This window comes from Harpia harpyja, chromosome 12 (assembly GCF_026419915.1).
Source record: "Harpia harpyja isolate bHarHar1 chromosome 12, bHarHar1 primary haplotype, whole genome shotgun sequence".
NCBI classification, from domain to species: Eukaryota; Metazoa; Chordata; class Aves; order Accipitriformes; family Accipitridae; genus Harpia; species Harpia harpyja.
Window position 1 is genome coordinate 742,444 of NC_068951.1, and position 144,179 is coordinate 886,622.

Genomic DNA, 144,179 nt, shown 5'->3' on the forward strand with positions numbered 1-144,179 from the left:
CTCTGCTTTTCTGGATTTCTATCCTGCCCTAGCGCAGCCAGTAATGCTCATCCTTGAGCTGCTGTGACAGCAGGAATTCAGCCCCATATGCCTGCACTTTGGCATCTTTCCAAAATCAATATTTTAAAGAAACTGAAATTATTCCTCCTACTGGAATCATGATTCATGCAATGATAGCATCAATATTAATACAATAATCGAACTTTAATTTCAGTTGCTAAGTAACCTATCATCCCCACAGAGCAAACTGGACTCGAAGCAGAACAACTGAAAATGGAGAAAACTTAATGTGAAAAAGGGAATATTAAAAGGGGGGGATGTCAGTCAAGTACCAGTTTCTGCAGAACCATCCTCTTGGCTCAGCTAAAAGCCAAGATTTTCCATTTTTAAATGTTCCCTTTCTGCCTTTTCTCCAGTCCTAAGCTCTCCTGCCCAAGACCCACACCTGTCCTTCTCTGTGGCAGATCCTAATTGTGGGCAGCACTACCGCAGAGGGCTCGCAGGCAAGATTTATAGCAGAGCTGTTTGTTGGCTGTGTGGCTATTCAAATCTCCTGCCACTAGGTATTCAAAAGGTAATCGTCGTAAAGAAAAATGAAGTAAATATAACCTGTGAAGTTCATTCTGCTATATGGGTGACGTCTGTAAGGTTTTTCTGCTTGAAATGTGAGTCGGTAAGAGTCTGAGTCTCAAAAGGTCAAACAGATTTCTCAGTTCAGGCAGTTTTCATGTCAGAAATGTTCAGCTACTACCACGCTCATGTCGCCTCTCATGAGTGCTGCAGTTTAAGCACTCGCAGCCGCTGATGCTCCCGGCAAAGGGGCAGACTTCTGGTTTTGCGAACCCCGGGTTTTGGGCTACGGTCTTGGTAGCCGTAAGGTGCTGTTCCTCAAGCAGCGGACGCTGCTCGCTTGGGTCCAGTGCGGTGCTCAGCACCGGAGCCGCTCCACAACCACAGCGCTCATCGTCCCATCACTGGCAGAAAGGGCCACGTTCCGCTCTGTTAAAATTCTGTTGAAATAAAGAATCAAGAAGAAATAGTTAAAGAAAAACAAATCTGATTTTCCTTCTTTTTTTTTTCTGCACGCTTTTGAAGATGACCAATTCAGTGTGTTTCTTCTGGCAAACTATTTTGTCAGAGAAATCCTAGAGAGCTCCATTTCTACCGTTTGAAGGTTGTCCATTGGATTTCAGTGTGGCCAGTTTAGAAAGATGTGTCTTGATGTGCAGAGAGCTGGGATTAATGGAAGAGAGGAAAATTACTTATTTCAATAGCTCTTTAAGTAAGAGAAGCAAGTGCATTTAAAAGAGGGAAGCCCATGCAAAGTATTTCCATTGTACTGTTTTTTTCATTAAGCATTATCTTGAGAAGCCCGAAGAAGTCTGTTTATTGAGGAAATGAGATTCTGTTTTGGTAGATGATGCAAGTGGAGGTTGGGAAAGGGTATCAGAGCCAGCTGGTGCAGAAGGAAAAAAGAAAAGAGGTCATTCATTATAATTTTTCCTCGTGGTTGCCAGCAAAACAGAGGAAGGAACATGTCCTCTGGGATTTCCCAGCTGGCAAGAACATCCTTACAGGCTGACTTCCAAACACACCAGCAAATGGAGGGGGGAGAAAAAAAAAAACAAAACCAAAGCACTAGAGACCTACATCTTCATGGATTGTATCAGCGTATTGGCTAGCGCTCTGGCTGTTTTAATCTGAAGAGTTGCATGATGATGTGAAGTAGAAAAGAAATAAATCCCCAACTCTAGGAACATACCCAAATAGCTCCTATTTTTGTTTTTCAGGGCTCATCAGTGTTTCTCTGCCTTTTCTGTCTCTGCCTTGCTGTGCCTTCCTCTTCCTGAAAACCAGTTCTGCCTTTTGGCCCCGTGTGATCCCTATGCAGAGCATGGCGATGGCCACGGAGAGACGCCTGGCGGGTCTGTCACGGTCAGCAGGATGTTTTTTCATTTTCCAGACATCAGCTACCTCATTTTCCACTGACTGTAATTTCCTTCTTGTCTCTTTAATTAGCTCACCTAATGCATTGGCTGCAAACAGCGACCCAGTCTGCTCTTTCTTCTTTTCACATATCGATGCATCATCCGCTGTGACTACTAATTTATGCAGACCCAGCTGTCCTGCTCCCTTGTCTTTCTGCTCGCTTGCTTGTTTATCCACCTGAGTTTTGGTACTGCAGAATGGGAAGCCTTCTAACAGTAGGGCTACCTTCCCATGCTCGCCATGAAACACACATGTTGAGCTGGACCTAGACCCCGTACAAGTACATTCCTGCATCCAAAGTTGCCTAAGGGCAAGAACTGTCTCTGTGGCATTTACTTGTACAAAAGGCAGTTCAGGCAAGTCTCTGTCACTCTTCTGAATCTTCTGGTGCTCCTGGAGAATTACTATTAAATGGTCATCATTTAGTCATTTCTTGGGAACCTTGACCCTGCCTGGATGTGGAGATCAGCAGGTGCTTGGCAATTTTCACTCAGATTTATTGCCACTGCAAACAAATGGAATCACATTGAACTCTTCTGTCTCTTGTACCATCATGTAGTTGATTAGCTTTATGGGCAGCTATCAGTTTAAGGCGGATTGTTTTGTACTAATCATCAGCAGGTCTCATGTGATTTTTTTCTCAGTGTTGTTAGCCTGTTCACACCATGCAGTCACAGCACAGATGTTGGCAGAGGTGCTCCGTATTGTTTCCTAAGTCAGAAAGGAGGTTCCACAGTATGTGCAAACCTACCATCGAGTGAGAACCCAGAGGCCTTTTTCCCATAGACTGTTCTCGGGGATGTTCTCTCTCCAAGCAATCGTCGTAGGCTCTGCTTAATTACCTCTTAGCTCCCCAGAGGTTACCCTGTTCTGCTCTGATTTAGTGTCTCCATGGCTCTGCCACAACTAGAGATTACAGGTCTCATTTACTAGGTCTAATCTGTGTTTTTCCTTAAACACACGATAGGTGTTTTATAACTGCAGGCACGAGGTCTTGAGTAGTCACACTGAGCCCACTGTCACCCTCAGGTGGTTAGTTGCTGTGGTACCTGATCTCGGCTGAGTGCCAGTACTTAATTGCAAATCCTAATCCTGTTTATAAGATCTGGTCTAAAGAAGTGACAAAAGCTTGCAGAAATTTATTTGATTTAAAAAAAAAATTCATTTAAATTTCTTAAAATTCTGAATTTCAAATTAAAGCAGGAGGAGGCATTAAATCCACTTACTCTAGGAAGTATCCTTTTACTTTTGTTTGTTTGGTTGGTTTTGTTTCACTTTATTTGGACAGTTTTCTTTCAAGGCATAGTCCAGGAGCACTGAAGTCAATGAACAATTTGCTGTTGACTTCAGCCGCAGCAAGATGATACCGTTGAGGCAAATTCAGCTTACACAGGGCTGGAATACAGAACAGGGTTGCTGTAGTGTGCACGTCCTGCTCAATAGCTGGGGGAAGAATGGACTCACTAGACCTGGAGGGGTGTTGAAGAACCTGTGTGTTGCGCAGTTGTTTAGGCAGATGGATGGATCCTTCTCCTTGTAAAAGAGGAGTAACTCTGCAGACACCAGCCTGCCACTCCTGCTTCATCACCAGTGCTGAACATATCACACCTCCACTTGCAGGAGAGTATCTGGCGTTATCTGAAATAAAAAGCTTACCGTCCTGCCGGGTGAGCAGTTTAACTCACTGAGCTTAATGTGATTGTTGTTAATCCTCCGATTGCTGTGTTTGTCTTGCAATGATAAATGATGATAAAGTGAGCTGCAGTGCTCGGTCTGTGGTGAGCCCCAGGTAAGCGGTGGTGAGTTTCCTTAAGCCACAGTGCACTGCTTTAAGAAACAGCCTTGTGTTGCCCTGTGGGATGGGGCGACACATAAACCCTTGGGATTCCCAGCCCCGCTTCTAGAGAAAACGGCTGCCTGCAGCGCAGGCATGCCCCCACGCGCTGTGCAGCTCTCGAGCCCTGCCGAGAACCGGGTCTGCAGGGTCTCGTTTGCTAGGGCTGCTTTATCTTCAAGTAAAGCCTTGGTGAATAAACATGATGAAATGGTGCCTGATAAATAATAACAATAATGGGTACATTTGAATTCTGCTTTCTGCTGCTAAGTGTAGCTAAACAGCAAGTTGAGAAGTCTCCGTTTGCACAGATGTAACAGCACCAACATGCTCCAGTCGCCTCCACTCCTGTTCAGGATGCTGCCCCAGCTGTATTGCACACTGCTGAACCACGCTGGGCACGCAGAGACAGAGCCCTCAGCAAAGTCACCTCCACGCTCCGAGTTGAAGTAATTTGCAACTCAGGAAAACTTGACCTTTTAGACTCTGCCGCTTCAGAAAAATGCATGGACAGGGTGCTGGAGCGGTGCAGCCCCAGCGCCGGGATTTCAGCGGAGCGATCTGCCCTTGCAGAGCTTGCGCACCATTAGGAAGGGAAACTGGCTGCCTTCTCGGCTTTGCAGCGGGGAAGCAACACTGTGCTGTGTTGCTGAGTTTTTCTTAGCATATGGACAAAATTCTTGCTAGATAAACCATTAGTCTGGGGTTTCAAAGGAGCTTGGAGTTAGATACCCAGCTACCCTTGTTCTGCTTTTTCAAAGGTGAAAGGAGAAATTAATCAGAAATGCACGAGAGGAGGGAGTGCTACAGCAAGTGAAAGTTTTGAACATGGTGCTTAGTGGAGCTAAACGAGCTGTTGCCTTCAAAAACTGAGCTGACAGTCGGGGGAGATGGTAAACTTATGCTTGGACAGTGAGAAAGGCAAATCTCTGTTAACCCTGTATTCCAGTCTGCACTGATCTGCACGGGTGAGGGGTTTCTTCCTCCCCAGCACTGGCAGAGCTGTCGCAAATCAGACCTTGAGTGTCTGTAGGAGTTGAGGAGGCCTGTACAAAAACAACACAACAGAGACATCACCAACCTTTACCAGAAAGTAGGCTTTTTATTCCTTCTGCATCTTCTGGCTTTCCTGAGATCGTTGTTGACATTTCTTAACAACAGTTCTCCAAAAGGCTCTTCCATTTCACTGATGTAGGATATATGGAGCCCACCGTACAGTCTTTGTTAACTGTAACTTTGTTAATCTTTTTCTTACAGGAGAACACCATTGCCTGGGCATCTGTATCAGTATTGCATTCCTCAGTGTGGCATCCACACAAAACTGACCCATCTAGTTTGTCTGCCATAGGAAATAATTTTAATTGTATAACTATATAATGTAGTTCTACACTCCACCACATTTTGTAAAGGTGTCTGCATGGTTTTGATCCCACAGCAGCCCAAAATACTGCCAAATACTCCCAAAAACCACCAAACAAAAAAACCCAAACCTCGAACCCAAAACCAACCATAAAACCCACCCAACCCACAGCCTGCAGCCGGGTAATTGTGTGGGACCGGTGGCTGGCGGAAGGCGCTGCGTGCTGCAGTGGGTGCTGGTACTGAGGTCCCTCTCGCCGGAGCGCTCGGGTACGTGCAGTGGACTCCTTCAGCCCCTCAGCTCTCTCCCTCGGGACGCACGCAGGCGTGCCTCCTCAAAAACCAGGCGTCTGCTCTCAGCAGTGAGAGGTCTGGAGGGCTCCCTGAGCTCGGGGGCACGCCGCGGGTCTCACCCTTGTGAGCACGAAGAGCGTGGCAGTGCTGTGAGAGCTGCACGAGGGGTTTCGGCACGAGCCCTCACCTTTGTGCTGCAAACCAAAGCCGCTGGAGCCATAGGAGGGAGCTAGGTCAAAAGGCAGAAATCACTCTTAAGCACACAAATTTCACTGAAATTTCAATGGGTGTTAGGTCCTCCAGTGCCTCTTGTGCTTTCGAAAAAATAAAGGACCTTGATTAAAGCAATCGGAGCAGAGAGTAAGCCAGGACTTTGTAGGAAGCCTTGACATTGTCTTCTGAATATGTTGAGGGCAAATTATCCATGGCAAATTACTTTGATCACTGCTTCTGTTATTTGGTCTTAATCCTAACTTGATACCTTAGGCTAAACGATAAAATTGTCCCTTTGCAAATAAATCATACTTTTTTTTTTTCCCCTCCCCCTGGGGGTTTCAGTCATTCTTGCTGATGTGATTTCTTGGAGGTAGGCTTCTGCTTCTTTCCTTCTTCCAACCTATGTATTTTTCATGGCTCTGATTTTTCTGTAGCTATTTATTTTTCCTTTGAAGGAAAGTAGAAATGAGACCTAAATAATCTGCTTGATTTTTATCTGAGGCAGCTGTGCTGGGACAGAACCCATCGTTCAGATCTGTTACCTTTTACACAACAGAGATAAATTAATTACAGGGCTTTCCCCTGACATCCAGACTCTTGCCTGCAAATGTTCACATAAAAGATGAATGACAATGAGATTCTCATTATAGCTTGATGAATTAGCCTTTTCACTTCGGTTACAGCAAAGTCTACTTCATGGTCAACAGTCTTGTTTAGGCCCAGCCATTTTTTTTCTCTCTTTGAATTCAAATCAAGCAGTTGCTGTCAAACTACTTCTCTTGGTGCAATCCATTATTTTGCACTGCCCATTAGAATTTTTCACTTTTCCAGGGAATTTGGCACACTGGTTTGCCAAGAAAAATGTTACTCAGCAACAACATCTTCCTCATTATCTTCAGTGCAATGTGTTGCAAACCTAAGGCTGCCTTGAGGAGTGGAAGCTTTCTATAAAACAAAGAAAGGACCAGAAGACCATTGCCTCTGCGATCCAGGGCATCATGCTCTCAATCAAGGTAAGCCAAGCCGCTTCCCCACAAACTTTGGTGTCTCAGCAGAAAAGGCAGGCGAGATGGGGTGGGAGGGGAGGTGTCCCCGGCGTCCCCGCCGTCGGTGCTGGCCACGGCAGTGCTCCCGAGCCCCGGGGTTGTGTCCCCGTTGCAGCCGACGCTCTTGGGTGGTCAGCCCCATCCCATGTCCGCTCGCTCCCCTCTGGTGCTGTTGGGGGTTTGGAAAGCTTGCAAGTGAGACTGAGCCATGGGGTTTTCAGCATTACCAGGGTAAAGACACACATTCTGAAATCCTGCTCATTTTAACGCAGTGCATCTCTCTTGTCTTCTGTATTTGGGAAACACCCTTCACTTGCTTCAGGACCCGATGTTTTTTTTTAAAGTAGCAGAAGCTTAAAATAGCATAAGTATTGTATTTGGCTGGAGTGGATGTTGTAATACAAAAGCTAGAAGGGAAGGAAAAGTAACTATCCTCCACTAAGGTGAAGTGGGGTAGCAACTGTTGCTAACAGTCCTTCAGGTGTTCCTGATGGAGAAGAGGGGACACGGCTTCTCCACGCGTCCCAGTCCAACCAGGCTGTGACTGGGGGGTGGTGGTTACACCACCCTCTGAGGCATCTGCCCCTGGCTGCTGCCTCCATTAAGGCAGTGCCTCGACTGGTTGCTTGACCTCATCCAGGGAGTCAAGGCGATTTGTAGGAGCGTTGGGAAGGAGTGCCTACAGCTGGACAGGGATCTGAGGAACCCACGGCTGCTATAAGGAAAAAAGCACAGGAAGGGAACGGTTATTTTACAAACTCTGAGTTAATGATTGGAAAATTAACTTGGAAATACCTATCAGTTCTTTCATACAAACCAGGCAATACAACAATCTTGTTGACATATACTACTCAGTTTAATTAAAACTGAAATATAAATGGACAGGAGGGAAATGTGTAGAGGTTTTTACTAGGAGTTGCACATGCATTTATTCATTTCCAGTTTGTACGAGGGTGGGACAACTGACGATACAGCCCCCTGCGTCTCCCTGCAGGAGAGCCCAGCCCCGAGCAGGCTGCAGCGCAGGGACACCTTGTTTTCAAGGGCACAAGTGCCATTTTGCCGACCCATTCTGCTGTGAGAGGCCAAATGGTTTTCCTGGGTAATTTGAACAGCTATTGCCTACACAAAAACAGTGTCAGAATAACCGTCCCTGCCAGGTGCTATTTTACAAAGAAAGAACATTGTGTTTCTTGCTCATAGTTCTTGGCAGTTTATCATGTTCATTTGCTTGTATCTTTAAGTGTCAACATTTTGATCAATTTTACTGCACCTGCCTGTGGTCAGAATATCACTAATGGTAGCTCTGATTGGTGTTTAGGGACAGGAATAAGTCATTTATAATGACCATAAGTGAAAACATCAAAATATCGGTAGAAAAATAGTAGCCATAGCGTCAGGCTGTCATTATTTATGTGGCGATGTTTACTTGTACATCTTTTCTATGTATCCTAATGCTTCCCAGGCCACACTTGCTTTGCTGGCTTCTCTTAAAACCGAGAGGTTTGTGCGCTTTTGGAAGTATTATCAGAACAAGATGCCAAGGCAGAGTGATGGCGATGGTCACCCAGTGACTTCTGCACCAGGAGGCCGTGCATGTTCCAAACGTGTCATGCCCTCCCTCTGGGGCAGCCCCAGGAGGAGAGGCGAGTGTCAAGCTGAACCTCACCAACACATGCACACGTCTTTGGAGACCTAAGGTTTACCAGAGCTTTCCAAGCCCCTTTGTCTGTCTGCCCAACAACTCCCTTTCACTGAGGCCAAGGCAAACATCTCAAAAAAATTATTTTTCTGTATAACCAGTGTGTGAAGGATGTGCGTGCAGAGGTATCAGAAATAGGGGAACTGGAGGGAAAAGTAGCAAGTCTGGGGCCCAGCTGTAGTTTTGAGGGAAAAGATGCTGTGATTTCAGTACTTGTTCTTGTCTCCCGAGACCCTTGTAGGCGTCAGCAGAACTGGACTTTGGTTCGTCATTTGCAGAGGTGATGATCTGGACAAGGACTCCCATGTTTCACCCCTGGGCTGGACCGGGTGCAGCGATCACTCCCGGGGTTACACTCTGGGGATGCGCAGGCACCTCCTGGCCCCGAGCGGTTTGTCTGTCTGTCTGTCTGTCTGTCAGCCCCACCTCCCCTTATGGCACGATCGCTGGTGGATGGACCGTGGCACTGCGGGGTCTGGTGGACTGTCTAAGGCAACCCGGCATTTGTCTGTACAGCAAACCAGAGCTGCTGAGAAGCGGGTGGTTGTGTCCCACAGTGGGGTTGTCCCAGCTCTCCGGTCCCAGTCCTGTGGCCTCGTGAAATCACCTCCCATGGCACCTGCCACCTTCCAGCCTGATGGCAATTTTTAAAGTCTCTGTAGGGAATATAGATGAGGGGAAAACATGTTCAGTGCTTTGCAAGGTGCAGCAAACAATTCTCCTCACATACAATGACCGCACGAAATGCAAAGTCTCCATGTGCACCATTTAACCTGCAGCCACTTTGCTGCAGCTACTTGTGGAATTGCTCAGTCATTGCTGCCTCTGCTCACAACATTGTCTCTGTCCTTGCAATAATCATATTAAAGCAAGACCAAAATGGTGATTGGCATAAGCAACTTGCATAGAAGACAGCTAACACTATCCGTCCACCAAGGAGGAAATTCTCATAGTTTTCTCTAACAGAGGTATGCATGTAATGCGGTGTCACCAAAGTTTTAGGTATTTGTTCACGGTTGTATTAAAAAGCAAAGGCCTTACGCAACTCAATTGAAAGAACAAGTCATTTCAGCCATAAAAACCCTGAATGAAATTACTGCAAAATGAGCTGGCGTGGGAGGGGAGGAGGGTGCTACCTCTTTTACCCCTTGTGTCCCCCCTCGGGGAAGGGGATCTCGCCCAAGCTGGCGAGGCTCCGCAGCAGGATCCTCCTGGGCGGAGGGACGAGGTGCCCATGGGGCCGCTGCTTTCCTGGGGACCCCGTCTGTGGTTCTGCGCAGGGACCTGCTCTCAGGACTGCCACAAACCCGGCTCTCCTGCCTTCTCATTAATTGAGCCTGCCTGGATTAGTCTCCTCCAAGTGCTCCTTTGTAAATATATATGAATTCTGAATTTCATTCTAATCTGTTTCAAGCTATTTTATTGCCTTTAAAATGTTGTTTTATTATTCATTTCAGACAATTGCTTTAAAGTTTCATTTTAGAAGTCTGCAGACAGTGAAACATGGGGATAGAAGGACGCAGAAGTCATTTGTACCAAGCAATCAAATGTTTCTTGCTTTTAACTTCTCTTAAAAACACTTGTAAAATAACCCCCTTCCTCCTCAAACAGTGACTATTAAACACAGTTGCTGAAGAAGGGCATAATTATACATTTGAACAGAATACAACCGTTGCGAGGGACTTCTGCTTTTCCCCATCGTCGTCGTGCCTTGGGGTCCCCTAAGCCCAAGCAGAGTGTCTCCTTACAGCTCTGTTGAGGATATTAATACTTCCCTTGCCAAGTCATACATGCATCGCATCGCCAGCCATTACCAGTGGGAGCCTTTCGGTTGATGCTGCTGTGCTGTGGATCAGGCTGTAAGGAATGGCTTTTCAAGGGCTTGATGCCTGTGATCTGGGTCATGCTCTAAGGGTGGCTCAGCACCCAGGGGAATCCCAAGCTTTCAAAATCTCTCAGCCTGCTTTTTTGCCTTTTTTTAACTTTTTTTTTTTTTTAAATCCAGTTTTAGAAATTGTGATCGTAAAGTAACCGGAGGGAGCCAATAATAAATAATCTAATCTGGGAAACGATGTGTGTTATAGTCACCTTTGCCAGAGGCCTGATGGCACTTCCCTCCTGGCATTCGAAGGGACCTTCCCTTCTGTTTGAGGCACAGGATCGTCCTTCTCGCTGTCGGCGCTGGCTTGGGTGCCGTTCTGCAGGGAGGGGCACAGCCGAACTTGACGGCTGAGCCTGCAGGCGACGTTTTGCTCAGCTCTGATTCCCAGGGCTGGCTTTCCGGCGAGATTCCCTTCCTGCTGCTCCAGCACTTCTTCGAGGAGTTGTCCTCAAACTCCTGGACGATAGCTCTGTGTCCTGGCGCGTCACTGCTGCTCCAGAGTGCTCTTATCCGCGAGAGCCCTTGAGGGACACTTCTCCTTGCAGTGAGCTGCCAGAACAGGAAAATCCCTTGGGAATTTTGTCTGCTCTGCCTGCCAGCTCTTCAAGGAAAACTCCAATCTCTCCAACCGTGAAATAAAAACGAGCAAAATATCGCTGAGCCATATGGACACAGAGCAGCGTAACACCCTGATGTAAAGCACTCCCTGCTGTCTCTGGTGCCGATTATCAACGCAGCTTAAAGCAAAGCTGAGACTTTTAATGCCGAAAGCACAATGCACTCCTTTGACCTTGTAAATTATTTTTATTGCTACTTTGGATAGCTGTCTCCTTTGCAGGTTGCTGGGCTATAAGCAGATGCAACAGAAATGGTAGAGACAGCTGATTTCAAAGGTACACAGCGTTCTTCCACAGCACGTGGGAAACATTAATGTTTTGAAATCTCATTCTTGTGGCATAGGTTAAACTTGGAACCGCAAATGGCACCACAGAAATTCCTTCAGTCCCTCATTCTAACAGAAATTATACAAATGTCCGTGTTTACATCGTTACATGTTACCTGTGTTCCTGCTGCCTGGGCTTCTCTGTGGGATTTTTTCACCATAGCTGGGATGGACGGGGTATTTTGGCCATGTGAGGACATGGCCAAGCTGGCGCTGGAGGAGAGGAGCGCTGCTCTGCTGCACGGGCACTGCCGGAGAAGTGCAGGGTGCTCAGCCTGGAACGGCTCGCTACCTGGGCTTCAGAAGCAAGCTGTGCGCTTTATGGAAGGTTACTTAGCCTCCAAGCTCTTATGCTTCTTTATTTCCTCTTAAATGGATGTTTTCCCCAAAGACAATCTTTTTAAAGTACTTCTAACAGGTTTCCAATTACTTTTCATCACATTAGTCTTCCGTTCTAAAAACTTCTCTCTGAACATTGAGTCCATTTCGAGAACTTGGGAAAGAGTTTTTTTTCTTCTTGTTCTATTTTTGTAAGATGAGTGTATTCACCAAACAGCTTTCCCAAACCTCTCTCCTCTCTCCACTAAGAAAACCCCAGCGAATTGGTCGAAAATGGGACTGGCCTCTTCTGCTCTAATAGCAAGGTGCTTTTACCTGCTCCCAGCTTGTGCTTTGGAAACTTGCTGATAAATAGCACTCTTGTAACAGGAGACTTGAACATTTTGGGTTAGGAAAATATTTAAATACATGAACTTCAGATGTAATGAGAAGTGCCTTGTGTTGAGTAGGTACTTAATCTGTGCTTATGCTGAACCGTATTCCAGACTACATTCAAGCAGGTTTTCTGAAATCAAGGCTAACAGATCAGATACGGTCCATTGAAATCAATGAAGTTATTTTCATCAGCATTACTAGTCCCTGGATCTTCCACAGCAGTAGAGGTGAGTTAACTGGTATTACGTTTGGGTATCAGTCAGGCTGTGAAGTAGGATAATAACCATTATATTCCATTGTTTTAAATCCTGAGAGGAGCTAAGGGTGAAACACATTACTGAATATTCATTAAATTTGGGAAACTTCATGTGAAAAAGTGTATCATAGTATTAAGAATGAACATTTAAGATTGAAGAACCTTATCAGCTCTGTCCTTCCCATCAACTGGAGAGCATGAACTAATGTCAGAAAGATTATTTTCACTACCTAGTTATCTGAGATTCTTTTGAAAAAGGCAGTTCCCATGCCGCACTCCAGAGCGGTCTTTTCCTGTTTCCTCGCCAGCTGAAAGTGCGGGAAGTCGGATGTTGTGACAGTTCCAGAAAGGCCAGACAACAGGGGAAAGGGGTTTACAGCAGGAGAGCAAGGCATCCCAGAGTGCTGGTGCTGCTGTCACAACACCAGAAAGAAATTAGTAGTCTCGTGTAGGAAATAACCAAATACTCCTCTACATCAGACATGGAAGTGGAGCTGGGTGAATTCCCTGGAAGGGAGCTAAGCACTTACAGAAGTGGTGCTGGCATCACATTGAAGGCAGGCTGACACATGACTGGCAGAAGTGATTGAATGCTGCTTTGCATGAAATGAAATGTCAATACTATTAATTTTATGGCGCAGCAGCCAAAATGCTTGTAACTGTCAAGGCCTTTCATCAAAGTAACATCTTTCCATCTATGGTGCTGGAGTGCAGAGGAATTTAAGTTGCTTACGCTTAAAGTCTTCTTTATGTAAAATAATAATAGTAATAATAATTTTCCTAACAGAGTGCTTTCAAAAGCAGTTTTTGACGTTTATCAAAACTGGAAGTTTTTACTGAAATAGAAATTACATAAGAAAATTGTTTCCTTCAAAAAGCATATAAAATATTTTAAATGTATCAAAATTAGCATTTACATCTGTTATTTAAATTATTCTTGAACATGGCAAAATCAACTTTAGAATGGCATCATAAATGGATAAGAGTGAGGTCATCTGCCCCCCTCCCCCCCTTTTTTTTAATTTGGTGGTGTTCTGCTGTATAGTCCTCTGCAATCTGAATTTGGAAACGCTTAGGTTTTGAGAAGCTGAGGGCCAGGGCTAAGACCAAGGAGAAGGAAAACTGAATTCCTTGAAGTCAAGCCACTGAGCCTTGGAAAGCATTTCCTTTTCCCTCCCAAAGATTATAAACATAATAAAATTTGTGAATTTTTATTTAGTATAGCACATTTATCTTGTCCATATTTGGGGCTCTATTGTGCTTGTTTATTTGCAAGCCCTGGAGAATTGAGGTTTAGTGGCACCAGTGTTAATTAGAAGTCAGTTTTGGTAATCACTCAAGAAGTGCTTGTATTCCCATCCAGACATGGAATGAAATCAGCACCATGTCACTCCGACAGCCAGTCTTGACAAAGTAATCACCATTCTCACGCAGAATATTCAAAATAATTCCCTGGAGTGCAATGTAAGAAAAAAAAAAAGAAAAAAAAGAAATTGTGATTTGCTGTTGGACTTTACACAAATTGGAAAATGAACTGAACTTCAGAAACACCTTATTTTATGTGAAAGGCTTGCCTACCTAAAGAGCGGTAGACGTCAGCGCAGTGTAGCTGTAAGAACGAGCTCCCCGTCCCCAGGTGCACGCTGGGCGTGCAGTTACCTGCTCGTCCCTGCGCCAGGAGTTCTCCAGGTGAGTCCCTGACTGAAAGACACTTCTCCTCTGGGTCCTTACATTGCAATATTTACTGGAACCTATTATATGGTTAATATCTGCAAAGCTTGTGATTTCATTGTTTGATACAATTTTATTCAGTCAAGCTGCTTCATTGCATAAAGGTCTTGGTATTTAATATTTAATAGCATAAATCCCACGTGAGTCCTAGGCAGAGGATGAAAATTACATTTCAGATTAATGTGCACTCAAAGCCTGCTCTTGTTTCTTTCTGCTTTTAAAGGCCAGCAGCCATTTTCAAGCATAATACCAGCTTCCAGAGATGATGTCCGTATTCTCCTCTTTCAAAATGACTAGTTATGATCAAAAGATACGTGGTAGGAACGGTTCCTGTGCTGAAACAGAGAGCAAGCGGGAAGCCCGTTTCTGGTGGCATTGGCAATGTGAAGAAAGACGCTGATCCACGCTTCTGCAGTCGGGGCTTTCCCCTCCCCGGAGCCACGCTGCGCAGGGGGACGGTGCCGCGCACCTGCACCGCGCCTGGTGTCGCGGGGACACGGCCCGTTGCAAAGGTGCCCGGTTACTAGTAACGCGAAGAGCTAATTAGGAGGATAACGGCGTGACCGCGGTCCCGGATGGGTGGACTGAGCGCAGAGTCAGCAAGGTGCTTGCGCGGCAGCGTCTGAGCAGGAGCGAGGAGTCTCCGGACGGCGCGGTTAGCCCAGGGTGATGCCCTCCCGGGGACGGGGAGCGGCCAGCTCTGCGTCACACCTCACTGGTATTTTTGCGCAAATGAATCTTATGATGATGTCAAAGAAACATGTTTCAACAGGCTTGTGGCTCTTGCCACTGAGGGCCAGGGAGCTTCTGGGACTGTGGCTTTTGAGTAACGTGGTCCAGCTCTTCAGCAAATCTTCAGTTATTACAAGCATTATAATGTGTATGACTTTGGTGGAGATACTCAGCTTGCTCTGTTTTGGGGGACAGGTCAAACACTGGCATTGAAGTATGCCATTTTTTCTGAAAATGTGGGTCAAAATTTTTCTTTCTCCTGTAGAGGTGAAGGCAGTTACCTCCAGCTGGGTGTCCTGTGTACCACGGTCATTTCAGCACAGACACCTGGGATCCGCACAGTCTTTTATCGCTCCTTCGTGCTGGCAGAGTGCGACAAAGGATGCCCGCGGCAGTGTCCACAGCGGTGCCCGGCGGAGCCCTCCTGCAGAGCTTGGGGTCTCCCGTGGTGCCTCAGCCTGCTGGCACCAGCACAGTACAGCTAAGGACGCGCAGCAGCAGGTTTCAAACATCATGTATCTCGGTCTGGGGCAATAATCAACAGGTCTTGGGTACTTACCCAAGTAATGGGTTTGCAGCAGTGCTTTTCCAGACTAGGTTTTCAGAGCATCATCAGCATCCATCAGATTTGGCCAGATTTTCAGAGGATTTCAGCATGCAGCACATACCTGGTATTTCATGTTCTTTTACAGATTTGGCTGTTTATATTGCTGCTTTCATGGGAGCTGAACTCAGCAGTGACTGCTTACGTCTGACCCCAGACAGTTACTCATCAAAACATGCTATACACTTACAAATTAAATGCTATTTTAAAGCCCAGTCTGGCAAACATTCAGCAGCCAGTTTGGTACTTATCACTAGGATTATCCTAAGTGCCTTCAAGATCACTTCCTGAGTAAGTTTTATTTATATGTTGTGAATAACTGTTTGCATCCAGGCCAGGCGGAATTTCTCCTCTTAGTTCCTCCTCTTAGAGGAGCGGCAGGAACGACTGTACTCTCTCTGTGCTGCTCTGAAAGCCCGAAGTGCTCCAAAAGGAAGGTCGGACAAAGCGTTTCTTCACATTAATTCCTTTGAGTGGCATTTAGACTTAGCCAAGTGTGTTACAGACTTTTATTACAATAGCAAAGTCAGTGCTGGGAAGTTTTGCTCTTGCATGGTTTGTAGCTCTGGCACTACGGAGACCTTTTAAGAGCACGGGAGCTGCTGAAAAGAATTACCTTGAGGTACTCTGGGGCCTCTTTCTGCTGTAATTCTGCCATCTCCTCCAGCGGTGGGGAATTAACCACGGCTCCCCGAGTGCTGCCACATTTGCTGCCAGCCGATGCCGTCTCCCTCTGGGCCAGCAGGTTACAGCACCGGTTAGCTCGCGCGGACACAAACCCTTGGAAAGGCGACGGGACGGGACGGGACAGCAGGAGAGTAAAGCTTCGGTGTACGCCTGGCGCAAGTGCAGGAAATGTAGCGCATTCTGCTGCAGCAAAGGCTCCTCTGCCCCCTCCGGACCTGGGTGACGCTGGCCTAAAGTATCCTTCCTGGGAAGATCCCTGTGGAGCGTTACGGTTATAGCTGTGGCTGCAGAATACTAATCTCACAAACACTTTATGAAACAAAGTGATGATAATTTCTTTAGTTTCTCTCTGATGAGTTTTAGCACATATTATTTCCTTTTTGTTTCTGCTGGGATAAGGTTTGAGACAGAAATCTGCACCTAAATTTTTTGTTCTTGAGACATAGCAGCCAAAAATATGTTCAACTTACCAAACAGTTCGTAGACCCACACCAAAACTAGCAATAGGCATTGTCCCTGAGATGTAATTTTCTATAGCCTCAGTGAAACTGGGATATATATACACATATATAACATTTCAGATTATGTAATTCCACCATCTGCTGCTTTACATAAACAGTGCTCATATTCCACCTCTGCTTCTTTACATAATGGTGTCCCCCATATGAATCATTGCTTATGTGCAACATGGGGCAGCTGATGAAGGATGGGCTATACTTTTTGTTCTCCTCTAAATGCTCGCTCTTTCTAGTGAGGTAGAGGTGGAGAACTTGCAGAGCAGAAACACCATGTACTGTAACATTGCCCATTTGTTTCCCACTTACTGTCTTTGTTCCTACATATGCAAACCAGGCAGGTTGTGTTTACTTTGATAAGCAACTTTACTGCAGGGTCAAGTAGAAAGAGAAGATTGGCAGGAAAGGAGCAAATCTTCCTTAAACAAAAATGTCTGCAATAATTAGCAAATGTGGCAAGAAAGAGTTGATAAACAAGTAAAAGGTGAGAAGTGAAAGGTAAGCTTCAGGGCAATTCATTAAGATAGTAAATGAAGAGCAAACCAAAATTTCTGCAGGCATTTAGCAGATGGGAGGGTATTCTGGGAGCATGGCATTTGTTCAAGCAGTGAGTAAAAGCTAGAAATACATGGATTCAGGACCATTTTTTAAAGGAATCTTCAGTTTATTTTTCAGAAACAAACCATGAGGAAGGCAAGGCAGTGTTTTATGTTTTCTTTGCCTGCATTTGTATTTCTGCTGTTCAGGGAGCCTAAAAAAAGGAAAGCCTGCTTTTCAAAATCAGAGACGCCACACCCAACTCTGCTTTTCAATTACGGGTGCCAATGTGTTGATTTAATTAACCTGCAGTGCAGCACACATGCAACTGATGTGGTTTGGGATCTAACTTGTATCCTGCTGTGGAGCTGAGTCCTACTCCCTATCTTCTTCTACTACTACCTTCTTCTCCTACTACCCGTATCTTCCAGGGGGTTTCTTCCCACCTATCTTCAGTCCCCAGAAGGCAGCCAACTACTCCTGCTGGTGACTTAGGCTCTTTCTGTAGCAGAGAAATTGGGAGGCACCTCTGGAGGCCAAGTCAAAGCTCAGGTGGGCTCCATCACCGTTTATGACTGTCAGGGTCAACAGGGTAATTGCCTTACGTGAGTCACTCCAGGAGGGGGGTGGATTAGGAGGTGAATAAAATGCAGGGAGGTGACTCTCACTCAGCCTTTCTCCTTGTGTGTCCTGGGTTTCTGGAGCTGGCTGGGCCTATGTGAGAGATCTGGGTAACTGCAACTGAAAATGGGCTTCTTATTGATGAAGGGGCTCTGCTTCATGGGGGGGGGGGGGGTGCTGCCTGGCACCATTTAAAGCTCTTCTGAAGACTCCTAAAAGACTCAGCCCCAGGCTGTCTTCAGCGCTTCCTTGCTTTTAACCCCAGGAGAAAACCTGCTTTAATGACTATGTCATCATCCCAGTTTATAGTCTTTTAAGGACTGAAACGTACTTGACTCCTTGGGGTGGGCTGCTTTCTAATAGTTACTGTTAGGGGTTTTTCGGGGGGGAAGGGGTTGGAAGTGCTCCACAGAGGCAGGACTGCCTTCCATATGTTCAATTCTTGGTGGTTTTATTTTTGATTAGGAGCAAGGGACTGATATATGTTATGAGGAAGTGATGAATTACCTGGCACGTCTGGAGCACTGGGGATTTTCTCACATCAGGATGATGGTGATTGATTTTTCTTTCCTTTTATTTTTTTAGATCTGCAGCAGAGGAATTTCTTGATGCCTGATTGCAGCCAACAGGTAAGCTGTGGAACTGGCTCACTGGTGACTGTGATAGGCCTTCCTATCTCCATTAAAATTTAGACTTCAGTGGCTTGCTGAAGACATGCTGTCAGGATGATGAAGATGGTGAGATTATTAAATGAGGACATCTTCTGCTTGCTAAATTGCTTTAATCTCACAGGAGGCTATATTAGTTCATATTGGCCACCCCTTTGTAGGGGCTAGAGGAGAAAGCAAAGAAACAAAGAGCGAGGAGAGGGACTGCAAAAATGCAGCAGTGTTTGTTTTCCTGAAAAGCTGTGGTAGAGCCCAGGAAGGAAGGTGGGAACTGGACCTTGCTCTGCCTGTACTGCTGGCACAGTGCTGGTCAGAGAGGAGGCAAAGATGGATTTAATTGATCCCAGCATGTGCTGGTTCCAGAGGACTATTATTAGCTTTGGTGTGTGTGAAGCACAGCACATCTGGTGTCTTGTCCCTTGCTGGCCATGGAAATGATGAAGTTATTCTGCATCAGGCTGCTTTTTCCTGTGCTCTCTTATGTTGGCTTATATCCTGCACCAAGGGAGAAGAGGGCTGGAATTTGGATCCTAAACTTGAGTATCTGTTTCTCTGGAAACTAGACTTCAGTTGCAATTTATATAAAATCGCTCTTTTCAAAAAGAAATTATGGAACTGGTTTGGACTAATTACAGAGTCATTCATAGTGTGATAGCATGTCTTGAAATCCCATGCACTCCCATTTGTTATCAGCTGGGGAGGTGGAGGGGGGAAGGGGGCAGAAAATACTGAAAGGAGCAGAAATTAGGGAGGAGGGTGCTGAAAAAGGAATGAAGCAAAACAGGAGAAGGGGAGAGATCCACGTGAGGAGCAACCAATACAGAAAATGCAGCTGTCCTCAGATAACATTCATTACGAGTGAGAAGGCATATACCTACATTCCCAAAATGAAGTAGGAAATAGTCTGTGAGCTATTGGTGATTTCTGTTATGTTTACTAGTTGCTTGCTGAATTAAGTCCTGTTGGATGTCACCACGAAAAGGATGGTAGTAAGAGCTGTAATTTGATTGTAAGCATCTAAGGCACGATTGCTGTGCTAATACATAAGAAAGGTATGCTGGAAGAGAGCGACTTCTTGTGTCACCAGGTAGGAGTTGCTTTGCAGACCATTCACTTAGGAATGGTCACTGCTCCTGAGAGGTATACATGTTTTGTAGGGTAAATGCTTTCTTGTGAGTGAACTTCTGTGAGTGGCATAAAAGTAGCAACTGAACAGAGAGAAATATTCAATGTCAAGGTAAGTCTGGACTGCTGTCATACTCTGTGGGTGTAATTAGTCCAGCAGTCACTCTCACAGAGCTGTGAAATGCTGGTTTTCCCAGAGGTTTGTCATTCCTTGGTATTGTAATCTTCAGAAAGCAAGATACCTTTTTTCAGTCTTATTCGGCACAACCCATGGGTCAGTAAAGTACAGCTCGGACTTCCTGCACAGATAAACTGCTGGCACTTGGGATGTGCCTGATCAAGCTGATTAGGGACACGCAAAAGCACAGTGACTTGGTGGATGTTTTTATCCAGCTTAGACTTGGTGTGCATTGAAGCTTTCCAGTGTGGTTTCCTTGAAATCCAGCATGATTTCCAGGTTTTCTGAATTACCTCTAATTTCTCTTCCAGTAGATCTAGCTATGCTGGCAGGGCCATATGCCACCCCAAAGGCCCTGTATCCCCACTGGGGAAAGCAGCTGTGGTTCTTGTCCGAGGGATATCCTGAAACCCCTCGGAGCAGGGCCACACCACCCTCCTCGGTCAGGCGTGTCACTGCTGTGGGCAGATGCCCACAGCCTGTGCTGACCTGCAGGGCGATACCTGGGTGCCTCAGACCACTTCTGGCATGCCTTCGGCATGAGGTCCCAGGTCTGGTCTCTTCCTGCTTGGGGAGCTGTTGTCACTCAACAAAATACTTCACAGTCCAAGAACTTGCTGCTGGAGGAAACCAGAGGGGTGACAACCTTTCCCATCTTCTTCATTTTAACTGTTTAAGAAAGCCTAACTGAATTCAAAGCAGGCATGCCAGCTGCCCACAGGTGACAATGTGGTCCCATTGCTCTTCCTTTTCCCTAGTGTCTATACAATTAAAAAAAAAAAAAAAAACCAACAACACAAAAAAACCACCAAAAATAAACTACACAACACTGAATAACCTTCTATAACTAGGCTGGAGTTAATCAAGCTGAATTTTTTAAGATCTTTGCAACCAAATGAGCTGATTTCTTCCAGTAGAAAGAAACTTAGTTTATTATCTGATTTTAAAAGCTTGAATAATTTTAGCCGTTGACTTTATTGTCAGCCAAAAGAACTATGTCAATTATTATCTCTAATAACTTTAGAGGACATCTTTAAAGTTCTTTTCCATGAATCCTACTTCAAATGCTACTGCAGAGATGAAAGGAACAAGCTTAACCCAATGAATAACTGATAAACCAGAAATATCACTGCCTTGCCTCGAAACATCACAGATCAGAGCTTGTCCCTTGAATATAATCATAGTGTATGCTATCTCTGGCCTTTATTGGAAGCGAAGCTCTTTTATGATATTCTGTCATTTATGACAGTTCCTCCAGAGAGTTCATTAGGATGAACATTAATGTGGCTGAATCTAGGAAACTGCTTTTCCTGACATAATGCCAACATATATTACAATACTGTGCCAATGCAGTGGGGGAGCTTTATGGTTGTTTAATGCGTGTGTGTGTGTGTTGCAAATTGCATCACTTTTTAACTCTCTCTGTAAAGCGGTATCTTTTTTCTGGATTGCCACCACTATAAATATATGTAACGGGGTGCCTGAACAGCTGTTTTGTTCAGCAGTTATCTATGATGATTATGTATTCATAGGTTAGAGTTTCCAGCACTGGAGATCTGCAATTAATCTGTACTGTGCTTCAAACCGTCAGTGAGCACTTGGGTTTTTCCCTACTTTATTGGCATTTCTTAGAGTTCCTTGTACATAAAAATCTGTATTGGGAATTGAGGCAAAGGAAAGAAGTAATGGCAAAGAAATAGCTGATGATTTGCCCCTTCTCCACCTGTTTCCACACAGCTGCATTGTGCAGGATTAGCTAACTTTGAGTCCAAAGTCGGGTCACTCCTTTCAAGCACAGTCATGGTGGAGTGTGCAAGGCCAGTGGGATTGGTCACTATGGGTTAGCTGCTTCCATGAGTGTGGAGTGAGGGAGTGTGTATGTTTTTCAAAACAAAAAAACAACCCCAAGAACCACCCCCACATGTTTCTGTCAAAGGGTTTCATATATCTTGTTATGAAATGAAACTTTGTTGAATGCCCTTGCTACTGATTTTTTTTTTTTTCTTTTAAGAAAGCTATTGCCTTGTCTGGTGACAAAGGACAGGACAGACATAAAAGAACTGAACTGAGGGGGGTGGGGGGAGGATAAGATCTAGCTAATGTTTTCTGGAGAAGTAAAAGAGCATCATACAAAACTGCTAGAGAAAAATAGGCACATGGGCAAAAAAGAGACACTAATAAACATCTGTAAGCCAAAGCAACAACATTAAAGGTTTAAAAAAAAAAAAAAAACAAACAAAACCAGGCTAAAACATGAGGCCGTAGAAAAGGTGACTGAACATAACAGACACTTCTGAAATCCCAGCAGAATGACCAGAATACCAGAGACCAACTCTTTGGAGTAAGGGAAAGACATCTTATCTTGCTGAGTTCACGCAGGGATGGCCCAAGTCCATTTCTTCTGCTTTCCCACCCTGTTTCATGCCCCAAACTTGATATGGTGGGATGGGTAAATACAGAAAAGGACTAGTTTCTTAACTGGGGTCACCTGCTGAATATCCATGGGGTCATAAGTATATTTCTAGGGTCCAGGCAATGATGCAATGCTACATAAGCATATGCTGTAATATCACTTGACTACTTTAAGGAGGTAGCTGGGAGAGCATTATAAAATGCTGTTATTAAGGGATTAAAAGGTTAGTTTTATGACTGGGCATTCTTCTACAAGATATGGGTGTCAAAACGGCAACACAAAAATAGAATATCATGTTGGTAATGCAAAATATGTCACTAAGTGCATGCAGGCATCAATTTGTTGGCTTCGCAGTATCACTGACAGCTGTATTCCATAGAAGTCTACATTTGATGTCATCATCCAGTACCACCAAAACTATCAAGACAGTGTGTGTGGGAGCACCTATATTTATTTCATATATTGTGTTGTGTGGATGAGTGGATATCCTACGTGGTTTAGGACGAATGTTGTTACCTGCATGTAAATATCCAGCATGTGCGTGAGAACACTAGACTGAACTCTGTGTAACAAAGGCTTTTTACATCATTCTGATCCACTGAAAAGAGGGGCAAAGAGTTCCTAAAATGTCCGCGTATCAGACTTACGGCAGAGCAGCTTAAAGTGCCTGTCCTGTAAATAAGAGCCATGCTTTCTATGTCCCGTTTATCCTGCAGGGAGGTGTTAGAGGAGGAGGAAGGTTGTCAATGCAAACTGGAGTTTGCCCAACATGTGGGGTAGACACCATCCCCATGTGTAGTTTAAACTAACTCACCAGAACTGTGGGGCTGACGCCCTGCATGACTCCTCTGCTGCTACTACTGACAGAAAAGTAATTTCCACTGGTGGGAGCAAATGACAAAACTGGAGGTGGGGAGAGCTGACCCTGCACCTGAGCGGTATTCTGCTGTTGGCTTTGGCGACTTACTGGTGTTATTCTGCTGTTGGCTTTGGCGACTTACTGGTGCTTTACGGTGGTAGGAGCAAAATCGAGCTGAGGCTCATCACCTATTCCTTGCACGCTGAGTTCAGATGGAGAACGCTGGAGCTGTAAACTGCCTCATGCTTTTTCCCGTCGCCTTATTCTAATCTCCTTTCTGGGTCAATTCCCAGGTAAGAGAGCCATGCCATTACATTTTTAATTGTTTTCAGCTCAGTCTTCTGAATTGCCAGCGAGGGGCTGGCAGAGCCGACAGGACATGCTGTAATGCATTGTGTACAAGCATCTTATCTGGTTGGCGCTGCCGTGGGTACCGTGCTTAGGAGACTTCCACAAATATGGGCATTTATCTTAGTCAGCCATAATGAACTGTGTCTGCCAGACAGGGAGAGGACAGCTGTAGTGGATCCAAATCAGCTCGGTCTCTGTCAGAGGTTGCCTGCCCTGTGGGCTGGGACGGAGGGGATCCTAAGGATCTGAGTCAGGAAGCTTGGCTAACAGGCAGGAATACGGTTTTGAGGAAAGACCTTCAGGGCTGGTGAGTGAGTTGCTGGGTTCCATGTGAGATGAACTTGGAGGCCCGGTAGCTTTGGGGAGGGCAGGGAACCCCAGGAACATCCATTCAAGGTTCATCAAGTTCGGATCAATAAAGCAAGGCATTACAAACTGCTGATCGCTGCTGAGAAGCTGGGGTCCTGATACCTGTGTGATGGGAGGAGATCTAGTGCAGCAAGTCACATAGGGTCGCCCAAGAATTGGGATTGGAACATGGAACTGGGAGAGAAAACCTACAAATCCTGCTGGAGGTGTGAACCTGGGGCAATAGGATCATCCCTGACCGACATCACAGGGAATACACAGCTCATAAGGACAGCCCCTGCTTTGAAGTGATTGTGGTTTGAAGGGAGGCAGAGCAGCTGTGAAATGGGAATTTTAATAGATGGGGAAGTGAAAATTGGGAAGGCTTGGCTTTTCTGCCTGTATTGGGCAGAGCTGGGAGCTGAGACTTGGTTTCCTGCCACCCAAGGCCAGTCTCTGCAGGCAGTCTGGTTCACAGGGAGGTGTCAGGAGGAGAGCACTGCACGTGAACCATTCTTCACAAGCATGCCTCGCTTTACCAAATGAAAGCTCCCCAGTTGTGTACGACTTCAGCCTGCACCTGTCTGGCAGCGTCTTGAGGAGGTCTGCGTATTCCCATCTACCCCAGGTCTGGGATTTTTTTTTTATTCTGTAGGCATCAAAAATGCCCAAGCAGTGGCCTGACATTTTACTGCCTTCTGAAGTCTTAATAGACCCCCTGGGCTGGAGCCGGGCTGGCTGTGGGCTTCATCACCTGCAGAGCTCTGGGGCACTGCGGTCGGCCGTGCCGCAGGCAAGGGCATCCCGCGGTGATGCCGCTGCTCGGGGCTGGCGTGGAAACCCCGCTGCTGGCACTGCCTCCCAGGGCTGCCTGTCCCTTCGCTCCCTGCAGCTCCTTGCTTTCAAGAGAGCGTGCGAAAGCCCCCATGCCCGTTTCTGGCCCATGCTGGCTCCCAGAGGTGGCCGGTGCCCAGCACCAAGGCTGCAGGAGCCGGTGCGGGTGTTGCTGCAAGGAATCGTGCTGGGCTGGGGGGCACGGCCAGGTCTGTCCCTGCATTTTGGTGCTGGTGCGGAGAAAGAAAAGGAAGATAAAGCTTTGTTTTCTAACTGCCCTCTGCAGCGCTTCTGAGTTGATCGAATAGATTTTTTTTTTGCTCCTTCAAGTCTAACGATGTCAGAAAGAGGCAGCCAGGTTATGACTCTATTCTTAATAATTAGGAAGATTGGTATAAGGACTGTAGAGAGGTTTCCAAATGATTTTTAACAGCTAGTTATTTCCTTGAACAGCCTAGATTAGTATCCCATATAGCTGATGAATATGCTGGAGTGACTGGATTGATTGATAGTAATTTTAGGACGTGACCAGGAATTCAATTAACTTTTGAAAAAATGTTTAAACAAACAGCTTAAACAGTTGGTTTTGCGGGGGTTTAGCAGCCTTGAAATTTTGTTCCAGTTTGGAACAAAACCACCACCCCACCCACCCCACCCCCAATTTACTGGGCTATTAATGTTTTTAAATTATTTTGCTTTGCTGTGGTAAAATCATTCTGTTCAACTAAATCAGTGCTTCTTTATATTGTATTTTAAATTAATATTGATATCCGTACAGCACATAGTACTATTTTGTACCATCCTGTGTTCTCTAATGATTTGAATGATAACTAACAGCACAATTAACTTCAAAATCAGAAACTGTTTGAAAGCCAGCCCCCTCCAAGTCTCCTCTCCAATACAGTCAGAAGAATTTGACAGATTCAAGGTACTGTGTTTGTAGGGTTTTGTTCAAAACACATTTCTTTTTAATCAGCGCTAGCCCGGGCACACAGTTTTGTTTCCAGCAAGACATCATTTTCCAGCAGAAAAACATTGCTTTTCACGGTGGCGATCAGCTGTAGCTTGCCTCTTTCAGTGCTGGCACCAGGTTTCAGTGCAGGTTGCGGCGTGCGTGGTGTCGAGGCGGGCGCAGACCTGCGTGGCCATCGCCTTGCGGGGCGCATAGGGCAGCGATGCCTGGTGAGTCCTGGACCCCCGCCAGCGCCGCTGACCCCCTGTCCCAGCTGCCACAGTGCGGTGGGAGTAACCTTCAGCTCTCGGATAACAAGCAGTGGTGGCTGGCTTCACGGGCTCAGCGCTGGAAAGGCAGCTCGCTCGGGCTCCTCTCTGTGCCAAGCGCTTGGCAGCGGTGGCACTGCGGATGCACACGTGTAAGTGTAATTTGCACGCTGTCAGTGCCAGCTGCCAAGCTGGAGGGAGGAGGAGGAGAGAGACAGCCCTGAATTTCCCAGCGTAAATGTCATCGCTATCGGCAAACTGAGCCTGCTGCTTGTTGCCCCACAATGCCAGAGGGCTGCTTAAAATGGGGTGGGGGAAGAGGGAGAAAGAGGAAAAAGAAAAGAATAAAGAAACTTTATCAGTTAATTGGTGAAAGCCTTTCTCTTTGACTGTATTTGTTTTGACAAGAGCCTCCCCTTCTTCCCTGGAGTGCTCTGGCAAGTGAAACTCTTGCAAATAAAGCAAAGGATCTGCTGAATGCACAACCATGCATAATTTAGTAATGCTGGAGCCTTCTGCACATCTCATCACAAACTTGCATTCAGTAAGTGCTAACACAACTCCTTTGTGGGTAGGGATTTCTGTGTGTTTCTTCTTTTTTGGTAAGATTTGGACATCAGACCCCTGCCAGGAATTAAAAATTGACTGTCAGGAAGCTTGTTGGGAAGGCTAACATTTAACAGACATATCCATTCATACATACATGCATTTAATATAAAGAAATGTTTGTGAATTCTTGAGTGGGTTGACTTTGAAGGATGGTATGAATAAATAATGGAAGACTAGGTTTTCCTTGAATTCACACTATTCACCCATAAGTCATAAAAACAAACTTGATGCTAGAGAAAATAGCTTGGGCTGGGGAAAAAGGCAACTCTTCTTTCATTCTAAGGAAAAAACAAATGTTTTATGTCTCTGGACTAGATGTTTGAGAGGAAAAAGCCATAACTCTGTAACTTGGGTGTGTCTATCCCCATCAGGTAGATGTTTCATCCAGGGAAGAAGACAAAAAAATGATTAAAACTAGTGTTAATATTTACTTGGACTAATAGAATGTTGTGCAACATCACCTGAATTAAAATCAAGATTGTAATTAGTAGGTGGTTCATCCTGTTCTAACAATGCAGAATAATTAATTCTTCTTTTTCTCTCCACAAATAGTAATTAAAGAGAAATATTACATAGCTGCACCTGTTTTTCATTATACGGTTGCCACAGTGAGTAAACCAAATCTTTTATTGATGAGAACAGCCGTAAGTTTGAAAACTGAGTGAAGAGCATGAAAACCCCTCTGAGGTTCCCTAGAGACATGTGAGAAATCTGAAATTATTAAAACATATGGTGGCACATACTGATTATCAACAGTTCCTACTGCAGTTGTGAGCCCTAATTTCTCTTTGACTTCCAGCTTTTCTAAGTATTCTCAACTTGGTTGGTTATCCCCCCTTCCTTTAGTAAATCTCTTGTGACAGGGAATCAACACAACATTGCTTAAAAGAAGACTGTTGCACGTTGTTTCCCATCCACCTTTCTCAATGTTTTTGCTTGATGATAAGGTATCTTTTTTATTTTGATAGCCTAAGAAGTGATGTGCTTGGAGGAAATACGAACAGCATAGAGATGGCTTCTTTCTTGTGTCCATGCTTATTTGTGAGGTGAGGAGCCGGTCACAGGAGGCAGTTGGAGAAGTGGTCAGTAGGTTCAGATTACTGCCTTCTCCAGAATACGCAGATGGTTTGCAGAAGCAAGTAACAGAAAGGTATTCAAGGACAGAGAAATTGTAGAGTCAAAAAAGGTATTGCTTATTGTGATGAAGAGAACCTTAAAGTTGGAGATCTGGCGAGTTGAAAGTGCAAAAGGTAAACTAACAAGGTTATCACCAGCAGTGTGGAGGGGGGGGACTGGTGCCCTGCAGTATGTCCAAAATATTCACTTGAACATTAGTTTGAGAGCAAGGACAGGAAAGGGGAAAGCAATGCTTGAATATAGTTTTAAATAATAGCCATAACGAGTAAAGGTGCTTCTCTGAGGTGGATGACCATTCGTTTGCTTTGAAAGAATATGGAAGATGTTGTTTCAGCAGATACCAACACACATGGGTCTGCGTGCGTTGGCCTATAAACATTCCTCCTGGCCCAGCCTGGTTAGTGAATTTAATTAGTGACTGTGGATACCATCATTATTTCTGGAACTATTAATGGTATTCTGGGAATTTACTAAATACAATTTTTTCCTACTGTTGTTTACATGGTGGCAGCAACTCCAGGTGCTGGGATGGCCGTGCCATCCCGTACACCTCTCTCGTGCTGCGCCAGGTCTTGTTGCAGTGTTTTGGGATGGGTGACTAACACCCTCTCTCCCCAGCAGCAGCGTCGGCTGCTCTTGTCGGACAAGTACTGAAACTGCTGCATTCCCCACCGAGAACAAATCTGAAATTGTTCAAAAGCGATTTTTGTATCATTCCACCAGGGATTTTGATAGGAGATGGCACATATGCCTCTGGCAGGTGGAGGGGCTGCAGTGCTGTTTGTGAGCCGTTATCTCCCTTCATGTGGATGATGGGAGGGCCGTAGCAGTGGGGCTGGGAGAGGAGTGCTGGGGGTCCGACTGGCGAGGGGACCGGGACCCAGAGCAGTGCTCCAGCTGCTGGGGCTGTTTGGTGGTTCTGCTGCTCTTGCTGGACAAGAGGGCAGCAGACCAACTGCTCCCTAGGAAGTCATGGCCAGTTGTGCTTATGAGCAGCAGGCAGTTGTGGAGGTCTAAGTTTGGATTCCCTGAACCTCAGAAAATTTTTTTCCATGCTGGTAGAGACTGAAAATTTCATTGTTTATAACTCAGTTCAAAAGGGCTGGACTCATTTAGCTGATTGATTTTTTTTTTTTTTTTTTTTTTTTGTATAGGTAGGCAAAATTTTAATCTACTGTTCCTTGTTCCCCATGGCATTTTATCTTGCTGCTGTGCTGTGCAAGTTTAACAGAGCTCTTCAGCAATTATCAAGAAAAAGTCCAATCAATGGATTGGATTACTCCAGTGGAGTTGCAGCCTGGGTCTGGGATGATACCGGCCGAGTATCACCTTGTGACTGTAGCTTATCACCTGGTTTGGAGATTAGAGGAGAGCTTTGCTAATATTCGGGTGTGATTTCACAAGAAGATGGGTGAGCTGTGGGGAAAATCTGTCCCCACAGTCCCGGTGCACGCTTGGGTACCCAAGCAGTGCATCACCTCCTTCCCCTCCGTGCACCTTGTGCAGGAGCGAGTGTCATGTTGCTGTTACCATTAATGATCAGAGGCCTCGACAAGGTTTAGGAGGGTTGTTCTGGGTGCCATCCAGCCCAAACCGGGGCACCGCATTGTGCAAAGAGGGTGCTCTGAACCACCCTGAGCTTGCACCGGTCCTCAGTAATCAGGCAGTGGTGGTTAGAGGCTGATCTGTGCGAGAGGCAGCTCCTCTGGGGCTGCGGATGAATCTCCAGCTGTTTATATAATTTTGAATTGTGACAAAGACCGAGAGGTTATACCCAAGCCAATATTTTCCATAGGAAGGTAACAGCAGGCAAAAGCACATGCGGAATTGCACTGCAGACCTCTTGCAAACACTGGCCAAAACTTACCCTGAGAGCAGTGGTCCAGCGGTGCCCCGCACCCTTTCTGTGGGCGAATGTGGCCGGACTGACGGACAGTCCCGCTCCAGAGGATGTTTCTCTGGTGTTCGTTCAGCAGCATCCTCTAAGCCCCATCCCTGTTAGGTGTAAGAGGTGGTTTAAAATCCCGTTTGCCTCAGCAGCCCCCTGAATCACTAGGCTTTATTTTGCTGTGGTTTTAAAAAAATGTTGTTGTGTAGCTGATATTAATACTGAGTGTTTACACTTGATACTATGTTTGGGCCCCAGAGAGAGAGTATATTTGTATGCCTGGTTGATGTATTTATACTGTTTGCCAAGTTCCCCGAGTGCAAGGACATACGCTACCATTCATTGGCCATTATCTGTTGCCATTCTCTTTTTATGCATGCATAAGTATTTACTGATATTGATTAATAATTATTTCTCATAAATAATACATCACTTTGATTCTGTATACGCCACTGAGAACAATGCAGAAATACACCAAAGTGTAATAAATATGGTAGTGAAGTTTGCTCCGTGCCATAGAGCTGCCCCAGGACTTCAGGGCCAGCTGATGGCAGCGCACGAGCGCAGCTTGGCATGGGGCATGTCTCCTGTTGCGCTCGCATCAGCATCGCTGCCCAGAAACTTCTACGTTCAGCCCCCAGCCAAGCTGAAACTGTTGGGTTCTGGGCACTGCTGACACTGCCGTGTGCTTGAGGAGGAAAAACTCTTTCCTCTGCCCCAGCTAGAGAAAACCACGAGGGAGCGTGGCAGCAGATGGCTCTGTCGGCTGCGGGTGCCAGGCTGCGGGGACGCTGGGGATGAAGTGCTCTCACCCACGCCTGTGCCCTGCCGGATCCTGGGACGCGGAGCCGGCAGCCTCAGGAGCGAGGAGCTGAGTCCGCAGCCGAGGTGTGCCAGTGCGGAGCCCAGCTCGCAGCCAGCCCTCGGCCTCCGCCTTCGTATTCAAACCGTTCACCAAGAATGATGGGGCATGGCACGGGCTCAGGTGCAGGCACAGGGGGAGTTTCACCTTCAAGTCGTACCAGGAGGGGAGCTGGCACACAGGGATGGGAGAGTGCTGGGTACCATGGCTGAAATCACATTGCTAACAAGTATTGCCTCTCTGAACAACTTGGGTTACTAATATTAGTAACTTTTTGCCTCAGTAAAATTGGAAGAGTCTCATCAGGTCTCACAGCCCCATTGTACTAATCACAGCATAAGTAAATAACATAAAAGCTAAGCCCTGAGAGAGCCCGTGGTCCTGGGTTTAGTCAACTCAGATGGGAGGGAGGAAAATAACATTAGAGGCGAGCACAACCACAGCTCCTCCATGGGGAAAAGTACGTCATTTTGAAGCAACAAACAGCTGAAACAAAAAACGAATAAACAAAAGAAAGAGAAAAGAAAAAGGAGATGGGATTAGGATAAAAACTCCGTTTTATCAAATCCCAGCTGAACAATGGTATCAGTTTGGGGAATGCTCTGTGGCAGGTGGTTGGCACTGCACCCAGCGCTGGAGCAGGGAAGGGGCCCCGCTTTCCTCAGTGAGCCGTTGCTTGTGTTGAGCTAGGAAATTCTGGAGAAAACAGGCTGTTGCAAATGGCTTTTCAGGGAGTCCACCTCCTCTTACGCTCATAGCTAAATCCTATGCATCCCTGAAAAATGCTTAGCTGATTTATTATTTACCAACAAATCACAGTCAGCCGAGTGCAACCCAGTCCACCACCCCGGTATTTGTTATTGCGGTGCAAACCTTGTCATTTGTTGGAAAAGACAGATGCCAGAATGGTTTGCTTTAGGAAAAAAAATATTTCTGCTAAATGGGACTGCCCTCCTTTCAGTACAAAGGTAGGGCATGGGGGGGCACTAGCCAGAACCTTTCAGACCACAGCGGTGGGGAAGGCTGACCTTTTCTGCAGCGGAGCAGGCTTGATTGCAGGGTCTTTTTTTCTATCCTTTCCTTTGGTGAGAAGACAAAAAGGTGGAGGATTATATGCTAGAGCCAGGATGCTGAGCATTGGGGAGTTCTGATTTTGCCCACGCAGTAATGCTGTTGACCTTTTTTTAACATATGCTTTGATGATCAAAAGGCAATTCCGTTACCAAACAGCACTTGCTACTCTAGATCTCCAAGTGCTTTTTAAAGAGGACAGGAACATGCGCTGTGCCTTACAGCAGAGGCTTGGGGAGCTGGATTAGTGTGAGAAGTCACAATGCAGACCTGAGGCAAAGTGGGGCACTGAGGATGTCCACACTGCAAACGCACAGAAATACCTCCTGGACTGGCGAGTAATATACTATTACAAAAGAGAGTTATTCTTCCTGGCACAACCCAGGTACTATTAGTATGTAGTCATATGCAATAGACAGAGAGGACCATATGTCCCTGCTTTTGGAACCTTCTGTAGTCCCTGTTCTTGGAAACACTTATAAAGTCAATATGCTATTGACAGTCACTGACCCATGTTTGTCACATCAGGTTATCTGCCACACCAACAAGAGCTGGGAGTTTTTCCATTATATTCATTGCTTTTGCAGTGATTTGTGGTGCTTAATCAAAGTTCATGGAACCAAATCAGTTTGTACCAGCTGCATATCTGATCCACTGGCTTTTTGTCTAGGCAAATACAGGCTAATAAACTTTGTTACGCTGAAGAAACGTTAGGTGGTTGTGCTACTACTAAAAACAAAATAATTGCCATTGAATATACATTGGTCTGAAATAAAATGAAGGTTGTCATCTGTTACAGATGATTTTCAGCAGGGTCTGTTTTTTTGCAAAAAACCTTTTCTAGTAAAATACATCACTTCCTCCTTCCTGGTACCCACTTGGGATCAGCCTACGGCCAGGCTGGCATCTTCTTCCCGACTTCTTGCCCAGCTGCTGCGAGCATGGCTCTGGGGTGGCCTTGGACAGGTTTCTTGGTAGCGCAGGGAGCAGCTCAGCAAGCCCAGGCGACCTGCAGGCACACAAGACCCCATCTCTGCTGCCCCTTTTCAAGCCAGAGCAGTTGTCCCCTTTTTGCAGGTAAAATTTCGGCCACCCGGGCTTTCTCTTGGTAATGGTACGATGGAAAGATTTGGTTAGCCTGGATTTCTACTGTTAATTTATCTCCCCTGGTTTCCTGGTGTTTGTGGGTTTGTCCTCATACATTTGTCTTATGTTTTTATACTTGTCCTTAGTAACCTGACCTATTTTCCACTTTTCATGTATTTACTCCCTGTGGCAAAACCCAGAGTCCGCAAGACATCAAAGATAGTGCATATCCTCTTCCAAATTTGTTGTGAAATCATTGTCTGAAGGCAAATGGTAATTTCCACAAAGACTAGGAAAGATTGAGAAAATCCCTGTTTCAGATGGCAGCAACCTCGACTCTGAAATAATTGCTTTCTTTGGCTACTCTTTGCATGAGCTCCTAATGGTTTCTGCTCCTGTAGTTCTTCTGAATCACTTGCTAATAGTTGCAGCATGTCTGATCGCATTATTATTTTGCAAGGGAAAAAGCTGGACAAGACACTTCTGTTTGTGTACAATGCATGTATGATCGTTGTGGCATGCTGTGGCAGGTATGTGATGCTCCAGTTTTGTCTCTGTCCCACGGCCACAGAGGGTGGATCCTGCTGTAGAAGTGGATGTGGACCCCTCGATGTTCCCTTGCCCAACATGAAAAGCATTTTAATGGCTGGGTCCAGTAGGGTAACATTAAGAGTTAAAAGAGTAAGAGGAAATTTTTCTCCAGTGGGAATCTCTTTACATATCTGATGTTATTTAGAAAAAATCCAGAGAGATTCCCCATCTTTAAATAGAGTTACATATTTTATCTATCAAGAGAGAAAGTCTGGTGTGTAATATTATGTAAATAACTTTGGTATGTTGGGTAGCTCTGAGGCTGGCAAAAGAGAAGATATTAAAAAAAAAAGCCAAAGATTTGAATCTCTGGCTGCTTCATATCCTCTTTTGCAGATCCCTGCCTCCTTATGAAATAAAATATATTGTGTAACATACTTAAAGCTATCACAGTTAAATCTAAGTTCAATATCTCTAGTGTCACGCTCCTGTATGTAATTTGGATGCTATATGTTTTTCTAGTTATTACTTAGGAATAATGCTCTACAAAGTCAAGGTGAAAACCAATTGGAAAGTTGCCTTTTTGCAACTTCTAGAGCTTTTTTCTTCTCTTGTTAGTTTAAGTATTTTCCTGCAAGAAAATTGTATTGACTGAATTGCTGTGCTTCTCAGTTATTTCTTGCTTTGTGAATTCATAGCTGTTCCATCTTATCAGGGTGGAAATTTCATTAGGGAAATTTAGAGGGTTTTCCTTTTAATTAAAGGAGGTATCATACTTACTTGGTCAAACTACAGCTGCTAATTCCCAGCTGTCATTGTGGCATTTGTTTAATTAAGAGCAAAATTATCTGCACGACTGGAGAACCATGAGATAGGCTTTTTCAGCATTTGCAGGGTAAGAGCTGTAGCTGGGGTAAATTAGCATCATTCCCCTGCTGTCAGTGGAAAACCAGCACCTTCTACCATCTGAGGCTAGGTTAGAGCAACGGGAGAGGGCGGAAGCAATCGTATGTCTTCCTTGGCCATGAGCTGCCAGTTAAACATCACTAATGATGCTGATAAGGATGTTCTCCGACAGATCTCTTCCTGTCCAAGTTGCGCTGTTCACCTCACTCCCATTCTTCAAGACAAGAACCAGCTGTCTTGCCTTTCTGCAGATATACTTTGCCATACTTCACACTTCATAGTTTATGCTTAACTTTTTTTCTTTTACAGAATTAATATTTAGGGGTTTAGCTTACCCATCCTCTGGGCAGCGAAATCTATGTGACTTACCAATCTTGTTCATGTATGCTTGATTGATTTGTAGACATTAAGGTTCCCATCAAAAATGTATGCATTATGACCAGCTGTGATTTAGTTAATCAGAGAGATAGACTTTGTTATATTAGCTTAGCAAATTGGTACTATGGAGGGGAAAAATCCCCTGATGGAGATAAAACAGATCTTAGACACTAGTCATCATCTTACTGACCTTCAGATGAGTTTGAGTTCTAACCTATTATCATCCCAGCATTAATGAAATATCAGAGATCTCTTTTAGCATCAGGCGGAATTAATGATTATCCAGCAAGGAACAATGTAAGGAATTTTTTTTCTTTATAGGATGTAAGAATGGGTAAGTTGTAAAATTAAGATTAGAATTAGAAGATTCATTATAGCTTGTTGTAATAGTTTTATGATTTAAAAAAAAAATTCAAACTTCTTTTTCATGATGCATACACACAAAACGAGCGATTGGTTGAAATGTTGAATGTGTGACGAAACACAACAAAAACGAGTGACCTGAAAAATGCCCCTTGTGCTTACCTGGCGAGGCGGGCTGTGAAACGGAGCTCCGCGGCGGGGCAAAGGCTCGGAGGCTCCGCAGTCTGTACGATTCTGACTGGCAGAGCGATGGTGGTGGGTGCTAGAGGGCTTTTACCGTTTCCTCTTATTTTCACTGCACTGTTTCTTCACGTAGGGGTGGCACGCTCCTGTCGCTTTTGGGTGTCTGCTGCCTGCTCTGGCAGCAGCACCGGCTGCTCAAGCACCAGATAAAACAGTGCTCAGGAGCTGCGGTGGCCTCGGCTGCGCGGGAGCCGAATCCTTGTCTGCTGGTGACGGTGGCCGTGGCCTGGCCCGGCAGCGGAGGTGCTGCCTGGCAGGGTCCAGACATCGTGTGCTGCTGTTTGGGGGTGGGTGTGCTGCAACAGGGAGAACAGAAAAACCCTTCCCTAGGTCATGTCGGCAGGGACTGCTGAGATTTACTGAACTTCTTTTCCTCCTGTGGAACGTGGAATGCGTTCTGCTTCCTAGAGTAATTTGAGACTTGTAAAAAAAAAAAAAAAAAAATCCTCCTTTTGAAGGGACTCAGGGCATTTTTTGTGCCGTTGTTTTGTCCTGCCAGCCACTTTCTTTCTTCATTTCGTGGTATTGCCCTTGGAAGCTTGTCAGACCACTTCATGCTTGAGCAGGACTGCCACATCGGTTGTGGGATGCTGGCAGAGGTTTGTACCTTCAGTGAGCAGAAACATGGAGCTTTTTTCACTAAACATGGATTACACACTCGCAGTGGTGTGGGAACAGTGGCTCAGAAATCCCTTTCTTACAAATAATAATCTGAGATTTTTCTTAAGGAGCAGCAGTGAAATGCGCCACCATGGAGTAATGAATAGTTGGTCCTAGTGCTCGTAACTCGGATCGGTCTTTGATGTGATGGGTGGGGGGGAGAAGTGTCTGTCTGTATGTATACATTTATATGCATATAAAGAGTAATATTCTGAAGGCCAGCTGACCACATCAGGAAACCCCTACAAAAAACCAAAGGGGACCCCACCTGTGGGGTGGGTGGGCATAGCAGGGGCTGCCTGCGGGGCTGGGGGCGGCAAGTGGCTCGGGGGGCTGGCCCAGCTCTCGCCATGGGTCTGGCAGCGCCCGGTCCTCGTCCTTGCGGGATTAATTTAGGTGCAGGCATGGCTGGTGGGTTTAGCTGGATTAGTCATGACACCAGGAGAGTCTGCAGTGCTAATGAAAGCTGTGTTAAATGGGAAATTCGTAAGTGACCTGAGGTGATGATTTCCCATAATCTTCTCTTTTTTTACTGGATGGATGAAATGGAAAATTGATACGTCTAAAACACATTTTTTTTAAGCCTGCTTCTGAGCAGAATGCTAGATCCACTTGATAATACAGTTGATGTATTGAGTTTGCCCAGACCTTCCTTCTCTGATGTCTGAGTGCATAGTTTGACTTGAAATCCTCTCCAATAAATTCAAGGCTGTAAAACTATAATGGGACCCCAGAGCAACCTCCAGTTTCTTGAACTAAAACATATGTTTTCAGAGATTTTTGGAAGGTATTGATCTTCAGTGTATTTAATGATCATTATTAACGTCAGAATTATGTAGGGGAAAAATGAGAAACAAAAGGGAGGAGGGAGGAACGGGTAACGTTTGCGCTGCTGGAAGAGAAGACTAATTGCTCTTGTAAGAGACTCCCTGGCTCCCAGCGCCTGCCGTCTGATCCAATGCTGCGAGCGCGGTCGGCGGCAGCACAGGCGTCCTGCTCCGCTCGCTGCAGCCGATGCAGGGCTGCTGGGACAGGACCCGCCGTGGGGGCCGGGGACATGCAGGGATGGCGACGGAGCCGCGGGGGCTGCTGTGCCTGAGGGTCCCCTTGGATGCTCTTTCCTCTCTGAGGCGTCACCGTCCCGTTCAGAGGCACAGGAATTTAAGCATACTCCTTCTTCGTAAATGCCAACGTGATGGAAATAGCACAGCAGTGAGAGCTGGGATCCTTGGGGGGCTATCTCCTCCTCCCTTGAGGAGTTTTTAAAGCCTGGAAAGGCACCAACCCATTAAAAATCTCATAACAAAAGGTGAAAAATGTGGATAAAATTTGACCTGTTAACAAAGGATTTAGTCAAACATTTATGTAAATATTTATACTGCACTATACCATTAGCTTTTCCAGTTAATCTGCTTTCTCTGCTAATGGCTCTGAGCAAAATATGTTCCCAGAGTAGTTTACAATAAAAATTAGTGCTGTATCTGGCCTATTACTCTTCTTCCATAAATGATTAAAAAGAGATAGATGCAAAAATCCATTTCTGAGCGGGCTTTTTAGCCCTGACCACTGATCGTTCTTTTCTCTTACAGAAAATAAAACAATTAAAGGATAATAGAAATTGCCAGTTTCTGGGAAGTCTGCTTGGTTCACTTGTCATTTTGCAAGGCAACTTTTATTTGCAAATGGAAAAATCTTAAGAATTTAAAATGTCACTTAGAGCATCTGCAGTTGCCCTGTAGAAGCGTTTGTTCACCTGTCAGCCTTTATAAGCATGTGAACATGGATTTCTTTTACTCCTGGGAAATCTTGTCCAATTCTAACACTTTTCAGTGTGGTTGGCGAAGGGGTAGCCTGAAGTTAAACACAAGAATATATTATTGCATTTGACACTTTTCACAAACATTGTGCTTAGTGTATTTTGAATATTGAACACAAACGACGGGCCCTTCAGCATACTGGATAAACCTGGTTCATGCCAGAAGTCCAATTACTACCAGCAGAGCAACTTCTGGGTGAAATTCTGCTGAGGACCAGCTCTAGGCTTCTGCATTTGAATAATAAGATGCTGCTTCACTTTGCATGTGAAGAAGAGTTGCGGTACTGGACATCTTGACTTTGTGTGGGCTATGTTCAGATGCCTTATAAAGGAAATATTAACAGCCCTTCTGGTTTGTAAACAGCTGTCTCTTACAGCAATACCGAAGATTAAACCTACCGAGGACCAGTGTAAAACTCTTTTGTTTTCCAGATTCTACTCAGTCAGCCGCAATTACTGGTTGAATGGGGGTAAATATTTTTAGAAATGCTGGGGCTTAAAAAACCCCCTGCATCACAAAGCAGCTTTAAATGAAGCATAGTAGCTCCCTGAAAGCCAAGGGTGTTCACCGGGAGGAGACTTGACTGTGGTCACAGGAGACTGGGTGAGGTGAGTGCAGCCGATATGGCTGGGGTGGTAGGACACATCCACATGAGAGAGAGAACCGAGGGACCCCAAAACAAGACATGATGATGTTTCTCCCCTTCCCTTGTCAGCTGGAGGGACCACCAGTGTAAACGCCATAGCATGGTACAGACCCGGTTGAAAGAAAAAGGTGTTGCTCGGTCTGCCTGGAGCTGGAGCATTTGGGAAAGATAAAGACAGGGAATTTGTAGACCTTCAGATTTTGTTCTTATTTGAAATGCTCGATTTTGAAATCTCAAGATAGTCTCAGAAATGTTGCCTTTCCTTCAGCTGTATCCACAGCCCTTGGGTACCACGGGCTCACTCGGCATCAGTTGTGCCATTGTGACCGAGCCTGGATTTTCCCTACGCAAACATCTGCTGCAGACAGAAAGTAGCTTTCAATTAGACCTGTCTTTCCTGCAAAGGTTCAATCTGCCAATCTTAATAGCATGAACACGTACTAAAAACAAATGCTCAGCTGGAGTAGTCACTGAAAGCGAATACAGAAGTCTGTATCTGACCGCAAAAAATGCCCTTATGTGCTGTGTTGGAGGCATCCGCTCAGGAGCCAGATAAACATGTAACTTAGCAACAAAGAACAAATTGTGAGGGTTTGCAGTGAAATGTCAGAGCTCGATCTTTAGATCAACTTGTACCTGCGTGAGCAAATACCCCAATTTGCGGAGCTGAACCCTCCTGCACGCCCCATGCTTGCTGCTGGCATGGGCTGTCTCCTATGGCCCTTGGGCATCCAGTGCCTGTAACTTTGCTGGCTGCTGTTTTCCTGGACTTGTTCCATTGGTTCCACTTTTCCATGGGTCTGATAAAAAGTGATTATGTCCATTTCCTGCCAAAGAGACCCTGTCATGAACAAAAACCTCCGTGTTATTATCCACCTCTTTCTCAAAGTGATAAACAGTATGTTGAGCCTACAGCACTACGCCATATGTCTGCATGAATTCTTATAACAGATGTGCTGAGGCTTGGAAAAACTTACTTTAGATAAGCCAAATAATCTTTTCAATTATCTTTTGCTGAAAATATTGTATTTTTGTAGGCATTCAAGAGCGTTATGGCATAAAATACTAGCCTAATTATCATTATCTTCTCTATTATGTTTGCTGAAATATTCTTTGCAGTTGTCAAATATGTGTCTATTTTGTTATTTGGGAAGGAGTCTTTAGACAGCTGTATATTTTGATTCTCGATCATGTAATTTCATGTATGTATTTGATTGCAAGAAGATGTTATCCAAAAGGATAGCAGCAACAGCTCACACTTGTTTATTAGGATTATTCCATTGTGGCAAGAACAGATTCCTCAGATGGCTCCTGCGGACCAGCGCTTCCCGCCAGCCCGGCTCCCGGGGCCGGCGCGGCGGGTGCTGGTGGGGCTGGGGGCGGCGTTTCCCCTGTCCTGGGGGTCTGCTCGACCCCCGGGGGCCGGGGCGATGCCGTGTGTGGTGTCCTACACAGATCCTGGGGCTCTGCTTAGAGTCAAGCCCGCGATTAGCGAACGAGGCTGTGCCCTTGCTTCAAAGCGTACGCATGCATCTTAGACCCCTTTGAGCTAGCGCTCAGCTCCTGGCAGCGCTGAGCTGATAATGCTGAAATGCAGTTTTTTCCGACAAGTTTGGTAATTAGGTACAAGGCTGATGGAAAATCCCTCCAGCTGCTAATGTTGCAAAACACTATTCGCCTGAAATTAAGACAAATTTTATTGCAACAGGGAGCCAGCAGAGGGGATACATTTACAATTCATCCCGGTTCCCTCCAGAAAATATGTTATTTGGATCTGGCTTGCTGGAGATGTGACAGTGCTCTCTGGCTGCTGAATAACTGTGAGATAGGTGCTGCGAGTGCATGTGTTCATAGTCAAGTGGGGGGGGGTAAAGCATTGTGCTTCGAGCATCGGTATATCCATTTACTTAAATTATCGCTAAACCTAATGTCACCCCGTCTACTCCATTGCATGTTATTGAGTGCTCCAGCTGAGTAATCTCATTAGAATTTGTCTCGTTTTCACCTCCGGCAGCAGCCATGTACACAGCTTCTGAAAAGGTTATTCACACAATATTGCATGACCTTGATGAAAGGCTAATTTGATAAGAATTCAATTTAAAATTCCATTTGTACTGACAAACCAGGATTTTATTGATGTCACAAATTTTCAGCAGTGGAAGCGACATTAGGAGCGAGACTGCATTGTTCGTAGGCCTGAAGGTGGAAAAGGCAGAGGATTTATAGGAACTGCTTTATCAAAGGGTCAGCATACCTTGCAGCAGTTTAGTCTAGATGCTTCAGTAAACTGTTCTTAAGTTTTCTTTCCTTTATTATCTTATTTTTCTTTCCAGTTTACTTAGAGATCTTTGCAGTGGCAGGGACAAAACAGTGGCTGATAAGTAAGGTTGTTTCCCAGCACGTTCCCAAGTGCATTCCCTACTTGCCCTTTCGTCTTTCGGTCTCCGTGAGGTTGAGGCAGCAGGCTGAATAAATAAACAGCATGACTTGCTCTCTCTGAGCGGTGAGTTCATGCCGTGAGCACAGGTCCCCCTTCTCCCTGGCAGAAGCCACGAGGTGGCTGCGAGCGTGCCAGGCTGAGCCAGGCGCGGGGGTCCGGACCCTGCTCGCCGCAGCCGCGCCGAGGATGGGTGCCGGTGTCTGCGCCGCGGCGGCCCGTGCCCAGGGAGGCAGAGTGGCGGCTTTCATCGCCTGTGCCGAAGGGACTGGTGTTGCAGTGGGCTGGCACCAGCCTGCAGTTACAGCCGGGGCCGCGGGGCACTCAGCACCGCCCGTCCCCTCCCCAGCTGCCAGCAGCAAGGAAGAACTCTGAGGCGTCAAACCGGAGAATGGTTTTGGTGCAAAGGTCTCAGGTTCTTGAAAGCTTGTCCAGTTTTCCCAGCTGTGTCTGTGGCTCTGAGAAGGGACGCTGCCTCTCCCTGAGCCTCGTTTCTTGTGCAGGTCATCGATAACAGGGCCAGATTTAGACCCACAATTCTTTAATCCTGTTCCTGTGCTGAAATCACAAACTTCATTGTCTTGTAGTCCTTTTCCATTGCCTTTTGTATCACATCTTGGATCTCAGACCTATTTCGGATGACGCCCTCCTTGGAGAGGGGACTTGGAGGGAGCAACCGAGGGCAGCGAGAGTCCAAGCCTCTGCGCTGCTGCCGCCGGCGTTGGCAGAGCCTGGGCAGAAGCCAGCACAGGGGGTCAGGCTGCTCCTGTTATTTTTGGAGGCCATTTGAGCTGTGTTACAGGGGATGCCCGTGGGAAGAGAGAGGTGTAATCAGGAGCGTGCCCGAACAGGCACCCGTGGAGGTCACAGAGCAGTGGGACAGGTCGGGTGCTGTGGCAAAGGACTGTCTGCTTACCCGGGCTGTGCTCGCAGCCTTGCTCTCTCCAACACTGCAGCACAAACAGCTTTTCTAAGAGGATGTTCCTCACTGACATTGCCCAATTTCTGTCATGTTCTGGGAACAGATGGGGAGTAAACAAGAAATATATGCTCGTCCGGCGACATACACTGCTCATCAGTTGCTATATAGTCCACCAGCTTGATGTGATGCTGAGAACCATTTTTAATGCTTCTTGCTTGTGATCAAAGTAGCGGCTTAGATCGCATCAGACCCATGTCTGTCACACAGACGAGCTGACACAGCCTGCCCATCACTCGTTAACCTCTTGTAACAAGAACCTGCAGTGCAGAGCCTGACAGTGTGAAGATGCTGCCGCAGTGGTCCCTCCCAAAGGCAAAGGGAGGTTTGTGCCCAGAGAAGTGAGGAGGAGCACGGGTAAGAAAACTGCAGGTAGCCAAGGGCTGTGGGAGTCAACGTGGGCAGAAGAAAACAGCAACAGAAGAGAGAGATGCGGCAGCCTATTACTGTGTCTTCCAAATCCAGAAAAGCTTAACAGCAGTACAATCTGTTGTTTGTGTAAAAATGTGTTAGCGTAAGGCAGGGTGGAAGAGCCTGCCTGAAAAAGGCACTTGAAAAATAACAGTGCTCCAGCATGGAGAAACATCTGGCGAGAAAGGGTGCTGGCACCTTGCACGAGCTCACCCTGGGTCTGCACACCATGCGTGTCGCAGCCGGGCTGGGCCAGCCCTCTGGGATGGGATGCCGTTTCATGCTGGTTTCCTGCAGACGCTGCCTCTCCCCGTTCCTCTGAGATTTTCTGTCTTTTTCTTTCTTTAACCAAAGCACAAGGAAGAATAGCTTGCTCAAAAAGACAACTCCCAGTGGCATAGGGCCATCTTTGTTTCAATGGAAGTGTGCCATTTCCCCACTTCCATCGAAAGCCCATCTGATCCTGCTAATCCCACAGCCTTTGGGATGTCCATCTGTGCCCAGTGTGGAATGGAGATCCTCCTGATCCCGAGCATCCCACTCCTGAGCCAGCCTGGGGCAGCTGACGGGAGAGCCTGGGCAGGAGGAGCCCTGTGCAGAAGGGCTGCGGATGGAGAGAGACACCTCTCAAAGGCATGTTCCTGCCTTTCATTGTTACTGATCTCTCTTGAAAGATAGACATCATTCTGGAAATCTGGAATATCGGCTACTTTGCTATTCTTCTAAATTTGAAGACCATACAGCTACCGAATCATTCTTCACCCTCCCCCCCCCCCCCCCCCCCGCCCCCCGCCAGCCAAGAGTTTCTAGGAGTTTCCAGAAAATCCCCAGGGAGACCTGTGTAATTGCAGTTTCCCTGTGTATCTTCTCAGGTACCCAGTGGCTGAGAACTTGCCCCTGCGGTGCAGCCTGGCATCTTCCCCAGACAAAGCAGTAATCAAAGAGGAGTCTGAGCTGAGCAGGGAGGAGAGCAGCGTTGTCTCTGTCCACATTTACAACTATTAATTTAACTTACCTTCTCCTATTGATTTAAATATGATCCTGCTGGAGAGGATCTTGGCTCTGAAGCTCTTGATACGCCTTCGCTTTTGCTTTTATGCATTCTAATCACACATACTGTTTCAGGTATTTGATTTTAAATTGCAAAGTGGTTACCACGGGCTGGCTAGATTTAGAAGGAACTTGCTGAAACACCAAGGGTGTCTGGCAGCTTCCTGGGTACGATTGTCGAGTCCCGGGAGAACATTAGAGGAATACAGAAACCAGTCGCAGTGAGGCTGGGGAGATGCTGCCATCTTCACTTAGTTAAAGCCGTCATTAATTAATTGCAGTTGGTGCTCCAAGGTTTGCCCCAGAAGGCAGAGAGGTGCCCGGGCAAGGGGCTGTGCTGCCACAGGGACCTGGGGAAGAGCTGTCCCTGTGGAAATACTTCCGAGATCCCAGCAGGTCCTGCGAGCTCCTCTCCCAAGACTCACCGGTGAAAGGCTCCGCTCCGGCCAGCCCTGCTTCTCTCCTGGCCGCAGACGCCGCCGGTCATTCACGCGCTATGCCCTTGGCATAGATGCCAGGCGTGATAGGGCTGGTGAGAAACCTCTTCTCTCCGCGAGGGTTGGAAGCGTTCTGCCCAGGTAAAGGACGGCTCATCCCCTCACAGCACCTCGCTGCTCCGTGGCAGGGACCCGGCGGGCTGTGCGATGAGAGGAGGATGCGTCACCCAAGGAAGGGAAGGGTGCCGTGCAGCGCTAGGGCAGATCAAAAGGTAGTGGAGAAATGAATAAGACAGATTGCTCTGTAAGCGTCAGGGATGATTGAATGGCTTTGGAGGAACTAAAAATAGTCAGACCTGGCGCCAGGGCCTGGTCCTTTTCGTGGTCTTTCACAGCTGCAGAAAGCCAGTCGTGATGTAAAACAGGTCGTAGCCAGGAATGGCGTGTACCGGCGTAGTTACACCAGCTTTGGTCCTGAGGGGGCGGTTAGGGGCGAGAGGGACCCTGTCCTCCACCAACGACCGATGACCAAGCTCAGCCGCGAGCCTGTGCCCGCGCTGCCCGCCGGTAACGCCCGAGGCTGCGCTGGGCTCCGTGCGGCTGTTTCAGGTGGCAGGAGGTGGCACTGAGCGGGGATGCGCGCTCCGGGATGGGGCTCCCACCCAAGAACGGCGATTGCCGTCCCTCATTATCAGGAGCTGCTAATCAGCATGCGCTGCGGTTACTGCACCCGGAGTGTCGCAGCTCTAAAGCAGATCCAGTATTATAATTACTCTGAGTTAGTACCTCGGAAAAATCAAATGTGCTCTGAAAGTAACGATATCCTCTGCAAAAATGCCCTGCAAAATAAAAAGCCGGCCTTATCTGACTTAATTTCCTTTTGCTTTGATAGGTTTTGCAATAAATTACTTATTTAATGGATAGCATGAGACATCACACAGTGATATTTCAAACATTCAAATGCCTTGATCATTTAATACTATTTTCCCTTTTTTATTATGCCTTAGGCAGAATTTTAATTATAATATTTATGCAAATTATGTTTGTATAATCGTATTTGAAGGACGGTGTGGATCAAATTTTCCAGCCAATTTATCTAAATACAAGCCTTAAACTTTCCCTTTATCACTGTCACAAACGCTCTTTCTCTTAATTTGTCATTTCAGGCGTTTCCTGTTGCAGTATCATATAAGGCTCGGTATCATTTGTGGCCTCCAAAAAATAAGGACGCTGGAGCCATAGTAGGAAAACCCAAGCACACATTTGTGTGTGGGGTGCAGAAAATCTCAGCACTGTATTTAAGATTATTTATTTTTGAACCACCACTTTGTTTTATTTTTTCCCACCACTTTAGAAATCCAGGGTTTGCCCATCGTGTTTATCCCAGAAAACATGATCTGGGTTGCCGGAGGGCTCACAGCAAGGCAGCTGTGAGAGCCTGGGCTGCCCTGGGGACAGCACTTGGGTTTGTCCTCCCTCTTTAACCTTTGCTGCAGGGTGGTAAGGAAGGCAACATGGGGAAATTAGAGGAATTCATTAGAGAGTCTCAGTTATTCGTTGCATTTCTCCAGCTGCTTCTGTCACCCTTCTTGCGTGTGGGTTTGAACGAGCCCCTGGCTTGGAACCTGTGGTATTTTCTCAGGCAGAGGTCCCCTGAATTCAGCTTATCGGCTACACATGAATTTGGGAAGAGTGAGTGCCCTGCTTGGAGTCTGAAAGCGTTTCGGTTTCCAACAGAAGCGATGGGTTTTTGGTCTGAAATCTTTTATACTGTATATTTTGTACCAAATATTAGTAGAGGTTGACATGTGTTGGAGTGATCTCGGAGGGACCTGCTGGTGTGAAGGAAAGATGTGGAATATTTGCAAATTCTTGAGGATTGGCAGAGTTTTAAATGTGCTGTGACAATATGAGAACAGAAGCCCAGAGTCAGAGAGAGATTAACTATTCTCAGCTTTCATCTTCTCTCAAAAAAGGTTGATTCAGTGGGAGTAGAGCTTTGTCCCTTCTGCCCCCTGCCCTGGTAGACGTGCGGGCTGGAGGATAACTCGCTGGGGGCTCGCGGTGTGATGAACAGACCTCAGCTGCGCCTGGCAGGAGCCACTTGCAGTGCGGGTGTGATGATTGCAACGGGTGGCTCTTTATCTTGCCTTGACTTCTTTTAAGAGCCAGCCCCGGGATGAGACGGGTGCATGCTGTGTCCCCTCCCGGACAAGCCTGCTGTCCCATGACGGAGGTGATGTTCCCCCCCCCTTGCTGCTCTCCACGGCACAGCCCCTTGTTGTCCTCCTGTGGTGTGGCACTGAGCCGCCCTCATTTTGGGCTCGGATCCCAAGGAAACACGTATGCTTCCCCTTGCTGTCGATGGAGCCGGGGGAGCAGGTCCCACCTGTGCAGCACCAGCTTTTCCTCAGTTGCTGGCAGCCGTTTCCAGGACATCTGGTGCTTCGGCTCTGTGTGCCACCAGTCCCCGGCTCTTCTCTCGGAGCAGGGCTTGCCGGGTTAAATATCAATAAAGCCCCAGCTGAAAACATTCGTCTCCAAATGCGGAGGCTGCAGATGAGCAGGAGATGGGGAGCGTTTACCCTGGACCCGTGGCTCCCAGCCAAGCCGGGGTCCGGGGATGTTGCTGGGTGTCCAAAGGCTCACTTCAAGAGCGGGGCTTGGTGCGGGCACGTGGGCAGTGGCAACGCTGTTTGTAGGAGAGAGTTAGAGGTGACCTGAGCATAAACCATCCTATTGCATGGAAATGCCAGGCCGTTACCTGCGTGTTCCCCCTCCTGGGGATGGCAGCAGGCATGTGCACAGCCCCGAGCGCTGGACCTCCACGGGGGAACTCTCATCCGTGCCAAACATGAGCGTGCTCCGGCTGAGGAGGGGTAGGCAGCAGCTTCCATGCGGTGCAATTAGCACCACGCTGATGGGGAGCGGAGCCAGTCTTCAATTTCCAGGCTGTGATACAACAACTGTACGCCAACGGCTCAGGAAGGCTCCAGCACCCGTAATGATGAGCTTGATGTCTTCCCCTTCTCCTTCTAAATCTGCTTAAAGTGCCACATGTAAATCCTCCATGCCACATTAGTGTGTGACGATGTTCATTAGCAAATGACTCCAGGGCTGTCTAAATGTGAAAAGCAATTAGGCAGATTTGTGGAAGACAAAACATGTATTGATTAATGTAATGATGACACATGCAGAATAATTTTGGACTCGGAGTAAAAAATCAAAAGGAAAAAAAAGCAGGTGTCTTCCAATTAAGGCGTAAATCAACAGTTATGAGTTTTCTCTGACTACATTCTGAAACTCTTGGCGTTAATCATTGCTGGTCTGTACATAAAGCTCCAAAGAAAGGAAGCAAACCAATATTTTCACATAATTAAAGGAAATTATATGTCCGATACCTTTTAATGTGATTAACAACTATAGGAGGAAACTGTTTAAGGGCAGCAGTTAAGAGGAATATTAGAGTACAATTTAGACTGAGTTAAATAACCAAGGTTATATCTGCCCAACTGTGAATGCAGAAGGTCTGCCTTGTGGGTAAGATAAAACTGTTCACTCAGATAATGAAGTAAGTAGTACCTGGAAAAGATTATAATTGTGGCTGTGAAACAGGACCATGGTGGTATTTATTTATTTGGCTTTCCCTGTGATGAATCTTGTATCTCAGTACATCAAAAAGATGCCAGTATATAAACCAGGCATATTATTCTGCAATAAAAAATAGATACACTCCTAAATGCATTATGCAAAAGAGAAAAATTAATGTAGGGCGGACCTTTTTACTTGGTCACAGCTCAGTGGTCTGCACTGATTTCTGAAAGCAGGTGGAATCGAAAAGATTAAGACCAGCATGGGAATGGTTTTTCACAGGGCTGCGTTGTGGAGCGGCCGCTGCCCCGGGAGGTGCGCGCCGGGGGGTGTCCCTGCCAGCCTGGGAGCCACAGTGGGGGTACAGAGGGCTGGTGGGTGGATGGACGGACGGACGGACGTCTCGACTACCAGGAGCAGGGGGCCTGCCCACAGAGTCCGGGCGCCGTGGCGGGTGAGCCGCTGGCACGGATGCGTGCTGCGTGCCGCCCTGCCCCACGGAGCCGGCGGTCGAGTCGCCCGTCAGCGATCCCGTCTCTGCCCTGAGACTCGGATGGCGCGGGGTGAAGCTCCAGCCTGCCCGGCAGCGGGACGGCAGCTGCCTGCACCTGCCTTGCCCCCGCCGAGGTCGCTCTGGACCCGATGCTGCGTGGGTGCTGGTGCTCTCTGCTTCGCGTGATGTGTGCCCCGCGGAGAGGAGCGGCCGTGCCCCGGCACCGCTGGGCTCCGCGGGCCGCTGCCCCGGCTAGCGAGGGACGCTCGCCCGTGTCCCGCTCGCCTGTCTGATTCAGCCCCGCGGAGCCCGTGGGTTGGTTTGGGCCCTGCTGCAGGAATGCTGAGCCGGAGGAGCTGGGAGCAGAGGCAAAGGGTGTTGCAAATGCTTGCACCGCCTGCTGCCAGCAGCTTTCCTCTGTGCTGGGAGTGGTGCACTGCTGCTCTCTCCGGCTGACCCGGCGCTAAATCTGATCACTCCTGTTATCCTTAGCAGGCAGGGAAGAAAGCGTTTCACTAGATGAAAGCACGCTTCTTGAGGCTACGTGTGTATTTTCTTCTTAACTGTCTGCTTGAAATGACACATTACTTAGAGGAAAGAGAGCACTAATATGCATAAGAATTTCTGTTAATGTGAAGTACAAGGCAGCACATATAAAGAGATATGCTTTCATTACACAGCGGGTATATTAAATGAAACAGTTATGTCCTGGCACCGGCTCAGTTTTCTGGAGGGTTAATTTGTTGTATGAATGTAGGGACCTGTTAAATTAAGTAAGACCCGGTAGATGAAGTATAAATTAAGAACTCTTCTATGCCCTCCTGTTTTCTGTCTCCAGAACATACCAACGATCTTAAACAGGAAAGTGTTCCTTTAGAGCTCATTATGCTTCAAAGTTAGGCAAGAGGACAAAAGTGCTGGGTAAATACCTGTTGGAGGATAATTGTGTTCCTGCCTCTAATGCTCAGCAGCATTATCAAAATCTTGGGTAATGAGCTATTCGTTGAGTGACTGGTGTGGAGCGTGTTAAAGCTTCGTCTTTAGTGCCTTGAAGTCAGCGAGGAGGTTTCTGCCAGCTTGCGGCAGCATTGGGGTAAAGCCATTAACCTCAGCTCTGGAAGGTGCGCGAGCACCTCGTCAGTGTGTTAGAAACACGGGTACGGGGCTGGGAAAGAGAGAGCAGTGTGTCCGCTGCCGCCGGTTCCTGCTTCTTCCCAGTGCACATCCACCGCTCTGCCTTTTCGAGGTATTTCAGCCTGTGAGCTCCTATCAACCTGAAGTCTGCATCTTCTACCCTTGTGTGATCCCTTGCTCTAATCGAGACACATAACATGCAAGAGACCTCCCTCCTGCCTAGTGAGTGGCTCTCCCTGCTTGGCTATGCACCAATATATTCTTTTAAGTACCAGCAATCTCCATCCTGAAGTATCAGCTAAAAAACCGCTCAGCAGCAGCATGAGTTCAGGTCATCTCTGCCCTCCTGCTCGTGAACCAACCTGTCACTCCCCAAGCGCGGCTCCATGCCTCGAATTGTGGTGTCCAAGGAGCAGCGTGACACCAAGTACTGCTGCGAGCCCCGGAGATGGGTCTGACTGCGTGAGCAGTGCTTCTGGTGTGGGGCAAATGGCTGGGAGAAGTCCTGCAGGAAGGAGAGCTGCAAAAAGCTGGCTCGTGCAGAAATGCCTGTTAATGCTGGATCCTAACGATGGCAGCTTAAATACCAGTGTCTTTAGTTATTTCCTGGTTTAATGTAGCAGAAGCCAACAGCTGATGCTTTTTATTTTTCTTCCAGCAGAAAGCCTGCCCCCATCCCCGAATTAACTGCTAGCACAGCAGGCTGTCCTCACAGATGCTGGAGTGCCAGTTTGTTTATCAGGGCACAAAGCCTCCATATACTGGGTGTGGATAATTAGCGACTGCAAATATTCCCTCCTAACAGAGATCCACTGTGTAATTTCCTGTTGTCCCCAAAAGTCTCTGAATGAGGGACCTGAGGGGAGCTAGCTGCCGAGCACCGCAGCCCCGGGTCGGTAAGCCTGCCTCTCCCTGCTGTGGCACTTGTTCAGGTGGACGACTGAGCCAAGCGCTGGCCAAGCAGCTGTGAGCAGGGTATGTACAAACCATCTCCCTTCTGTGGATGAGAGAGGCATAAAGAAGCTAATGCCTCCGTAAAAATCAAATGTGAATGACCTTGTGTTCTCCGTCGCTGGAGCAGATGCAGACTTGCCCCTGAAATGATACTGGAATTGTGCATTACAGTCTTACAGCAATCAGGAACTACCTTGGGGTGACCTGCTCTGCCCGGGGACAGCCCAGGACCACGCTGCTGTAGCTCGTGGTTCCCCAAACGCCCCAGTGGGCTCAGGCTGTGACTTTGGCTTCAGTTTCCCTTTTCACTCCTCAGTCTAAAACAACCTGACTGTGCATCCTTTCAGCAACTGCAAAAAAAAGAAAAGCAGGGTGAAGAGGAGCACAGCTGCCTTAAACCTGGAGACTTCAAACACCCCGAGTTTTTCTAATGTGTTTTAAAGTACTGTGTCAGCTTAATGAATGTTTTGATATGTCCCACTAAATTATCTTAGCAAACCCTCCACTAAAACATGGCCTAAAAAGATGGAAATCAATCCCTGGATGGTGGAATTTGCCCAGTCCTCTTATTTCAAGCATTTAAATGACTGAGTAATAGATCCATAAATGAACATCTTATTAGCCTAATCCTGAATGGAAGAATACACAAATCAGCCATTTGTTCAGTGGATATCATTTAAGCTTGCCATCCATCTTAGTCAAAGGAGATGCCTAGTTTAATTTATCAATGCCTAGACGAGAACTCCCAGAGAGGGAAGGGGGGAGGGAGAAGCAGTCTACAACTGGCGCTCTCCTGCTTTTGATTAGCAAAGCTGTTGTCTAATTGCAAACACACCTAAATCCAGCAGTTCCGACAGCTGTGGGCTGTCCTGCTTTAATGTAGAGAAGCGGTGGGGTACGCAGAAACATCCAATTATAAAAGGATCGAGCACCATAAAACTGCAGGAGGGCAATAAGGAAATCGGGGTAGAAAAAGCAGGTTGTGGCTCTCCCAGAGAGTGGGAATCGGTGGCTGTCCTTCTATGGAGGGTGGGAGAGGGATGGATCAGGCCCGTAGGAAACGGGATACTGCTGGTGATGCAGGTGTGAGGACCCCGGACAGGCGTGGGGAATGTCCCCCCTTTGCTGCGGGATGCCTGGGCAGAGCAGCAGTGTGGCTCAGCCCTGTGCCGGCAGCACGCACCGAAACCGCTCCTTCCAGATCCACCAGCCGCTTCCACCCAGCCCCTCCTGTCTCCACGCACCTTCCATGTGTGGAGGCAGACGCTGGTGCTGCTTGGTATGCAATCCCCAAGAAAACTATCGGCATTGGGAGTCCTAACACAAATTAGGGTGTTAATGGGATGCCAGTGCCCATGGGTCATGGCAAGGAAATCCTGGTCTCCATCACTTTCTCCCTATGGCAAGTGCAGCTGTAATGTCCCGTAATGTCAGGACATTATGTTTTTCTGGCATAACGTTGGTTAAGTTGACGTCGGCCTTTTAAAAATAACCAAGTATCAGACTGGTTCTGCTGGGGTGGGTGTTGGCGTACAGGGTGCTGGTTGTTTCGGAGCTGCGCTCTCCAGTGGTTTCCTGCGATTTCTTGCCATGTGCAGTTAGCTGAGGTTGGGCACAGGGCGAAGCAGGGTTAGGAGGTCCCTGCGCCGCAAGGCTGCAACCCTCAGGGGGCTTCTATGCCTCTGGCATTCAGGAGACACGTCCTTCTGCTGTGGAGACACGCTGGACGCCTCTCGGGGGTCCTTCATCTCCAAAAACGGCACCAGACCGCAGCACATCAGCAGCACGGCCAAGCTGCTTGAGGAGGGGTGGGAGCTGTGCTTCAGGCGTCACGGTGCTGGGGTCGAGCAGCGTGACCCACGCTGGTCAGGGAAGCCAGGAGGGAAATGTGAGCCTCTGCCTGAACGGGGCGAGCACGATCGCGAGGGCTTCTCTGCCTCGCCAGGCAGCAGAGATGTGGAGCAGGAGCTGCCGCAGGTGCTGCAGGACCCGGGCACCCCCCTCGCCATCCCCTGAGGCTCTTGGGAGGGGAGGTACGGAGGAGCAGGACCGCCCGGACTCTGCGGTGTCCTTGGAGAAGCCTGAAGCTGGACGAGAGACTTGTGCTCTCTGTAAAATTGACTGATTGAGACATAATTTGGATGCAAAACTTGTCATCGGTATTCATGTCCTTTGTCTCAGATGGCTTTTATCGAGCCAGATTTGAAATGATCGGAAATGGGAGAGTGGCAGATTTCTAGACGGGACTTGCGATGTTAGGCTGGCGTTTTGCAGAGGTCTCTGAAGACAACTGAAGAGAGTCACAGTCTGGACGTACAGGAGGTTTTGTGGGTTTCTGATTTCTGGGTCTTTATTAAGCTGTGTACTGTAAAGAAACTGTAGTACAAGAGAGCCGGGAAGATCACCTTCAGTCAACATTAGTAGCTCAGAGTAAATCAGCATGCAGTTGTTCTCCAGAATTAATATTTCATCAGGCATGATTTAAATACTGCTGATTGAATTAACCCTAGAACTATTGTACTGAAAGACTGCGCTATCCCCTGGATACGAGAGGCATCATCACTTTTACAGCCGTAAATAGGACTGCTGCACTCAATGGCAAGAGCCAGTAATCAGTGGTTCTGTGAAATACAACACTTCTCTTATGAGAAAGTCTTTCCTGAAAGTATAGCCCTCAGCACCAGGGCCTGGGCCCGCACGGATCAGAGCAGAGCTTTGTCCTGCTGGTTTATACCACTAGAGGGAATTTTCTTTCCTGAAATAGCGGGTACAACCCGAACCGGACCCCGAAGGGGCTGGGGAGATGCTGCGGTGCCCGGGGTCGGGCTGCAGGGAAGCGTGAAGCCGGGACGGGCTGTCCTCGGGCACCGGCACGTCCCTCCCCGTGGGCTCCCGCTCGGCCGCGGGGCAGGTGCTGGGTGCTGCGAGCCTGGGATGCACGGGAATGCCGCCTGCCATCCCCGGGTGGAGAGACCGGCTCTGCCGAAACACAACCACCCTTGTGTTGGGGGTGAGACGGCGGTTCCGTGCTCTGATAACTGGTAACCCATCCTCGGTTGGGTTTGTCCCACAGCCTGCTTCCTCCGCTGTGCCCTCCGGACCTGCAAATTTCTTGGCACAACTGCACTTTAAAAATTGAAGGTTCGTGACACAAAGATGTGCACGTTTCCCAAATTCATAGCGTTCCACTGGGCTACTGCTGGAAATGTATCTCAGCTGTGGTTTTCAAAATACTTTTGAAGTAGTGCGGTGCTAGTTGGGTTTGCATGCCTATTTAAAATCCAAATGAGAAGAATCTAACAAACTGCATTTCTGTAAAGAGACCACAGGCTCTCCGTGTGTGCAGGCAGCTACTCCAAAACAGCGTAAATTGTTTAAGCTGTTGAAAGCTGGGGATGAAATTCTGCCTCGGGATGCGTGTGCCGGCGTCAGAGACGGCACCGCTCCGCGACTGCCTGGCTCCCGGCACGGCCCTGCCCAACAGCAGCGCCTGGGCTTCCCTTTGGTTCTCGTGTGAGGTTTTATCCAGATATAACTCAAATCGTAATATAGCTCCTTAATGTCACTAACTGTGTGATTTAGGCTTTTGATCAGTAGAATATAGTGATCCAGAACACTTTTAATGAACTATATATTTATCTAGGGAGTCATACCACTTTCATCCTCAACATAGCTAATAACCATAGCTCAAAAGAGGCCACTGGCTCTGCATCTCATTTTCAATTTGTGCCTTTTTAAAGGAGATAATCATGAAAAGAAAAATGCAATAGTTAGGGGAAATGGGTTCACTCTGTGTCACCATTTGTAAAAGAGGTATGCGAGAGGCGGCGAGAGCTGATCAGTCCAGGGAAGACCCTTTCCAAAACCCACGCGTGTCTCTGCAGCCTTGGCACGGTGGGCGTGAGACGTGGAGGGTGCAGATGATGGTGTTTGATACCCAGATTGTTCTTCATCTGCATGAGCCTCAATGGCTGTCAGCGGACAAAGTAATAGAGAACCAGGGGCAATTCCTTTCCAAGTCCAAATACTCTGAAGAAGCTGCTCAAGCAGGAGACTTCATCCTCCCCACTTCTTTCAGGACCACAGAGTTGCTGAAGTTTCCCATGTCTTTTTGTTTTGACTCTCCTTCCTCTCTGAAAGATTCTTTTAGTGCAAGTGAGAATCAAGCCAGGCAAAGATACTTTTTAACCGTAATATTGGAGCTACAAAAAGGAACGGAATTGCATGGGTACATTAATGACCTCTCTTCTAGTTGCCATCTTCTTTTTTTAAGCGGGGGGGGGGGGGGTTAACGCTAAAGCCTTCCTAATTGTTCTGTTCTCACATGAAATCAGTGCTTGACTGGAAATGATAGTTATTCTGAAAGAGTGAAGCACTTAGCAGCGAGACTGCATCACCTTGATGTGAAAAGCTTTTGTTGTTTTGTTTGTTCCTATTTCATTTTGGGGCGAATACTGTGGAAGGAGGGCAAGCCTGATGCTGCTGGGTTCTGAGGAAGGGGAAACGTGTTGTTTCCTGAAGAAACAAAGAAAAAACGCTGCCAGGGGAACATATCAAATTAATGACTCTTAGTTGGTTTTTTGCATTAGCTTATCATGTTTCTGGCTGGACTTGTAGGGCTCTTTAAACATGAGGCAGCTCATGCTTTAAACATAAAGCAGCTCTTGATTTTTATGCGTGTTTCCAGAAATGGATTCGTCTGAGCAAATGAAGACATTAGATACCCGTTTCATATTGGGGAAATACAGATCAGGCCTGGCTTGTTGTTTTAGGTACCCGCCGTATCTTGTTTCCACCACAGATTTTGGCAAATATTCTCTTCTAGATTAATGATTGCACCAGTCCAAGAGTTAACAAAAGACCAAAGAAATCCTTGTATTAAAGTTGTGTTTTCTGGAAGTAAATTTCACTCCTGGAGAACTAAGGCTCTGTTTAAGAATGGTTTACTTTGTTGAATGAAATGCCATTTGCATCCGTGCCATGGTTTAATGATGCCCTTTACCGTTGCCCTGAGCCCCTGTGTGAGCCATGAGCTCCTCACAGTCTCTGGGGCTGGGAGAAAGCAAAAATGGTTTGAAAGCCTGGTTGGAGGTCTGCTCTGAATTATAAGCCTCAGGCAAGAATTAAGGCTCTGTTTGAGGGATTCTGCCATCTCCAACAAAAGCTGTAATCATACTTAAGTCTGGTATTAGCTGATCAGAATTGCACTGAAATTACCAGTCCAAAATCCACTGAAAACTGGGGGAAAAACCAAGCTCCTTGGTGGAGCCTGATGAGCATCTCTGTGCAGAGGAAACCTCTGCTCCTGTACCCATGGATAAAACTCCTGTCTTCCTAGAGAAGTGATAAATGATTGTACTGGGTGGGCTTCTTTATGTAGTGCATGTTTTCCCTATACACTGAAAAAACTGAAATAAACAAGGATGGTCTATCTTTAATAATACATGCGATGACTGTGTAGAATAGCTAATTTGCATCTCATTACATTAACTTTAATTTTGGGAACATGTTTGCTGCCTGATTGGTCTCGAAATAGTACAGCAATACTTTATTTCAGAGTGCGTTTTCTCATGTGGTTTTGTAGAGAAGGGCACTGTTGGATGTGCTGTGTTCACTCATCTGCATATTGATTCTGGGGGAAAAAGTCATTATTTTCATTCTAATATATCGTTGTACCCGTCTCCTCTATGTAATTAAGGTAATTCTTGGCTTGCATTTGCAACAGAGATGTGACTTCACAGCAATGTCATGAGCAGAGGGGGATGAAATTCCTCCCTATCCCGAGAAGGAGCGCCGTCACATCGATGATGGCAGAGTCAGTAAGCTGCCGTCCCGAGGGCAGAGGCAGCACACTGACCTCCTGCAGCTCTTCTTGCCTTTCAGAAAGTAATGGGAGGGGGGTTCAAACAACGGTGGGGGGAGACAATTGCTGTGTGTTGATCCTCGAGTCCATGTAATGGAATGCTTCAGTTCTTTATATAGGAAGCTTATTTGAACAATATGCTTTATTCATAAATCACTTGTGGCGGAAAATGTACAACAACGTATATCACATCCTACGTAGGGTGATAAACAGGAGGTCGTAAGTATCTGAGGAAATTCAATTGCTCTGGCTGGATATTGGTTGGTATTTGGGGCCATTTTAAAAATTGTTCTTTGCCAGTAAGAGCTGCAAAGAAATTACCATCATTCTAAAGTGTTCAGGGCCTGAGATCAGGCTGGTTTTAGTGGCTATTTTGCATTATATTGATATGGTGAAATGCCAGTTGGTTTTTCTGAAATAGAAACAGCAACAGCCAATAATTAATGTTCCCATAGTTAATTAAATTGGTCTAGCTGGATATGTGAAGCCATATACACTGGCCTCAGAGATTTATCTGCTGGGGTTCACATCCACCTGCCTGCTTTCCAGGGCTGTATGACGGCAAAGGCTGTGTGCATTGTGCCCTGCTCGGCTCCAGTGACACCAGTGACATCCCTCAGACCACTGCAGGGACTTGGAGCTTTCCCTTTCTGGAGCAAACTGAAATGGCTGAGCACTGTTCTAACCTCTCCTTCTCTTGTGCAAAGTCATTATTCATTTTGGGTTTTATTAGCTGTTTATGAACCTGCTCTGATGTTTTAGGGGACAAGGATGACGCTAGTTATGTGTAATTACACAGGCTTGGCGTGATTTGTGAATGCGCAGGGACGTGTGTGTGCACCTCTGGGACAGAGTCCCCTCTCCTTGGATGCGGGAGGTCCTAATGCAAAACCAGCCAACGACTGATCTTGTCAAACACTGAAACACGGACCCGTGACTCGCTGACAGCAGGCTTTGCAGTTGAATTAATTGAGGTTGGTGGATTTAGGTAGGTTAGAGAGAGAGTAGAAGGAAAGGTCTCCGAGAACAGGGTGGAGCAAGGAGGATAAAGCCAGAGACGGGGAGGTGGACCTACCTGGGAGATGATCAAGGTGTGACCATCTCAGGGTGCACGTCTCCTCTGTGGGTTCCCTGTACAAAATAGGCTCTTAGGTTCTTTGTGAAAACTGATACCTGGTAAACCTAGTGCAAAGCTGACTACAAACTTTTCTGTGGCTTTAGATGATGAACATCTCAAATGAAAGAGCAAAACTGAAGCACCTGGTTTGAAGCATAGGCTCTGCAAGTTACAATGGGGGAGAAAAGCCTGCTTATGCAAGCAGCATAGAAGCCTTTAAGTAGTCTCTCAGTACATTTCAATAGACCAGAAGGTCCCAGATACATAAGTCTTACTGATTCATGTATTTTAAGGCCTCAAAGGATTGTTAAAAAATCCCTAGCCTATTCTCCTATATAACATGGTTCAGAGTTTCATCCTATTACTTCTGTCTCAAGCAAAGTAAATTGTGCCTGAATAAAGCGTGCCTTCCTGAAAGTTATGCTGTCTTGGCCTCAAGATTTTGAGAGATGGTTGAAATAAGAGTAAGTTTAATGGCCTGTTGTCAGGTGTACGCAAGCAACTAAGCCGTTTCCTTCATATCGCTTCAGAAACCCCTGTTTAAGCACAGTGGGACAATTTCTGCTCTGGTGAGGGTCTGGTGCCACTGGATTATGGTTTGGCCCATTTTTGTTTGGGTTTTAGCTTTAAATCTCTTGTGTTTATTTTCTTCTTGCTGCTTATCAGTGCTGTGTTCTTGTGCTGCAAGAATAGGACTTCACAGAGCCACTACAAGGCTTTCGGTTCATCAGTTTTTAATTAAATTTGAATTGAAGATTCGCTTTCCTCTAGGCTAATTTTCAAGTGACAAACAAAATCCCCTTAAGTGCCTTTTCTTTTCTGCCATAAACTAGTAAAGCTGCTGTCAAATTCCCTCAGAAACCCAACTTCTCCAAGCCCGTAAGAGTGCAGATTATTGTTCCATCAGAAATAACACAGAACAGTTCTTAGGAAAACAGATCAAATAAAAACATTTTTTCTCTTTGCAAAGCCTAGATGTTAAGTACATCATTTTGGGGTGGGGTAGAGGTGTGCTGTAGAGCACATCCTCTACCCCACGCAAGGCTGTGCCGGCTGATGAGAGCTGGGGACACTCTTGCAGCAAATGCCTCATTGTCCCTTCTGCTTTCCATGTCCTTAACATCTGGAGTCCTTTGGCAGCAACCGTGAGCATGCCAGCAGGTATAATGGGCTCGGACTCTGCCGTTTTCCTCACTGAGAGCTGAGACAGGATACCGAGTAACCTGCCAGCCGTGTTAAAAGCAACATATCATTTATTTAGATGCAAGAACATGTTAAGGAAAACAAACCTTGAAGCAGTGAGCGGCACGCTTGCCTCTCGGTCGCAGGGGATCGCTGTGCCCAGAAAAGCTCCCCAGGCTTTGCGTGGTGGGGGGAGGACACGAATTCCCATCCCTGCTGCCCTCAGCCAGCCCAGCTCCGGACGGCTGGCCCCGCGGCAGCATCGGCTGGAGGCTGCGGGAGCTCCAGCCTCGGGGACGAGCGTCCGCAGCGCAGCCACCGACACCGGGGCAGAGCCCAGCCTCGGTGCTCGGCGGCGGAGCTGCTTCTGGCACCGCTGGCCCCCAGCACCATCGATCCAGCACGGCTGCGTTGTCCCGTGCCAGCAGGTGACCTGCCGCCCTGGCAGCGACCGCTCTGCCGGTCTCCGTCCGGCAGCTCTGGATCCCGTGCGGAGGATGGCGGCGGGTGCGGGTCTGGCCGGCAGAGCGCGGAGAGCCCTGCGTGCCCGACCCTCGGGAGCAGCGGTGAAGCCCGGAGTTGACGGGGTGGGGGGAAGGTGGGCAGTCACCAACCCCAGCTTGTGTCTGTGGACAGGAGGAAGGCGAGGGAACCGCCGAGGACGATGCAAACGAAGTGATAGAGAGATGGCAGAGGCCGGACCTCTGTGCTGAAGCCACCAGTCACTGGTCCTGGTGCTGACCTCCTAGGAAGAAATCAGTGTCATCAAGCTGAGAAGCTAAATTGTGCAACTGAACTGCTTTTAATGACCACCGCCTGGGGCCGGGGAGCTCCTCCCGAGGCTCCTCTGCCATGGTCCCTTCGGCAGCTGCTCCGCGGGAACTGCAGCCGGGCTCGCATTTGCATTCAGAGCCCTTCCCATGCTCATTCTGCTGAGTGCTAATCACAGGACTAACCCCATATTAATTGACCACTTCAACAGGGCATCGTTCACTGAGACCATCTTTCTCTGACCAGTTTCCTATGATTAACTTCAATTAGAGAGAACAGGTTTGATTAGACTGTGAGATCGACTTCTGGGGAAGCTGCTTGCCATTCTTAATGGGGCAAGGGAAAAATACAGGGCTTATTGAAGAAATCAGCTATGCAAAATTAACTTACTGTTTTTTTCAAATAAGTTTTCAGGCCCTTTAAAGCCCAGGCTATAAGTGTTCATCTGCACCATTTAACCTTTTCAAATGGGTTCTGGAGCTCAGCTCTCCCTTTGGGTGATGCACCTGTTTAAAAGAACAAACAAACCAACCAAAAAAACCCTTTCACAGACTAGCCTTGAATAGGGCATGCTTAGGCGAGCCAAAGGCAATGACCAGAACCAGGTTTCGGCCTTAAAGTAATTTTTTTTTTTTTTTTTTTTAAGCTATACCCTCAGTTGTTGAGAAAATTGCAGTCAATCTGGAAGCAACTTCATGATACTCTCCATTTGTATGCCACGAGGTTAGTGCCATGCAGCACCCTGACTGGTACGTGGTGTGCAGGAATCCCTGTTTACGCTGGTGCATTGAGTGCAGGCACGTCTCCCTTGAAATTAGTTTGCAGCGTCTGAGGCTTCTTGGAGGCAGCTGCTCGTCTGTATAACTTCGCTCCCCTTGCCTAGGGTTGTCTTCCTCTGCGCTGTGTCACTGTGTCTCTGCTGGCAAAGGCATTAGATGCTCAGAAGCCCTTCAGAAATCCCCCCAGAGAAGGTATGGTTCAGAAGCGTCTGTCAGCAGCGGTGCATTTCATGTGCTACATGAAATAGCCCTCAGTTCTTTACATCAAACCGTGAGGGGCTGAATTGTTTTCTGATTAATGTTACAAATTAATCCAGGATACTGTATGCAAAAGGAAGGGAGAGAGGGGGAAGGTATTACTTGGTTTTCAGAGGGATTTGATAATAATAATGCTTCTGTAGCCAGTCTATGAAAAGCATGATAATGAATTTTAGCTTATTCATGGCAGTTGCTTTTATTAATATGCCACTCTTGTAGGCTTAGAGTTAATTTTAAAAAGCCTTTTTTCCTTTCCCTGTGGTAGCTGCACGGGAGCCACCATTGCCCTGCTCAAAGCAGAGGTAATTTTTGCCTTTTTTCCCTTAAAGGCTTAATTTTTTTTGTTCTTAAATTTTGTTTTTCTAAGAATAAACAACAGCTGTAGCGCAAGCGTGGACAGGAGAAAGCAGGACTGTGTAGAGGTAATAGAAAACAAATCATGCCTCAGCCAGGCTCTTTTAGGCAGTTGGATGCATCTGTCTACAGCTTGTATGATCTTCCCATCAGTTTACTGGGTGTGCAAAGGCCACTAGTGAATTTATCTCCCAGACGTGCCTCTGATGTAGACATCCCCATCTTGCAGCCGGGGAAATTGAGGCTGGACGCAAACTGAAAATGCAGGTATTGGTTCAGGGGGATTTTTCCAGTCACACCAAGTATGTTCTGCCTTTCTCTCAAGGTTGTTGGAGAGATGCAAGTCCCTTACCCAAACATCTCTAAATCCTATTTAGACATCTTCCTGCGAGTCTGAGTTCCCGAATAACTGCAGAAGCTGGGCCTAGAGCTATGGTAGGCAACTCTGCCAGGGACCCAGAGGATGTGAGTGGCAAAGCACTCCACTCGGTGCTTTGACCAGGCGACCATCCTTCTGTCTGCGCTCCAATAAACCAGAAAGCCACATCTGCCCAGAGCCGCGGAGTATTACTGCTAACTTGGAGCTCAGATCTAAATATAGTGCTGGGATAATGATGTATTTTTAGTACCGTTCTGGTGGGAATTAATCAGTGTTCTGTGTCCTTAAAAGAGGAGTTCATGCCACGGTCACATCTTTCCTCGGGAGGTTTGAATCTTCTGCATCAAACTCAATTTCCCTGCACAAAACAAGACAAAATTTAAGTGCTGTCTTCATGGAATTATGATCACCTTGCAAAAAGAGGCAGAGAAGGATCCATCTACTCTCATTAATCCCACAAAAAAAAGTGTCAGGGAGAGGTATCATGTCACTGGAACTCCATTCTACTATTTGCCCCTCAAATAACTTCTTTTCCTATAATTTATTAAATGACCTAGAAAATTAATCTGCAGCCAGAAGATGGAGATCATTTGTCACAGGATGTCACACAACCTACCGATCCATCAGGCAGACAGTGTTGCTGTACATCACGTTCTAGTGCCATCCTGTCTTACAGTCCATCTCAATGTCAGAAAAAGGATTTGCAAAATATTTTGGGATGTATTTCATGTGCTGACTCAGACTTGTTGTCCCCTGTTAGATTAATCTACACAAGTAGGGAGTTTCAGCCAAGGAGACTTAGATTTTTGCTGCATAACTCCCCTCCGTGCTCTCTAAAACTCCCCCTGGTCCAGCACTCATCCTTTGCTTTTCTTTCCCCCCAGAATTCTGATTGGCAACTGACTAAACACATTGACGCTCCATTCTGTGCCCAGCAATCCAGACAGGAGCGTCACCCACCACTCACCTTTCCCTTTTCATGCGGAGTCTCCCGTCACTGCCTGTATCCGACGTACCAACTGCTTTGCTGCCGCTGTTCCTGTGACTCAGTCCCCGTTTCCCTCTCTTTTAAGTCCTCCCCAGCAGGAGCTCCTGACCCTCGGGACCAGGCTCATCTCTCCCAACCCCGATAGCATTCATTCTCTTCAGAGCTCTTACTGTGGAAAATTCCTTCGTTACAGCAAGCCGGTGGAAAGGCACCCAGGAAAGGTCTGTGACAGACGGGAAGAACACAGCTCATTGCCTTAAGCACAAAACTGCGTTTTATTTTAAAGTTGACCAGTGCGATCATCTTTTGTCTGTATTGAGGAGTTGCTGGTAAGCACGCACATCACTTTTTCTCCAAAATGTTGGCCTCCGAGCACGTCTGTGTAGATCCTATGAAAGAAAAAGAGTTTACTTTAGACTGAAAAACATATTTAGTACCACATGCATCTCCTACCTACTGGTATGTGATGTTACAGCATTGATGCATCTGGTACAGCAATGTTAAAATTGCTCATAATTAAGTTAATTTCATTGTGTTTCAGTTCTCGATAATAACGAACAACTGTTTCGTGTCATTTCCTTTCTTCTCTACACACGACAATCTGCTAGATTCATCTTTCCAGGAATACAAGTTAAAGATGATAAGTATAATTTATGATTCCCTTCTGGACTGGGGTTTGTTATTAATAGCCATGTTCACTTAGACTGTCATCTAATCTTTCCTGTAAAGGGCTTATCTTTCTCCGTGTAGGCAGAACACAAACTGTTTGCTGTACTCTTTGCTGAGTATTGGAATTTCAGTAGGTGAAACGTACGGTGTGCAAAAATAGAAAACAAATTTTTGAGCTCCCATTTTGTTGTTCAAATTTGCAATTTTGCTTCAGACAAATGAAGCCAAAGTCTCAAAACTCATCCTACCAGCATGATCAGTGCCACTTCGCAGTTTCCGTGCCAGAGTCCATGTTTGCTTTTATGGTACTTGTACAGCCGATGTTCCCATGGTATCTGCGTACCTCCCAGTTTTTAAGTCTACTTTCCCTTCCAAGCGTGTTGCGAGGCAGGACAGTGCCATCCTCCGCTTCTGCTGGTGGCGGCGTGCCAGCGCGGCACTGAAGTTCGAAGCTGCAACACGCAGCTCTGCAAAAGTGCAAGCGCCGCGGCACAGCAAGGCAGTTCTCGCAGCGTAATGATTACGCTGCAAATGCTGATTATTTTCTGTGCATCCGGATCTTTATCGGGGTCTCCTATGGCCACCTGTAGCTGGAAGAGATGCTGGGGGTGATGCAGTGGCTCAGCATCATGCCCCGAATCCAGCTGTGCGGGCGGCAGCGCGTGAGTCGGGTGGTTTGGGTCCCGGGGGGCTCGGCAGGGCCAGCACCCACGGGGCGTAGGAGGCTGATGTGGGAGGCAGCACCTCGCAGCGGGAAGATAGGGAATGAGAATGAAAAAGGCAGTTGCCCTTGAAATATCCGTTGGTCGATACTTGAAAAAGAGCCCTCTTCCCTCAGCGACGTCTATTCTTTGGCTTCTGTTTCAAACTGAACTGGTTAAGATTTTCTTTTTTTTAATCTGAGCTATTAAAGGCAAATTCTGTCTATAGGGGAAGAAATAAAACAAGAAGCATTTTTCCGTGGAGAATATTGATATTTTTGTCACAGCTCTTCAGCGCTCTGTCAGAAAAATGAATTCCCAAACCCGTCACTGCGGCCGGCTTTGTAACAAAGCGATGCTTTGGTTTGTCGAACTAACGCAAACAGCTGGGGCAGAACCAGTGCCCCCTCGGGTGGGCTCCCCCATTCAGGCTCTCCCCCTGCCCCGCTGCCCCAGCTCCGTGCACCCACAGACTGGCCCAGCCGCACCTGCAGAGGGACATTTGACTGTCTTCATAGCTGAGGGCCAGCTGTTTCCAGACACTTCCCACCACCTGCCATAATAAATCTCCTTCCCTCCCTCCCCTTGCACCTGCAAGAGGTTGTTCTTTTTATTTGCAAAGTGGAAAAGTGATTTTTAAAAGGTGAGAGAGTATTTCTAACTTTGATAGCATGATTAGCTTGGCTCAGAATATTGTTATAGCTTATCTTGCTCCTCTGTGATAACTCAGAAAAACAATAAATGTCTTCTTACAGCAGACTGACATTCAGTATTGAAATTGGTCTCCTAATCTTTATGTGATTGCTTTCTCTGTGATAGAAATATTGCCTCTTGTAGAGTATTTATTGTCTAGTTCTTTCCAAAGTATTGACTTTATGTAACAGCTTGATATACATCAAATCCTGTAGAGATTTAATAAACTCTTCTGGTCAGTCTTCTGTTGTAAACACATTGAGATTTATGGTCATCTTAGCGTAAAGCCCTTTTTCGCTGAAATTCTCTGCTTCCAGATATCAAAAGATAAGAATGGGAGCATAGATCACTGTGGAAATCTTAACCCCTGTCTGTCGAGTGTTAGTCAGAAGCTCTTGATGGTTAAAGGGCTGAAATAACGAGCGATGGGTGATGGCACAGCTGCCAAGGCCGGGGTGGAGGCACAGCAACCCTGGTTTAATCCCTGATGAGCCGTTTTCCTCCGCGGTGCACAGCCGTGGGGTCATGGCCAGCTGGCCAGGCTCGTCTGTCTCTGGCACAGCTCGGCTCCGGGAGGACTCCCGTGAAAGAGTCCATTGCAGAGGAAAAACAAAAATTTACTGTTATTTAGTCAGGCATAAAGTTAATGTATTGAAGCTACGCTACAACACTTACAACTGAAAAAAATGGTAAACTGGGAAGACAAATGTAGAGCCCTCACAAAAGCCGTGCACGTATCCTCCCTCCCTGCCATGCTCCGTGTGGTTTTCCACCCTCTGGAGCGGAGCCCGGGAGGCGTTTCGGCACCTGCCTGCCCCGGGCGCAGTCCCGGGGCTCCCACCTCCGCTCCTGTCTGCCGGCCCCGGTGGGCTGCCGGGCTGGTGCCCTCCGGTTCTCGCCCCGGGAGCAGCGAGATGGGGCGGCTCGGCACGGACTGAATCGCCGTTAACCGCGGAGGGACGGGGAGAATGCTCCCGAGTCCTTGCGCTACTGCTGCCGTGGGTGCTGATGCCGTGCCCGCTTCTGGTGCGGTCCTTCGACCTCGTCTTTCGGGTGCAGGTGGGTCCCGAGGGGTCCCTGCCGTCACCCCGGTGCCCTGGGCTCTGCTGGCGCTGCCGCTCCAGCCCTTCGGTGCCGTCGGTGTGGGGCGGCGGGCAGGTCAGGCGCAGCTGCCCGCCAAGTTGTTCATTTGAGTAATTCCGTATTTTGGCACCAGACCGAACTTATTTAAGTATGATACTTATTTAAGTATCCTGTGCTTTGGCATTGGAGGGAGAAGGAAATCCAGAAAGCATGATCCCTGTAGCCAGTCTTACAGGACTGTATTACACGCGCTTATTTTTAAGCAGCAGCTTTTCTCTGTACAGGAATCAACTTTCTAGAGGCAGCCTTCAAGAAATCCAGCAGAGCTTTTAAAATTCACTCATTAAATGCAAATACACTCTTCTTCATAATACATTAACCTTCCTTTAATAGCGTGAAAGCATATTTTCATTTTACAGCTAAGGTATTAAAAGACTGTATGGCGAGAAATTTTTGGAGTGACATAAATCAATACAAGTGACAGAACAGGGCAGATTCTTGCTTTGTTTGTATTGGGGAGGGCTTACCATTTTTTTAAAAGTACTCTTTATTTTATGAAACAAAAGCAATCACCTTAGGCTGTCAAGTGCGTGCGAACTCTGCTCCCGCTGTCTGCTGGAGATCTGTTTCTGGAGTCTTTCTCTAGAAAGTTCGTTCTGGATTAAGGGTTTCTTCTTATCTTGGTCGATTAAGAAGAACAGAGAGATGAATTTCCATTTCCCTTCTGGTGATGTAATTTGATGGGAAAATGCATTTTGCACGCCTCTCAATGGACTTTGCATTTCCCACTGTTGTTGTTTGTATTGCTGCCTTTGGGATCTTAGCCCAGGTGAGGATACGGGTCATTACTGGAAGGTAGAAGGTTATTTCCTGCCTGCCTTTCGAGGAATGTGCCTGTATTGCTTCTCTAACTGCTTTGTAGCTTGTGGGCAAGTAATTAGTTGGGGTGGTAATGAAACTACAGATAAATTGGTGTGCTTCCATCACTTCACTTCTGATGGGAACACTTAATGGGAAACTTACTGGGAATGATAAAGTGATGTATTTAGGAAAGATGGAAGGAAAACGTGGGTCACGTTTTGAGGCAGGATGACAACTGGCACTATTTCCCTCCTCTGCAAACCCATTCCTTGGAAATGAAATAGAGCATGGTGTAAGTGAATGAAAGCGAGAACGGGCTTATGGCTCATTTACTGAGGGAAGATCTTCCTTCCTACATATATTACGTATTATAGTTTACGTTTTATTTAAGATTACATTTTAAGAGCTGTGGTTTTTACGCTCAGCTCTGAGGTACCTGAGCAGAGGCTGGGGTGGGAACTAAATGGCAATTTGCAGCAGGTTGCACGATGGCACTAACGTTAACGGGCCGACTGCCCGAGCCCTGGCATCGGCGTGGAGGGGATCGTTCTTGTCGCTTGTTTGTGTGCAGACGGGCACAGGGGTCCTGGGTGGTGGTAAGTGTAGTGCTGCCTCTGCGAGGAGGGCTCAAAAACACAGACCCTGGTGAAAAATTATTCTGCTTGCCTCCTCTTCCCGTAGGATGGTTCTGTCCAAGCACAGACATGTCAGAGCTCAAGAGTGCTACCCAGTGCCAATAAACGAAAAATAATTGCTTGCAAATTGCCCTCTCTATTTTTGTAGGCAATATCACACCAGGCTGGAATCTCCCTCAAAACAAATTTCAGGAACGGCTTCCAGGCTAATTAGTGCTGTCAGCCACCAAGTTTGCTCCTTTTGCGGCACCAGGTTGTTACCAACAGAGCAACGAGCAGAGCTTCCATGTGTAGCTGAAATCTTGCAGCATTATTTCATCACCGTTAGTTTTCCCTCCTGATCTATCGAGAAATAACCACTTTCAAAGACAGGGACATATTATGGTCATGGAGATGGCTTAGCTGGGACACAGCTAGTCATTTTTCCTTCCTGATATTTTATTAATATATGTTATTAACCTTGATTCTCCTTCCCCATGGCACTTTATCATCTGAACTAATTAATTCTTCTTGCAAGATTTACAGGGAAGGGATGGGCATGTCTGCATTTGTAAACTAGACATATCTCCGGGTGGCATTACCTGGCACCAGCAAATGAGGGGGGAATCCCAGTTGAGGAGACCTGGCACGCAGCAGACAAAACCAACATACAGCTACCCATAGGATGGTTGAATTTGTCCTGTCCCTTTTAACTGGCACAAACAGTGATGTAGATGATACCCTAAGAAATAACAGAGCTAGTTTTCTACTTTTTTTAATGAACTTGAAATATCCAGGAAAAATAAACGATTTATTTGGTTGCTCCCCTCCCGCCCAGCACGATGCCAGAGGGTGCAGCACGGACCAGCACCTCCTCTTACAAAGCCCACGGGTGCCCCCATCCCCTCCCTGCTCTTCCTGAGCTGCTGTGGGTGACACTCACCCCTGGTTCACCCACAGTGGGAACAGCAGGATGCGAACACGGGTGCGGCAGAGGGTCCCTTTGCTCCTAACGAAGCTCCGGGCTGCAGCCCTGGGACCTTGCCCCTGTGCCCTGAGATGCTGCCAGAGGCTCCGGCCCCTGGGATACGCCAGCTGCTCTGGGCCTTTCAACAGCTGCTATTAGCACTCTTCTTCCTTTTTTTTCCTTCCTTTTTTTTTTTTTTTTGTCCCTTTCTTGTTTTATTTTTTTTCTTTTTTCACACCTTCATACTACAAGGCTGACATTTGCTAATAGCAGCAAGTTTGTGATAGAAGCAGTGGAAGTCTGGAACGAAATTCTGTGACTGGTACAGCCTAGCAGGGTAAAATGTAATCCTATTAGCAAAATGAAAATACTGTACGCCAGGGAGAGATGGAAGAAGATAAGAAGGGATGATTGTGCTTGTAAAGGACAAAAAAAATATGTACACAAATTCCTTCAAAACTAAATGAAAATTGGCTGGATTTGTAAACAATCTTAATGTCCAGAAAATTGCTCATCTGACTCATCTTGCCCAGATATCTCATTACATTTGGTGACCTCTGCTTTCGCAGCATGGTTTTGTTGCTATTTATCTGCATAGAGCACTGGTGCCGATTGGAAATGACGTTTCAAAAAATGATGCATTTACTTCTGAGCCATGGCAGGGCTGTGGAATGGGGAGTCGTGCGATCCCACTGTCTGAGGATCTGTTTGTCCGTTCCAGCCCTGCTGATAAATTCTGAATCTCATCAATAACGAGATATTTTGGAGGCATAGAGGTCCCTGAGTGCCTACAAAACCTGGGAGGGCGGAAAAAGCCATTAAAGAGGAACGAGAAGTCTTGCTCTCCTGAAAATCTCCAGCCTTTCACTGAGAAGGACAAACGTCCTGGGCTGAAGCACTCGGCTGGGATCAGTAGAAATCCCACAGAGCGATATGCAGTTACGAACTGTTTGCTGGGTCTCTGAAGTTAGGACCCATGTCTGGATGGCGGGTGGTGACCTCCCCGAGGCCGGGGAAGCTCTCGTTGCACTGGATGGGAATAACTGGCATTACAGTTTCCTTCCCTGATTTTTTTTCCCCACCTTTAAACACCTAAAATCTCTGTTAGCTACAGTTTTACCTAAAGCCATCCCATGAACAGCCATTGCTGCTTGTGCAAACAGGTGGAGCAGAGGGTGAAACAGCTACAGCTCTGAGGGAGGTTAAGTGGGCTGGGATTTCAGCTGGAGCATTTTATTGCTTTTGATAGTGACAATTCCTCTCTTCTCTCTTTTCTCTCTCTTCTCTTCTCTTTTCTCTTCTCTTCTCTCCATTGTACTGCACAAACACAGGTGCAATGGGTGGTGGATGCACCACAGAAGTAGCTACAGTTTTGCTTCTCACAAAAACCAATGTGACTACTTAATGACATAGCTAGTCCATAAACACAATCCATTAGGATCCCATTATAAGATGAACATTGCAGATTTAGTAGACAGTATAAATGTGCATTTTCTTTGTAGTAATGTGTTATTATGTACCCTTCAGCCATTCTAAAGAGCTTAAAGTATAATGGTTTTGATCAGGTACCATGCAGAAGTAGTAGAGTGCCTTGCAAAATTAAGGATTTCTGTTGCCTTAGAGAAAATCAATGTTATGCACTAAGAAATACAATTTGGACAATCCTTTTGGGTGGGAAGGATCCATTCTCTCTCTTAAAGGGAGGAAACTCGTAGGACTGAATAGCTTATTATAAAATGCAGACCCATAGTTATCAGAATTAAGAAGATTTTAAGTTGCTTGTTTTTTTAAAAAATGAATAAAATTCTATACTAAGCATATAATGCTCTGTGCAATTGTATGGATTATTGAGAAAACCAAGAAAGCATATAAATCTGCAAAAATTTCTGGAAAGCAACCATTGAATGCATCATTTTCCCAATTTCCTGACTTACCTTTCTCCAGTCAGAGGTAATGAATCACCCTGTGAGATGTGTGCTCAGAGCAGATGCAATAGTGAATCCTGCAGCAAGTTGGTCACTGAGAAGTGATAATTGCAACTTAGTGAAACCTGAGCTGAGGGCGAAGGTGGACAGAAGGTGCAGCAAGTAACTTTAATTTCAAATGATTGCTGTACTAATAGGGACTGTGGCATAGGGGACAACTGAACATACAGAAATTAGGACATTCAGTTCTGAAAGAAAAACCTTAGTTGCATGAGCTAAAAGGGTTAATTTGAGTAGAGAAGTGTCCTCTGTGTGACCAGCAGCTAGAAGCAGAAAGCAGCAGTTTTATTTTCAGCCATTACTGCTGTTCATATCCCATAGCATGCAGTAAAAGAAAAAAAAAAACCCACCATAGAATATGTTATTCATTATGACTAATAAGTCTAGTCCAGTAAAACAAAAAAATCCATTCCACCACCCAGAATTTATGGTGATGTCAGTCATTAATCCTGCCCTGGGACTGTAACAACGTACCGGTCTGGTATATTGTTTTCACAGGCTAAGAATGAAAACACTATCATTAACTGATTTTAACAAATGTTCACAAATTGCAAGACTTGTTTGTTGTATGTTGAGCCAGAGAATTTAAAAGGTGCTTAGATCCAGTGGTGTGTGTCATTAAATTCAGTTTTATTATATCCACTTGGATACTCTTTATTGTGTGTTTTATGCATTCATAATACAGGAAGAGTCTAAGTGATAATGCTGACCAAAAAAAGTGGTTTTCCGTATAGTTTTTGCAGTTGTCCTGTGCACTGACTTCCCATCGGCTGGGGTGGCAGAGCAGGGTTTCTCTGCTGGGTGCAGGGAAGGGTGAAGACGCCCCGACTCCATCGCAGGGACCGGACAGTGTTGAGGGTGGACGACAGCGGGCTGGAAACCCTCCTCAATAAGAACACCAGGCAAATTTCCAAACATGCTTCCTAGGCGCTAACAGAAATTTTCCAATTTTGTGGTACAAGTTCAGCGCACTGGTTGAAAACCCTGCAGGTTTGGAGTCGTGCGAGGGGAGCTCCTGCGGCCGCGGGGACCAGGCAGAGCCGTGCCGAGCCCCGGCACGGGAGCTGCGGTGCTGCTGGATGCGGTCTGCACGGCTCCGAGCCGAGCGCCATCCGGGTGAAGCCCCCTGCCCGGTGCGGTGCGATGCTCGGTGCTCTGGCTGCCGCGGGCTGTGCCGATTCAGGCACGGTGCTTTTCTGCACGATAGAAACGTGGTGATGGCGAGTGCTGCGTGGGGCAGCTGGAGCATTTCAGCGCTTGAAAACCCAGCCGTCCCCGCGTCCTCGCCACGCTGTGCTGAGCTGCGTGCCAGTGACCTGGCTTTGGGTGTGCTCGCTCTCCTGCCATAGCTTTAGTTTCTGCTGGGGAGCTGCTGGCAGCGGGCAGGGGACGGTGCAGCCGGTTGTCGGTGTGGCCGAGCCCCGGGCAGGCTGCGGCGGCAGACACGGTGCTCCGGGCAGCATCTTCCACTGGTGGAGGTCGGCGTCGGTCCCATGGCTTCCCCGCGTTCCCCTGGGCACTTTTCTTGGAGAACCAATTTTGGGTGAAGTGAACAAACAGTGGCTCTGTAATTACCATGAAATAAATAGGTGCAAGCAGATCTTGAGAAGATGGAAGGTTGTACTCAGCATCAAATAGGAATACATTTTTGTGGATTAGTCAAGGTTCATGGAAGTCAAACAGGGTAAAAGTCAGTAGGAAGGAGATTTGAGGTCATCCTAGGGTTTGGGGGGGGGGGGGGGGGGGGGGGGCTGTGCGTGAAGCTGTTTGCTCCTCATACGCAGTGCAGAATGACTTACCAAAGGCTGAACAGGTTTTTTCAGCTTTTTTAAACTTTTTTTTCAAGTTTGTTCTTCGGTGGTTTTTTGGGGTTTGGTTTTCTTCCCCACTGGAAAGTCTGAACTGAAAAATTAAGATATCTTTCTTTCCTCTTTTCCATGTGATTCCTAAAGACATTGCAGTGAATTGTAGTGAATTTTTCAGTTACTTGTAGGTGACTATTTTGTGCGCATGTGTGTCTGCTTGCAAGTTGTGTGTTTTGAAGCTCTGCTGTCAGAAACTCACTTTCCCCCCAAGCATGCGGTCCCCCTTGATGCACAGAGTATCTTCACAGTAATATGTACAGGCAATTCAAATTAATGGTAATACAAGTTATGCATGCACATGAAGGAAAAAGGATCTTGAGAGCAAGATGACCACAGCTGATCAGTTGTTGAATAACTGATGAACAACACAACCTTTGAATAACCCAGTACTGATGTTGTGGCTGTTTATGTGTTTTCCACTTACCTTCAGAAAGATCCTCTGGCATCTTGTAACATGCGGTGTGACCCCACATTTCTCTCACGCAAGGACTGCAGAGAGCGCTCTGATTTATACAGGTTACAGTCACCATGGGCGGCTTTAATTTCTGCTCTCTCTGCTCCTTCAAAACCGGTGCAACACAGAAAGAACCACTTTGATGCAAAGTAAAAATGCAAATAGCATTCACAAGGAGGGGAGCAAACCTTGAAACTCTGGGCCTTGATGTCTGGGCTGCCGTCTCCATCTTCTTCTTTCCCGCTGTTACTTTCTTATGAGCTATTTCTTCAAAAGTGACTTTGCTCGCTTGGCAAGTTTTCCCCAAGTTCTCTATGTAGAATAATAATGCACTTCTTGGGGGTAACCTGTCACATAACTGCAGCAGCTCCCTCAGCCAATTCCATTATGATTGCGCTGCCTGCCAGCTGCCCTGCTGAACCCTCGATTCCAGAAGTGACTGACCGTCCCTCGCCGTGCTGTTCATCCCAACTGCAGGAAATGCAGCTGCACAGATTTCTCCTTCCCCCCCCCCCGAATAGAAATACTCAACAAACACCCCCCCCCCCCCACCGCCAGCAGCCTGCCCGCAGAGCCGTCTGCGCCCACGGGACGTTGCTCTGGTCCTTTGGCAGTCGCAGCCCCGGTTCTGCCCACTCGACACTGCGCGTGGAGATAGACTTGGTCACTGGGATGCATCTGGGTTAGAAAGAAAACAGTCCTCTCCAACACAGAGACATTTTCAGAGGTTCGAAGGAGGCCTGGCTGGGGCTCTGCTTTCAGAAATAATTACATTTTCATGCCTCAGGTTCTTGGGTGAGGCTGGGACCAGAAGTGTCAGGGTCTAGCGAAAGAGGCTGTTCTTCTACAGCAACATGAAAAATAGAAGACATGGCCAGAAATCACATGAAACCTGAGGACCCAAAGCTTATTGCAGGTGCAGCACATGATCCTAAACATCGCTGCCGTTGCCTGCAGCCCTGCGGTGCAGAGCTTACCTGCAGTACCAATGGCACTGAGGAGGGGTGGGGGCGGAAGGTCAGAAGGAGGGAAGAGCAGAAATCAGCACAGCATCCTCAAAAGGGTCAGAGTCGGCTCTACGTTAGCCAAGTACCAAAAAATTTAAACTCCATTTAAATTAATTAAGCAGTCAGCAGCCTGCCAAAATAGAACTGGGATGGAAGTGGGAACAACACGGTGAAAAGTGAAGAACTGCTGGTGCAAATACCTGCAGCTGAGAGCAGCGGGGGTATTTATGTCTCTGGGTCCCACCCTGCTCCCCGCTGGCTGCCAGCAAACCGGGGGACAGCCTGGGCAGGCTCTAACTTTGAAAAGGAATAATTGAAAATTCCGAGACTCTTTTCTAACATGTTGCCTTTCCTTCTGAGGTAAGTTGATGTGTATGATGTTACGTAATTTTTAATGGCTTGTTGGGGGGGGGTTGACCCCCTGAGCTAGTCAGGGGACTGGTGCTGTGCAAGGGTGAAGCTTTCCAGCTTCTTACGGATTTCTCTACGCCTGTAGCAGTAGAACTGGGTCCTGTAAGCAGAGACCTGTGCTTTGTGTTGGCTTTCCTTGGCAGCATGGATCCTCAGGTGTTATTTTGCTTCTAGTTAGATCAGAGATCCCAGCTGAGGCTCTACAGACTGGAGCACTACATTCCCACTGCGTTACTGATTTCTGAAGAAAACTCCTCAGAATAACATAAAGTGCTTTTCCCCCTCCCCTTTTTTCTCAGGCGATGTGTCTAGTCTGTTCTTACTGTTAGAGTTGTGTTCTCAAACGTAAAGCCACACAAGTCCAACTTTTCTGGTTATTTCTTGGTTTCAGAGTTGAAGTTCATTAGCATTTTGTGCCAATGGAGACCAATTACCATGTTCCCCTCTCCTAAGGGCTTCCATCCCAGGTCATGTTTGCCGGTTTTGTTAGAATGAGCATTTGGGGCACAAAAGCACAGTAATGCCAGTTTCTTCCTGAATTGTTGGCACTTGTGCAGTTTCAAAGAGAACAACTGTTGGCAAGGGCCAGTCCTCTGTATTCTCATACCAGGAGTTTGCAGCCTATTTATAAACTTACTGGTGGGGATGTGGGGGTTGAATTTCTCAGGGGTATTGAATTCCTAGCTGGTTTCTTAGTGCTGGCCACACACAGTCCACAAAAGCAAGTTTTTCTCCCAGACCAGCTCTTTGAGTTTGGTGTTGCTGCAGGGTTCAGCCAGTGTGGGGTTTTTTGTTCTGACAACCGAAGAATTCAGTGCAGGGTTCACTCGTGTTCTCTGCATGGACTTCAGAGTTCGGTGGCTGGTATCCAGGGAGGCAAATGCCTGTGTTGCAGCCTCCTGTTGATGGCAGGTCAGTGGTTTAGAGCTAAGTCGAGAGACTGAAGTGGTCAAGAACCGTCTTAGCCCCGGATCCTGCACGTTGCGTTGGGTTAGGGAGGGGGCTTCCGAGCAGGGTGGGTGCTTTATGGTGTGCCTTGACGTGGGGTTCAGCCATCTGCCTGGAAGAAGAAATCCTTGCAGCAGTCACTTTCAGTGCTTCTGGTGATGGTGTCCAAAGCATCCATGTTTCTGTGGTGGAGCTAATCTGCATCCACAGCCCTCGCAATGCTGTGGGGGTCTTTTTTACCCTAATAGCCTTAAACAAGTTAATATTATTCAGTGCCTATTGCCAGTACACTTTTTCTTTTCTTTCTTATAGCAGACTATGACTTAATTTTTCCATTTATGCCAAGTTAAAAAATAATCTTTAAAACGGTCTTGGCTTTTCTTCAGCTAGTAAGCAAGGCCCTTGGAGGGAGAAGAAGATAGGCCCCATTCATTAGCTTTGAAAAGAGACCTTTTCACACATTTTGCATTTGCTGCTATTCTATTTCTAGCAGTCTTACTGCAAATAACTTTCTGCAAGACTGCTTTGCTGTGGCAAAACCATATCGATTTATGTGGAAGAGTCCCTATGGTAGGGAAGGCTGTAGAAACTAACCTTTTCAGTGAGCAATAGTTGTTGCTTGGTTGTTCCCCCCCCCCCCCCCCCCCCCCATCTTCTAAGTCTAAATGTTTGTTTCCTTTGATTGTGTGAATTTGCACTCAAATCCACCAATTCCTCATGCACCCTCAAAAGTTCCAAAAGACTATTACCTTGGTCCTCATCTGTTTAAAAAATAAATAAATACTATAAGAGCAGTAGAACTAAATCATACTGGGTAATAGAAACTTGGTTTATTCTTCTCAGTGTGATGTATACATATACGACACAGTGTGTGGCCGGATGTTGAATTCAGTCCTTTCCTTCAGTTTTTATCCCAGCAAATTTGCTGTTGTGGGATTTTATCCATACTTTTGTTCCAGGCATTTTTGTCACTTGTACAATTAGAATCAAAGTAAAATAGATCTGGGTTTCTATTAGCATCATCCCTACCAAAGGTGTACAGAGCAATTTATAGTAATGTATATCATATACTTTGCGTACAGTAATTAAGTCTTCACTTGGATAAACAAATGCCATAAGCTATGCCAGTGGATGTCAGTGTCATCCGGATGAGCAAGGCTGGCTGACCCACGCTCTGTCCCTGGCTGGGACGAGGGGCTGTCCCCCTCCCCGGTGCACGTGGGCACCCACGCGCCGTCGGCGAGCCAGTGCGACCGGGAAGAGAAGGAGCAGGAGAGCGGTTGTCCTTTATGCCAGGAGAGATCTCAAAATCCAAATGTTGTTATAGGGAGACCGTCTCTGATAGCAGCCTGCAGTGTTTTACAGACGTTTGAGTGTTCTTCCCTTTGAACTAAGCTGCGATTTGTCTTTGTAGATGTCTCTAATACATTAATACAAATGGTGTAAGTAGTAGAAATGCATTATAACGCTGCGCGATGTTGCTCTTGGTAATTCTCCTCCTTCAGCAAGCGAACACTTCCTTGCTCATTTGTATTCATTGTTTTGATGCTTAACTTGAAAAATGTGTATTATACAACTGGCTGAAATCCATGACGAATAAAAGAAAAGAACCCAAGGGGATAATAAGCATCTCGGCACTGCTGTGATGTCTCATGCTGCTAACATCAAAGCAGCCAAAGACATTACTGCTGTGCTGGAGAGGACAGGGTGCGTACCACGGAGCTTCATCTTGCCAAGTGGATCGGAGCCTGCGCTGCCGGGGAGGCAGGGGGAACGCTGCCTGGGCTTCTGCTCCTCTCACGGGGCTGGTCCTTCCCTTCCCGGCTGTCGCTGCGGTTGGGTCACGGCGCTGAGCTCGCTTCTGCGCGCACGCAGCCCCGGACAGTGCCGGCTGCTGTGACATGGAGATGGGCTGGAGGGCTGTGTGTATGTATGGGGGTGTATATATGTATGTATGTGTATATATATATATATATACACACACACACACACACCCCCCTTCATGTATGGCACCCACCCTGGAGTTTCAGTATGGCATGCGTGCTGTGTAGGGGAGCTCAAATTGTGAACTACTTCTGGAAAAAACAGACCCATCAAGTGATGGTGAAATTCTCAACAGTTCTGTTTCATACAAAACCTTGCTTTTTGTGAAACAGCAAGCATTCCTCCATCCTCAAGTGGTGAGAGCTGTAGAGATGTATACCTGCCAGACATGTAATCCATCACCTAGTTGGAAGTAGAAATCAAGGTGGTTTTGAGCAGAAAATGCAGGTTTTGCCCCTTTGTGTTTCCAGCATGTTATATCTTGTTGCTGCAGTTTAACAGGTAGTTTCATAAGCTGTAGCACCTGTGAAACCTGGTTTCCTACAGAATTGTCTCAAGGCTGAGCTGATGTGTCTTTGATGTTTAAAAAGAGTTGAGCCCGTTCCTCGCGGATTTTAATAAAGGATTTCTGAACTGTCCAGCCACTTACTGGCATGAAACTTGCAGGAACTTCGCATCTTTGCCATCCCAGCCCCTTGCCGAAATCAGCCCAGGAGAAGTAAACTCACATGGATACACGCAGGAGATGCACGTGTACATGGAGAGATCTCATGAGCTTTGTTTCTGTACCAAATTGGACTAAAAATAAACACTGAAGTGGGTCAGGCTGCAGCAGAAAATAGAGTCTTCGGCAGGTTCCTCTGCGTAATTTAATTTGTTTGGGTGTTTGTGCTAGCTGCTCTTTCATCCTTTGCCCTTCTGGAGTAAACATCTTCCTCTCTGAAAAAGTCCCCTCTAAAAGCCACGGGCCACCTGAGCTGAGGAGGAGCTGGGCTGGGTCTCCATGCTTTCCTCCATCCCTCTTGTTTTCTTTTAGCTCTTCCCATCTACCACTGCTTCTTACACTCACTTCCCCGTAGCCGGAGATGAGGAGCTTCGAGGGAAGGTCGGGAGCAGGCGTATGCCGGTCCCCCCGCAGTTTGGTGGAGCGGTGCTGCCGAGGCTCTCGCCCCGCTCGCCGCGGCTCGCTGGGGCTCCTTCTCCCTCCCGGTTGGTTGGACGCAGCTGCCCATGCCCTTGAAACGCGAGGAAACTTTCAGGTTCTTTTGTTAGTTCTGAAGGCGAAGGGTAAGCGGGAATTTTGCATCACCACTGCATTTAAGAAGGACTGCAGAAACAACTGGGGATTGGCGAGAAAGGGCAGGAGTGCACTTGAAGGTGGTGCGGCAAGAGAGACCGAGAGGGGCTGGAGGAAAAGAGGGTGGGCAGGGGGACATCACAGCACTCACTAAAAATACTCTAAAGCTAATAAACACTCTCCTGAACTCCTTTAATCTCATGTCCTTTTAGTTAATCTTTCATCTCTCCAGCACATCTCTTGCCACATACTCTGAAGCCTCTCTTCTGAGAGCACAGCACCCACGGGCCAGGCTCGGGATCCCGCCTGGGGGAGAGTTCTCCTCTCACTGCTGAAGATGTCAGCAGCACTTCAGGTAAGGCTTGATGCGCAGGGCTGGCTGGTCAGGAGGGTTTTCTAGGAGGAAATCGAATGGTTTGGGGTATTTAAAGTAAGAGCTGTAGTGTTTGGAACAAGGCCTCTGGTAGGTGCTGGGCTCAGCTTCTCTTCTGCTGCGACTTTCCCACCCAAGGGCCGTGCAGCTGCGCTGGGCTGCTGCATGCTGCAATCCTACATAGACATGGCTTTGCAAAGAAGGTCTTTAGGCAGGACCTGGGTGAGCCTGTGAAACGGCAATGTCCGAGTTAGCACTCTGCACCCTGTGTTGAGCTCCTGACTCAGCTGAGCCTTCCCTGGCAGGACAGGGCAGGAGAGCAACCTGCACTTCCCTCCGTGGGTTGAAAATGCGAGGTGCTAAGGAAGTTGGTTTTACAATGAGAACCAGCGGCTAAAAAGTAAAGCCAGAAAATCAAAGGAGAGTGAAGGCAGTCCTATTTTTTTTTTTTTTTAAATGTCTTTTTATAGCAGATGCAATAATCAGGTGCGGTGCAGCTGAGCAGAGCGGTGATGGGTTCTGCGGCTCCTGCGGTCTCACCCTGAGACCTGCTGTCTCCCAGGCAGTCACGCTCCAGCGAAGCACATCTGCTTGGGCTCATCCCAGCAGGACCTAGTTATGTCCCGTGTCATGTTTGACACCGCTCTCCTGCCCATTCAGTCTTGCAGTAGTCGCTGGGAGTTAATTGTCTGCTCCGAGGTGATTTGGGCTTCAGTGCTCTCAATGAGCGATTCCCTTTGAAGTGTCTGATGCTAAAGGGAAGGGTTTGGTTATTCCATATATAGTTGTCTTTAGTGACCCCATCCAAATTCTGCCTTGTGATCAAGACTCTGGAATCCTGTAAATAGTTTTGAGCTATTACCATCGTGGATTTTTACTGTGTAGGCGTACCTGTAAAAATCATTAATATTCAAATAACTTTGCTAAATAAGCCACTATGCCAGAGTAGTTATTTATTACTGTTTATGATGACAGACTTATCTTACTGATTTCTCCAACACATTTCTCCAGAGGAAATTAGATACAGTACTTAGTTTAAGCTGTGCATGGAGAAAATGTTTCTATAAATACTTAACAACTCATCTGGAGAGATGACAACTATTGGTATGTCCTTCACAATGTCACGTTGGTCATTAAGTCTGGTTTAAAATTCAGTTGTTTATTTTCTCCAGGAGAAAGGTAACCTGGTGGTTTTAAAGTGGGGAAAGAGAGTATATGCAGAAAAATCAGTCTTGAACTCTGAAACCTTGAATCTAAGGGCTTTTTGCTTCCCCCCCCCCCCCTTCCGATAGAATCACTCAGGAATAAATCACCAGGCAGCTTTTAAGGCTTTCTGTTTGCATACATGGCACTAGAGGGCGAAGTGATTGTGCCAGCCAAAGCGTGCATGCCACCAGTTCAGTGGTGAAAGCAACTGTCAGTGCCCAGTGATGGCACTTGGCTGCATCCCTTGCGCTGCTCCGGGCAGAGGGTTTGCGCCGGCAGCCGCAGCACCGTCCCTTCCCTTGGGACAGCATGTGGCTGGGAGCAGCTCAGGAGGAACGCAGCACAGCGTTTCCCTTGGGATTTCAGCACCTTTCTAGGAGGAACTTAACAACAGATGACACAGGGAAATTTCAATTCAATTACGTGGAAGTTTCACTTGAGAAACAAGATGAGGCGCTGCATGAAATACATTAAAATAAGCAAATGATTTGTCTAAGTCTCAGATTTTGCCAGTTAAAAAAACCTACCATAGTTTCCAGCAGGCCTGAGAAACTGAAGCAGCTGGCAAAATAATGAAAAACGTTCCTATAGGCTTCTGCCTAAATTGCAGGAGGAATGTAGGGAAATTGCATCCTGATTTACTTGAAATAACACAAGAGGAGCTGCAATGGATGAGTTAGATTGGGGAGAAACCTTTGCACTCCTACATAAGCACGCAGAACTGCTTATTTCCAGTGCTAGCCCCTGTTTGACTCCTCAGTTCTATTGCCGATACTGTTTCAGGCATGAAAGCGACCCAGGGTCACCCAGTTAATCTATTTGCAAATAACTGATGATTCAGAAGTAGATTCGGGTACCAGCGGGTACCTGGATGACTGGTGGGGGCCGCCAGCCCACGTCGGCCAGCCGTGCCTGCCGGCGAGCCGACGGGTCCTTCTGCGGGTGTTTGCACTTGCAGAGTGTATGGGTGCTGTTCACGGCTGCTCAGCGGGATGGCCGATGGAGCAGCCAGGAGCCGTCCCCACGGAGGTGAGTGGGGCAGGAGCGGCCGTGTCGCTGGTTGGGTCACCCACTGCAACAGAGCAAAACAGCCGGAGGTGAGCAAAAGCACTCCTCGTAGACCATTTTGATTTACTTATTTGAGTATCTTTCCTATTGATTTGTAAAGACTCAAATATGAACATTGTTTTGCTGCTGACTCTGAGGTAATGGGGTTTTTTCGGCAGTTAACTTATTATACAACCTCAAATGTCAAGAAATGCACCTACCAGCCCGTCTCTGCGTTAATAACTCTATTACCAGCTCTAGCTAGTTTCAGAATAAACTCTAAAATTACGGCTAAACAAATAAATTGCATCTAGCTGCAGAAGTCAAATGAGCTAATCCCTCCTCGTGCTTGGAAAAATGTTTTCTCTATAGCTTTTCTGACATGTCAGGTTATTTTTAGCCATAATTAAAATCCTAACATACAATGTCATGGAATCCATTCTATTAACTGATGTGCCAGCACTTTTTTTTATTAAATAGACTATAAAAAGTTTTTAATTTTTAGTATTTGGAGCCTTCAAGGAGAAAGCGCCCCTAACATTGATGCCTGATGACAGTTAGTCAATGAATTCAGAAAAAACCCCAGTGGTGGTTCTGTCTGTCTCCCAGCTCTTGCTAGCACTAAATTACAGAATTAATAGGCTTTTAGAAGAGAGTGACACATAGTTACTGGGGAAAAGACAATTAAATGTGGAAAGCCACTTTTCTCACCGCATTTAATTTTAACTGGAGGCTTTGAGACTCAATAAATCTTTTTCTTATTTCATTCTCACATTTTCCACAGGTATTCAAGTCTTTAAGGAAAGTACCTGATATAAGTGACTTAATTTTTCCTTCCCCTGTATCCTTTGCTTTCCTCAAGTCTTCCCCCACCCCCACTAAAAAGGCGAGGTGCTTTCTGGTGGCCAACGTTTTGTTTTCTTTGGGATTGCTGGTACGAAAGTGGCTCAGGTGTTGTGAAAATACAGTGGGATAGGAGTCCCAGTCCCTTCTGGGACTTTTCTGGCAAATCCAACTAGGGGAAAAAGAGCAGACGGGGCTGTTTGCCCATGGGAATATCTCGGGGCAGCGGGACCGGGGCGCGGGGGTCCATGGCGGACGAGTGCAGGGTCTCCTCCGACACGGGGCCGCGGCGAGGGGACAGCGGAGACGCCGGTGCGCAGCCTTTGCCAGCTCCGGCCGAGCCGCTTCCCAAGAGGCTTCACCTCCCGCCGGCTCAGCCCCTCGCTGCGGGGACGGCGCGGTGGCCGCTGTTCCTGCTCCTCTTGGGCAGGTACCGTTGTGTTCGTCCTCTCCTGCAACACGTGCTCCTGGCCACTGCAGGCTTTGGCAGAAATGATCTCAGCTTTCTCACTGATTTGTTGTTTTTTTGTTTTTTGTTTTTTTTTAAGAAAACAACAGCATCATGAAAAAGCAGAATTTTTTGGCAGCTTTGGAAACAGATTCAGAAAACCTTTTTTTATGGCATTGGGACTAGGAGTGAGTGACCTTTTTTGGTCAAAATATTTCAGTTCATTATTGAAATGCTTCAGCTTGCTGTTCTCCGATGAAAGATTTTTTTGAAATCTTACCCAAAATGATTCATCATTGCAGAAAACCCTTTAGTTGTGTTTTTCTTAACCCCACCCCCCAACCATAAAATTACAATTCAGTCTGACCCAAAATATTTCATTTGCCCCAGTATGGGCAAACCTTTTTTGGTTTTGTTTTTTTATTTTATTTTAATACACTGACATTTTAGTCCTCTGTAAGCAGTGGGGTTTGGTGTTATTTGAAGATAGAGAGTAAGAGGATACTCTGAAAAAGCAAACCTTTGTAGCCTTTCCTTGGAGCTCCCCATGTCCCCGCTGCCCAGCGCCTCTTTCCCCACTGCACCATGCCGCTCGCCCTGGACACTGCAGCCGACTGTGGTGAAGCTGTGCTGCCTTTCCACCCGAGCCTTTTCTTGCTTTTGTTGTTTCCTTGCTTTAAATCCTACTTATCCCAGTTTCCTCACACGAGCATCTGGTTTGCTCACCTGCAGGTCTGTCAAGCATTGTTGTCTGTCTAAATGACAGCAAGAAGTATATGATATAACCTTCTTTCTTAATTAAAAAGAAAGCATGAAGCCAAATTTTTGATTCCTGAGCCTTATCTGAAATGACAGCAAATCGGTTCATGTTTAGTACAAAACCAAACAGATCTTAGCCCAAGATTATATGTATCATATTTGGACTATTGGGTTAATTGTCTCTAGGTGGTGCTCTGGTTGACTTCCATGAGCAAATGCCTAATTTCCTACAAGATCTTCAGAAAGAAATAGTAATTTTCAGGAATGTGGGGTTATACAGCACCAACTGATTACTTTTTGCTGTAAGAGAGACCTATGTACAGTACCATAAAATGTCTAAAATACAGACATCTCTGTCCGCTCCTGTAAGCAACTGTCGTCAGTGATATTAGAAGTATGGACAGATGCTCAAACACTAAATCTGGACAGGGATCCCAACTTAGTTGAAAGTAATAAATAAGGTACCTGCACCAAAAAGCAGAGGTGCCAATTTAGTGCTAGAAATGTTCAGGTTCTAGAGAATCTCTCAAACGTATGGATCTCTAAATTCACACCAGATGCTGCCCGCTGCTGCCTTGCTTGAGGATTTCACTGTCTCTCACTTGTGGGATTTTTGTGTTTTTTAACAGCCCAGACAAATGAGAGTAGATGGAAGAAGGCTGTCCTGGTTCTTTTTTGAGGACAGGAGAAAGGGTGAGTTTAGCAAAAAGCCATCAGTCATAGCAGAGAGTTTTGGTTTCCTCAGCGACACTTGGATGAGGTCCTGAGCATTGCCCAAGGTCACACCAAGACTCTGTGACAGCCATAAAATTAGCCCGTCTGCTGCCACCAGTCCTGTTAAACGCCAGAGGTGGGAGAAATGTTCATTCCAAGAGCTGGGGTCAATTAGCCTGCCTTTAAACTAGTGGTATTGAATAGAACTTTAAATTTGGTTTAAAAACATTTGTTTTAAGAAATAACTAAGAATGGATTTATGCAGCCTAAATAGGCTGCACTCTCTTGCTGTTTAGATGAAAACAGTAATGATTCAGCATTTCCCAAACACGTGATTGCTCTCTTTGTAGGCTTTATTAGGACAGCCTATTTAAAAAGCCTCTTGGAAAGCTGTTGGCGCAGCATACTGGTAAATCTCTTAACTTGCCAAAATTTGTTCAATATCAAGTTCACTAGGTATTTTGACCTTGAGTGGAAGCACCAAGAGACCTAGTGTTACTGCTTCTACTGGTTAGTATGGAATAGTCAAAGACAAAGCCATTACATTGGGGAACATTAGTAGTGAGGCAGTCACACCTCCTCGTCTTGGGGCATCGTGGTCCCCCTTGATCAGATACGGTCAGGCTGAAGTCTGTGAACAGTCCGAGGGGTGGCAGAGCCCGGCATGGAGAGGGTTAATGGAAATACCCTGACATTTAGCGGTTTGAACAGAAGTTCATTCTGATGGAAGCTTCAGTAGGGGTAGCAGGACACTGGGAGATGGGAGAGCTTTAAATCCTTTCCCCCTCCTAGTCCTTTCTGACGTGCCTCCACCTTGGTCCTGGCAGGACCCTCACAGGCCATGGTCATCTTCCATCTTCCTCAGTTCCCTGCCACTGCAAGCTCCTGCCCGGATCTGATTTTAGAGCAGCTTCCCTTGCAGCGCAGAGGCAGCAAAGTTAAGGTTGGGTGACACTTACGTCTCCCTCCCGACTGGCTTCCTATCACGTGGATGGTTAGGTGTCTCTGTACGGAGGGATGGAGCCCATTACCCTGCCGAAGGAGCCGTGTCTCTCTGACTGTAGGGACTGGGGTGACGAATTTCAACCCGACACTTAACTTCCCGACGGCAGCACCACGCCGAGACGTGTCCTGGCCATACACCCGTCGCTGCTTCCCACTTAACTGGCTGACGAACGCCCTGGCCTCGGCGACCGGCAGGAACGGTGATGGATGTGTCGTTGGGCTCTCCAGCTGCAGCCTGACGGGGTCTAGCGCGGCGTGCCCTGCCCGCGGCTGCAGCATGCTCCTCTGCTCTCCTCGCGCAGCAGCAGCCCGATGTCCCCGTCTGCTGCGCACTACTCGTGCTCTCCGCTGTATTATAATCAATTCCATTATGATATTGTCAACGAGAGCGAAATGAACTTGCAGTAGCTTAAAGCAAGATAGGTTAATTAAAAAACCTTGATCAAAGCGCCATAAACCACATAAAAGGTTCCATCTTTTAATTATTTTCAAATGGTCTCTCAGGCAGTGAGGCCAAAAAAAAGACCCTGTTCCCAGGGCCCGGGAGCTGTGAAAATTATTGTGTCATCACATCGGATTCAGTTATCACTTGCTATGCAAACGAGAAAAAGGCAAAGTTCGGGACAGACCCGCTTTTTAAGGATGAAAAGGAGGAATTGGCGGTGACTGCTTTGCATGTCTGCCGAGCATGCACAGATCCTGCACCACAGGCTCCGGCCCATCTGCCGTGTGAAGTGGCTCCGATGCTGCTTGCCCCAAAAGCTGTGACTTGCTGGGTGTGTTCCTGACAGTCGGAGGACTTTGAACAGCATCGAGCTTGCTTGGTACCAATGGTCCTCCTTTGTGCAGCCGCACGCCAGCGAGTCAACACCATCTGATATGACAGGAGCTGGAGGAGGACAGTTTCAGACGAGCTCTCATGAGTAGGCGCAGACTAGCAGCAACGGATTCTGCTACCAAACAGTAGAGACCGAGGACAGATCTGAGAGCGTGAGTTGTGCACTTGCTCTGAGATCCAGCAGTATTGCCACGAGGATAATTCCTAGTCTGGGGTTTTAGCAGATGTTCGTATCAGTCATATAACAAAGGAGAGACAACGTGGTCTTGAAGTGTTTCTTCCAAGCGCCGGCCCGTGCGCTGATATGCATGCGGCACCATTCAGCAGGTTGGCAGCAGAAGTAAGGACAGCTCTCGGGTCGACTCATTCTGCTGGCTCTTCCTAAACCCTGTGAATAATTTACAAGACATTGTATCGGGAAAATTGTAAAAATAATGCCCAAGTGGATGAAAATTGACAGTGGGAGAGAAAAAGGAAGGTGCAGCCTGCATAAGAGGAGAGCTTTCCAGCAGCACCCACTGATGTTCAGGTTCCTTGCCAAAGCCCTGACGTCATTGCTGGGGCACCGTCATGCCTCGGCGTGAGGTGCTGACAGCAGTGATCCGTGCATGCGCTCCCGCTGCTTGTGGATGAGCACTGTGCCTTGTGGCTTTTATTGTGGTTTTCTTCATCACCTCCACCACGGGGCTGCTGTTCCACAGAGCAGCAAGTCCCTGGGCCACTCAGTCCTTCAGCTCCATCTGCAGCGTCTGCTTTCAGCCAAAGCAGTCTCTCTCTGATTCTTGGGACCACGTCAACTGGCAATACCCATGGTTTTATACTGAGTCATCTTATTTCTGCCCTGTAAAATCTATTGTGTCTGATTCGAGCATATGGCAATAAGGAAAGATTGAAAGAATGTTAGCCTTTAGAGGAGTGGGCTGAGACGGCTGTGGTGAGTGTCTGAAAGTGCAGAAACTGCTTTTACCGTGATCAAGAGAACAATACGCTCCCCATTTATGCAGTGTCTGGAACAAGGAATAAAGGTCTTGGACTGTGGTGAGAGAGGTTCAGGTTAGGCATCAGCAGGGAGGCTGGTGAATTGCTGGCAGAGATTACTTCTGCAGGTAATCTCCAGCCTCAACAGTCTCTAAAGACGGTTTGGACAAGCCTTTGCCAGCAGTGACAACAGGAACAGTTTGGCCCTTCCTTGGAACAGGGAAGGGACTAAATAACTCCTCAAAGTCCCTTCTGGCTCTCTGTTTCTGCACTGAGACAACTACCGCTTGTGTACTCTCCACCCAGGGCTGCGAACAGCCCTGCAGTACAGGATAACTTCTGTTTGCTTGCTGTAGGTGCAAATGGGTTGGGTGAAGGGCTGGGTTCACCAAGACCCCGCTGAGCAATCAGGGTCAAAGCAGGGAGCTGTACAGAACCTCCCAAGCTGAAGAGCAGGAGCTGTGCTGCCTGGGGCGTGCTCCAGCTGAGCTGGGCTTGGCAGTCTGTCATCGCTTCAAGCTGCGAATCTCACACTTTGGGAATAAGGTTTCAGGACCTGTTGGATGTTTGGTTCTCGCAAACACTTTCTGCTGTTGGATTGAAATTGAACTGGTCAGCTCTCCCAGCAGCCGACACTTCCTAAGCTCCCTTTTTGACCTAAAACAACTTGCCATGCTTCACAAACCACGTAATTCAGCAGTGAAGTGTGACTCCCTCTGGGGCACGATGCACGTATTTACTGCAGTGAAGGCATTTAAGTCAGAGGATATGGAACCGTTTATCCAAGGAAGATGTCAGTGGGAATTTTAGGTTACAAATTATAATTATGCAGCCTGTAGTAGGGTAGATGGGAGATGCAAATTCAAGTCTTCCCAAATGTAGCGTGGTGTCCTGGGTGACCACAGGTATTGAAGGTGGCAGTGCAGAAACATACTGTAGTGAGCGTAGCAAAGATGCTTCCTACTCCCCACCTCCTCATACGTGAAATGGGACCAGAGTAGCGTGCGCTTCCTTCTGCCGTTTGGCTTTTGTACCTCTTTATGCTGTAAGAAGCTTGTATTTACTACACATTATAGACTTAGAAAATGACAGGCCTGTAATACTAACTGAAGGCAGTTAAATGGTAGTATGAATACAAATAAATAGCATTACCAGTGCAACACTGGGATAGTCTGGGCTGCCTTGAGCAGGGTACTGCAACTGCAAAGACTTTCTTTTTTTCCTGTTGATTTTGGATGTCATGCAGTTGTTGTTTCTATGCTATCATTTTAGCCCCTGTGATGTGATTTTTGGAATACAATGGTTTCTTGCGTAATGGCCTTTCATCACAGGTTTGAACCCAGCAATACTCCTTTTCTAGCCTACAGAGTTTTATTGTGAGAGGGGAAAGAAGTGCCCAGAGAAAAGAGCAGCACTCTCATGCAGCTAATAAAACCAGGGTGTGAAAAACATTCTGTCTTCCTTTCCCACCCGACAACGATGGACTCCAACAAGTAGACTGCAGTACCAGGGAAATGTGGGAGGTGTTAACAAATGATTTTTGCACCACCTCCGTTTGCTTCAGAAAAAAGCTGACTGTATATCCACTGCACAAAAGAGAAGAACGAGGCGTCCCCAGGGAGAGGCTGGCTGTGAACACGGTGACCCCGAGCTGGAGCAGTGGCTGCTGGGGGGTGCAGGTGAAAGCCCTGGGGGGGCCCGGGGGCATTGCAGCCCTGGGGGGGGGCAGTTGGGGGCATTGCAGCCCTCCTCTGAGCACACCCACCGCTGTACAGCTGAACTGCATTTTTGAGCTGTTGAATCCTGTGTTCTGCATGTGAGAAAGGGAGGTTGTTCGCTGCATCCAGCCGTGTACTGACTTCAAGTGGACCTTTGGGCTCTCTCTGTTAATTAATTGATTTGATGAGAAGTCAGATTAGTTACTAAGCATGCATGCCTCAAAAGCCAAGTTACAGAGCAGCCTGCGAATCTCTCTGTGGTGCTGGGCCAGCCACTCGGCCAACACAGCCAGTGCTGGTCTTCATCTCCCTCATGCTCCAACACACACTCGTGCCCTTTTCCCTTGTGTTTCTTTCCTATCTGATCTTGTTCTGTGGGCTGCACTCTGCCAGCGCTGAAGAGGACAGCTTTTTCCACCTCAAATACAAATCTGCGCAGCCCACTCACCTATCAGTTTCAGTATGATCTTTATTACAGCGACGTCAAAACGCAGCATCCTCTGGAAAAAGGAGGAGAGCTAAAGGGGGGAGAAAATGTAACAAAAGCACTGGCAAGCAGAAGTCGTGGTTAGCCCCTTCCTGGAAAAATAATCTGCCCAAACGTGTGCTTAGCACTTAAATACAGTAGCACGCAGCAGGAGCAGCTAAGGCTTTGTGCACAACATAATCTTATCATGGACTATTTGAATAAGAAGCACAGCTTCATGCTTTTCCTCTTCTATAGAAGAGATTTATTATGAAAAGCAGGTCGCTGCTTCAGAGCACATATGAAAACAGTTGGCTTCATAACCTTGGGAAAAAAAGATAAATAAAGAAATCTCATGAGACACATGTGAGAACCTAGGAAGTATTAAAACATATGTTGGAACATATTGATCCCTGAAAGCCTCCTGCAGCAGATATGAATCTTTTTCATTTCCAGCCACACTGATACTTTAATGAGGACAGTGTGTGCCTCTCACCTGTATAAATCATTTATGCAGATTTTTGCAAAGCTCCCAACATGGAGCTGTGCCTCAGCCAGTTGGAGAAGCACGGTGCCATATGTTTCAGCTTAGGTGGATCAAACTGGAGGTTGGCGGGGGCTCTGCTCAGAGCAGAGCTGCAGCCTGCGAGCGAGCTCCCCGGGGTCTGAGGACTGCTGCCTTTTGGCATGTCAGAGGGACACCCGGGGACCTGTTATTGTGTTTGACCTGCAGATCAGCGTCCCTCTTTCTATTGCTTGTCCAACCCATGATTTTGAGTGCTGCTTGCTTATGCGAGCAGCAAAGCATCCACCACGTAGGATGAGCAGCCGTGGCAAATCCCAAGTGTGTTGCGTGGACCGGTGCGTTCTGTGCGTCGTCTCCCAACGGTACAGCAGTAATTTGGTTGAGAAAATGCTGGAATGAAAAAACAGAGCAACTTTCTTTAACTGTGTTTGTGTCCCTGTTATTTTCAATTCAGCAGCCAACTAGCTAAGCGTCTTCCTGCATGAATCGCTGAGGGTATGATTAAGTTTTAAGTGGTATCAGAAAAACTACGTTTAGAAACAGTAGAACCAGCTATTCTAGCGAAAAAGATCTCGGACACGTTTGCCCGATGCGTGAAGAGATCCCGGTGTGTCAGAGCGGAGGGCTGGAGCTTGGTGTGGCTGCGCACTGGGCTTTCTCCGGGTGCGCTGGTGAACCCGTCTCAAGCCATCGTGGGCTTCTCGCGGGCAGCGGGGACCTTGGTCCGGCTGTGGGCACCGCCGGCCGCTCGCTCCAGGTACCCGCACGTGCTCCCTGCCCGTGCCTTTGTGCCCGCACCGCTGTCAGCCACCTCGTCCCACCTCCCTGCTCCCGGTAACGTGTTGCTCGGTGTGAGCAGAGTGCCTGAACTTGACCCTTTTATTCCTACTTCAAATACACCAGATTTTTCCTTCTTCTCCCCCAAAAGTGTATTTGCAATAAACACAGCACAGGCCTAGGAGGACGAAAAGCTGAATCACAGCTATGAAAATATTTGGCTGTATTTTAAACAGGAATCACAGCAGGTACAACAGCAGCCATCTACCGTTGATGCACTTCAGGTGTATCAAAAGACATTTTTTTCCACTGTTGAGTTATTGTTAATTATTCTTAAAAAAAAGTGCTACCGTGCAACATTAATTCAGGAGAAGAAACTGTAAGTTCCTTGCTATTCTCTAAGGCTTGTTTTCACAATGAATTAATGGGAGTTAATTTAGTACTGCACAACAAACAGTACCACTGAAAGAATACAAACTAGGTGTTGCTTCCTAACTTCTTCCTCCCTCTTGTTAGAGCCCTTCTTTGTTCTTTATTCTGTGTGGTACAAAAGGTCTTAGTCTGGCAGATAGTAAATTTGCTGAAAAAGCAGAAATCAGGAAAAAATACTGCATGATTCCCTCCTCTTGTGAATATTAACACTTTGGTACAGATACACTGCTCTCCCAGTGGAAAAAGAATGGTAAAAAACAGGCTCTAATTCTTTGTAGTATGTTAATATTAGTATTCGCAAACAGTATTTGTGTTGTTCTGTCTATGTAGCATGTCCTTCGTCCAAGATTGATTCAAGTTTTACGGAGCAAGCACCGCTTCAGCCCACAGGTGGCACCTTGACTTGTCAATTTTTTCCTCTAAAAATGCAAGAGTTTTTAGTCCTTGCTGAGATGGAAAACTAAAATAACCAATTTGGAAAATGTCTTGAATTTTGGAGAGGCTTTTTATAATTTATTCAAACTCAGCTTGAAAAAGAGAAATGGTTTTACCCCAGAAGTATCAAAAAACCCATAGTGTTAGCATGCCCATTGTGTAGGAAAATCTTCAAATCCCCAAAAGCTGGAAGTCGAGGTCACCTGTGCTAACGAAGGGCTCATTTAATGCTGCAGCTCCTGCAGATGTCTGTGGAAGCCAGATGCTGGGTGAATGTTGGTGTCCAAGTGTTATGTGACTAAAAGTCTCTTAAATAGTAATTTCCAAAAGCCTCCCAGGCCAGTCCAGGGGCTGGAGGGATGCACAGCGGTTCCTTGGGCATCCCGGGGAGCATGGGGTGCTCCTGCCTGCCGCTCTGTCTCTGTGATGCCAGAGATGGGGTCTCATTTTTACTGCAGTGGACATCCCCTCTAGACGGTCACAAAGGACAAGAGGAAACAGCCTCAAGTGGCACCAGAGGAGGTTTAGATTGGATATTAGGAAAAAATTATTCACTGAAAGGGTTGTCAAGCACTGGAACAGGCTGCCCAGGGAAGTGGTTGAGTCACCATCCCTGGGGGTATTTAAAAGACGTGTAGACATGGCGCTTAGGGACGTGGTTTAGTGGTGGACTTGGCAGTTTACGGTTGGACTCGATCTTAAGGGTCTTTTCCAACCTAAATGATTCTGTGATTCTATAAAGTTGTTGCTGAGTCAGGAGACCGGTGTTGCAAAATCATCTGGGCTGTTGGGTTGATGTAAAACCTCGTACCTTGTCATACCACCCTGGGGTGGTTTTGGGGAGCCCCATGCTGAGTGGACTTTGAGAAAGAGGCTTAGGTGTCCAGAGGTTTGCGGTTGCACCCTTGGAGTCACAGGGCAGACCCTCTGCACGTTATCCTTGACTCTCTACTCACTTAGCAAAAATTTCTCTCCCTTTTTTTGTATTGTTTCAGCCCAGCGCCCCATGCTTGCTGCATAGCTCACAGCTATCAGCGGGGGTGAGCAAAGGAGGTGGTTTGGTGCCTTTCGGGAGAGGTGGTGCGGGTTAGAGCTGCTCCCAGTCCGGTCTGATCCAGGCTGGAGAGCCAGCACCACGTTCAGGAGAGTGCAAATGAGGGTAAAACCCAGCTGATTTCAGCTGCCACAAGTTTTGACCCCATAATTGAGGGGGGAAGGTAGGGTGAGGGGTAAAAAAACCTGCTTACGTTTTTTCTGCACAAGGCAGGGCACTTAGCATTCTTGTGCTGCTTCGTTTTTTAATATATGAGAAAGCACCCTCTGCCAGGAGTGTCGGGGCAGGGGGAAGGACGCTCCCATCCTTCTGAGAGATCACAGACAGAGCAAGCTGTTTTTTTATTTGCATAATGAACAAAGAAAATCAGTTCTGAAAATTATACCTAGATGGTTTTAAAGATCTGTACCAGCATTTAGTGGAGACTGGGGGCGGGGGAGAGCAAGAGGGAGAAATGACACACGGAGAACATTTCATTCAAGCAATTAAAGAATCACTACACTTTTATGATTAACTTCATGTTCACAGGTTGAATGCAAAAGCTGTTAGTAGGGGCATTGCTATTCCATACCTGACATGAACAATGGGAATATTTGTTCTGCCCGGGAGGATTACACCTTCCATTAATCTAAGTTTTATTGAAAGTTTAAATAACAGACAGACAAAATTTGATCAATTAGCAGTGTAATTCCAAGGAGATGTCACAGTGAAATTAAATCTCAGGCACTTTTAATGCAAAGAAGCCTAGGAGCTCCCCCCAGTTTTCTTTCTCAGTAACAGTGTTTATATTTTAATTGAAAGTTTATTCTGCTTTGTGCATCTTCTACTAAATTTTAATTTAACACTGTAATGAGAACAGTTTTATATTACAGTGTTTAGAGCACTTCACAGATAAGTCAAAGGCTGTCTCAGAAATGAAGGAAACAAGTTTTTGGTAGGATTCACTAGCCATGGAAATCTGAAGAAAAGAGATTTTGATAAGACTTAGGGAAAAATGAGTGGGAATTGGTACTTTGATGGAGAAGGGTGCCAAGGGGGGAACCAGACAGCTGTGATTATTGTGACCCTCTCCTCGGACCCCTGGCAGGGCACGCTCAGAGATTCCTTGCGGTTCCCATCGGTTCCAGCCAGCGAGGAGTCAGCCGTGTCTATTTTCTTGCTGTTTATTTCCTCTGCTCAAGCAGAGATGTTGCTCACCGAGTCCACCTCCACATCACTGGTGCCTCTGCTCCCCATGCTGTAACAGTCCCCTTCTTGCCATTTCTCCATTTCTGCTTTCATTACGTTATATAATTTTTTTTGTCCCTGGTGAAATATTATTGCTATCGTTACTGTTCAACACTTCTTCCATTTTTATTATCATAAATGTCATTCTTATACAGTAAACACCAGAAGTGCCACAACCTTGCTGTGAATCTATTTCAGCACTGTCTTTGGAGACATCTCTTATCTGAAAAGGAGAAATACTGAAAATATACGTATATATATTTTTATGTGTATGTATGTATGTCAGAGAGATCAGCTTCCTGGATGGCTGAAGCAATGCAGATCTGCTGACGTGCACAGTTCTAGTTCCGTTTACACAATAAGAGTTCCTGGTTGAACCTAGGCCTTCAATACCCTTGCAAAAAGCTCCCCAAAAGGGACAGACACTCCAAATTTAACAGAAAATATTGCTGAAGAAAGGTTTCTTGGAGACAGTGGTCACACAGGACAAAGCAGCAGGTACCTAAGTTGCCCAGTATGCAACACACGGGCTTTGATGGCAAATCACTTCAGACTATTCCCCTATCAGTTACTGTCAGATGAGCAAATACCAGGAGGAAGTGCTGCTTATTAAAATTAATAGATGTGGCTGTACATACCCAAACATCTAATTATTTTTAACTATATCTGCAAAGCAGGTCTGTTTGCAAAGTCCTGCTGCATCAAGGTAGTCTGGTATCCTTGCCAGGGCATACCAGTTTCTTTTGTGGCATTGAGAGACGTGAGGTTTGGAGTTTTTAGCTACTTTCAAGAAGTAATTTTTCTCAGTAAAAGCAGCAATACAATTAATTAACCTTCCTTCAGTCACGTTCAGCAGTATTTAAAACAAAACAAAACAAAAAAAGGCGGCTGAAAGCTGTTAGTAGCTTGGCTCCAGCAGCCTCTCCTCCATATGGTATGTTAAATGCCAGCACATGAAATTAACTCTCATAAATAAGTAATAAGGGATGATTTGCCCTGATCTGGATGGGCTGGCTTCCCACGTCATATAGCGTTTAACTATTGCTGTACCGCATCAGCAAGGATACCGTCTATCTCGGAGAGTGTACGCTGCCTTTCCAAAGGCGTGAGAGTTTGTGCGAGGGATGCGTGCGCCCGTGGGTGGGATGCAGAGACCCCACGCATCCCTCCCTGCCCTGGGAAGGAACCCCTGGGCACCCCAGGGCTGCTCCGGCTGCGCGCCCCAGCCGCCGGTGTCTGGGCTGCCCTGCTCCTCCGCCCCCGGGCAAAGGGGGTCCAGAGCCCCTCCGCTCCTCGCAGACGGGTTCGTCAGCGTGCTGGGGACCGCAGGGCGGTCAGAGCCGGAGCTACGGGCACCAGGAATCGGTCGCCTTTCCCTCAGCCCTGTGCAACTCTGCTTCTACCGCCAGCCTGACAGTGGCCGGTACCGTTTGTTTTAATTAGGGCTAGTATTTGGAAAGTGTTGGAAAGCACCAGCCCTGGGCCGGTAGATTGGAAGGAAAGCATTACTGCTTTCCCTTTCATTAACACCCATGCTGGTTACTGAGCACAGGAGTGCTTTGCTCTGCAGCGGGAAGGGGGGCACAGCCACCCGTGATATTTTGACTGGTGCCTGCCTGAATACTTACAGCCAACAATTTTTTCACTGCAAAAAGACATTGTTGTAACTCCAGGTGTTTGAGGCAACATACTTCCAACAAAACGTGTATTCTTGGAAGAAAAAAACACTTGGGGGGCTGCAGTGTTCAGACCTGGTTATGGGATGCTCAAGGAGCAGTCCCCTTTTGTATTTGCAGAATCAGATGTTTCAGTTTTCTAACACTTTCCCCAAGTTGGGCTTGAGTGAAATTACGTTTTGTTCAAACAGAACCTTTGAAATAACTGAAATTGTCCCTACTCCAGAGGACTTCTTTTACAGGCATTCTTTTTCATTTCAAGAACATAAGAAATTTGAAATAATGAAACTTCCTCTGAAATATAAGAACGATTTGTCATATATCACATACCTGATTTCATCTCTTTCACTGACATTACAGGGGCTTCAGACTGAAAGCCCTGTCCCTGCTGGAATGGAAATTCAGCATCCCAGAAGGAGGCAAGGTTTTAAGTAGAACTTTAAGATGGTCACCCAGCTCTGACAAAAATCATCATTAAATACAAATAATAAAATTCTCAAAGACCCTCAGGATTTGGGACAGCAATTTTTCAGCTCAGCTGCAAGGTGGCTTCCCAAGTAGCCTGGTGTCCACTAGTAACAGACGTTGGTTCAAATATTGACCCAGCTCAAAGGGCGAAGTGCCAATTCTGAATCACCCCTTCCCTCCACCACCAAGGGTTCGTGGAGACCTAAGCCTGCTTCATTCCTGAGCCCTGACTCAGTCTCGATTGGAAAGCAGCAGAAACAATTGAAATTTTCCTCCATCACCAGCAGTGAAAAGCAAGCGGCGGCGCTGCAAGTCTTGGAGGATTGATGAATGGTATCTGAAGTGCAGCATGCAGCGGTACAATTCGTCATAACCGAGGTTAATGAAGGAGAATGTTAAATAGCCTGTGACTGTACATCTGACATAATCTGCTAAATTAACTGAAAATCTACTAGCATTGTACTCCTAGGTACTCACTTAACTAGCATTAACCCCAGTAACAAACTGCAGCATGGCAATACCTGGAATCCACATGCAGATTTAGGCAGCTGTCAGGGGGCTCGTGCACTCGGCTGGATACGGCCTGGCTGCTGCCAGGGCTTGGGCACTGCCCCGAAACACCACCCCTGAACGGGGTAGATAACGGCAGCTGTAGCATCAATGTGATACCAAACTTGGTTTCAGTTTGTTGCCCAGCCTCTCTTAGGGCACGGAGGTCTGAACAGCAATAAAGGAGATCATAAATAAGGGAAAGATATGCAGAATAGCTACACGGTGTAAATTCCCCGCAATTTAACAGTAAGCAATGATTTATCCAGATGTATATACTTTAATGTAATAATTTCAACTGAAATTTGTTTGTCCCTGGTACAAAGAGAAGTGGGAGATCTAGGCTAGCTTCTTTACAACATATGTATGAAAGCCTCGTAAGGCTGACGGTCCTGGCACGCACTAATTTGAGCCAGGCACAGCCCTTCTCCTTCCAGGGGCTGGTTCGGGGCAGCATCCCAGAGCTGTGGGCATCAGCTCCCCATGCCAGATTCAGTGCAGGGCAGCTCCGTGCCCCGCGGGGCTGATGGCATCTCCCACCGTGCTGCATGGCCGTGGTCTTACACCCTCCTCCCCTCGACGGGGACCTGGAGGGAATTTCTGACAGAGGCTTCGTCCTGGGGATGGTGATGTACATCTGGTTAATGAACGCTTACAGTGAGCTTTGAGCTTGCATGGAAGGCACTTTGTGCATGCTTTGCTTTCCTATTTGCCCTGTTAGGATGGAGTGCGTTTCAGGAGGGAGCCTGGCTGAGTGCCTAGCGTCGGCATTTCATTCAGAATTCGTTCGCACGTGTTGCACGGAGCATCTCATGGGTGAAAATAACCTGTGCAACCTTGTCGGCTTCTCCAAGGGCTGGTTCGTGGTCCCCAGCTCGGAGCGGGGTGGCAGGGCACGGCACAGGGAGGGGTAGCTGGTGCGAGGAGCAGACCCAGCCATGCCAGCACCCACCAGCTGGGGATGTGCCGGCTGCAAGTGCGGCTGCAGCCTCTCTGCTGTCCTAACCTGGCATCGCGCGGCTGGGAAGCTCCTCGGGAGTTTGCCCTGTGCAGCAGAATATGCTACCGGAGACAGGACCTGTGTGTCACAGTTGTGATCAGCTGCTCAGCCCCAAAGGGTGAGAAGAGAAAGAAACCTTACTGAAAAGTAGCAGAAAAAGGGTTGCGGATCCCTGTGCTGCGACCACTATGACCTTCAGAACCAGACTGGCTCTGCTGCCTGCCTGGGAGCACTTCAGAAATATTACCGATGCATTTGCTACTAGACTGCAAAGTGTCACCTGTGCTGGGGACCAAATTAAGCCACAGCTGATAGCTGGAAAACTAGGCATTTAATTTCTTAATGGCTTCAAATCCTCTCCTACTTAATTCCTGTTTACAGCACAAATACTGAAGGAAATCAAGTGATTTAAGAGCAAAAATAGATCCTAATTTCTGTTGATGCCACCTTCTCAATTTGCAGGAAGAAAGGTCTGTTAGAGGCTGGTTTCTGCTCTGAAGGCCACCGCCCTTCAGTGGGAGGTTCCAGCTCTTCCCACGGGCGTGTGAGATAATTCCCAGTTTTAGAAAGTGTTTGTTCTTGTCCTGGAGGTAAAATACAACATTGAAATTGCCAAGAGCAGTTTTCTTAGTTTGTGGTTCTAGTGTGGCCTTTCCTGACCTTTGGACATTTGCCACGAATGCTTTAATCCCTAGCAAGAGTTTTATCTTAAGCAGATACTATAAAGGGATTGAGAAGTAGGTCAGGAGACATTAAAGAGTCTATTTGATTCATTGTGAACTGTGGGTACAGCACCATTTCTAAGCCTGAAGTGTCATTACTCAGATGCAATGAGAGCTGCTGCTTTCATTTTTGTTTTAGAAAATAGTCAAATAGACTGATTGGTAAGAGAAAGGAGATGAGAGGGACCTGTAGTCCATCCCACATCAGAACAACTCCGATCCCTAGCCAGCATCGTCCCGTACACTGACATCAATGCCATCCCCCCATGTCACGTTACAGAGCCCGTAGTAACAATTAAATTGACCTTGTGAAGCAGGCGTTTGAAACACAAAAACTAAATCGTCAGACTCTGGCGAGAGCCCTTGGCTCCAGCAGGCATGGACAGCCCCGGCTCACCGGCCGTGCGGACTGGCCGACGGCGTGTGCGCGGCAGCGGGCGATGCTGTGACCGACCCGCCTGTACCTCAGCATCCGCGTGAGCACGCCGAACCCTCCGGCAAAGCGTGGCTTGAGCCTCCCTTTTGCTGGGAAGGGCAGCCCCCTCGGTCGGAAGGGGCAGAGGTCGGATTTTATACAGGAGAACGGGCGGTTTGGGAGGGTTTCTGGGGACCGAATACCCATTTCAAGCAGGAAACACCCTCAGTCGTTACAAGCGGTTCCATGTGGTTCGGGATGGCAGTACCTCGCCCGTGGCCACAGCAGCGCTGGTGGTCCCAGGGGGGTCCTACAGCACCCCAAAAGGTGCGGGGCGAGGGTCTGCGCCGAGGTTCACCGGCCGGGCGGTGCTGCCCACCCTGCCCCGCTGCCCCCGGCCGCGGCACCGGGGTCTGCCCCGGCACTGCCAGCTCTCCGTCGGGTGTGCGGGGGTCTTGGTTGGCGATAGCGTTACGGATGTGGAAATGTGAGAGCTCCAGCTGCCTCTCTCCTGCTGAGTGAGCCAGTTCTTTTGGGACACTCCTTATATATTTAAGTATTGACAACACTTTTTTTTCTCCTCGCGGTGCTTTTCCAGCCTGTGTCTGTCCAGGGTGCAGAGTTTTCATTTCTTTTAATGATTCTCAAGGAATTATTGAGAAATCAAAATATGTTTCAGAGTTATCTTCAAGGCTTACTGTAGTTCAAATGGTTTCTATAAATCCACAGTGCAAATGCTATTTTTCAAAGCTTTACTGTTCCCCAAATGATTGTAATGGTGTATTGACTGACTTTACTAGGGCTCTGGGAGTTTAGAAAAGAAAAAAAATAGCTTAGCAAGCAAGATCTCTTAAAATATATATGTATATATATATATATATATAAAAGTTTTCAAAGTTCATCTGATCTATCTCTGTTTTGAGTATTTATAAACCACACACTGTCATTAAGGTTAACAGCACTTTTCCATTCCCGGGAATATTGCAGCTGTCGATTGACGGGAGCTCCATCATGCCTTGCTCGGATGAGCAACGGAGGCTTTCTTCTTGAGAAAGACAGACGCACCCAGCTCGTGGGGCTGGTCAGGGCACCACGCCTGCTCCAGAAAAGGCCGTCAGGAGCACGTGCTCTGCCTTCCAGCACTATCTGGGTATTTTCATGTAACAAACTATTTTCCAGCTCAGGGCCCTCTGGTCGTGAACTTTCCTGCATCCTTCCTATAGCATTGCATCATTTTTATGGTGTTTTGCCTTTTGCCCTTGTGCCTGCTCTTTGCTAGAGAGCCTCTGGGATGCTTTATGGCCTGGGGATGTGCCAGAGGATGTTCTCCAGTCTCCCTCTAAAATGTGTTTGCCCATGATTCAGGCTACTGGAGTCCGTGGTCCCATCTATATTTTGCTGGACCTTGCATCATACATACGTGAATGGCACGGGAAGAAAAGTTGCGTGTGCTTTGCTGTCACTACGTGCAATTTCCAGGGTGAACAATTAAGGCAGCTTTGTAGGACTCCACAGGGCAGAGAAGGGCAGAGAGCCCACCGTAACTCTGCCTCGGGCCTCCCGTGAGCTAATGACACCTCGGGGCTGATGGAGCGGTGAGAGGCACAGCCGGTCCCAGCCTGCTGGGGGGATGAAGCTCCAAAATTTCTTTAGGAATTTAGCAAAGGCACATGAGTTGCATGTAAGTGATTGCCTCAGTGAAAGGAATTTGCCAGACTAAGTGAAAAAAATTGCTATCAACCCATCTTTTGTTACAGCCATTCTTTTCATTGATAATCCAGTAAAACTGTTCTTTATGGAAGACAGTGAAATCCTAAAGGCAGCCTTGATGGCAGAGGATATTACCCATTAAGGGCAGCAAATTGTTCTTTGCTATTCAGAAAGCTGATTAAATGGAAATGCTCTTTATATATCTACAAAGAACTGAATGCCAGAACATTAACTGAACTTCTATCTTTTGATAGAAAACAGAAGGCATCATTGGTGCTAATCTCTTTTGGCACATTTTCATCATACGTTATACCAGACCCTGCCATAGGTAGATCAATACATATATTTATATATATACGGATATATTTCCAGCTCTGTCTGTGCAAGTCTGATTGCTCCTGGTACGTTACCTCTGTGCTCAGCACCATCACTACAGGATGGCACGGGCAGATGCTTGCTCTGAGTAGCAGCATCCCTGTCAGGGTAGCCAAACGACAGCACAAACAGCAGGACAGCGGTGAGTCAGGCCAAACATATCTGGGTTGCAAAGGTAAATGGATTGGTCTTATTCTGAATGTTTTTCAGTGTCGGACCCCGCAGAGGGTGGGGAATGAGCTCTGGCACTGGCTGCCCAGAGGGTTTCACTTCTGCAGTGACTGAGACCGCAGGGAGGGCTCCGGGACGGGGAGGAGCAGGACGGCAGCACAAGTGAACGTCGGTATTCGAGGACTCTCCCGACAGGTCCCAGATGCTGAGCTGGAGGAAGAAGTGAGCTGCGGGGAGATTATTCGCTGGAGAAGTACTGGAAAAGAAGGGAAGACAGGGAGCTTAGAGTGGAGACCGAGGTTGTATTCCTCTGGCGCTGGGGTACGATGCGGCTGCGGCCGAGGGGGTGTGGGACGGCTGCTCCCGGTGGCGGTGCTGGCAATGCCAGCCCCCGTCTCCGTCAGCCCGTGGGCTGGTGAATGCCACCACAGCAACCCTCCCTTCTTCCCTGCGATTGCTAGAGCTTCTGGGATCCTAACGTGTCCAGGTAACAGCATTAATACAAGATGAATATAACTCCATACGCTAGATCTGTTTAACCTAATAAATAGTTTCGGTTAATGGACAGCAAAAGGAATGATGCTCAGTAAATTTGATTTTATGAGCCTTTCACTTATTTGCTGTGCCCATTAGGCCGGAAGTTAGGTAATGGTAAGTGTCCATTAGTGCATTAGCTCAGTGATGAGGGAGTGGAATTAAAAACGGAAAAAAAATGTGGAAAAAACCCCAAAGCCATGTGCATTTATTAAACCCTCAGTTTGTTAGCAGTGACTGTAACGGCCACCGAGCTGGAGGGACAGTAGAGTTCGGTCCTCATGGGGGAAGCACGGCGACCCATGAATCACCTTCTGCTTCACCGCAGCATTTACTCTGCGGCTCTCCTGCCGCGGGGAGCCCGGGGGGCTGCGAGGCAGAGCTGGGGCTGCCCGTCCTCCTCCCGGCCAAGGAAAGGCTCTGTGCGCTGGGTCCATCCTGCGCCGAATGAAGAATAGATCGCTGCTGAGGAGCGGGGCTGCGTGGCCTCGCACTGCCGGGCTGCCTTCCCGCAGCACCGATGGGACAGGCAGCATGGGGCCGCTTTTTCTAATCACAGATAATAACCCAGCTCATAACAATCAAAATAACTATTTCATTGATAATCCCTTCTTTTACTAATTTCCTTTAAAATTTTTACTCTGCCCAGGCAAATTAGTTTTTAAAATCTCTTTCCCCAATTTCCTAGATACCCTGGGATTATTTACACACCCAACGAAGAGCTATTTACTGTTCTGGGTAATTCAATGAACATTCACTTGCTTTGAATTAATATGCAGCGTCGTTCCAAGTGCTAGCAATTTACTGATAATTGGAACATTGACTTACCCTGGAAAAAACATCCAGCCTTACAAGTTAGTTTTCACAAGTCGCGTTAATGCAGCAGGAGAGCCAAATTTCCTTGTTTACATGCTAGCAAGTAAAGATGTTGTTCATTAGCAATTAGAAGGTAAATTTTCTTCCCTATCACTCTCCAACCATCCTTCCTCCGTAGCTGTGAGGGGCGGTTGGAGAGAAGCCCCAGGCACCCTCTCCGTTTCCCAGCAGGTAGGTGATGTACGGAAGGGAACCGTTGCGGTGGCAGCTATAGCCTCTCGCAGGGAGCAGCCGCAGGGGTGTCTGTCCCTGGGGGGCCGTGGGACAGGGGGGTGCAGGCTCTGCAGCCTCCGTCCCCGGGGCCGCTTCTCTGCGGAGTCATCGGTGTTGAGATGCGGAGGGAGGCCTGAGTACCGCATCCATCTGCAACAAGGGGTGGGTAAATCGCTAGTGTAATTTTTAAGTGGTTTACCCAGAGATTCATTGCAGATGCTGGGAAAGAGTTGGGTGGGTGAAGGGGTTTTGCACAAGCGTGTGGAGGAGCAGGGCAGGAGGAAACCTTTCCAGTGGCAGGAGGAATTCTGAAAAATAAAAATATAAGCTGTATGCACATTGGAGGTACTCCCCATAAGCTGTTTGTAAACCAAGTGATCGTTGCAGAGAGCTTTGCTTCTGGTTTGCTTACAGGATTCAGCTGAAATATCTATAAGACTGATACCTAATGAATTGCATTATACTTCTCTCAGCTGGTGATTGATAGTTAAATCTAATAACAGCATCAGTCTCATCAGCAGACACGTTTCAATTTCAATTTGTTGAATGCACTCTGACCGTGGACAAAGAGTGGGTGTAATAGAGACCTATCCTTGAAACTAATAGAAACTGATATATAGAAAATGGAATCTGTTTTCTCTGCCTGTGTTGTCTGCCCGCTTTCCTAATTTGGTTCCACTTACAAGGGTTACTTAAGATGCTAACACTTCACCAGGGGTTTCCCAGTTAATGAAAACAACTTTGTTAGGGACTGCAGGACAGGGAAAGAGACAATAAGTTGCATTTGTTTGACACAATTTTGAGTCCCCGGTGGGAGCACTTGGAATCTCTGCAATCCAGAGAGAGGGTTACCGAGCCTTTCGGGAGCCTTTTTCTTCCCTGCAGCTTTCCATCTTGTGTATAACCTCCTGCCCAGGCATGACACGGATCCCAGCTGAAAGGGAAGGCAAACTGCTCTGGGGTCAGTTAACGTACCTGGGTGGTGGTTGCTGCTGAATTGGGGCAGCCGTTCGGCGTCTGGCCTTTGTGCGCTGCTGTTTCTGCCTTAGCAGGACAGTTAGGGGCAATGCCGTGGCAAGCGTCGCTGTCCCACCGTGTTTTCTTGGTGGGTGGTGCATGCACGTCGCTGCTGGTTGTCGGAGGTCATTTTTTTAGGATGTTGTTCAATGATCAGGAGAGCACGCGCCCTGCTTCGGTGCCCCGCCACAGCCAACCCTTGTGCCGGAGCCTTCCTTCCTCTGAACCGGCAGTGCAAATGGCTGGGGGGGATCCCCGGCCGTGTCCCCCTTGCAGCCCTTTCTGCTGGGGGGTGCCCGTGGTGTACGTGCTCTGGAAGCCCCGCGGGGCTGCGTCCCGCCGGGAGCAGCGTGTCCGCAGGGCTCTGCTGCTCCTGGGCCAGGGCCAGGTCTCGGCAAGGGCCCGCACGGTGCTTGGTGATGTCTCCGGTACCGAGCTGTGCCCTTTGCGCGACCGGCGAAGGGGGGCAGCTCTCCTGCGGGGCAGCAGGGTCTGCAGGACAGCAGGTCCCTTACTGCAGCTTCCCTTTTTTTCTCTCACTGCGTTTACTGCAGAACTGAAAATCTTCGTGATACAAATATTTTTGGTGATTTTCATGCTTTGCTTTTCATAGAATCGTTGAGGTTGGAAAAGACCTTCAAGATCATCGAGTCCAACCACCAACCATGCACACTAAACCATGTCCTGAAGTACCCCATCTACTCGCTTTTTGAATACCTCCAGGGATGGTGACTCAACCACTTCCCTGGGCAGCCTATTCCAATGTCTGACAACCCCCTCTGTAAAAAAATTTTTCCTAATATCTAACCTAAATCTCCCTTGCCTCAACTTGAGGCCATTTCCTCTCGACCTTTGAAAACCTATAGGTCATTTTGACCTATGAAAACATGTTTACAGCAAAGATTGGGCAAACACCCTGAAAATAAACAACTGCGAGTACAGGACTGATAGTGCTAGCACAAAAATCAACATATGCAAAGTGAAATAATTCTAAAGAATTTGATTTCTTTAGGGAGTTTGGTGCTTATGAAAGCTGGCGAGCTGACAGCCCAGAGAGCCGAAATCTTCCGGCCACTGCAAGAGACGAGCATGCACGATAACGTTGCAAGCATCCTCCACCTCGCCTGCTGCATGGAACACATTTGACCCTGCTGGTAAAGCGTGACAGAGGATGGTTAATTCTCCTGCAGTTGCACTTCCAGCCGTCTCCTTCTCTGCATAAGCAGTAAGGGGAGCTTGCAGGAGCTAGTCTGCTAGGACCCAGCCTGGGACAATCATTCAACTTCACTTCACATAGGTCTCTGGGTGGAAATAGCTTCCAGTCACTAGCACCAACCTGGGGACAATATAAACCTGCAATCTAGAGGGGAAATCCTTCATAGCCAATTAGCAGTCTCTTGAGCTATCAAGTACCCTTCAGCCTCCTTTATACCTGCTCGCAGAGCTCAGGGGCCCCGTGAGGAGGTCCCCTCCGTCCCCTCCTGCTCTTTACAGGAGACCCCTTGTCTGCAGCCCCCTCCCCGGGGCGAAGCCGTGCAGAGCCAGTGCCCCGGGGTGGCCGTGCTGTCGGGGCCGGTGGCGATACCGGCTCTCCTCCACACGTGGTGACTGCCCTCCGGCGTGGCATCTCCGTGCACATCCGCAGCAGAGGGGTCCTACGGTCTTAGCTTCAGCCGTGGGGAAACAGCGCGGGCTTGCGGAAAGTCAACGCGGAGCTAAAATTAGGAGCAGTGTCTTCCTCACGCCCAGTGCAATCCTTATTCCCTGAGACCATGCATTCTTAAAGGGTGATTAATACGATGTTTGGGAGAGGACATTAAGTGAGACATCCTATTTACAAAAAGCTTCCTCGTGGAGTATTCAAGAGAACAGGGATCTGGAGAGAGCATAGTGTGTGTTGTTGGTAATGTAAAGGGACACCGTTATTTGTATTGCATCGCTGAACTCCATTAAGTCTTTTATTCACCTTGTTCTCAGGACAAATGCTGTTTCATGTGGAGCCATCTACCCATCAGCACCCATCAGCAGGTCGCTATTTCATTTTTTATGCCTGAAAGGAAACAGGCTGCTGCTGAATCCTAACGATATGCTGCTTACAGTGCCACTGACTCGGGGTGGACCGGCTTCTCGGCGAGCGGCTCCCGGCAGCGCCCCGGTTTGCACCGGTGGCGAGGCTGTTCCTTGTTGGTGATCCCAGGCTCTGCCAGCAGAATCCCACCTGGGCTGGTGAGGATAGGTACGCCCAGAGACAGGTCCGTTGGCAGGAGTTAATCCTCATTATGCCACGGCCCCTTTCCGCTGCCGGTTCTCGCTGGAGCTTTCCCAGCACGTCCCCTCGCCCGCTCGTCGTCAGAGCTGGTCACCGGCGAGGGGGTCCCTGCGGACGGACGCTGGCCTCTCCCGGAGCCCCGGCTGCCCCGCCGCTCGCCATCCCGCGCGTTCTGGCCGCGGAGCCATCGCTGGCGGCAGGTCTGGGGGCCGGCTGGCGCGCGTCCCCCCTCGGGTCTCAGATCCCTTGGCAGAGCTCTGAGAGCAGCCCGCTTCCCTCTTTCTCTGCATTGAGATTAATGTTTAAACAGCACTTGTCCTATAAATCTCTCTGGGAGGCTTTCCTCAGAACAAATAGTTAGCAGGAGAACAAGGCATCCGTTTGAAAATGACAGGTTTCCAATCTATTTATTAAGCAGGTAACCACTCTCTCTTGAAATGTCAGATTGACTCTTCATCTTCCACTGGATGCAGTTACAAGTGCATTATGGCAGAATACGTTCCCGCCTATATTTATTTACAAGGAGAAAGAGTCATTGAGATTAATTGCACCATTGAATATGCAATGTGGTAAACAGTTATTTGGAAATGATTGTTTGTGTTTAATTATGACATACAGGATTAGTTTAACAGTCATAAATTTTTCATTGGATTGTAAATGCAAATGCAAGCATTGAAATATATCAGTGAAATACATAAATCAGAGTGTCCCTTTACCATAGCCTCCTATAGTGTAAGGCTCTTGATCCTTGGGAGCTTGCAGACCCAGCGTGCCATTACCAGCGGGCTTCTCCCCTTTCTCAGTATGGCATGGGAAGAGCTGTCAGTAAAAAAGTAGCTTGAGAATGGCTTAGAAACCAGAAATTACTTGTTTCTGCTTGTTTTGTTCTCTGTGAAAAAGTTCTTAACGCAGAGCAGTGGCTTTAATGAGCAGCAAGGGATTAACTCCCTCTTACACTTGGGGCACAGTCAGGGAGGAGAAGGGACCAGGGGCTTAACCTCGGTTCCCAGCAAAATAGGAAAACTTTTTGTTTTCATGAAAGTGACTCGTCAAGCAGTTTAGCTGGTCTTACCAGCAGTTGTTCTGTATTAGATGACTTCTCCCACTTTTTCTCTCTTTTCATTCTTTTCTTATCTCTTTCTTCTCCTTTCCTCATCCCTCCTTCCCCCAGCACATGCACATGGATACATGTTGTTGCTCTTGGCAATAAAAGAAAATGAAAAATAGATGTGTAGGGGAAAAAAAAATTTAATAGCAAGAAAATATGTGCCAGAAAAAAATTTTTTTTTTTTTTAAAAGGAGGGTGGTAATAAAGAGGAAATTTAATTGAAATGGAAAATCTCCCTGGGAAAAGGGAAAAATGTTGTTGGGGGGAGGCAGAGGTAGAACATTGTTTTCATGTGGTCTACTCATTTGAGGGAAGAAGCAGTATTTCCCAGCTGTTTAAAAACTAGCATGATAATGAAAGATGAGTATTTTTCTGCCTCTGTATTTCTGAAGCTAATCTCTCATGGGACAAAATATATCGCTCAGTGAATTTCATGATGTTTAATTTTGTATTAGGCAAAGACCAAACTGTTTCCATGTTGTACAATCACACACTCAGGCTTCCTACATGCTTAAAGGCAAGCGCTTGTTTTCTGAGCAACCACCTATGCCACCGAGTGATAACGTTTTTTTCTTCTCGCCATCTGCAAAGCTGGAAAGAATGTTCCATTTCTGATGAAAATTTTAATTGCAAAATGCCGTTTTGACCAACAAGACACAGAAGAGATTTTGAACAAAAAAGGAGGATATTCTTTTCAACTGGTCCTCTTGGAAGGTCTCCTGTTGGTGTAGGTTTATTTCATATATTGCAAAAATATATATGGGGAAAAAAGAGAAATGTGGCACAAGCCAATTCCATATTCAGTTCACCGTGAATACACATCTTAGTCAGAAAGCGATGCTTCTGCCAGTCGGCAAAAGGCAGTCTTTGTAACGGGATCCAAACTGTTTACTCGCACGGTTTCGACAAACAACGTCCTATTAGATTTCTGTTACTGGCTCCGTTTCAGCAAAAGCGCTTGGAGTTGGGTTTAATTAGAAGCTGATCACTGCTGTTAAAAGGCTTTCGGCAATCTTGGGAAACGTTGTACATTGTTCTGTTTTTTCCCTTTGATAATTAGCTAGCCTGAGTCCTATAATTTTATATATAATTATTCTTATTTGCCACGTGCGCTAGAAGAATTAAGAAGCACTGGCTGCAAAGCGCTTTTCCTGCCGCAGCAGGGGCAGCCCCCTGCCCCGTGGCCCCCAGCTGAGGTCCCTGCACCAGGGGAGCTCCCAGGGCTCTGCTCCGCAGCCCCTGCCAAGCAGAGGCTCCCCGACGTTGGAGAGCAAATGCTGTCTCTCTTGGTCTTCCTCGTCTATCTAGTATCTTGGACTACCTCTTCTGAGGTGTGATTTCTCTGCAGTACAGGTCTGTTTGGTGTGGAAAACCGTTTTCTAACCAAAGTGAGATATCCTTGTCAATAATTGGTGGCGGCGCCGGGTTTTTAAGATGTTACGGTTGAGGGAAGACAAGCAGCTTTATACACATTGATTTTCCATTTACGTACTAGGTGTGGTATAGCACAGTGACTGACCTTGTTTTAAAATATACTTCTAATGTGTCACAGGAGCTGTCAGCTGGACTGCAGACTTCAAGGACGGGTGCCCAGGTCAGCTGTATCCTTCTGGGGGATTTCCAGATGATGACCCATTATAGGATGTTCTACAGAAAAGAAATCGGCTTGGATTCAGCACAGGGTCAAAGATTGCCAACGAGCTCCCGGTAGCACAGCAGAAGGCCGGCCTCTCCTGCCGACGTATCGGCTGTATTACAAAGTGGGATTTCAAGGTGAGACACGAATCCGGCAGGTCTTCTGGCGGCATTTCAAGGGCGCGCAGATGGGGTACGGAGGTCGGCATTATGCAGGTCTTAAAATAGGATGTGCAGAAAGGGCCGAGCTCAAGCTGAAGGACGCGTTTAAGCGCTGCTGACCTTGTCACCAAACCTCAAGATGAAATATCTCCCCAGATGAGTTCTGTTTATGATGTTTTCTGACTTTTTAATAGCAATATTGTAGCAAGTCGTGGCTGTGATTTACACTGCGATGGCAGAGGGTGTACTCCGGTAATCCGAGAGAACAGTCGGTCTTTGTGCGGCGAGCGCCAGGGGACCACAGTGCTGGGGACCTTCCCTTGCAGCCGTTTTATTGCCACTTTGGTTCTGGTGCCTGAACTGTGAACGGTAAAGGACACACTTAACCTTCAGACGTGGAGTCACCCAGACATGTTGCGCTGGGGGGGACGGGTGGGAGAAAGTGGATAAATTGCACGTGGATGTTTATATTTCTGCATATTGTGGCTCCATTTAGCTGTCAAATGCCCCATTGTTATTCTCAAAGACGTGTGCATTCACTCCTTTATTCTTTGATTAATAAGATGTGAGAGGGAATCTATGGCCATTGGGATGCAATGAATCAGTTCTGGGGAAAGCTAATTCGCTAAAGAAGAAATCGTACGTGGGAAGAAGCGATGTGGGGATGGGAGTGTTAAGCGAGAGGTGCAACTGTCTGAAAGGCTTTCCTAGACTCTACCTTTAGATTATTCCTTGCTGTTTTTCACTTCTCGGCCCTCTCCCAGTGTCCTGGTTGAAGGACACCTTTTAAATGAGGGATGAGCCATAATGAGAAGAGAGATGCAAATTAATTAAAGATGACACTAGAAATGGTGTGAAACAATTTCTTTGGCACGGTGTTCAGATATAAGGGGGTGTATGTATATATATGCGTGTGTGTGTATGCAGACATATATACATGAGCTGTCATTGCTCATCACTTGTAATGCTCATGAAGGACTATACAAATATGAATAATAACCCCTAAACAGAGGTGTGGGGTGACCTTCAGTTAAGGCTGCAGAGTCGGATTCAGAACTCATGGGTTCACTTGTTCTCTCTCGCAATTTTCCTTTGTGATTTCAGGTAAAATCTTGAGCATCGCGAGTGGTGGCAGCAGGTCCCCACCAAGCAGCAAAGCCTTCTCCCCGAGGAGCAGATGGGTAATGGTGAGATACACCAGAGATGGGCTGGGGGGAGAGGGGGAGAAAGGGGGAAATTAAATGTTACCATTGTCTTTTTGTCTGACTGGGAGCCAGGGCAGAGAGACGTCGCTGAGCTGTGCTGCTGACACCGACTGAAGATCAGTCCCTGGCTTTTACAACACACAGGGGCAATTAAATTTTACACAGTGCCTCACGTTTCGTAGTAAAATTCAGTGTCACCCTGAGATCTGCAGGAGTCCAGCACTCGTGGCAGTCAGCGGTAATGTCAGAGGCTGCCTGCCCGCCAGCAGAGGAAGGATATTTATATTTTCCTGGTGAAGCACCTGACAAACGTCATGTTCTGAGATAGTTTGCAGCTCCCGTTGGGCAGCCTGGTGCTCTGGCTGCTCCAGCGCCAGGAGGCAGCGGGCAGCGATGGGCAGCGGTTGGGGTTTTTCCCCCAGTCAGCTCCAGTTAGGCAGTTGCACGGGGGACGGTGTGGTGTCACCTGCAGATGCCCCCGTCTCTCCCTGCAGCGAGGCACGCCGTGCCCCGAGAGCCGGGCGAGGATGGACGCTGGCTGCCCAGGGACACGGGCTGCGGCAGTTTCCCCTCGGGATTTTCCCAGCAGCGCAGGGCTGTAGCGATGCTGCGTGGCCGCACGCTTGTTCTGCCAGATTTCTCTGAACAAACACTACATGTCATAAACAAGGTTACTGAACATTTTTTTAACTAAAAGCATGCAATATGTAGGGTTTAAGTTGTTTAATGAAGCATTATAATTGAATGGTAATAGCTGTTCTTTCAAAGTCCTGAAAATAGATGGAAATCTGTTAGGATCAATGTATTGTCTACAGGGAACTAATCTATCTCTGAAAGAAGCTGGTGATTTGTTCTTGTTGTTCTATGAAATTAGAAAATACTGCTATTTATGAAGCACATTTATAAACCTTGCTCTCTACTTTTAAAGAGTTGGCTTAAGGGTATTTACTACAATTCACATTTATCAAATAATGCACATGTAGCTCCATTACAAAACCAACTTCAATTAAAAACAGATTTGAGAAGTAATGTAGTATGTAGGCTGTAAAGCTCTAGTGGAAGGAAAATGTACCTGGTTAAAGAATCAAATGCAGCTCTTAAAACCTGGACTGGTGGTATTTTAGCCTTTAATACAATTGTGTTCCCATAAAACCTTTTATTGGCATGATGCTGGTCATGGAGATGACTGCCAAAGTCATTCTGCCAGTGACTTTGCAGAATTTGGTCTCCTTGTAAGTGAACAGCAATGTATGAGTAACAAAGCAAGAACGTGTATTTTTTTATGAACGTTCAGACTAGGTCTGTATCTGAACAGGAAATCAATGTTCAGGTGACTAGGTGGGACAGGTAATGGGAATTTTAAACCCCATGGGAAATAAAAAATGAAAGAAACAGAGACCATTGGGCTGTACTTCAGGAGTTTTCTGCACTCAGAGGTGTTGTACCTTAAAAACCACACACCGTTGTCATATGTTATCAAAATCCATTCCGAGCTCTTACATGTCCACTTGACTTCTGCGAGGAGAAGAGTAAAATGAAAATGTTGTAATGGATTAGAGAAAGCTAAACAAGCCAGCGCCTTTCAGTGTGAGCCTGTGACATGTCAGAACTGGCAAAATATTTCACTGTGCAAGTTATTAAAAATGAGGAAATTGTATACGGTGTAGAGTTTGATCTTGATTGATTGTGTATGCTTAGAGCTAAGTCAGGTCAATCCAAGCCACTGCATTAAAACAGCAGCGACTTGACAGGAATTGCATAGACTGCTAACATGCTCAAAACTATTTTCACTACTTTGCTAAAATAAATACCTCAGTCCTGCCAAAACACATTAAAGGTAAAATGAGTCACCACGAAGGCAAACTAAAAGAAAACTCCCTTGCAGGAGGTGAACGATGCTCTTGGTGCAGACCCATGCTCCTGCCCACGGCAGCAGGAAGGATGCGAGGGGGCTGCAGACCCGGGGAGCTCCTCCGTGGTGGGTCAGCTCTGCGGGCTGGGCTCTCCCGAGGAAGGCGAAATGTTCTTGTTAGTAACCCCGGCAGCTCGTGCAACTGCCTGGCACGGGCTGCAGCGGAGACCAGGCGTGCAAGGGTGGGCAGGAAAACACCAAGGGGTGAGGTCCATCGAAGGGGATGGAGCAGCGGCGTGAGCTGGGCTCCAGCCTGGGACTCACGAAGCTGGGAAGACCGGGCAGGCCGAGGATGAAAAATGCCATTGTCCATGTGCCCAAGTCTTAGGTGCTTTTCCTAAGGGATTATTGCAGCATGGGAGATGTCATAAAATAGCCCTTTCTCAGACTGGATACTGATAAAAACATCCGACTCAGGACAGTTCAGAGTCTCTGTGACAGTTGATGTTGCCCCTTTTTAATCTTTTAAATTCCATTTGTGGGTGATACTTGGGGAATTTTCCCCACCCCGGTTCCTGTGCTGGGTGTTCACCCCAAGGGCAGTGAATGGCTGTGGCTGCTGAGTGCTGTGTGGAGGTGAGGTGGCAAAACTGTTGAGCTTTCTCCTTCCCAGGTCGATTTGCTGGGATTTTGTTTGTTTTTTATTTTCTCTTACTGAGTTGGGGCATCTGAGGCAAAATAATCCCCCTTTTAAAGTTTGTTGAATTTGCATCAGCTGCAACTCCTGTGGGAAAGTCACAGCTGCTTATGTATGTGTATGCATATGGAGATATAAAAAATAATAGCAGTATTGAGACAAAGCAATGGGCTCTTTGTGCGCTTGGACGGGGCCCAGGGCTGGTCCGTGTCTGCCTGACATCCCCCCCATGTGTGTACACGTACCTAATGGAAAAGCTTGTCAGGGAATTGTTTCTTGGTTCAGCCTTTGCCTTGGTTCAGCCGGGCATGAACCAGCAAGTGCTGTCATGGTTGGGGGATCGTGTCTGTCCCCCGCTGACGGGGTCTGTGCTGGGCCGGCCCCCGCGGTGCTGAGTGCGGCTCTCCTGCCCATGGCTGCTCCAGCAGCAACGGGGCCATGGGCAGGATGGATCCTGCAGCTGGGGCTGGCGGGTGTCCAGCTATCGGCTCCCGGAGCAGCTTTCCAAACTCCGCGAGGGCTGACGACTGCGGGGCAAGGGAAGAGCCTCATGAGATTGAATGGCTTCGACTAGCCTTCATCCCTCAGTGAGAGGGGAAGGAAAAAACCCCTCAGTTTTAGAAAACCTGATGAGCAGGAATTAGCTAGGGGTACATGCCTGCGATGAGGCTAAATCTGAAGTAACTATAAATACCTGCAAGTCCTCAGGAAAAGACAAGGATGTGAAGCTCCCTGAATGTCTCCAACAAGTGAAGGAGTTTGAAAAGGTCTTTTTTTTCTTTCAGGTTCTTTCCCCATATCAAATCAAGGAGAATTGAGAATGAATCCCTAAACTTCTAATCTCTGCTTTGTGAATATATTATCTTCATGGCTGAAAAGTTAAGCTATTTCCATTTTTTGACCTGGCCGCAAACATAACTAAAAGCTGTAGACTAAAGATTGAAATACAAAGTTAAATTGCAGATGAGGAACAAACTTTTTCTTAGTAATTTTCCAGAGGAAAAGCATTTATATTGTATTTCTCACGGTGCAATCTGCCTTCTCCTTGCCGCCTCGAGGAGCGCGGTGCCGGGCAGCGTGGCCCCGCAGCAGGAGGCAGCAGCTCCCCTCCCGCCTGGGGTCTCGCCCGGGCACCCCAGCGAGTGTTCGATCTCCCGACTCGGGGCCACGGCCCCTGCGCCTGAAGTGCAATGAGGACCACAGGACCTCCTCTCCGATGGTTTCAGGGCTGGTTCCAGGTGGGAGACTGTGCTCGTGTTGCACGGCCCAAACACGGGGCCGTGCTCTGCACCCCCAGCCAGCACAGCACGGCCAGGCTGCGGTCATCGTCCATCGGCGCTGGGAACGCCGGAGCACGCAGCGTCCGGCCCCTCCTGCAGCAGAGCCGGTGATGCCGAGCTCGGGTCTCCCTCTTCCCAGTTCCCTCTTCCCAGTTCCCAGGGTGGTGGCAGCCTGACCCAGCCGAGGGGGGGGGGGGGGGGCGCGGGCGAACCTGCCGCCGGGCTGTTTCTGGGCACGGTGCTGGCGTCTGGTCAGGGTCCCCGGGGGTGACCTTGAACAAATAATGTAATGCCTCTTTGTTTTAGCTCCCTGGCTCTAAAAGTGGGAATAATCATTCCGCTCTCCAGCTGCCTGCATTTTGGCTGCGACCCTGGGCCGTGTCCCCCCCCCCTCACACTGCCAGGCACTCGGGGGATGCTAATACTAATAGCAGTGACCCCCCTGCTCCTCAGTTCTTCATGGTGAACTTTTCTCAATCTTGCCGCGATGCTGGAAACCCGAAACACCAGGGCACAAAACCACATGAAAAGTGCTTATTTATTAGCTGCGTGTGGAGGAAAGGGGGTTGAGCAGTAACACAATGGCCACGCAGCCGGTGCGAGAAGTCAAGACCATTTTAAGGGGCAGCTACAGCTGCTGTGGGCGAGAACAATAGTCACAGAGCTTATTAAAGCCAGCGGGATGTAATCAATGGTTGGGTTGGTTTTTTTAATGAGGAAGCAGAATTGAATAGAATAGGCTGCAGATATAGCCAGTGCATTGTGTGTTGAGTTGCGTGAAATTGTTAACAGTCTTTTTTCCCTCTGGTAAGAACCCTGGTACAAATTATTCTGGGGACTAAGCAGGGGAAGAGCTTTTAGATCTTGTGTGTTAAAGTTTAAACCACAGGGAGACGACTGCAAGAGTCCAGCGTGTGGAGCAACACGCAGAGTGGGCTCGAGCACGCAGGTTTCGCCGTTAGCCTGGCGGGCTGGAATGTGTCTTTGAAAGGTGTTTTACAAGACCAAATAGCCAGAAACCCACTGCTCGTCTGCTGGGGGGCAAAAGAGGGGACGAGCCCCTGGCCTGGAGCAAGGGGGGATCTGGTGGCACCGGGCCTCACCCCAGAGCAACCCACCCTGCTCTGCGGCGAGGATCCGCTTCTCGAGAGCAAAATTTTCCAATTAATTTGTTCACTCAAAAGAAATGCAGAGCCAAGTTGTCAGGTTGATTTGAATGCATGAAGAGCTTCTGTCAAAAAGTTAAAAGTGAAAAAAAGTATATGTAACGCTTTCTGTTGATGTTTTACAACCTGAGAAGTGGAGAGGGAGGTGCTGGCCAGTCTGGGGCTGCATTAGCCATGGGGCTCTTCAGGAGGTGTGCTTGAGATAACTCTTGTGGGTAAAAGTTTGGTTACAAGCAGAGCACCAAGAGCTGCCAAGACCTAGAAGAATAATACTACATCTTAAGCCAGCTAAACTTTGTCCGAAAGGGCATCCTGTAATGAATTTAAACAAGCTCAAAACAAAGTTTAAAGCATTAGAAAAAACATGTGCAATCTCAGGACTTGGACAGCCAGATGCCACAATCTAATAATTTAATATAGTCTTAATTAGGTTTTGGTGTTGGGTTTTTTTATAAAGCAATCTGTCCTTCGCTGTTCAGAAACGACTTTCATGCAAACTGTGTCACTGTTATGATGAGCCAAACCTGCAGCTGCCGGTCGGCTTCTTGCTCAAGGAATGTGAACTAAGTTTTCTGAGACCAGCAACCAAAGCCCTACTGTCCTTACTACCTGTAAACAGGCAAGCAGAATGCAAATTACTTAAAACAGTGCCTAGGAATAGGTGTATCCCTACAGCTGAGAAAGGGGCCAGCAGCTGGTAGGATTTTTCCCCATCTCCAGAGGTCTGCAGCTGAGGCCGTGCCAGGCGAAGAAAAGGAGCTTTCTCTCCAGACCTAGAAGCCCACCTGCATTTTGTTAACATCTAGAGCTGCCTGGGAATGAAAAAACCACAAGCTGAAGCTCGTAAGAAAAATGGTCAACTATCTGTAATTGTCAGCGCTAGCCAAAAAAGCAGAAATGGCTCTTTTTATAGAGCTGAACAGGTCCAGCAGTAATAAATCACTGCTGCAGCCTGGTGCTTGGGTTGTGGTGACCTGTCACCAAGAGTAAATGACAAAGTGACTTTGTGAAAGGAAGAACAGGGAACGCGAGGGACACGTAAACACTGCGGAGGGTTTGGATGGGGAGAGCAATACTGCCGAGGGTCGGAGCATCCCCAGCCGGAGGGTGTTGCGTGGGGAGGGAGGCAGCCCCCTCGGCGTGGGGCCGGTGGGTGGGAGCCAGCCTGGGGACGGGCAGGAGCGGACTGCAGTTCAGGCTAAGCCGAGTTTACATGCAGGGACTGGAAATCAGTTTTAGGAACAGGAGGGCTGAAAAATTTCCTTTGTTGCCAGATCTGAAACAGTTTTGGTGCTCGTGTGGCTGGCAGGGGCAGGAGGTGTTGGTCTTTTTCGGTACGAGGATGGCGACCCTTGTTTTGGATTAGATGAAGATGAAGGTTTGGGCTGGGATTGAGTTTTACAAAAGAAAGGCTAAAGAGCCTGCGCATTTTCTGCTTTTCAAAGTAGTGTAGACAGTCCCGTCCTTGTCTAGAAGTGGTGGTGAAGTGAGTCAGCTTAGGAAGAGAGCCAGGGACCGGGAGAGTGTTGGGGAATTTATGTGGTACCCCTCGAGGCGAATTAAAGAGAGGTTTGTGTGGGTACCGTATAAATTCCCCAACAAAAGCCGGGGAGCGGTGGGTCAGGGATGCCGCTACGACTTACGTTTAGCAATCCGTACAACTGCAGTTCCCCACTCATTTCTGACTGCCTTTCAGCATCAGATCATGGCTCCAATTCAATTTGACGTGACAAGTAATAAACATGATGTATTCCCTGTGTTATCTGTGGCATGGTCTTTTATGGATGTTCCACACCTTCATGAAAACATCTGCTGCGTTCAGCTTGTCCAGCGTGGTTACGATGAAAATCATTTTACAAAGGAAAACTGGTAAGTGCTCATTAGGAAGGGCCGAAGTACCAGTGCTGGCCCGTCCACCCTGGTGTGGGAGCGGGCACGTCCCGACTCATGCCGACGCGGGGCCGCAGCCGCTGCGCCCGCCCCACGGCAGAGCTGCGGCTCAGCACCGGCGAGGGGCCACGGCGCGATGGGCCGCCGGGTCTGCAGGGACGCTGGCACCGTGCGCTGCCCTGGCACCCCTTACCCCGAGAGCTCAAAGTGCTCTACAGACATTATTTAAGCAAATTCCATTGAAATACCCAGGTGAGGTGGCTGTAATATAATGCTTAGCGCTCCTGGAGTAGATTTTCATCTTGCAAGTGTTTTGCAAACATTAATTAAACCTCACAGATGAGCAAGTGGCAACATTCCCTCCTGTGGGATGATTTGCTTAATATTTAAGGGAAGTCTGGCGTTGGGCAGCGGGGGGGTGGACGGGGCTGGGCAGGCATGGCCCCGTCAGCTCTGCGCAGGGCTGCCATGGTTTAGCGGGGCTGGGATTTCTGGTAGAAAAGGCTTTCGTGGTTTCTTGCAATAGACAGTTTTCAGCAGAGGGTGAAGTCCCCACTCAACATAGCCCTTTTTTTTTATTTCCATAGCTGATGAAGAAATTACATCTGTTCACATTTTAAAACTGATCAGAGAATTATGTGTGTATTTTCCACCCCGTGGCTTAAAAGCCCTTATCTACACTTTTTTTCTGTACTTGTTCTAAAATGTGTTGGCCTTAGCAATTGATTACTTTAATTTCCCCAGGCAGGCATTCATTACACTGCACCACTCACATCATTATGAAATAAGATGCTTTATGCAGCAAAATGACTCTGGTACAATTAGCAAGATATTGTTTCTAAAGGAGCCCTACACTTCAGCTCAGGTAAAAGGGCATCCAGGGCAATCATTTAAAATAAAAGAAAATAAATCTCTGAGGAATCAATGCCTTTCCCATAATATTTGCTCCTTGGCACTGATGGTGCCAAGCGTTTAAAAAACATGAGTCAGGCTTCAAAAAATAATCACGAGATTTCTTTAATAAGTGGGGGAATTGAAAGAAAGCAGCCGTGGTGCTGCGAGCACTGGGTTTTTAAGTCTGCTCCGGGGTGGCCATTCGCCCCCCACCTTTCTCCCGTCTCGGTGCCGCAGGCTGCCCACCGCGGCGCCCACCGCGGCCCCTTGTGCCGCAGCCTCTTGGCTGCTCCTCGATGCCACTTGCAGAGGTGCGACCGTCTCTGGGCTTCTGTCAAATTCGGCTGGGGCCAGAGCCCACCGGAGGAAGAAGGACGTGGGGAAGGCGCAGGCACCCACCGGCACGTTCCGGTCACCCACCCCTGCAGCCTGGCTGGGAAGCCGGCAAAAACAGTGATGCAGGGTGTGGGAAGGGGAGAGGGGCTGAGGGGGGCTCGCAGGGGTCCCGGCTTGCGTCAGGGATTTCATCATGGAGCCGAAGCCTGAAGGACACCTTTTCTTGCAGAATTAACCCCGGGACTCACCCTGGCCCACGTGAACGTGAGTGACGGCAAGCGCCGTGTGGGCTGATCTGCCCAGGCACCCACGGTACCGTTCGGCTTGCGGGGACCAGGCAATCTGGCATCAGCCGACGGGCTCTCTGTGTGCGGATGGTGATCCCACGCGGGATCCCAGCTGGGTTGGGCTGCCGGTATTTCCCGAGGAGGCTTTGCAGCCAGCGCTCAGATAATCTGTTTGCTAATGAAAAGCAGAGAAAGAAAAAAACTTTTATTTTTTTTCTTCTTTCTTGCTATGGAAACAAGAGGAATTAATAATAGAAATTCAAACTAGAGGCCTATTTTTTAGTCTGTCTCAAGCAAGGATTATTATGTGTTGATTATGATTAAGAAAAGTAATTTTCTTCCATACAGACTGTAATGGATAATGGCCAAAACAAGGCTGTTTACAGTCCCCATTTTTTCATGTATTCAAACTCCAAGGAAACCCCCCCTGCTCAGGGCTGCCTGTCGGCTACCCCCAGGGGCTGCAGCATCCCGTGGGCTGTGCATGGCCAGGCAGCATCGGGGGGGGGGCCCACCGGCCCTGAACCACTGGTGTTTAACTTGCAGCATCCACAGGAGAAGATAAAAATGTTCAATTGGTTTTTCTTTGTGGAAACCCACTTTGTCTGCACGGGGGGCTCCAGGGATCGGTCCTGTTCCCCCACCATGCAGGTGACAGATGATGGCTGACCCGCAGTCGCTGGTACAGCCGCAAGGTACCGGTGGAGACAGCCTGCTCCTACGGCCCCTGCCAGACCCCGGCACCGGCGGGGGGCTGCCCACGGCCGGCAGCATCGCCTGCCCCAGGTGTGAGCATGAGGGGTGCGCGGCTGTCCGTCCTGTTGGAACAAAAAAAAAAAGAAGTTTGGAATTAAAATTTAGAAGGAAATTTTACAGCCAAAGCCCAGCTTTGTGCCAGGGGCTACCCTGGGGCACAGACACCAGCACAAAGCCCCCACTGAGCACGGGGGCTGCGCGGTGTCCCTACTGCAGCCCTGACCGGAGGAGCTGGCTCTCTCTACAGCCGTGGGTTGTATATTTAGGATCATTTCTGCTGATGCCGACATAATTAAGAGTTTGCTAAATGTGAGCTTTTTTCCCCCAATAAAGAGTTATTTTCTTGCTAACTGACAAGTGTGCTGTAGCCTTCATTCCAGCAGTACTGGTGCTTGAAACCAGCAGGTGGAGGGATGAGGACCGGCAGCCCCAAGGCGAGGGGACGGCTGCCCCATCTCGGCCGCAGCGGGACCAGCCTGGCCAGTGCCCGCTCTGCAGCCATCCCTTCCCAGCACTGGGGTTCGCAGCTGGGTTCCTCACCGCTGCGCTCTGGGGGGGGGGGAATTGTGGGCAGCACGACAAGGCGCAAGGTAATGCTGCAAGTCAAAGTGAATAAAATGAGGCTTTGAGGGGGGAAAAGTGAGCTCTGTGCTTGTGCCTTCCCTTTTTTGAGGTGCATGGAGGGGGTGTGACAGCCCCCATCCCGGGGGTCCTCGCAGGCTGCGCAGGACCCACTATGAACGACTGCTCTACGACGAGGGGTCTACTGCCGATCCACCCCACGTGCCGGTGCAGCAGCTCCCGCAGTCGGTGGGAAATGTCCCCGCCACGGTCGGGCTGCCCAGCGGAGCGTCCGACAGCCAGTTAATCATCGTTACTGGGGCTGCAGTGCGACTCTGGGGAGGAGCGCGTGACGGCGCTGACATAACGGACCCGACACAGTTCAGTGGGGAGCCATTACACAGGCGGTAACGAGGGCGCTGGTACGTTAATGTTAGCGTAAGAAGTCATAGCCGGGAAACAGAGTGGGTTTGTCTCTCCAGAACAGGGCAGCACCACCGCTCAGGCAGGACGGGTCACGCCGACGGCGGGCCGGTGGCCGACCCTCGCCTCTTCGCTGGGCGGCATTGTCGTTTATTCACCGAGCAACCATTTTCAGGAGAAAAAGGGCTGGCGGGGAGGCAACGCCAGTGTTTGGGAGCGGCTTCGTGGGGCACCCGCCAGCGCCTCAGCACGGCCCTGGCCGCGGGCACGCGGCGGCTGAGCGCCGGGGCGGGCAGGGGTCCGCCGCGGCCCACGGGACATCTGTCCCGTGCTGCTCCCATCGCCGGCGGCTCGTACGGCACCGGGCCCGTCGCTGAGGCTCCCCCAGCCCGGTCACCCACCGCCCCGTGGCCACGGCCGGCCGCCGGCCCCGCTGCGTACGTATCTCTATACATACTATATCATGTGTACAGTATATATCTATATATACACTATATAATATATATCTCTATAGTATACATATAATATGCATATACACGTATAGTGTGTGTGGAGAGAGCATGTGAAGAGTGTATGTATATAGTGTGCATATACACACTTCTCACGTGCACTCCCTCTACACACACTGTAGCTGTTATATAGTATATACTAGACAGTATACATATGTACACTAGATGGTATAGCATATACTACATGCATACATTATATGTATACTATAGAGTATACATATATGTATATTTACTATATGATATACACATGTATATTACATACTATCACATATTGTGCCTATACTATAGTGTATATATACTCTATAGTATGTATATGTATGTAGTATACATTATACTATCTAGTATGCGTATGTATACTATCTAGTATATAATATATAATAATAATACTGTATGAAGCGTATGTATGTATAGTATATAGACAAGTATAGAGTATATATATTATATACACACATTCACACATGCTCTTTTACACACTAGCTATTATACAGTATATATGTATACTGGATGATAGTATAATGTCTATATATGTTCATGCATACTATATAAAGTATACATATATGTATACTAGTGTCTACAGTGTGAGGAGAGACAGCACATGAATTGCATGTATATATGTGTATATCATATAGTATATATAAAAATCTATTAAAAAATACATATTTCACAATATATCATGTTTGAGGAGTGAGCACATTTGTGTGTGTATATACATATAGTGAAAGTATATTGTGTGTGAATACATATACTCTGTAGTGTATGTGTGATATATGTAATATATAGGATATAATTATAAATAGTATATAGTACATATACTATATCTAATCTATAGTATATAATATACTGTGTGGGTTCTCCAGAAGAGGGGGAGAGAGTATTGTGTGTATATAATATATAGTATGTGATTATAAATAGTATAAATTATATACTATATAATAATAAATAGTGTATAATGCTTTGTATTTAAATATAAAAATATATAGATGGGGGCAGAGTCAGAGAGCGAGGAGAGAGTGTGCTTGTGTGTGTATCTATACTGTGCATGTATACACAAAACATAGTATATAATTATAAATACTATAGAGTATATAAAATGTATTTTTTCTACATATATGGTGGTGGGTGGAGAGAAAGAGAAAGTGTAGTTTATGTGTATGGGTACATAACATGTATACTATGTAGTGTGCATTGTGTGTGTATATGTATCTGTATAGTGTGTGTATACATATTGTGTGTACATTATAGTATATAGCATATAATTATAAATAGTATACATTCTAAATATAGTATATAAACTATATAATATAGTTTATAATATGAATATGGACCGCGGTGGGGGGGGGGGGACAGACACGGACTGTGTGTATCTAGAGAGACACTGGGCCGGGGGGGTGTAGAGAGAAAGATACTCTCGCGCGCGCGCGTGTGTGTGTGTGTGTGTGTGTGTGTGTTGAGAATGTGTTTATATACAAAATCTATATAATAAAGAGTATATAGAATATGTACTATATAAAGCACAGTGTCTATACTATACAATGGGGAGAAGAAAGAGAGTGTAAATGTGTATATAGTTTGTGTGGGTTTTATGTATTTATAGTATATATGTGTTTAAGTATACTGTGTGTATATCTAATATATATTCTGTGTATGTATATATAATATATAGTCTATAATTATGAATAGTGTGTTTTATTTACTATGTATAATATAGTATGTAATATATAGTGTATATACATGTATGTATATATAAACAGAGAGTGTGTATATAGTTTGTGTGTACTTATGTATTTGTAGTATATATAGTGTATGTGTGTGTGTGCGCGAGACAAAGCGTGTGCGTGTATCATCTCTATCGTGTGTGGGAAAGTGTGTGTACAGATACACGCTGTGTGAGAGCAGCAAGAGTGTGCGTGTGCGCATATACACACAGAGCTGTATAGTGTAGTGTGCATGTACACATACACTCAGAGAGAGAGCGCGCATGCCTGTGTGCATGCATTTGTCTCTGTATGTGCACACACTATATATAACAACATCATATAATTAGATATTATATCTAATCTAATTATATCCATAAAACTATACCCATAACTATAAAAAAAAGTGTGTACATTCCTAGAACATTTATTTGCATATATAGATACGTTTCTATATATTTTTATATAGCTATATACATATTCCATACGGTGGGGGGTTGGTGCGTGTGCCTCTCTCCGGTTAGCGGGGTGCGCAGCGTGCACCCTCACACTCGCAGACCCCCGCACTCCCCTCTCTGCTGGCTGGGCACACTGGCAGCTCCTGGTGCGGGTCTCCGAGCTGGCCGACCCGCTTGCCCCGCACCAGGCCAGCGGCTCCGCTCGCCCGCCGGCCGCGGCTCCCGGCCGGAGGGACGATGGGCACGGAGGGCAGCGGCCGCCCCCAGCCCGGCACGGCAGCCGGAGTGGGCTTTGGCAGCCCCCCCAACCAGCCCCCCGGCCGCCAGCATCCTTGTCGCCAGTGACCGTCCCCATGTCCCACGGTGACAGTTTGGGGATCGTCACCTCGCGGCGCTGGGAGCCCCCACCTTGTCCGGCTGGGGGGGGTGGGCTGCCAAACCCACTTATCCCTGCAGCACGACTGCGGTCTCCGGCCTCGTTAATGCCATCCTGCTTGAGTAGCTTCGTATGCTGAGTCACTCCTTTCTGTGTAAATATCGTGGTAAAAAGACATGACATTTTCTGGGCCATTCTTCTGTATTAATAAGATTCCAAGTACAGAGTGACCTTTTCACAAAGGATTTGTAAATGCCAAAAACTGCATAAAAAATCTCTTTCTCAGGCAGACAGAGGCGTCATAACTTTGCATTTATTTCTTAAATGGTGTTTTCCTGCCTTTCCCCTTTGGTTTTTATCATGTCTTTCCACTGAATGGATGTAATGAAAGCTCTACCTTCAATAATGACCACAAAGGAGAATGAGAAAATTCCAGCAATAAAATAATCGCCGGCCCAGGGAATCGTTGTGCCGTGGAGCTGAATGAATGAAAACAAAGAAAGAAGAAGGGGCTGGTGCCCCAGCAGGCAGGCGTGAGCCGGGCCAGCCTCTGCGCATCCTTCAGCAGGCGCAGGCACGGGCAGAGCCTCAGCACGGGGGAAGGGACCGCAGGCATCGCTCTGTGCGGTGGCACCCGCTGTCTCATTTTTCTCTTGCATTGTGTATTCGGGACTATATAATTCATGCCTGCAAGAGGGAAGATTTGGCTAGGGCTTGTGGGAGAGCTGGGTGCAGCTTGCAGTTTGCCTATAATGAGGGCATATACTTCTTCTTACTGCTGAACCATATACCCACACAGAGAACAGAAAAATCGGCACAAAATAACCACCTGAGGTTTTTGTATTACATTGCATTTGGGATATTTTATTTATTCCTGCCTTTACAGCATGCTTTGTTAATCTCTTTACATCTATTTCCAGTAGGCCGTAGCAGAGCTACATACGTCTACTTTAAAAATAATTTTAAAAAACCACCAAACAAAAAAGCAACAAAGCAAAAGGTTTATAACTTTACCAATGAATAAATGAGACTTCATTCAAGAGGAGGGAAACGGCATTCGTTCCCCACCGCATCGCTCCGCGCTCGGGCTGTGCAGGTACCAGCGCAGGCGCAGCCAGCGCCGCGGGCAGCCCATGCAGGATCCGCTCCCCCTTGGCTCCCGCCGCGCGCAGCCGCACCGCCGCCTGCTCCAGCACCCGCTGCCCCGCGCTGCCTGGGGAGGGTCGCGGGGTCCACGTGCCAACGCTCAGCCATCACCTTCAGAGGATAGTGAGCGGTTTCAGCCAAAATCCAGCGCAGCGGCAAACGCCCCTGGCCCTGGCGCTGTAGCTGGCAGCCCTCGCACCAGCCGTGGGACGGTCCTTGTCCTAAGCCATTCCCAGAGAAGCCATTTCTACAGCATGTCCTCCCCCCTTTCACGCCTGCATCTTCTTTTCTGTTATTTCCAGAGAAATGCAGAAACTGTTTTACAGGCCCCCATCCCGCCAGGGCACAGACCTTCCCCGACCTCTCTGGCCACCCTTCAAAGGAGCTTTGAGTTGGCCTGAAAAATCGCATGAAGCTGGAGGATGGGAAAGGATTTGTATTGCTATTTTTTTTTTGTAAATTGAAGACCTTCCAATCGAATACGGACACCAACCAGGTTGAATCTGTGCTGGGTATCTCGAGATCACCATGTCTCTCCAGCTGGTGGAGCAGCAGGAGAACCACTGAAGCTGAAGCTGCACCATTAAGGATTTGACTCTTCTGAAGGGTTGTCACTGTCCATCATGTTTGTGAGTGTCAGTAGGAGCTGGCCAAACCGAATTCATTATCCAAGAGGCAATAATAGCCATTCCACTGCCTCCTCCTTGCCCGGTGACCCTCACCAACAGGGATGGCTACAACTACATTGCCTTAATTAACACGTCAAGTAAGTAGGCTTTCCTGCCTTTTTGTTTCAACTACATGGCCACCTTCTCTGTCCTTTGACCTGTTCCTGCATTTCTCATTTCATTTCATCAGGACTTCACCAAGAAGTCCAGCGCTAACACCATTTAATTCATCCTCCCCTCTCCCTTTTGCAATAGCCCAAAGACTTCATTTGTTGCTGGCATGGGCTCAACTTTTCATAAGCTACAGCTTAAAAAGGAAAAATTGAGGCTGGATCTGACTCAAATGCAAGTTTCGTATTTTAATGTTTTATCACCTCAAAATATCATCCTCCTTTTAATTTCCTGAGTGATTCTTGTGCCCAGCTCACCAAATGCTAATACACTCCCCATGATTCCTACTCAGATTTCTCCCAAGTTTTTCTTGTTATCACTTCCATTTCAATGAGAAGTATATGATCAGAAGGAGTAGGAGCAACAAACTGTAGGTTGGTACCTAATATGTCACCTCAAATAACAAGGATCTATACGAGAACAGGAAAAAAGTCCATAGTTGAATAGGAATGACCAGGTATACATGAAGCCAGCAAAAAATTATCTCTAATGTACTGGTAAATTATCTGGAGTCTGGCCAGAAGCTTGCATTTTCCAGTTGTCTGAACTCTACCAGGTTCTTCAGTCAAGGCCACTGAAATCTGAATAGTTGCTTGCTTGGTAGGCTTATCATGTAATGATGCTTGGCAGGTTTCATTTTTTCCTTAAAAGCCCCATAGTATAGCAAAAGAAACACTATACAGTGGTGACACACGTTAGTTGCTCAGTTATGAGACAATCATCAGTGGTGCTACTGGTTGCTTTTCAAAGGTGTTAAGGGCATTTTCAACCTCACAACGGTCCAGCAGCAGGTGTCTCTACTGCTCGAGACTCATGCAAGCGCTACTTCATTAGGATCCACGCTGCAGCTTTAGCGGCAGGACCCATAACTGCTCCTCATCGAGAGGACAGCCGGGTGCCAGCAGAACATCTGCTGGGCCAAGGGTGACCAGGGCTGTCATCCCAGCTGACACAGCTGCCTGCCCCAGGCAAGCTGGCTGATGTCTCCAACCCATACTTCACAGCTGCAAAACAGGATCCGTGGTACGCTCCGGTCTCCCCGAAGCTGTTTGAAGCACAGGTCTCCGAGTGGGCATCAGCAGCCCCGCGCTCACTGCACAGAAAGAAGTTAAGCAGATTTTTCCACATCTGGACAAAAGTTTAAGCTTTTCTGTACTGGCAGGAGGAACAGGCGGAGAGGGGGCACTGAACATTCACAACCACGTCTTCAAAATATTCAGCAACTTATGGATGCAAGTAGGTGTTTCTGGGCAAGTTGGGCATCTGACATGCACGGCTGCTTGAGAGCCCCCCAAGGACTGAAGTGCCCCTGAAAGCCCTCCCTGTGCAGTCCTGGGGCAGCAGGACCAACACCTTCCCCTGGCAGCTCCTTTTGTGGTGTTATTCTTTGAACGTTTCCATCATAATCTGGGTTTCCCTTCTGCAGAATAAGGCATTACTTCTTGTTCAGTTCTCACTAATGAGAGTAATTGGTCCCTGTCCTCTTTATTATGTCCCTCTAAGCATTTGTAAAGCGTTATCATGGCTCCCTCCAGTCCTCTTTTCTCCTCACTTAGAGATTCCCAATTCATTTTAATTTGTCCTCCCTGACCCTCCCTCCCACTCCCACTTTATACATCAAATAGCTGAGCCTAATTACTTTGCAGACATATCACATTAGGATGAGAAAATTAAGGAGGGGACAGCAAAGTGCGCTGAAAAAGCAATTGTTTGAATTCCCAACTGACCAAAAGCTCTCACCGTGGGCTAACTGCAGCGCAGGTAAAGCAGCGCAGATGTGGGTGTAGGAGCTCTGCAGCAGTTTCCACATCTTTATCAGATCCCGCCATGCCAGCAGCTGAAGCCACACCGGGCATCGCCGTGCTGTACTGCGCTGTGCCAGGACACGCAGCACCCGGGGAGATGCAGAGACGTGGGCAGAGGCACAGCATTCCCTCCTGCACTCTGTAACGTTAAGACAGGGGTTAATCTGGATTTACAAAGTGAAAATGTCAGGCTTCATTTATATTCTGGCACCCAGTGTTAATTACCTTTCCCTTTTTTTAGCAACCATTCTTGTGTTCTGTTTCTTCACTTAAAGCTGATAATAAGCTGTCCATCTATATAACCATTCTGCTGACACAAATCATGATGGATATGAAAAGCAATAAAAAGCAAATCTAATGAGACATTGCTCAGAATGAGACAAAAAAATTGAACCACGTTCTTTAATCATCAATGTGCAAAGCCAACCGGAATAAATTTGTTTCAAGGCGGCCTCATTTCTATTTAAATGTAAAATACACTGGAATGTTTTAAGAATCACAGAAAACTATGGATTTCTGATAAAGTATTATCCCCGTAATCCCAGCCAAAAAAACCCCAACCAACCAACTAACAAATCCACCACCGCCCCCCCGACAGTGCAAAGAGGCCAATGGCTTCTCTTGCTCAGATTTTCCAGAGTGAAATGCAAAAAAATGTAGCTACCACAAGGTCACTCAAAACTTTAATCACTCATTTGGTCTGGAAGACAAGGACTCATAAAATTGCCAGCATCATCATAAACACTGGTAGAAAAAGCCTAATTCTGACCTGATGCTGTTATAAATAAGAATATAATTGCATAAAATCAATAAAAGATCATGAGCAGCTTGAAAGGTTTAGTCCTTTGCCTTTCCTCTGAAGAAAAAACAAACAAAAAAAATTAAAAATATTTCCAACCACAAGCAAAGCAAGAAGAGGATGAGGAAACATCACTGTCATCTGCATGTGATCCCAAGCAGATCCTGAATCCCCAAAATCTGCAAAATCGAAAGCTCAGCCCCTTCCCTCCCTCAATAGGAGTGCAGAACCCAGCTCAGTGGTGTGAAAGAGGCCACCGGAGCCGTGGAGCAGTCTCTCCGGGACACGGCACCACGTCTGTTTGGGCAAGACTCATAAACAGCTTGGAGCAGACACTGGGAAAAGCTGTTAGAGGCTGTGTGGTTGCAGACCTGAAATTATCCCGCCTCTGTTGTGGGGCTGACATCCATGCAGTCACACGAGCCTGCTAGCTGCCAAGCCAGGCAGCCAAGGTGCCCAGGCATCCCGAGGGCACACGGCATCCCGAGGGCACCATCCCGCCAGCTCCGGTGCCTGAAGCTGTGCCGGGACGAGAAGCTGGGGGATCTGCGAGGGAGGTGCTGAGCAGCCCCGGGGTCTTGCGGGAACGCGGAAGCTCTCATGCTTCTTCAAGGTACAACTCATAAGAAAGTTAAACCAATTTTGTCCGCTGAGCCCAGACTTGACAGTTATTTTCTCTTCCGACTGCCACACGATATAACACTGCAGGTCTTTGCACAGGACAGTCAGATCATCTCTGGCCTTGCGGGAGAAAGAAAAAACTGGGAGAGGGACATCGTGTCTCGGTCCCCTTGCAAGCAGGTAGCTCTCTGTGCACTTCAGAGAGGCAGCAGCACCCACTGAAGTTTGCAGTCATCGCAGTTTTCCCCCTGTGCTTGAGCAGCAGCTCTGACACCTACCATAGGCACTGCAGCAAACGGGCTATTGAAAACACCCCAGACGGACAGAGAGATCCAGCTGGTACACTTCGGGTTTCATCCTGATGAACTAGCCATGAACCTTTTCCTTCTTATGTATGCGGAATCAGCTTCTAGGCAATATTTTTTCTCTCCTCCCTTTCATCCCCCCAGTAGTCATATTTTCCCACATTTTACTTTGAAGCTGTATCTCTAATTGCACCCATTGCAGAGTAAAACATAATGGCTAGCTATAACACCCAGCTCCACTGTAATGATCCAAATGTTTCAGAGCAATATTCCAAATGCTGTGATTCTATATTGGGAAGAATTATGAAATTTAGAGTAATAATGCCAATCTTTCAGAACAAAGAGTCAATTATATAGCTCAAGGGTGTCTAAAAATAAATCAAGGTGCCAAACTGTGTGCTCAGCACAACATCTCTCACATCAGTTTCAAAGTATTTGTCACCCCTTTGCATGGGCTGGGTAGGACAGGGATCGTCCCCTGCCCTGCAGTTTCTCATCCCTGTCTCCTCTGTTATCAAAGTATTGTTTGCAACATGCTGTCACTGTAAGCTGTTGGGTTTTATTCGTGTTCTCACTCTACTGCACACTGTTGAAGATCAGGGTGTACAACTACTAAGGTCAAACCTGCATTGGAGAATACAATTAGGGATAACTTTGGGGTTAACTCCTAGAAATGGGTTCGGCTGGTGTAAAGGGCTGGAGCTGAGCAGAGGAGCCTCTTGCAGCAAACAGCCAGTGGCTTCAGTCCTTGAAACACAGCACCCCTCTTTCCTGAGCCCCAGCTACCGCTGTCTTCTCATGAACTATTGCACAGACTTCACAAATACAGATAAACTGCAATGCGGATAGTAGTTCAGAACACCCCTTCTCTTGGACGGAGAGGTCTCCCGTAGCAGCACCCCAGGCTGTTGGAACACAAGGAAACCAGAACAATCATCTCCAGCCCCATCCATACGCTTTCACACTGGGAAAGTGCCACAGAGCCCACATACTGCTTTACCTTCACTAGCTCTGCATTACCTTCTACTAAATACACAATATTTCAGTGAACCAGTTCCTCCTCTCTGCCACAAATGTGAGATTGGCTTAAAAATCCTAAGTCTTCAAAATAGAAATTCACTTGAGGGTCTTTGTTTACCTTCTGGATAGAGATTTCAGAACATACTCAGATCTGATCCCCCCCTTTTTATGCACGGATAAAATCATTAAGAAAAAGAAAACAGACTCCCAGTCCAGTGTCTTCAGAAAGTGAGGCATTAATAAGCATCAGATGTTGTAGAAACCCGCAGTGAGATTTTGGATAAATGGTGTGAAGGTGAGACTATGAATGTCTGTTCCTTATGCTCAGTACAACGGGAAAGGGGCACCCAGTTAAATCATCAGGCACTGTGTAATTGAACTGTGAGATACATGATGGCCAGAAGGATAAATGGGTTCAAAACGGATTCAGTTAATTCAGAGGAGAAACCTATCTGTGGCTATTAAGCCCCTTGGTCCCAATGCAACTTCTGGCTCAGGAATTCTCTAATCTGCTAATTACTGGAAACTGGGAGGCTTATTTGTAGGCGTGGATCACTTGGTGTTTGTCCAGTTTCTGCTGGAGACAGGGTACTGGCTAGATGATTTTGCATGCTCCAACGTACCTAGTCTTTTGTTTGGGTCTTTTAAAATCATCTTACCAGACATTCTGTGGTGCTCACAGCTTCCAGCATCCTTCATCAATGAACCGAGGGCCACGAGCTCACCTGCCAGCGAAGCCCTCAAAGCCAGGGTCTGCACAGGGGGGTGTCCAGCCACAGGGGTTTATGGATCAGTTATGGTCACTCTCAAAATCGCAGGGGCACAGTGAGCACTGTGAGCCATGCACGAAGGGCAGCGAGGTCGGTTCGGTTCAGCACGCGGGTCCGGCAGCAGGAGTGTCAGTCACGGTTATCAGCCCTGTTACAGGAGCACAGAAACAACCTCCACGTCACCCACCCACGGCCTCACAAGGACTCTGCACAGCCTCCCCTCTCTGCAGACGCTGCCCACCTCCACAGGTCCTGGGCTCTGCCTCACACCAAGCTGTCCTGCCCGCAGGCAGACACGACACTTCCACAAAGCTGTTCCCCTACATCTGCAAGCCCGAGGTGCTGAGGAACAGCACGTGCCGGAGGGGAGCAGCGGCAGCAGCGCGTCGGAGGTGCCTCGGGATCTTCCACGGGCGAGCCCAGGACCTTGCTTGCATGTCTAATGCCACCAGTGAACGACGAGGATAAACCCCGCCTGGATGCGATGGCCTGTAACTCCCTTGGGGGTCCGGACCACAACTAGATGCTCAGTGTGTCCCAGTTCAAATGGGACAACTCATGGTTACCAGTAAAAAACATCCCACAGCCTGGGCCTTTAGTCCCGGATAAACCCCAGCTCTATTCCAGCCTCGGAGCAAATCCCCGAGACCACAATCATCTCCTGCAAAAACCAAAGAGACATTCATGCTATGGCTATTTTTAAAGCCACTCCTGAATTGCAGCCTGTCTCCTGGCACAGCGTGTTCGCAGAAGCCCCCAGGAGCCCGCGTCTCCCCAGGGGATATCCCTGCTCTCACTGAGGTCTGCTCCTGACCACCGTGCCGTCATCTCAGCCTTGTCCCTGGCAGCTAGCCCGTCAAACATCCAGGGAGGCACCAGAAGATCCCAGCATCATTTTGCGTTTCTACTTTCGTATTCAGCTGCCCTTTAGGTTTTTGAGGGCTCTTTTTCCCTTCATGTTTCTTAAATTATTTATATGATATTTTATTTTTGCAATAAATTAATTGCACTGGCACAAGATTAACATTAACATTTGCAGTGTGGGTTGAGAAAAAAAACACCATCTTTAAGCCTCCACACCAAAAATGATCCTCACCACAAATGATGGTGTCACAGCAAAAGTTCCCCCTGCAACAGAAATCGCTGCTTCTCCTTCAGGTCTTTTGAACTTGAATGCCTCCACTGCAAACAACACTAACAAACAACAAAATCAAACATTTTTTTTCCCCAACAAACACCCGGTCCTTGTGATTTCAGATGTGGTTTTGTTTCCTTGTTTTATCTGCATGAACAGGTTGAATGGTTTTATAATTTGCCTGTGCTTCCATTTTATTATATCTGCCTTCCATCTGTTATTTTTACGGTTTATGTTACCATTCTCCTCTCACTAATGCCAGCGGCTCTCCTGTAAAACCGATGTTGCATCCTAGAAACTTATCACGTCACTCAAAAAATATATCATCTTGTGCATGATGGCATAAGAACCGCCCGGAGAAGAATGAATGGATCTTTTATTAATGATTTTCTTGTAGGAAGAGCCCACACAATAGTCATACTTTGTGCAAATACATCTTCTCTTCTCACTGCACTTTGCAAAAGTCCCACTGAACAATACAGAGCCCATTCACCAAATCTAAAGAAAAAAATGGTTACACAAGAGTGTTTATCCTTTAGATAAGGGATGACACCACTTTCCACATTTTTAGAGAGTAAATTCTTTGCGTGGAGGGAAAACCCTCACCTTGTACAGCAGCCAGGGTACGGCACTCTGAATGCAGCGGGAATAGAAAGAGCACTTGGGAGTTGCCAAGCTCCTTCCCAGGCACCGCGCTGGGCTATGTGCAGCCTTGGGCTCATCCTCACAGGCAAGGATGCGCCGGAGCAGAGACCCGGTCCGCAGGGATGCTCCATGATCTCTCCAGGGCTGCAGAAGAGGGGGTGGAAATGAAAAGCCAGCCCTTGGACTCCCAGACCTGGGCTTTAGTGACAAGTGCCCACAGCTCTCCATCACTCTCAAACAATTACAAGTAATTCAGTCACTATATCGTAACAGTCATCCTCGCTTCTAAGGATTTCAGTGGGTCATTGGCCAGGGATCTTTCAAAAAAACACTTTTTAATCAGAGCTAATTCACTGAAGCTCTCACGATGTGACCTGTTGTGTTGTGCTGGGCAGGTGTCTCGGGTCCGCAGGGCCCAAGCGAGGGATGTGGAAGCCCAGCGGTCCGGCCACCGCTGCCGCGGCAGGACAAGCACACCGATGCCGCCTTAGCATCAGGTGGAAGAATCCATAAACGTGCAAAATAAATATAGACTCCCTTAATATTGTCTCCAATACTAAATTCTCAACCTCAGATAGATGACAGATGAGTCCTGCACATGTCGCAGTCTTAGGCCAGTTAAAATTTTCACTTCTTTGTGGCAATACACACTTTTTCTCCTTGTTTTATAATTTTCAAAGCACAAATATAATTGGCTCTGGCCTGCTACCAAGAGGTTTATTAAAATGGCAAGGGATGAAACTAATGACTGTTAAGAAGATCTAATTCCACGGATACTGAGTTGTTCATTACACGTTTATGGCTACTAACCAGCAGCGCTCAAATAAAGGCCTGTGGATTTGTTTACCTTGCCAAGGCACTAAGATGCATCCAGTCACAAGAATTCAAAGGTTGAGGCAGAAATCAATGCGGAGCTACTAAACACCCTCCTGCGCAGCTGGAAGAGACTAATTTGATGATGAACCTCTGAGTCCAATAAAAATGTGCATAATTTAAAACGTCTTAAAAACATAAGCTGCTAAAGTATCAATATTTAAACACCATCCCCTGCAGTGTCACCACAGATTTTGCGGGAAGAGCAGATATTGTTGAACATGAAGGTGACAAAGACTCAAGAATTCCCTGAAATACTTCTTTGGCCAAATTCCTGACATGGTTTTGAATAGAACTGTCTCAGAGATAAATTTGGCCCTAGCTCCCTCTCATTGTTAAGAACTACTGTGAAATGGGTTTCTAGTCTCGGTGCAGGTAAAGTGAGGGCCAGACGAATGCACAGAGCTAATTTTCAGCTGGATCAGCTCCGCAGCGAGCACACGCTGCTGCTCCCACCAGAGACGCAGCCGGTGCACGTGCTCGGTCGGTGAGAGTCAGCCTGGGTACCGCTGTGTGCCGCTGGATGCTGTTAGGTAGGACTAGCCCGAGGCAGGTCTTCTGATCATCCAGCCGCGGAGCCTGGGCAGAATATTCAGGTTTCAATACAGTCAGTGGAGGGAGGCCGACCTGCTGTATTGCATTTGCGTGGCAAGGTTTTGGTAGCGGGGCGGCTACAGGGGTGGCTTCTGTCAGAAGCTGCTAGATGCTTCCCCTGTGTCCCATGGAGCTAATGCCAGCCGACTCCAAGACGGACCTGCCACTGGCCAACGCCGAGCACATCATTGATGGTGGTAGCGCCTCTGGGATAACATATTTAAGAAGGGGAAAAAAAGTTGCTGCGCAACAGAAACTGCAGCCGGAGGGAGGAGTGAGAACATGTGAGAGAAACAACCCTGCAGACACCAAGGTCAGTGAAGAAGGAGGGGGAGGAGATGCTCCAGGCGCCGGAGCAGAGATTCCCCTGCAGCCCGTGAGGAAGACCGTGGTGAGGCAGGCTGTCCCCCTGCAGCCCGTGGAGGTCCACAGTGGAGCAGATATCCACCTGCAGACTGGGGAGGACCCCACGCCGGAGCAGGGGACAAGTGAGGAGTCCTGCCCCTCAGGAAGAAGGAGCGGCAGAGCCAAGGTGTGATGAACTGACCCCAACTCCCATTCCCCATCCCCCTGGGCCACTGAGGGGGAGGAGGTGGGGAATTTGGGATTGAAGCTGTGCCTGGGAAGAAGGAAGGGGTGTGGGGAAGGTGTTCTAAGATTTGGGTTTATTTCTCATTATCCTACTCTGATTTGATTGGTAATAAATGAAACTAATTTCCCCAAGTCGAGTTTGTTTTGCCCGTGATGGTAATTGGTGAGTGATCTCTCCCTGTCCTTATCTCGACCCATGAGCCTTTCATTACATTTTCTCTCCCCTGTCCAGCTGAGGGGAGGAGTCATAGAGCAGCTGGGTGGGTGCCTGGTGTCCAGCCAGGGTCAGCCCACCACACTTGCCCACTGGAATGTACCTTTTTCCGTGGGATTCTTACTAGCAGCCTAAAGGTGAGGGATGCTCCAACCACTTCAAGTAAACAAGTCACTATGAACGCAATCAGTCACAAGTGACTCAAAAACTCCTAAGCCCTGCTGATGATCAGCATGTGCATCCAGTTCAAACACTGCTTGAGAGAATCGAGGGCTGCTTGAGAGCATGAGTTTTCAGCTGCCGATCCTAAATCATTTATCATTTTCTTTCCAGCAACGCTTCATGCCAAGTGCTTCAAAACACCAAGATTATTGGACAATGCAAAAGAACATCTTCTGCATGGTCACACCAGGAGTGTGATTGCTGAGGAGTGTGTTTAGGGACAGGGTAAGCCTGAGCACAAGCAGAACTCCCACCTGCAATTTGGGGTGAGGGAGGCATGTTTGCTTCTCAGGAGGCTTGCTGGCAAAGGATATTGCTCCATGGCTTGCAGAGGACTAAGGCCCCCAGCTTAAAACCGCTGGCTCCAAAGAAACCACCCGTGGAAGACATGCACACGGCAGCTCCCCGCGGCACAGTGCCCTGAGACAGCTCTCTTCCCCGTCCTCCCCCAAGACCCTCCAAACCGAGTGACAAAGCTCCTGGAGAAGCAGCTGCATGAGAAAGCTCACTGAGGACCGGCCCCGGGACGGCGAGGTCTCTGCTCCCAGCCTACAGATGATCCTGGGCCAAAGCACTCACACACACCAAACAACTGTGTTGCACCGGCTAATTTGCACTTTAACTAGCTTACTGTTAAGGAGATTCTTGCATTAGTTAATCCAGAGGCCATCTGCTGAGGATAATGCATTTATTACTAAGAATCTACCTATCTGTATTGTACTAGGCATGCACATGGTGAATCTCAATCATTTTAACTTAGACACTCTATTATACATACCATGAAATTTAACAAGGTATGTCCTATATGGGGCTGTAACGTTGCAGCTGTGTGGACTAATTAGATAACACTCATTATTGTTCATTCAATTTGTGTTTGCAGATGCAGGGAGCTGAGTGCTGACTGCTCTCGAGGCTCTGATTGATTGCTCCCACTTTGCATTCATTAGGAAGGTGGCCTCAGCACAGTAGTTTTACAACATGTGTTTGCTACCACTTAACTGGATGTGCCAGTCAAATGCCTTGAACTGTGTCTCTTGATTAACAATATTTTGCAAATATGGCGCAGTCTATTTTAGCAGCATGACAGGCAGATCGCAGAGCCGGCGTGCCGGGCGAGCGCCGCTCCCTGCAAAACCTTCCCCTTCCCGCACGCCGAGCGGGAAGAAATACAGCTGTGACAGTAAGGGCTGATGACAGCTCGCCAATACATCAGGTTCATAGGTGGCAGTGTCCATTGCTCATCTCCTCCAGTCAGACGTGACTTACAGAAATAAATGGGCCTGTCAGAGGGTTTGACTTTGTCAGACGAGTACCAAGCCCATAAAACTAGGGAAAATACAGTTCCCATTGACCTCTGCATTTTTTCCCTAACGTCCCTTTGCAGCTACAGACTGGGGTTTGCTCTGTCTCATCTCACCTCCCTCTCTGCGTCGCCCTGCCCAGCACCAGGCAGCTGCCCCGGGTGGATCGGCCGGTCCAGGGGCTCCCGCTCTCGCCCAGATTTCTGTAACAGCAAACCACAGCCCAGCAGCGCCTGGTGGTCCCAGCCCGGGGACCCCGAGCCCCTCTGGCCCCAGGGTCACCCACCCTCCTGCCCTCCCCAGCTCGGCCCTTTGCCACCGGTCACACAGACGGACGGCAGGGCTGTGCCGCGGGGAGAGGCACGGTGTGAGTGCACCCAGGAGCTCCAGCCCTTCCCAAATGAGGCTTTTCTTCAGATCGTGCTTTAAATGAGCCAGGCAATCTAAAACCTGTTAGAGAATCATATGTGTTCCCATTGGGCTGAGATCGAAATGATGCCCATCTGTAAATTATTCAAGATTAGATTATAGTTTGGCAAAGCCCCTGGTCAAAATAATAAAGAAACAGCACAAAAGGCAACTGATATTCATGAAAAATAAGTATTGTCAGACTAACTCTACGGCCAGGTTGGAAAGCAGAACAAGCAGCCAGGCTAGAGCCTCTCTGAACACTGACTGCAGCCAAAGCAGTCACCCCAAGTCCCGCAGCGGTGCTGGGGGCTGCACCAGCCTGCGTTCCAGCGCATGCACTGCGCGCTACGAGCAGCGAGGATGCCGGTGTGCACCTCCCCGGCTCTCCTGGCAGGCTGTGGCGGAGGTGCTCCGGGGCTCCCCGGGCTCAGGGTATCGTGGACACCATGCATTGATTGAAGCTCTTACAGCTCTGCGTGTCAACCAGCCCCGCGGCACTGGGGGGAATGCCAAAACAGCCTCAGCTCCATCTGTTATTAGCTCTCAACTTCTCTTAAAGACACTTACTCCAGCTTCACTCATGTTAATTTAAGGGGTAAAAGGAACTGGTTCAGAAGTGTTTCCTGCAGCCTGGGGGATGTGGGTACCTGGATATCTCCAGGGCGATTCGTCAACTCCTTATGCTCAGCCCCTCTCTGGGGATCACCAGCACTGGGCATTAGGACCATCACAGCTCTCTCCCATTTGTCAGGCGAGCAACCTGCGCCGATGGTGGAGCATTTTACAGTGATTAATTTAGTGCCCTGCTAAAGACGTGGGCTGGGATTCACCCATCCTGCTTTTACCACCCCGAGCAAAGGTCCCTGCCTCTGCTCCCTCGGCAGCAGAAGCCAGCGGTGACCAGCACCCCCAGGTCACCCAGGCATATTCCTGCCCGCAGGGACGCTGCCCTGGTGCTTTCTGCACCAGGAGGACTCACAGTCTCAGCAGATCCAGCTGATGTTGCTGGTGGACACAAATCGTGCTCAGGAGACACGGGGACAGAGGCTGGCTGCCGAAGCTTTGAAGAAACATGTCACATTAACACCTTTCCACATGCTCCCTGTAACTGAGGGATTTATTTCATGGTGTGGTGGCTGCAATGGCAAAGCCAGGTGAAAGAGCTCCCACCTTCCAACCGCGTCCCCCTCCCTACACACGCTCTCTCGCGGGGCACGCTAAACGGGGGAACAGAGGCCACACCGCACACAGCCGTCCCCGAAGTGCTGGGCCTGGCAGCTGCCAACAAACATCGCCCGTCACCGCCTGCAAACTCAGGAGCAACCTTTACTGCGTTGCAGCTCTTCCAACCGAGAAGCCCAGGCACAAGCAGAATGCAAAAGGCTCAGAAAGTTCCTTCCCCAAAGCATTGCCATCTCAGAAATAAGGGCAAAGTCAGAGCAAGGCGAGATGGTGCTGTTTGCTCAGAGCAAGTCGCAAGGCTGGAACATGGATCCCACCACCGCCCACACCACGTGAGCATCACAGTACACTTACCTCTGCAGACCAATGCCACTGCCAGCTCTAAAATTTAATCCTTCTTTCAAATCAAGTATTAACAATCTGCTTAGTCAGTCAGTCTTCTCAACCCCCAGGGGCCTCATGTTTTATTTTTCACAACACTGTAAAACAAAACCCAGGAAATAGCTTTTCCTCGCAGTAATGAAGTCTCCACCTAACAAGAGAGCCGTGCGTCCTGCTCGGCACCGTCTGTCACTGCAACGGCCGATTTTGAGCCAAGTTGACAAAGCAGCTGCAAGCCGCAGTCTGACGGAGACCAAGCTGATGGCCAGAGCAAAGAGGGAGAAGGGAGGACCCTTGCTGGTGGCCTGATGGGGCAGTCGGGAAGCTTCAGCCCTCCGAAACGAATTGGGAGCTTACCAACAGAGGTGGATGGACTAGGGACCAGAGTCATACATCCTGGGCTAAGCAGCAAAGCTTTCATTTTGGGGCCATTTCTGGGAGAAAGGCATATTAAGAATAAATAAATCTGCCCGGACATCCTCCATTGCAGTCAGCACAAGGGTCCCGAGAAGACCCTCTCGGTCCCCGCTCTGCGCTGGAGCTCCCAGCTCTGCAGAAGAGCAGCGCGGGGGGAGGCGTCGGGGGCTGGATACCCCGACCCACCAGCACACCCGGCTGGGGATGCACGTGCTGCCGTGGAGAAGGACCGGCTGTCAACAGAAGGAGGACGCTGGGTTTGCAGGGGAACCTCTCTATTGGCACATCCCCCTGACGTTTTACAGCCTGCTTCCCAGTCAGGGCGAGTGCACTGTAATGGCAAGATGATGCCATTCAGAGCCGAACTGATTTCAGGGGATTTTTTTTCATTAAACTCAGTGTTGCTAGGCTGCTAACACAAGGCAGCTCCACTGCCACCGTGTTAGGCAGATGAACTGTCACTTCAGCTCATTTCAGTGTGAAACACTGTCACTTTTTTCCTTTTTGCATATGCAGTACTCACTGGATAGTTCAGTTCTATGCACAACATATTTATTCAACAGTAATCATTTCATTTCTGCAAAGGAAATATGTTCCACTATTCCTGCAGCTGACAGGCTCTGGCATAAGTTGGAAGCCGAGGCTCCAAAAGGAGGGAGAATATGTTTATGGGATGAACCACAGCTGTTTGCAGTATTCCTCTGCCCTAGCAATTATTTTAATAGGAAGAATTCCTGGAGGGTTATTTGGCTTCTGCACGGCATGCGTTGTGTTCACAGTCCCTAGTTAGGGTATCAGGCGAGCGAACCTCTGAAGACATTTCTGTTCTTGTAAAGCATTTTTTAAAAAGGAAGAGGGTTTAATTCTGCAGCCTGCTCACACACCAGAAAATACTTGCTCCCATGGGTAGCACAAGAAATGGTAGAAAAACTAGTACATTTACATAATCTTCATTATCGTAACATTGTTTATTGGCATTGCTGAACTGCCCCAGACCTCCCCCTGAGGTATAAGGAGAGATCACTACCCCACTTAAAGATGCAACACAAGGTAAGACTTTCCCACAGAAAAGGTGAATTATCTGGCTCCATACATTTTTGCCTGAGGAAAAAAAGGTAGGACCTCTTGAACTTGTTCACATTGCACTGTGATTTCTGTGCGTGCCTTTTTTGCACTAAGTTGTAGAGCCATTTCTGGAGACTCAGGTCAGGCTTGCTGCAGTGGGGCAAAGGGATTGTTTGCTCCATTGCTGTATTTCAATGATAAACTGGAGTCCATTTAAAATTCAGCAGCACCTTGTGAATGTGCTGCTGCTTTGCCTCAGAAGTAATCACTGTCAGGACAGTCCTCAGACAGCACTGCTCACTAAATAAAAAAACAAAATTCCTCGCTGAAGGGGAAAGCTGCCCAGGGACTAGCAATATTTTAGCCTGCTTGTCATCCAAGGGTTTCAAAGTACTTCAGAAGCATTAATTGTCTCATGACATGCCTATAAGATGGAGGTTTAATGTTTACTTAGCAGTGGGTAGCACCAGGGTCTGCAGGCTTGCGGAGTTGCCAGGACCGTGGAGGTTTGGATCAGGCGTTGTGAATCTCAGAGCATCAACTGGCGCCAGCACAAGGGAGAAGAAAGTTCCTAAGCCCCCGTCAACTCCCCGCCACCAACCAGGCACCACGGCTCTTGCCATAACCCAAGCACACAGGCGAGGCTGGTGCTGGTGGCGTTGCAGGGGCAGGTTTTGCTCCCCAGGGCAGGAGATGCTCTGCTGCCACAGCTCCGCACGCCGTCCCTCCGCCAGCACCGAGGCAGAGCAGATCCAGCAAACGCACTGGCTCTGGCTGGCTTCCCTGTTGCTCGGCCAAGTCTGCAAGCTGCAGTATTCCCAAGCCCACACTGTTTTGATTAGTACTGGCAAATGTCCGTGTCCTTCAGCGAAAGCATCTTGAGCAGCCATTGTGATTCGTTTCAGGTGGCTTAATGAGAAAATGAGTAAATCTCTGCCTGGATTTTTACTTTCAAATCAGCTTTCCAAAACATTAAATATTTGAATTCCTTATAGCTTTAAAATGTTACACTCTCATTTTTCTATGTAGAAACGCACATGCTTTTTGTGTACAGGAAAGCTCTAGCAGTTCATCCCACCAACAGGGCTTTATTCACAAACTTATGAGTATGTAAGGCTGAATATTCATTTGGAGGGATTCGTTTAATAGACCTGGTTACCAATGAAATCAAAGAGCAGCTGAATGGCATTCACACAATGCAGCCTTTGGCATGACTCAAGCCACTGCAGAAATGAACACTGGGATGACGCCCCAGCCGAACAGCCCGGTCAGAAGCTGCGTTGGGGAGGGAGGGATGGACAGAAATCACCTTCCTCAAAGGATCAGCCTCCTGATCAGCTCCAGCTCAGGTCTGTCAGTGGTAAACCATTAGTCTAATCCAGCAGCTGCCAGATGCCCCCCTGTGAAGTTTATTACTGTTGACATTTCAGTTAATAATGGTCTATTTTGAAGAGACTGTCTCCATCATTTCTACTAATTAATATGCTCGCAAAGTCCACCACTATGCGCAGAAATCAAATGACTCTTCTTATCCAAAAATTGCCCCTCTGCCCTGCGGTAACATAGCTGAGGAAGACAGGCATGACTTCTTCGGCCACGGACCTTGCTAGGCAATCCCCAGGTTTAACCACCAGCAGCGTGCTCTGCGGAGAGAACCCTCCGCTTTTCCACTTAGCACAGAATCTGTTTTGTAAAAGTCTAGTTCATTCGCACTATGTGGAGAAAATCATCTATGCTCACCCCTCAGAGACCGCAAACCATTTCACAACCATGTTCGCAGGGAGCTTCTAATCTTCACAGGAAGAAAGGCCACATTGCTAATAGAGAAAAGGCAATGAGAAAACAAACTCCGAAAAGACTTTACCCTGAAATATGACTTTTAGCTTACTGTGCAATGGAAGAAGACAGATGCAAACACACCCAAGCTGTGATTATAAACTCCAGGTCACAGTCCGGATGTTCCTAAAAATCATGATTTGTGCATGTCATGTTCAAAGAAGCTTAAAGCATCTGACAAGAATTAGCTTATTTACTCTTCACATGCCTTGAAAAATCTAAGCCTTTATGATCACATTTAACATAAAATTAAGTCTCACCTCAAGTCCAAACCCATTTTTGGATAAAGGCTGCATCTGGCTTTTGACTGTGCTTCATCTCTCCAAAAGTATTTGCTTGGGAGGATTTGCAAATTGCATTCAAGATCAGACGTTCATGGTTTTACCATTCTCAGGGCTAAGGAATGGCTGGGGAGTGATGCTCTCTGCCAGAGCTGTGCAGTAACCAAAGTGGTGGAAAGATCAGCACAGAGACTCAGATCCTCCAGGTATCCAGACATGTTATTTCTAGTTGAAAGGAATGGGAATCGGTGGCCTAAATGAAAGTTAAATGCTTTAATACTTCTGTGGGAAAAGATGTAAGAGAGCAAAGCATGAGTAAATAACATCTGCCAAATCATGTTTCAGAAAGTTGGCCAGAAAAAAGAAAAACTAACAAATACCCTGTAACTCACGAAGGGGGAAAACAGGTAACAGTTTGCTATCACCAAATAATGCTTCTCACATACAGAAATGCCATCTTTTATCTAGATATTTAGATGAGAACAGAAGTTCAGTGATTTTTGTCAGTGCCATTAGTTTCTCTGGAGAGAATATTAGCACGCTGCTACTGACAGAACATCAGTAACGGGGGAGATAAATTCTTCTGAAGCGTTAATTTTCTCAGCGTTGTGAAATCTAACTTAGGCATCATCACTATACATCAGTGAGGGATAATGTGAGCAGGCACTGTAAACACCGTGCTACAAATAAAACAATATAATTCAAGTGGAATCTGTTTCTGAAAGAGATTTCCATTTGGTAACAGAGATGGGGTTTCAACAGTTTCCAATAACAACGCTGCAGCCTAACGCAGTTCCATGCTGCTGGTATCTGCCTTTTTCACAAACAGCTTTGCAATAAACACAAATGAAAGTAAGGGCCAGACCTTCTAGGTATGAACCGGCACAGCCCTATGAATCAAGCAATTTAGTAATCATGGGAGAAGGAAAGGCAGGAGAAAATGGGGAAGTAAATGTCATTTAGTTATTATGGGTAGTTATATGCAAACTCACCCTTACTTGCGTTGAATGCAATACCATGTGAAAAGGTAATTTTCTCTGCATTTCCAGTGCAGGTTTGATTTTGATCTGCAGTCTGGATGCCCCAATCATCTGGACCTTCTGAATATTTAATTCCCACCTAATTGCTTCAGTGACAAGCAGTTTTCTCTTACTGCACTTTGTTCAACCCACAATGAGGTTAAAGAAGGAAAAAGGACCTCCTAGATTATCCAGTCTGTGTGCCTGTGACCGTAGGACACAGGCTCCTTGTTGGGATCATACAGCTGGATATTTGGCTCTCTAACAAGAACTGTGTAAGAGATTGAGCAACTCTTTTCTTTTTATCTGCCTTCCCATCTGTTTGCTTTATCCAGGCCATTACTAGAACCGGGCAAATACTGCAAACAATTATGCACAAACGTTCCTTGGAATTTTTTTAATTAATTAGTCTTGACCATTTTCTCAGTCCTTTTACATGGGGTTTTCATTCCTGTGACTTTATTCTACCAGCTCTGTTTACTATCAGAGTATTCACTGAAGCAGCAAATTGTACATGATTATTGGAGATTATTCACTGAGAGTAAAGTGATAAATGAATTATTAATTCTCATTATTAGCACTATTGCCCTGTTGCCTGGAGGCCTCACTGAACTCAGGACCCCATTGCTTTAGGTACTGTCTAAGCAAACAGGGAGAGACAGTTCTTGCTCCCAAAGGGCTTTCCACCTGCAGAGGTGACGCAGCTCTGGGGGGAAAGGATGCGAAGAGACAAGACAACTTGCTCAGCATCGGATCCAGCCTCTCGGTGGCAGAGCTGAGAACGGGGCTGTCCTCCAGTGTGCCTCTGGCAGGAGGAAACCTCTGGGCACAGCTTCTTCTCGCCTCCCTTTGTGCACTTGCAGTTTCCTGGGGGTGGGCCAGTCCTCCACAGAGAGACGACGTCTCTCTTCACCCATTTGTGCATCCCATTTAACAGAAATGTGCACGGAGAGACAGGATTAGCCACCAGGGAAGGCAGTTCCTAAGGGCTGAGCACTCGTGAGCTCTGAACCAACCCCACAACAGACCGGCTCGCACTAGGCTGAAGGCACACTTGCCTTCTCTGCTGGATGGAGGTCTCAGCTCCACCTCCCAAAAACCTTTACAGCTTGTCTTGCACCTCCATGCATAATAGCTGCCCCAACTTCTCAGCTGCTTTCTGTACCAGGCAGATCATCCCCATGTCCATCGCATCCCCTTGAAGTAAGTCAACGCTGCTCCTTCATGCAGAGCCTGTACCTAGAGCTGCTGATGGCATTGCACCTGAACCATAAAACCATCATTGCATTTGTGAGACAAGACAGCCTCAAAAGGCATTACTTCACCACTACCCTACTGTACTCCAGCAGAGAAAGTTCCCTCAAATCCAACACCTTGTGACCAAAATTCATCTGAATTTCTAGAGACAGACCTCCAGACCTGGGCTAAAGAGCATTCGGAGGCTTATCTCACCTCTTGGTGATCGGCTCCAGGGCAGCACAATTACTGCCGCCATGTCCTATCGTTATGCCAGCCTGACTATTTCAGGAATATTCGGGCTCGGATAAACTCAAGTGCCTAAGTGCAGGCCAAATTAAAGAGGGCCCCTCTGGGTGACAGCTGTACCTGGGGGAGGAGAGCACTTCCATGGCGCATTGCGTGCTGGTGGGGTAGTTGCATTTCCATGGCTCTGCATCGGTGGCAATTCACATCCCCTGAAGGAAGGCAGGCAGCAGGCAAATATTGACAGGATGAAACATGGTCCAGTCACACTCTCTTCCTTCTCGAGGAATGTTGCAATAACCATTAATTTTATTTAAGTGCTTTCTAGTATGGTAGTGTTGAACTAAATTGAATCTGTCCACTGGCAAATGCCCTAGTGTGCTGGTTTTCACTGGGGTAGAGTTAATTTTCTTCATAGTAGCTAGTATGGGGCTGTGGTTTGGATTTGTGCTGAAAACAGTGTTGATAACACAGGGATGTTTTTGCTATTGCTGAGCAGTTCTTACACAGGGCCAAGGGCTTTTCTGCTTCTCACCCCACCCCACCAGCGAGCAGGCTGGGGGGGCACAAGGAGTTGGGAGGGGACACAGCTGGGACAGCTGACAGAGACAAAGCAGCAAGCACGCAGAGCCTGTGGGACCATTCATAAATTCAATCCATATTCCTCTAGTGAATATGTGTCGTGAGACAGGTCTAGATACTTCATTTAGATTGACAGGAGGGGACCTGATAAAGACAGAGTGGAGAAACATAGTCTCCAAACTACTGTCTCTTTCTCTGGGGAAGACATGTTACTAGCCCCCAGAAGAAAATATTTTAATTCATAAATGTCTACAAATGCCCAAGTAGCAGACCTTTCCACTGCCGTTCTGTGAGCCTTCATTAGCACGCTCCTCGTTCCAAATTCGTAACAAGCTCTCTGGTGAGTTTTGTTCTGCCTTTCATGCGCATTGTAAATGCCCTGGAAGCGGAGGAATTCACGATTAAATCCCATTTAAAAATATCTTTTAGCCTAGAGCTACACCTAAGGCATAAATCAGACCGATGAAATGCTGACATGGATTTTCCAGGTCGTCTGTGCTGCAAATTTGCAGGTATTGAGCATGTAACTGCTGCAGCCCTTACTGCAAAAGTGAACCCAGCCCTCCAAAGGATGCAGGCAGGGCAGCAGCTGCCCGAGCAGAGCCTGCGATGGAGACCTGCTCGTGGTCATGCAGGTTTTTCTCACACAGAGCAGCAACGAGAAAGGCATTGTTCACCCACGATATAGTCTCATCATTATATATAGTGCTGACTGATAGTAGTAATGATACTTTAATCAATATTAATAACATTTAATATGAGCACTAAAAGGTCTCATTATTTTTCCAGTGTAAAGAGCTATGAGAAATAAATATCCTTTTCCACAAAGTTTGCTGTTCTACACTCAAAGCAAAAGGCAGATAAAATAAGTGGCCAGAAAAATCCAAGAAACGAATAAGACAATATAACAAAAGTTTTTATTCTGTTTTGAATTAACTCAGTGGTTAACTATTCCCCTACCATCTCCTGCCCCAGGCATCTGAACTATTTCTAGCTTAGTCATGGTCTTGCTGAACAGACGAGATGTTTTTAACCTTTCTGGGCAAAAGCTTTGTGCAATATGTGCAGTTCCTGCTGAGATGATAGACATAAATTCCATGCAGGACAAACTTGCATATTTTAGGAGGCCTGGGTTTTAATATCACTATCTGCAAACATAAAAAAATAACACTTTTCCACTCCCTAGGGGTAGAAATGAAATAACGTACCTGTGCAATATGCAAGTACATTCAAATTAGCATTGCCACTTAAGCTACATATATCCTTTGCTAACTGGGTTTTTTTCTAATGCTAATCTTCAAACGAAAATAAGACTAGGTATCTGCTCCTTTACTGCAACCCTTAAATGGCTTGCTTCTGTGCCACAGACAAGTCCAGTTTTGAGCAAGATACTGCATCTTAAGGCACGTACCTTAAATAGATGTTGTTGTATGTTTGGGCTAGGACAGCATTTCAAAGCCTGGTGGATTCTGCACTAAAAAGATGCCCAGAGGTTTCCTCATTTATTGTGTCTGTTGGGTTGAAAGAATGCTTCATAATCCCCCAGTGAGCACATCATCCCTTATTCAACACTCCTACAATGACAAAACACAAATGACCACTCTCAATATTTCCATCGCTAACACCTCTTGCAACTCTATAGATTTATCCATGGTCATTTTATTTCTTTGGCATTTTCTGATCTTTGTCTCAGAGGTTTTTTTGAATCTCACCTTCAGCTTCCAAGTCAGGAACCTGAAATGCAGATGCTGAAGCTGCTGGGGAGAAGGTTGGAAGGGAGCAAAAACCCCACAGAGGAACAGTTTCTCCACTCCCACACCGACTGCAATTTGCAAAATGTGATCAATATGATGCATAACTGTGGAAACCCACACACACACAAATAAAACAAGAAAGGCGCTGTAAAATATGTTGGGGCAGGAAAATGAATGATCTCTCTGTCAACTATTTAAAAGCAATCCAGTAATGTGAACAATCAGAAGTGAAGAAAAATCAATACACCTCTCATGGTGCAGAAATGGAAAACAAGCTGGATTTTACTCCTGCAAAATCCATGCAAACAAAACCCAACAGATTAATTCTGCTTGTCAGTAAATGTGGT

The 144,179-nt window shown here is 47.3% G+C and overlaps 1 long non-coding RNA gene across 3 annotated transcripts; it reads left to right on the top strand.

The window, feature by feature from the left end:
• Positions 1 to 14,939: 14,939 nt before the first annotated feature.
• Positions 14,940 to 109,020, top strand: LOC128149472 (uncharacterized). Of its 3 annotated transcripts, XR_008237643.1 has the most exons (5): positions 14,940 to 16,224; positions 17,473 to 17,593; positions 18,248 to 18,291; positions 105,914 to 106,134; positions 107,263 to 109,020. It is a non-coding gene; the product is annotated as an uncharacterized LOC128149472 (long non-coding RNA). The 3 variants fall into 3 exon arrangements; XR_008237644.1 differs by lacking the exons at positions 14,940 to 16,224; positions 17,473 to 17,593; positions 18,248 to 18,291 and adding an exon at positions 37,764 to 37,818; XR_008237645.1 differs by lacking the exons at positions 14,940 to 16,224; positions 17,473 to 17,593; positions 18,248 to 18,291 and adding an exon at positions 76,498 to 76,767.
• Positions 109,021 to 144,179: the final 35,159 nt, after the last annotated feature.